The following is a 143,339-nucleotide window of genomic DNA, read 5'->3' on the forward strand; positions in this document are numbered from 1 at the left end:
AGCTGCGACTATTGCCACGATGCAAAAGCAAAATGAGAAAGTTGCAGCTGGTGGGGCGCTGTGTGGTGGAGAAAGGCAATTAGGGGGCGTGAGGAGGACACGGTGTCTTTTTTAACGAGGCTGACCCGTGGCTACCGCTGCTTCACCGCCCCGGGCCGCTCGTGCGGGAACTTTCTGTCCTCTCAGCTGCAGCCAAAGCGTCGCGAGCCCGGCACTTTGTTCCCTGGGAAGGCCGACCCGCCGGGGCTGCGAGGGCGAGGGAGGGAGGGAGGCAGGCAGGCAGAGGGAGGCACGCGCACACGCGGCCGGCGGGAGCTTGGGCCCCGGTGGAGCGCGGCTGCAGGAGGCCGCCGCCGGGCTGACCTTTCCACGTGTCCCCAGCACCTGCGCGGCTGTTGGGACGCTGGGCTGCAATCCCCCCGCCCCCGAGGGCGAGCGCTCGAGCCCGGAAGAGGCTGGGCGGCCGCGGGCTTGCGCCCCAGCGCTGGGAGGCCCTGCTCCGGACCACGTGCGGCCGGCTGGCTGGGGGCGCGGCGGCCGAGCCTGGCTCTGCCCGCCCGCCGGCCGTGCTCGCGCGTTCCCGGCTCGCGGCGGCGGCGGCGGGCGGGCCCCGCTCGGCCGACCAGCCTTCCAGGGCGGCCTCGCGAGCGCGCCAGGCCCAGGCGGAGCGCGCCCCAGTGCAATACTGCCCGAGCCCGGGCGGGGTCTCTCTTCTCTGGCAGAGGCGGTCCCTTGGCAGCGGGAAGCTCCCTCTCTTTCTCGCGCCGCCGCTCCGAGTCTGCGCCCTGGTGCCAGGCGCCTCGCGCGGCGCTCCCCGGTGCTCGCCCGGCGCCCACTCATTCGCAGCCCAGCCAACGCCGCGGCCGCCTCCCTGCTCCTCTCTTCCTCCTCCCGCCGCGGCCATGGCGGACAGCGCCAGCGAGAGCGACACGGACGGGGCGGGGGGCCACGGCAGCTCGGCCGCCATGCAGTCGTCCTGCTCGTCGACCTCGGGCGGCGGCGGCGGTGGCGGTGGCGGCGGCGGCGGCGGTGGGAAGTCCGGGGGCATTGTCATCTCGCCGTTCCGCCTGGAGGAGCTCACCAACCGCCTGGCCTCGCTGCAGCAGGAGAACAAGGTCCTGAAGATCGAGCTGGAGACGTACAAACTCAAGTGCAAGGCGCTGCAGGAAGAGAACCGCGACCTGCGCAAAGCCAGCGTGACCATCGTGAGTGCCCCCCGGGGGGCGCGCCGCGCCGCAGCGCTGACCTCCTTCCGGCCCCGGGAGAGGTTGCGCCCCGACCCGGGCACCTTCGAGGTGCCTCGGGGCAGCCCCAGGCTCCCGGGGATCCGCCGCCAGCCCTCCCAACCGAAACCCGCTGGCCCCCGGGGGCGGGTGGGGGCTGGCGGCGGAGGAGAGGGCGGCCAGCCCTTCCTCGGGGTCCGGGCCCGTCGCCGAGTGCGGCGGAGGACTGCTGGGGCAACCGCACGGGGTCCCCTTTTACTTCTGGGGAGGGGGCCGCGCCGGGGCCAGACTGGCTGTTGGCGGCGTGGCTGGGGGGCGGGGTGAGACTTTCCTCCGCGGCTGCACGCCTGCGGGGTTCGTCCCGAATCTGGGCCGCCCGAGGCGAGGGGCTAGGGAGGAAGCTGGGGCCTCTTCCAGGGGCCTGGCTTGGGATGCAATCCGGGGGTGGGGGTGGGGTGGGCCCGTGGGGGTGTGCGCTGCTGGGTTGGGCACTCGGCTGGCATCTGGACGGCGCTGGCTGGATCGCCCGGGGAGGGGGCGGGAGAGTACAGCCCGGAATCCGGGAAGTGGAGTTTTCTGGCCTGGATGGAGAGGGAAGGGCGGGTACCGGAGCTGGTGCACCCACACCTCCCTTGGAAGCGGCTTCGTTCGGGTGGGTGGCGGAAGGGGAGTGTGGAGCGGTGAAAGTACAACATCTTGGACCGGTCACGACCCGGTTAGGGCTGCATTTGGTTGAAGAGCGGCGGCCGTGACTCTAGCTGAGCAAGATGTACGTGTCTTTGCTTCATTGGCGGTGGAGTGGCTGGGGGCTATCTTGCCTCTGAGTCTGGATACTTCCCGCGGGAGAAAGGCTGGCTCTTCTCTACCCACCTGGCCCCCGGGAAGCTCCCCAGAAAGGGGTAAGCTATAGGGTGATGAGGCAAAACAGAATGGGGGAAGTACACCGTGTCCTCTCACCTAAAGTCCCTGCCAGTTCCACATCATTAATATGCAGACTCCTCAGACTGAAAACGATTCCGATCAAAACAATTTCCCTGCCAGCAGCAGAAAGTGTCTAGAAACCCTGGGATCGGTTGCACCCTAGAGCCTGAGGGGGACGACCCCCGGAGAAAGGAGAAGGGGTGAATTGGGGTCTGCATCAGAAGGCATATCCAGGAAGCGGAATGGGGCCGTTGAAGCTGACTGACCCTGTGTTTGGAGGAAGAGTTGTGTGGAGGAGCGCCTAATCTCCCCAACACTGGCTCAGGCTCTGCAGCCGGGTGGCCAGCTTTCCATCAAAGTTTCCGTGTAATTGGCAGCCTAATTAGAAATAGATTGTCGAAAGAAACGGTGTGCTCAAATGCAGCCCTGGTGGGTAGAATTAGAGCAACATGCACGCATCTCCCATGATGGAGTTCTTGAAGTGCCCTTAGGGAGGAATTTGCAGAGATAGCTCTGTGGGCTCCTAGGGCTGAGAGAGGGGTTTGAGAAGAGTGGGGAGTTGATGAAGGCAGTTTATTTAAAGTTTGGATTCAGAAATGAGAGAGTTTGCTCTCTTGGAGGATGTAAACCACTGAACTTGGTAAAACTTTTATGAGGTGGAATATCTAGCCTCTTGCATACAGGGAGCAATTCAAGCGGTTTGTGTTTGTTGGGGAGGGCGGCGGAGGGGGTGGGTTGAGAGACTATGAAAGGGTTATCTGTCTGACACTCTGGCCATATTATAAGTAAGCTGTACACAAACTGTAGGCTTTGCGTGGACAAATTTGTTCATTCCGAGTGGGTAAGATCCGAGGCTCTCTGAATCTTTGGCTTGGGGAGTGTGCAAAGTGGTTGCTTTATTCCTTAGCGATAAGAAATATTTCTTAGGGGTTGCTTTCTTTCTTAGAACCCTGCACTAAAACTGAAATTCAATCCAATACACTTGCAAACTGTTCTGCAGCCTTCCTGAGTAATGATTAAACCAGTTGTTTAGGGGGTGGCCTGCAAGGACTGAAACTTCTCGGCTCCTTTCTGATGTCTGGGGACTAGATCTAGCGCCACCTAAGTATTTGAGTTCATCCCTAGTAGGACTTGTCAGATGTTACCAAGGAGCTGGACGATAGCTGTGGAGAAGAGTCTCTCCAAGGTTTTGCAAACTGACATGATTGAAGTGGGCTATAGGTGTGAACAACCAGGCGTGTCATTTGGAGTTGGGGGGGGGTGGTGGAGCAGCGGCACAGACAACAGGGCAACCACCTGTGACGCCATGAATGTGTCTGTAGCTGCAGAGAGTCTGTGGAGCAACGCTGAGTGGTGGTTGGTGTCAAGGTTAATGCAGAATCCCAGACAACTCTGACGTTAAACCTTGCCTGTGCTAGTAGCTGCCTAGGAAGATGGTAACCGTGTCTGATGAAGTGAAGGCCTTGTTGGATTTTGCACTGTTTTAGTTAATCTGAAGAGATGGCAGTGCCTGGATCCTATTATTTGCCTTTCTGGCTGGCATTCCCCTCCATTTATATTAACTTTCATGTTCTCGAAAGGTGATTATGAGTGTCTTTGCTTTTCCTTGAGCATGTTCAGGAAGGCACATGGCCAGTCAGCCCCGCCCTGGAGAAAAAAGGGCTCTCTCCCTCTTAGACAAGTTAGAAGGCCAATTGAAGCCCGATTTGGTGGGCTCGCGTGTCTTTTTTGGTATTTGAGTACTTAGGCCAAGCAAGCTATCCCTGTGTTAAAGGACTGCTGTCACTGGTCGGTGTCCTCACGCAGCATCTTGAGTGATAGAGGTAAACATCTAGGGCAGTGGTACTCCAACTTCCTAGTGTGTGACCCTTTCATACAGTTCCTTATGTGTGGTGACCCCCCAACCATAAAATTATTTTCGTTGCTACTTCATCACTGTAATTTTGCAACTGTTATGAGTCGGGCAACCCCTGTGAAAGGGTCGTTCGACCCCCAGGTTGAGAACCCTGCCCCAGGGGGAAGATGTCCTGCATTCACTTCTACAAGTGCCCAGCACACCTGGGAGTTCCACCTGCCCCGTGTGTTCTATTTGGGGACTGATGTAGAATGGAATGTTTCCAGTGACTATTCTCTTTCAGTCATTAACTCAGCAGTGGGACCAGGCTGTAGACTGTAGATTCTGTTCTGTCTGTGGAGCGGGGGAAATAAACCAAAAACAAAACAAATGCTCTGTCCATCACCTTTCTTAAGTCAGAACACACCCCGCCCCACCCCGCATACCTGTCAGAATAGCTTTTAGAGAGTAGGTCAGATCTGCCTAGCTCCTAATGCGGGCCATGATGTATGTGATTGTGGTGTGTCTGCAGTGTAGTGAGGAAAGGAAGGGGTGGGTGAGCAGATGAGATATAGCTGCGGCCTTAAAGTTCTCAGCTAATGGCCAGTGTGCCTGGGTTAGCAGGGCCTCACCTCCAGGAAGAACTGGCTCTCTGGGATGACCTGTTTGTTTGTTTTGATACCAGTTGAGATTTTTGACTGTAGATTTTGCTTTGGAAAAAGAAGCCCTCTAATAAGACACCACTTTTTAAATATCTTTTTCCTCTTTTCACTCTGGATCTATGGGATAGCTTCTTAGAGATTTAGGGAAGTGCAGAAATATAGAGATGTTTTGAATTCCTGTAGAAAAAACCATGTACGTACGTACGTAACACATTTAGGAGACCTGGCGGTTTTCCGCGTCAGCAGTAGAATGGCTTCATTCACCAACCAGGGCTGCCGTACAGTTGATGCTGTGCATTTTGGGGTGTTTTTCCCCTGGAAGCTCCATAGACTTTTCCATTTTTTCAGACTATCTTGGCAGACACCCTGAAGCTATCAGGTTGGCATTTCTCTGGTCAAGAGGCGTGGCGTCTGTTTTTCCCCCTGTATAAAATATTTTCCCCGCAGATGCTTATGGAAACACCCAGCTTTAGGGAAAGTATGACCGCACAGCTAGGTCTCCCTGTACACAGCCCACTTTTTCTAAGAGAGACTGAGTTCAGTTTCTTCTGTGTGCAGTTCCTCACAGCTCTAGGTAGCACTGTGTTTCACGGAGTGTACTTAATTAAAAAAAAGTGGACGAGTGACAGTCTTTTCTAATACTCTTTCGCTGGGAGTGGGAAAGTGTTTAGACTGTACCTCCAGCTTCACATGCCTTGCTGTGCTCCCCTTCTACCTTATAAAGCCAAGTAGAATGTACTGCCTCCTATCTCCCCACCGCTCCCCATCTTGTCTGCCCAGCTACTGCCACTTCCTCAGCCATACATTGGGTCATGTGCCTGCTGATGTGGCCCCACAGGGTCCATCTGTCACTGTCCCCCATCTCACAGGCATCTGCGAGTAGATGGATGAATTCCTTGCAGGGTGCTATCTGCATGTGGCAGACGCTCTACAGGTGCATTGAGTTGATGCTAGAGGCCTTGTGGGGGATCGATTGACTGGAGTAGGTACAGAGATGGTCTCCTGTACCTCACCTATCTTGAGTTTATAGGACCAGGACCAACTATCCTGCCATTGTCCCCAACAATAGCAGCCATCACATTCACCAGTGCTGGGGAGAAGACTGGGTGGCTGAATGGATACACTGTATACTTTGGGGGCCACAGCCATCAATGGGTACCCTAATCCCTTGCCTTCTCTCTGGGTGGTATTGTAGGCTACCTTGTAGCATATCCCTATGCAAGATACATTTCACCTCTGAAAGGGTACAAACATAAGTTTAGGCTTACCTTCTTGGGGTATCTGCATGGGGATGGTTGAATGGGTGGCCCTTTGGAAGTTTTAGGTGTGTGCTGCCTTGATTTTGGTGGCGGCAACAGATCTTTCCCAGGCTTTCCTTAAGGAATTAACTTCGAACTGCCCACAGTTGCCCTAGGGAAACAGTTGTGGGAAATAATGGAGGAATGCAGTCGGTACAATGATGGGGTTTCATAGAGTTGTGATTGGGGTGGTTTTGAAGACAGGATTGTGTGATTTGCTAATCCTTGTCCAAGTGTGGTTTGTAGAGTAGGTCTTGGGGTGAAAAGGTGTCACTCGTGACAGGCTACTTGTATGTCTTTAAAAAAAACCCCTTATTTTATATCCTGCCTTGAAGTGTTGTTACTTAGAAAAATGAAGTGTTTATACCTAGAGATGCTAATCCGAGCATTTAAGCTTGCACCCAGGCTGAGGAACTGATCTGTCTCCTCTCCATTTTCTCATGGAAGGTAGGTGGCTGCTTTTTGTGTTCAATCACAATGCAGCTGCTTTTAGATAAATTGAAGTCAGTGTTCGCAGGCTAAGTATGTTCCTGCGTATTGCTGATTGAAATGTTCCTGACAGGGAAACTAATGCTCTGGAAAACACTTCTTTTCTTTTTTATTGATCTGTAATTAACATATCATGCAATTCAGTGGTTCAGTCTTATCGAGAAGGGCTGTGGAGTCACCGGCACAGTCCATTTCGAAGCATTTTACCCCCTTCTTTTACACATTCATGCTGATTTCTAATCACCAGGGTCTGTGGGAAGTGTTATGCTGCAGAGTTCAACTTCCCTGAGTTTGTCGAATGAATGTCGTATCTCTGGGGCTGTCAGATCCACAGCTGTGAATTTCGTTCCATACTGGTAAACTGCAAACATTCCTTGATGTAGGCCTTCTGTCTTGGAAGGCGAGGTTGCTAAAGGTTAACCGTTGAGTTGACAGGTATTATTTAGGCTGGGTGGTTAGTGGGTTACTCACAGGCTTTGCAGGGGGCAGACCAGGCTTTCTACTCACAAACCTACAGGGGCAGTCCTGCCCTGCCCTGCCCCGCCCCACCCTAAAGGGTCACCAGGAGTCGGAATTGACTCCATATGGCAGTGAGTTTGGCTTTTTAGTTTTTTTAGAATTCTCCCATATTTTGATTTTGGGGTCCTGAATTGACTCTGGGTCAATAGGTTTTTTGAGCTCTAATGTGTTCAGTGCCAAATTCCAAATAAAACCAAACTCACTGCCGTTGAGGTGATTCTGCCTCTTGGCAACCCTATAAGACAAGGTAGAACTGGCCCTGAGGTTTTCTGAGACTGGAAGTCTTTATGGGAGTAGAAACCCACATCTAGCTTCAGCGCATGGGCTGGGGCAGGCGTCCTCAAACTACGGCCCACGGGCCACATGTGGCCCACCGAGGACATGTATCTGGCCTGCCGGGTATTTTTGCCCTGTTTGCTGTTTTTACTTCAAAATAAGACGTGTAGTGTGCATAGGCAGTTGTTCATAGTTTGTTTTTTTTTTTAAACTATAGTCCGGCCCTCCAACGGGTCTGAGGGACAGTGAACAGGCCCCCTGTTTTAAAAAGTTTGAGGACCCCTGGGCTGGGGGTTTCAAACTGCTGACTTAGCAGTTAGCAGTCCAACACATCATCCTCTACCCCTGTAGGCTCCTTTATACGGTATCGTTTAGTAATTAAAGGTCATCACAGTACTCGCGTAAGTAATGCTGCAGAGTGTTCTGCAGTGCACCCCTTTGTTCTGGAAGACGCACAACAACACATGGAACTACGACTTAAAGTAGGGAGGATTCCACCTGTAAGTGCTTCTGAAAGACCTGCTGTGTAAGCCTGAATGAGGCCAGATGATGATGCACTCAAAGGCTGGCTGCAAAGGGGATGGTCAGAACCCAGCCCCCGCGGGGCACCAGCAGAAAGGCGTGGCGATCTGCTCTGGAAGAGAGCTCTGAGCAGTCTGCTTTGCACCCTCAGATTTGCCGCGAGCTCAGCTCACCTAGACGCCCTACAACGCCTGTGTGTTGGATGTTCAGAAAGGGCCCAGGGAGGGATGCAGGGGCTTCGCCAGCAGCCCACTGAAGTTTGCACTCAACTTCCGTCCGCATGCGTTTTGGGGAGGATTCAGAGCAGGGTGACCCAATTCTCTCCAGCCAAGAGGGTTTGAAATGGGGACTCAGATACCGAGTGGAAGCAAATGTAAAAAGGTCAAGCAAGCTCCTGTAGGCGTTCGGAGGAGGACATTGCTTCTGCCCTTCTGCCTCAGGAGAACCCTGTGTCGTCGTCCTGCGCGCTGGACCTCGGTTAGGTGAGTTGAAATCAACTCGATGGCAGTGAAATAAGTTCTGGCCGTAGTCTTGGAACCCCCACCAAATGACCAGGTGGGGTCATGCAAGTGACTTGCCCGTGGCCCACCAAGTCAGTGGTTCTCAGCCTTCCTCATGCGGAGACCCTCTAATCCAGTTCCTCATGTCGTGTGGTGACCCCACACCATTCAACTATTTTCCTTGCTACTTCATCACTGTTATTGTGCTATTGTTATGAATTGGGTAACCCTGTGAAAGGGTCGTGTGACGGCTTGCTCTGGGAGTGGGACCAAGCAAACCAGGCATATGAAACCCTAATGAAGTGGGCACGTTTACCCTTCCGCTCCCACTAAAGTGAGCCCTCATTTTGAATCAGGCAGACAGGGGAAATCTACCGCCATCAAAAGGGAGAAATGGAAGCCGAGTGCATCCTTTGGGATTGGGATCATTGCGCTGGAATTTCCTCCACCCCGTGGGAATGCTGAGAAACGTATGGGGGAATGGCGGCAGGAGAATGAGACTGGTGGGATGGAGACTTTGTGCCAGATGCGGTGGGCTGGAAATCTGGAGAGCCGAGTGCCTGCGGGCAGGAGTCTTGCTGGGGAAGTGGGTTACCTCCGGGCCTTTGTCAGAGGAGCTAGGCTGCTGAGCCACCCACAGAGCGGGAGAGCTGGCCCTGTGTGACCAAGGCTTATTAACTGAGTGGGGCACTTAGCGGCCGGCCGAGTTAAAGAGCTGGGCCACTCTTGCCTGAGCAGGGCGGAGGCTGGGGAGCCCAAGGGCCACAGAGAAGCTGCCCTGACCCAAGAACTGTGACCCGAGTTAGGCTTTATGCCTCTTAGTTCCCTGATGAATCCTGTAGTTGCTTGTCTGTGAGTTCTGTGTTGACAAATGACCTATCAAATGCGACACAGGGACGGACACTTGATGTCCGAATTGGTTACAAGGGTTGAGAGAGACACTTTGTGTGAGCCCATCCCCCCACCCCAGGTATCAGCCGTGGGTCTCTGAGGCTGCTAGAGTCTTCTTCCCCTGGTGAAGTTAGAGAGGGCAGCCCGCCTCCCCGCGCCATTCATTTTTACAGCCACATTCCCGGCCATTTAATTAGCTTGTGGTTTGCTTTGTAAGGCAAAGAGGGGGAGCTGCTGCTCAGCTCAGTCCTGGCTGAGGTGGCCCAAGGAGGCTTTCTGTTTGTTTTTCATTTTCTTTTTTTATTTGGTGGCGATTGAAAAGAACTGTCATTGATGTTTTAATTTCCCAATTTGCATCTGTCAGTAGATTGCCATTACCTAGGTGGTGGTTCTTCCCCATCCTGTTACATTCCTTTCATGGGATATTGTTGGGTGGACTGAATTTCCTCAGTGTGAATCCAGAACTGTGTGAAAACAAAGACTTCATACATGAAAATTAATTAGAAATATTATGGGCAATTTCAGATTCCACCCCTCCACCCCACCCCGCCCCACCTTTTTTTTTTTTTTCCAAGAAAGCAGTGTTGATTGAGGCGCTAATCTTCCGCTCATCTGTTCCAAATCCAGCCAGCCTCAGCAGGCGCCAGGTGTGTGTCCACAGCGAGCTAGTTAATACTCAGGAGGGCACCTCAGGACTTGGGAGGATCAAATGAGGCCACTTTGACAGGAGCACACTTGACAACTGCAGTCAGACATAGGTCAGAATTCAAAGGCATCTTCCATAGAAGGAAAGAGGAAGAATGAAATCAGCATGGATTTTCGATGCACCAGAAAGGTTCCAAAAAATCTAGTACCTGCGTTGAATAGTTCCCCCGTGTTGCTTTCCTCAGTGACAGTGTTGGAAAGGTTGAAATAAGCACATCAAGAGAAAAAGAATTATAGTTGGTGTTTTACACAGAAAGGTCTTCTTGTCTTTTTGGCAGACTTTACATGATAACTTTTATTCTATTGAGCTTTTACTCTGTCTGTGTGTATGTGGTTCTTTAGTAGACAGGCCTTAATTTGTCTAAACAAAAGCATTTGCTGAGAGTCAAAACATTGGTGTCTGCCTCATTTAGTAGCTCCAGATTACAGAGAAAGTAAAATTGGGGGGAGGGGGTGGTGGTGGCAATCAGCTAGATGATTTGAATGCCTTGTGAACCCAGTAAAATTCTAAGTGCCTGCTCCAACAACTAGAGGTTCAGACTCTTCCTAGGGCCAGTTCACTGCCTGGTAACAGACCCTCTCTTCTGGAAAGTGTATTAAGTGTCTCAAATCCGTTTGAACCTTGAGTGCATGGGGCTTTTTATCTAGAAATTCCTTAAGTATCCCAGGGGGCTCAGTGACTTAAAACATTTTGTATTTTTTAAAGAGAAACTTCCTTTGAACTATAAAAGTTGCTATCCCCCCCTCCCCCCTTTATTATCCTGGCAGTGGAGCTGGGAGTTTGGACTAAAGGAATTTTAATAAAAGTGTCAGTCGTTACCTTGCTCCCACTTGAATTATTATTGCCCATTGGTTAGCCTGCCTTGGATGCTTGTCTGTTCCTCCGCGGACTTGTAGAGGCCCCCTGGCCTCTGCACAGCCCTGGACTTGAAGCCCCTTGTCCTACTTTGTAGTTAGACCAAGTACCCGGATGTGGAGAATGGCGGATGAAGGGCAAGGGTTTGTCACCCAGGAAAGAGAGGAGTTTGCCCAGCGTTTTGTAGATTAGTCCCCCACCACCCACCCCCGCCCCAGTGGCCTGTATTGTGTTTACTTTACTTGGCAGCATGTTGAATAAGCCAAAATTTCAGGAAGCTTGGAGGTGGGATGGTGGGCGGGGGCAGCTTGAAGTTAATAACAAATCTTACCAACAGTGTCTTACACGGAGGCTTCAAAAGTATGTAGCAAAATGGGACAAAAAGAGAATGGAATTTTTCCACAAATTTTTTGAAGTGCCCTTTCCCAAATCATTTTGTGGAAAGCGTTTACTATGGGGCAGGCACCTTTGAAAGGCTTTTGCGTTCAGCATCATTTTAAATCCTTGTCACAGTTCCTGTGTTCAGTGCTGACTGCTATCCCCAGCTGTGCTCTTGCATTTTGGATCGGGGCACTCAGATAACTTTCAAGTGGGACTGGGATTTGCATCTCAGACTGGCCTCCTCGTGGAAGCCAACACGGGCCCATGGCCTTTCGGTGGGTGGGGTGCATGCTCAGTAAGGATAGCTTCATCTTGATCTCTTTACTGGCACTTCCCTCTCTGTGGCTTCTGTGCAGGCTCAGTTAGGCAGGGCAGCCGTGTCACCAGGGCCGATTCCCAAGGTGCTGAGCCTAAGGGAGTGTTTCCAGGGCAGCCACGTCCCTCTCTTGGAAAAGAAGCCGTGATGGAGAGGGTGCTTCAGGAGGTGGGGGGTGGGTGTTTGCTTGTGCTCGCTTTTCTGGCCCAGTCAGCTTCTCACATTAGCTCTTGGCTTACACTCTCGGCCCACAGTAACCCTGTCCCCTGTCCAGTGGACCCCAGAACATGGCCGTTTCTGCTGCAGCTCAACCTTTTGTGATGAATATCATTGTACTTACTGCTGTACTCACTTGTTAAAGAGAGTTTGACTAGCGCAGTATTCAGTACCCCAGCACTGTCGGTTAAGCATTGGATTGCTAACCATGAGGTTGCCTGTTCAAACCCATCAGCTACTCCACTGAAGAAGGATGAGCCTATTTCCGTAAATATATACAGCCTCAAAACCCCCCTGAGGGTCCCGTTGAGTTACAAGAGGGCAGTTGTTATTAGCACAGTGTAGATCCCCCCCCCCAGTCGAATCTGTTGATCACATCCGAGTGTCAAGCAGTGTGTCATTCATAACAGCGGGCAGGGTTCTTCCCAGGGGGCCTGCAGGAGAGCCCCCCACTGGGTCCAGAAGTGCAAGGCCTGGTTAAGGAGGGCTCTCTGGAAGGAGATGGCTTTTAAGAAAGGTGACTTCAGATCCATTGAAGTCAGTCCAGTGGAAGGTGGGAGGAGGGTGGGGAGGTGATCAGGGCCCAGGTGGGCAAGTCTGGTGGGCTCTGCTTCTGAATCCTGCCATGGGCTTAACTGGGTGGAGGGAGGGATAGGGGAGTGAGTGGTGGGGAGCTGGGGCGGGCGGGGAGTAAAGGTGAAGCATTTCTGCATTCCTCAGACTGCACAGCTGCTTAGTTGGAGGCCCATTATTTGCGTTTTGCCTGTAAACTTTTTGAAAGAGGATTTTGTCACTTATCTGTAGGGCTGTCAGAGTTCATGGTAACAGGAGCCACATATTGCTGGTACTGTGTGCCAGCTCCAGTACCAAACACGTTATGGCTGGGATTGATTCAGTCTTCCCAACAGCCCTTTGCCATCTCCAAGTCACAGGCGAAGGACTGAGGGACCGGGAACTCGGAGGCAGGCAGTGACTGGCACAGAAAAGCCCTGTGTTGGCAAGATCTTTGGAATTTCCACACCACTGTGCGGCACACGCCCCATGGCACAGAGGGGACCTGCTTGCTCCCTGCAGGGTTTCCTAGGCCCCCCTCTTTACAGGCGCAGACCGCCTCGGCTTTGTCCTTTGGGCCACTGGGTTACTCGAACTGCCAACCTTTGGTTCCTAGACACACACTTAACCATTGTGCCATAGGGCTCCTATTGATGTAGTAAAAATCCCTCTGCCATCGAGTCCAGTTCAGCTCGGATCGACTTTACATAAGGAAGGGTTGCTAGGCCTTTCGGCCCTGCTGAATAACGCGTTGGGCTGCTAACCCTACGGTCGGCAGTTCAAGTGACCAACTAGCTCTGCGGGAGAAAGACAAGTTAGATTCTCAGAAACCCACAGGGGCCATTCTACCCTGTCCTGTGGGGCTGCTGTGAGGCAGCATCCTCTCGATGGCAGCGCGCTTGGCTTTGAGGGGGAGGCCCTGCACTTCTCTCCAGGAGCCACAGCCCGATCTTTCTCCCATCTAAATGGCAGCGTTATTCAATGAAGTCTGTGGGCTTATTCAGAAAGGTGCCCAGCGCGGCTACTTGGGACTGCTTGGAGCGTAGCATTGATGGAGTAAAGTGTACACACTTGTGCTCAGTGCTTTTACAAATGAATTTAGCAGCGAATCCCAGGCACTCAGCTCAAACACCTGCCCAAATCAGCAACCCTGAAGCCTCCTTTGTCCTTATTCTGACTCCCAGGAGTAAAGATTTGTTTGGCCTGCTCTTGAACTCTATAGAAGTGGATTTATACAGAATGCAATTTTGCGTGTCTGGATTCTTTGATTCATTCTTCTAGGTTGTGCATTTACCAATATTAAACCGTATCCATGTTGTTGCGCAGTACACAGCAGAGATTCTCTAGTGCCCTCCCTGGGTAGTAGCTGTGGAATTGTTTTGAGTTGTTGTGTCTGCCTCCTGGGTGGCTCCACCCCCCCACCCGCAATGTTAATGACTGGGCTTCAGGGCGTCCTGGATGGAGCCAAGCACAGCTCCAGGCCTGCTGGCCGTCCCACAGATCACGGGTTCCAGGCAGTTGGGGTTCTAGCTATGCTGCGCACTCTGTTGGATTCACTGAATTCAGAGCCATTGATCCTTGGTTTGTTTACCTGCTAAATCGGTGATATTTAAAGTTACTGCCAGAGTAGCGTCCAATCCCCTATGAGGATGGAAAGAGGTGTTATAAGGGTCAAATAGCTGGCTATACACTTGGTGGCGCACCGGAATGCATTTGGTTATGCGGTAAGGTCTTTCGAACACAGCTAGCTACTCCATGGAATCAAAGATGGGTGATTTGTTTCCAGAAAGATGGTAGCCTAGGAAACCCCTTGAGGTACTTCTGCTCCGGCACATGTGGCCCCTATGAATCGGGACAGACTCAGGGTCGCCCAACAATAACACTTGGAAAAATGCTGGTGGTATGTGAATTAGGAACCTGCTATACACACACACACACACACACACACACACACACACGCGCTGGTGATGTGTGAATTAGGAACCTCCCCACCCCCACACACACACACTTGTACTGTCTTGTAGAATACAATTCAAAATCAAGTCGGCGCTCGCTCGTCAGTCCTAAAGGAAATGGTAGCACAATAGCGCAGGCGGCAGAGGTAGGGCAAGCCCTGCACTCTCCTGAGAGGCCCACAACGTTACCTCTGCAGCCTGGCTCCTAGGCCGCCTCTTTCCCAGGCATTTGAAAGGAATGCTTTGGAACTTGGCTGGTTTCTGAGATGTTGATGAGCCAGGATGAAACCAACCTGGCACAGGACAGAGAGGCAAACACGATTCTGGAAAGATCCATTTGTTTCTGTAGTTTTCCAGGTCTCTCCATTATTTCTTGTGCATGTAGCCAACCTGTACCCTGTCCTTGTTTTCCTTTTTACACGTTAGCAGTGGGGACAAGCTGATCAAATCCCGCTCCCTGTTACCTCTGACCTTTAGCCCCATTCTATGGCATGCGGACTCCAGAAGGTGGACTTGGGCAGACGGTTCCCAAGGGCCATTTCTGCTTAGTATCTGATTTAAAAACAAAACAGAAACCAAAACATGGTAGCCTTTGAGAATGACAGACTTTGCAGGCGGGCAGTACCTGTTATGAGTCAGGAAGGACAGTGGGAAGCAAGTCATGTTCTGCCTGCAGGGCCTTCTCTCAGGATTGTTTCAGCGCCTCTCCCTGACCTTTGACTCGCTCTCCCAGCAGACTTAGCAGCAGAGGTAGCAGTCTGGGAGTGTTTTGAGCAATGAGGCGCTTGCTCTTGACCAGGCACTTTCCCCGTGGCTTGCTGTGAAGGCTTTGGGGAGAAGGGCCGGGAGGGAACCTGGTTGGAATTCAGGAGCCCTGCTTGCCTTGTAAAGAACGAAGCTAACTTTTGGGGCTCAGGAATGCTCTTGGCTTTTCTTGTGATGTGTCTCTAGTGGGATTCTGGGATAGGGGGTTGGGCTGCTTATCTCAAAACCAGCTATTCAAACCTACCAGCTGCTCCTTGGGAGAAAGAAGAGGCTGTCTGTTCCTGGAAGATTTACAGCCTTAAAATCCCCTATGCTGGGTCATTATGAGTTGAAACTGGATTTTGATTTTGGTATCCATCAGGGAGATAGGAACCTTGCTAAGATTAATGAAGCCTTTTGATTTATTTATTTTTTTAAACTTCTTCCCCAGTACCTGGATATCTTCCCATGGGAATCTTTCAGATACGGGGAGATTAGTGCTAATGATAGCAATCCCTTATTTGATTGGTTCTTACTTGACCACGTGGGAGAAAGATGTGGCAATGTGCCTTTATAAAGATTTATAACCTTGGTAAAACATGACAACTCAAAACCAAACTCGCTGCATCCAGTCAGTGCTGACAGATAGGGACCCTGCAGGACAGGGCAGAACTGCCTCGGTGAGTTTCCAAGACTGTGACTCTTCATGGGGGTAGAAGGCCCTGTCTTTCTCCCTTGGAGCAGCCGGTGGTTTCAAACTGCTGACCTTGGAGTTGGCAGCCCAACTTGTAACCACTGTGCCACCTGGGCTCCTTTTTGGTAACCCACAGAGGCTGGTAATTCAAGCTGTCCTTTTGGGTTGGTGGTCACGAGGAGTTACCATTGTAACTTGATGAGGGGTTTGTGTTTGTTGATGGGGTTGACCCCAACACAAGTCATCAGGGCGCAGTGGGTATGCGCGTCTTTTCCCTTCTTTACCCAGTGATGATGGATTTGCTTCTTGCCCGTTTTCCTTCCTGTTCCTCCTCTTTGGATCGGAGATAAGGTTGCTTTAGCAGCAGCAGGCAGCCCAGTGCCTTCTCCTCAGGGCTCGTCGTCGGAGCCTTCTTCCTCAGCTGTTGTCACTTGTGTCACCCCCGCCGACCTTCCAGGTCCCCTGTGATTGCCCGTCTCAGGTGTCTTCCCCTCTTTGGCACAGGTTCCTAACCCATTGTTTCATTTCTCCTCTTCCTGAGCCCGAGATGGCACAGGGACAGCTGTCTGCTGGCCTCTCCCATATCTGTGCCACGAGGCACCAACCGCGGATCTTTAGGGGCCCCACTTTTCTCCTGCCTTCACTGAGAAGGCAGTCGGCCCGCAGGCGAGTGGTTTGGCGGGCAGTTTTACCAGACCTTTGGAGGAGAAGGTCCCGGGAAAGACATGCGCTCCCTAGCCTGTCTCAGACACTCCTCCGTAATGTGCCTCACCCATGCAGTCTCATAGGCTGGCTTTTCTTCTGTTCCGGGGCAGTGGAGTGAGACCCCTGGAGCAATTAGGCAAATCATGGCGACTAGCCATGTGCACTTGCTTGATTTAATCCACTGTTTCCAGAGTGGGTAATACCGAGACCCGGGAGGCCTAGAACAATCCGGGGGGCTGTAGAAAGATGATACCCTCACTGGGGGAGATCCTGGGGGAGCCCTGGTCACTTAGTGGGCCAAGCACTGAGCTGCTAAAAACAAGGTCAGCAGTTCTCACCCACCAGCTGCTCCTCAGGAGGAAGATGAAGCAGCCTGCTCCCATGGAAGGGGCAGATCAACCCCGCCCTCTGGAGTTGCTGTGGGTCAGAATCGATTTGGTAGCGATGAGTTTTAAGTTCTGCCACTTTATCCTGGGTTACGGGCTACAGTACTAAAGTGTTTAATGGCTAGGGGGTGGGCACTGAGTAAATTTATTATTTTTTTCTGAAAAGAAGGCGGTAGGCCAAATACATTTGGGAACCTATGATTTAGTTCTTAACAAAACATCAAGACATAATTATTGCAATTTAGCAGACTGAGAAAGCTGAGGCGTAGGGCGTGAACTTGCCTGGGCCATGCAGCTGGCAGGTGGCAGGGCCGGAGTTTGGCACGCTGACTCCGGACCGGCGTTGGAGGGCTTCTCTGCGAGTCTATGAAGTTTCATGGCTTTTTATTTCTACAAAGGACATTGCTTTAGAGCAATGACCACTTCAGACCAATGGCTGCTTTAGAGCAGGGGTGTCAAAGTGAAAACAGAAAATACTGTTATGAAGAAAAGAGCACTTAGGGGAGATTGAGGCAACACCACACACACAGTTCCCTCATTATGTTGTATTTCAGAGCACTGTGGCCCACGTACAATTTCCTCGGGGCCGCATGTGGCCCGTGGGCCACCACTTTGACACCCCTGCTTTTTGGGTACTTCCTCTAATTCTTGGGTAGTAAATTCGTACAGTGAATTTCTCCTCAAAAGTCCTTTTGTCCCTTAAAGATAGATGTCCCATGACTTTTCTTTGGGTGGGCCTCCTCGAAGGGTGTGTTACAGATGCCGAGGCGGCGTCTGTGTTTGTTCAGTTACCTTGTTTTGGATGCCTACTCATGCCAGCTATAGGCCGGAGATTGCCTTTTAGTAGGACGGCAGGGTACGGCGAATGACCGCTGGCCCAGCCCTGGGCCAAGGACAGCCAAGCCCAGGAGCAGACAGAGGTGGGAACGAAGTGACCAGCCAGGGCTTGGAGGAAGGTGGTTGGCTCGTCATTCATGTTCACACAGGAAACAACCATGCCAAGTGTTTGAAAGGGAGATACTTTAGTGCAGGAGGTGACTTGTCTCCGTGGTAGAGTTGCTAAGAAGCCAGCAGAGAGGGGCAGTGAAACCACCCAAAGGTTTGCCACAGCAGAATACCACTCCTTCACCTTGGCTGGAGGACAGGGCTTCGAGGTCACCCAGAGAACACCGGGACCGCTGCACAGGAAAGGCTGGCCACTCCCTTCCCCGTCTAGTCTCCCGCCAGTGCTGCTGACCACTAAATCCACCTGGGAGGCAGGGAGCCTCCCAGAACTGCGAGAGGCAGCTTGCGCACTGTGCGCCCCCTGCCTTGCCGGACAGAAGGACAGTGCTCTGGGGTCTTGGGCCAGACGGGCACAGGACTAGCTCAGCAGATGTGAGAATGGAATGCCCGTGTTGGGCCAGGGCACTTGGCGAACACTCTCAGGAGACAGACTGTTGGTGACACCCTGGTTTGCGTTCCTCCCGGTCGGTTCTGAGTGAAAAGCTTCCTGGGAAGAAGGAACAGCATGGACAGTGTGCAGTAGCTTGTAGCTTCCTGAGTGCCTGAACGGGGGCTTGGAGGTCTCTCCCACCTCTTTTTCTTTCCCCCTCTGAGGCCACTTTTAGAACATGCTTTTCGTGTGTCCCTGTCGTTGTTGGTGGCTAGTGGGCTGACGGTGGGGAGCCTGTTCTCCAGGCCAGCTGCTCTCTGTGCTCTCAGGCCGGTGGACAGGTTGGGGAGGCCTGACAACACCCGCAGGGTTCATGGTCATGGTCAGTGACATCTCATTGTGCTTCAGGTCTCTGTTCTCGTAAGGATGCTGGTTTCTAAAGGAGAAACCCAATGGCTGCCCAAGTCAGCGATGCCAAGGCTGCCTCCGCACAGCCTTGGGCGCCCAGCCCCAGATCAGGTGTCAGATTTCCCCCATGGTTCTGCAGTGAGACATGTTTCACTTTATGACCGTAGGTTTTGTGTAAACTTTTTCATTATGAAAGAAAATTGTAACACGTGCAGAAATAGAATGTTGTCATTAGGTGCCACTGAATTGGTTCCAACTCACGGCGACCTTTTGTACAACTGACAGAAACACCGCCTGGCCCCACGTCACTCTCACGGTTCTGTGCGCGCCCATTCTTACAGCCTCTGTGCCTGTGCATCTTGCCGAGGACCTTCCTCTCTCTTACTGCCTTTCCGTGTTCCGAGCACGCTGTCCTTCTCCAGGGGCTGGCCTCCCCTAATAACATGTCCACAGTGTGTGAGACGGAACATCCTGGCTGTACTTGTACGACACACCTCAACATTGGGGTTTCTTCAGTCTCTTCTTCAGTGTGGTAATACACAGTGCGATGACGCTCACTTACTCACCTCTCAGCCCACCAGTCGTCAGCAGGGTCCGCCTTGTTCTTGGTCACCTGCCCTCCCTGCCTTGTAGAGCTGTCAGCTTCTCAACCATTCCTCTCCTTAGTCTCCAATAGTTTGCTACCCCTCTAAGGACTTGATAATTACTGTGTTAGTATCCAGCCCTGCTGCCACAGAGGTGGCGGCCTAAGCAAACAAAAACAAAGACTCGAATGTGTTCTCTCACTGTTCTGGGGACACTCAAAAAATGAAACCAAACCCACTGCCGTTGAGTTAATTCCGACTCACGGCAATCCCACATCACAGGGTGGAACTGCCGGGGGATGGGGTGGGGAGGGGGGCGGGCGGTCTGAAGCTGGACGGTTTTAGGTCCTCTTTCTCCCGGGGAGTGACTTGTATATTCAGCACGCTGGCCTGGCGATTGGCAGCCAGTGGGCGACTGCATCGCCAGGGGCCCTTGTTGGGGAGACCACAAATCAGTGTTGGCCAGGTCAGACTCTCCCCTTTCCTGCCTCGCCCTCTCAGTCATGCCATGGCTGATGGCAGCACCAGCCCAGCCTCTGATTCCTTCTTCACCGGGCTGTGTTCCCTTTTGTGTGTCTCAGGGCCTTTCCCTCTTATCAGGGCATCAGTCCGTCAGACCACCCTAATGACATCATCTTAACCCAGTGCCTACCACTGGGAGGCCTCTGCTTCCAAATAAGGTCACATTCACGGGTGTGGAGTTTAGTTCTGAGCATAACCTTTTTTTTTTTCTTTTCCTTTTTTCCGGGGGAAGAGGAAGGGATATAATTCAATCCATAACAACCACTATCCCGTAATCACATCTAACAGCTTTGGTAGTATTTCCGCTAGTGAATGTGTTTGGAAAGTGCTCACCACAGGCTTTCCTGTGATCAGATGCCAGCGAAGGTTTCTCTGTCAGCAAACGCTTTATCCTTGCTTTCCCCTCTGCCTTTCTGCCTTACGCCTTTAACCCCTGTGCCCTGAGGCTGCTGACCCAGACGGAGCCCTCTGCTGCTGCTAACCGCAGGCTTCAGCACATTTTACCTACTGCCAGCCTGGCCACGCTGGCTCTGTGCTCACAAAGCATGCAGACTGGCTTCCCAGTCTCCACAGCTCGGACTTAGCTACATGCCTTTCAGGCCAACAGCCCTGGGCAGTAGGCTACCAGACTTTTGCCAGGCAGTTAATGTAGCTGGGAAATGTGTGGTCCACATCTTGGGGAGAATCCTGCCCTGGTTTCCAGATCGGCTGGCATGGGGTTGTGTGTGAAACTAACAGGGCTGGAGAGTTCTAGACAGAAAGTTGTAGGCAGCGTATCCAGACACATGTCTACTGGACAGGTAGAAAAACACGAGTGATCTCTACCCAGAATTTCCAGCTCTCTGAATCTGCAGCGTGTGTGGCATTGGGGAGTGTTCTCAACTAAGTTATTTCATGGGAGCCGCACCTTAGTAAACAGGGCACGTGGTATTTCCAGGTAGTTGGCCAGGGTGTTTTCCACCCGGAGAGCCCCTTGAGGAAGAAGGCAAAAAGGCCTGCAAGTTATTCATGTGAAAGTCTAGACTACCAACTGAAAGGCTGGCCGGAGGTTACAGCCTAGAAAACACGACCGTGGAGCCCCGTTCTGTCCTGCCCACACGGGATCTCCTGGGTCGGAATCGACCCCCCCACACCTGGTCTGCTTCTGGTTCTTTAGCCAACACTTAGGAACAAGAAGTGCATGTGGCTCTCATGGTCATTCATTGGGAGGAGGAGGAGGAGGTGAGGATTGGCAGCCTGCTAGCAAGGGTGCCTGCTGGAGTGGGCCTCTGTGAGGCCTCCAGCAACATGGCCGCTTTGTAACTTAAAAAATTGAAATTGTGAGAGGGAGTGCGGATTATATTCCTTTGCTGTCGTTAGCTTGTCAGTGAATTAATGTTTAAATGGTCCTCTGACATGGGGGCTTGGGTCTATGTTCTTTTTGGGGTGTTTGTGTACGTGTACCTGTACAATTGGACCTCAGAAAACAAAACAAACTCATTGCCATTGAGTTGATTCTGAATCATAGCGACCCCAGAGGGCAGGGTCCAACAGCCCCGGTGGGTTTCCAAGACACTTAACTCTTTATGAGAGTTACTCTTTAGGAGGTCTTTAGGAGCCCTATGGATGTAGTGGTTACACTCAGGGCTGTGATCTATCTGCCCGGTCGGCAGTTCAAAGCCACCAGCCGCTCCTCGGGAAGTGGAAAGATTGGGCTTTCTACTCCCATAAAACAATTGCAGTCTCAGAAATTCACAGGGGGACTTGAGTCAGCTCTGAATCACTGGCAGTGCTGCTCCTGCTTCTTCTTTTATTTTTTAAATTTTTATACTCTTTATGGAAGGAGAAGGCTTCATCTTTCTCCGAGAAGCAGCTGGTGATTTCAAACTGCTGACCTTGTCGTTTGCAGCCCGAAATGTAACCACCGCACCATCTGGGCTCCTCCTTTAGCTGATGATCTTTCAGCTTTAAGGATATGCCTGCGGTTCCTGGTCTCTGCTGTTCATCAGTCACTAGCAAACTTCAGACGTCAACGTGCTCCAGGTCATACGGCTCAGTGTCTTGGGATAAGAGCCAGGCATCAAAACTTTTTGTGTTTTTACTTGTTTTCTTGATAGAGTATTCACATATCTTACACTTCCATGGCTAAATTGTTGTTAAAATGTGCTGTGTATACCTAATCACAATCAGTTCTGGTGCTCCCTACCTCCTCCCGCATTCATTGTTGGCTCCCCATATCGCCTCACCCTCCCTGTCTCCCCTCCTCCCGCACCTCCCTGATGGACCATTGCATCAGCTATTGTCTGCAGTTCTCACAGACTGGGAAAGCCAGTAGAAACGATAAACAAAAACAAAATAAAAACGGCAAGAAAATAATAGTGATTAAAAATACAAATAAAAAGTAGAAAGAAAAGGCCACCCTTAAGCGAGGACAGAATTTTTTTTAAGCATTTTATTAGGGGCTCATACAACTCTTATCACAGTCCATACATATATATACATCAATTGTATAAAGCACATCCGTACATTCTTTGCCCTAATCATTTTCAAAGCATTTGCTCTCCACTTAAGCCGTTTGCATCAGGTCCTCTTTTTTTTCCCCCCTCCGTCCCCTCTCCCCCTCCCTCATGAGCCCTTGGTAATTTATAGATTGTTATTTTGTCATATCTTGCCCTATCCGATGTCTCCCTTCACCCCCCTTTCTGTTGGAGGACAGAATTTTTTGTCGTGAAACAAGCAAGAAATATTTGAGCCTAGAGCAAATTCAAAGTGGGTCAAGAGGGAAGTCAACTGACCAACCATCAGATTCTAGCAGGTTTGATCCCCCATCCTCCAGCTTGCAGTCCTCTGTCTACTAGGAAAGCTGTTTGAATTCCTCGCTTGTGGTTACCAGGGATCTGCCAGAGGCGGAGTCTGAGCAGATGCTCTTGCTGATGGATTTTGGCCTTCCATTGCCCTCCGTAGCCTTCTCCACATTGGGTGTTCACAACTTAAGCTTTGCCACTTTTCCCTTCGTCATTCTTGGATTTTATTGTCATTTTTGGGTTACACAGGATGGTGTGCTTCCATGTGGACGTAGTTGATGCCTCACTTAGATGGCTGCTTGTTTGAATACAAGCCTTTAGGACCCCAGACAGTATTCCAGTTGATAGCTGGGCACCATCTGCTTTCTTCACACTTTTCTGTGCTGTGATCATTTCATGAGGATGAGTATTGAGCAGGGCCATGTTCTCAGAATTAGCTGCCCTTGGGTTAGGGCTAGAGTTAAGTGGGAGCCCAGCATCCATCGGCTTGTCCACGGGTCATCCATGACTCTGGTTTACTTTGGCACATATATTATGACAAAATCAACAACTCACAAGACCAATAACAATGGCAACAAATCAACCAACAAGTAAAACAAGACAAAAACAAACAAGACAAACAAAAACCCAAAGTAACAAAAAAGAGAAAACGTGCCACTTCTCACCCTGGGGTATGAGGCGATTGCATTGGTAATATTAACAATTTTTCCGCTCACAGAGCTCAGCACTCGATGTGAGTCGTCTGTGCGGGTACAGTTCCGCGTGAGCTGCCCCGTGAGTTGTTGTCCAGCACGAGTCCTTCTCCCAGTGAAGGGAGCGCTCTGTACACTGAGCAGGGGGGTTGGTGCCAGGGGAGAACTTCCTGTGCTGTTTCTTACAGGTGCAAAACCCCTTATATCAATGCAAGGGGACCATCAAAGTACTAAACATGTACTGGGTCCCTTTCCATTGGATACCCACCAAGCCAGGGGTTCCTGCGAGATCCACCACTTCCACAGCCTCAGGGTGGCCACTGTCTGTGGCTTCTCCCATCAGAATACCCCAGTCCTCAGCCCAAGGGTACAGGCAGCTGTGAGGCAGGGCTCATTCAGTTGAGCCCCGCTGGTGTGGTCCTGGAGGATGCCATGCTTTCTGCAAGGTCCATGTCCAAGGTTATTATGGTGCTTAGTCCAAGGCGTGCGTGGTTCACCAAGGGGTGGGTAGAAACATTTGCAGTGCTTATCCAGGAACATAAAGTCTGGTCTGTTGTGCCCCGAGATTTCCTACAATCATTGCTTAGCTTCCCTTCGTGGTGTGAGGTTGCCCCTCCCTATTCACCCACCATACTCACCACCTTGCTCTCCTGGGTTTTCCAGCAAGGTTCTCCTTCCATTCCTCTAGAGGGCCCATTGATTTGTCACGGCTTTGTCTCAGAGTTGTATAGCATCAGGTGGATGGTCGTCTCCCTTTCCCCCACTATGGTAGTTACACAATTTCATGTCACCTTGATAATTAAGAATGAAGGGGTAGAGACCAGCCCGTCAGTCAGGTCACAGCCTGATGCCTCCTTATGGGCGTGGCCTCTGCCTCTTTTCCTCCCTTGAGGTGGACACCCTCTCTCTGCTTCACCTTCCTGGTGCAAGCCTTGGAGAGCCACACGCAGCTCGAGGAGCTTCATGCCAGCACTGAGGTGCTTCCACTGCCACTGGATCCACAAGACCTGTCACTCACCGACCTGCGATCTTCCTGCATTTGGCATCATTGCATGTGCTGCTTGAGTCTGAAAAGGAGTTCATGGGTTAATATCAGACTTTCAGACATGGACTGACTGGGATGTTTTATTGATGCATAATGACTTCTTGATGAAAAACTCCTATATACGTAGAAGTGTCCCTGGATTTGTTTTTCAAGTCAACCTGTCCTAACACCCCTCTGAAGGAGCGACCCCAGCCAAGGTCTTTTCTTTCAAGGTGACTCTTGTAAAGTTTGCATAGGGGAAGTGATGTATGGTCCATGGCTAGTAGGTAGCCTTCTCCCCTTTTGTTCTGGAATTGCTCCCTAATATTCGTTTAATTGTTTTTCTCCTTTTAGCAGTGGGCTTTTACAATCTTTATCCCTTTGTGATTGACTCACTTCACTCAGCATAACGGTTTCCATATCATGTGGGTTTTCATTGCTGTATTTTAGGGATGCCTAGTATTCCAATGTGTGTGTGTACCATGGTTTCTTTACCCATTTTCCCACTGTTGGCCATTTGGGCTGCTTCCAGGTACTTGCTGTTGTGAACTGTGCTGCTGTGAACATGAGAGAGCAAACATCCACTCATGTCGTGTCTCTTACGTCTTTAGGGTATATGCCTAATAGGAGTATTGCTGGGTCATATGGGATTTCAATTCCCACTTGCTTTAAATATCGTCTTATCATTTTCCACTTGTATATTTACAAGTCCACCAAAAGTGTATCCAAGTTCCAATCTCTCCACATCCCCAGCATTTGTTGTTTACTGTTCTTTTGAATTGTGCTAGTGTTGCAGGTGTAAAGTGGTATCTCACTGTGACTTTAATTTGCATCTCCCCGATGGCTAACATTTGTGAGCATTTTTCCATGGGTCTGTTAGCTATTTTTACCTCATTGTTGGTGAACTGCCTGTTCATGTCTTTTCCCCATTTCTTAATTGGGTCATTTGTTATGTTCTTATTGAACTGTTGTAGAGTTCTGTATATTTTGGTAATTAGACCTTTGTCCAATGTGTTGTTGGTAAAATTTCCCCCCAGTCTTTGGGCTCTCTTGATGAAGTCTTGTGATGTGCATAAGTGATGTCATTTCAGCATGTCCAGTCATCGATCTTGGCTTCTGCTGTGTGTGCCTCCATTGTTATACTTGGTAAGACCTTTTTCAAAATTCCCAGGTAATTCCAAATTTGCCCTCGGCGCAGCAGTGACATTGTGAGTCACTGGTCCATGGGTTAGTGAGGTGTGAAATAATACTGAAGTCCCTCTTCAAGGCCTTAAGGAGCCCTGGTAGTTCTATTGTCTTCAGTGTTGGACTGCTAACCATAAGGTCGGCAGTTCAGACCCACCGGCCACACTACATAAAGATTGACAGCCTCAGAGACCCTATATAGGGTTGCTATGAGTTGGAATCGCGTAACTCAAAGGCAGTTGGTTTGGGGTTGGGTTTTTAAGTTTAAACATTTTTAAATTGAAGTTTTTGAGTAGGAAAAGCATACCTGGTGTCCACTCTGCTTCCTTTTAATAGAACAGGCGCTACCTACTACACTCTGTTTTGTGCTCTGTGCTCCCCACCCCCCAGCCCCATGTCTGTCAACCTTGGAGATTTTCGCACAGTAGGTGCATTGCTTACACCATCATGTTATCCAGGTGTAATCTGTTCTCTCATTTCAGTGGGCTTTTAATTTGCTTTCAGACTTTGGTTTCACAAACAGTATTGCAGTAACGTTGAACATGATTCGTTTTGAATGTGGGCAAGTATATCTGAAGGGAAAGAGCCATTAGTAAATTCATGTCCTCGAGGCATGTCAAACCCGTGTTCTTGTGTAAAACAGAATGAAATGGTGCCAGGTCCTGAGCCATCTTATCACCCTGTTCTGTTGGAGCTGAATGAAGTTTCTGATGACTAATTTACGGAATGGCTTGCCGGGCTTTTCTTCCTGTCAGTGTGGAGAACTGTTGACACGCGCTCACCACGAGTGTCTCTACCAGTATCAGAACTACCGTGGCGCGTCGCTACAGTGTGGCAGACTGACACATGGTAGCTTAGACTCACACAGAGCTCCTCCCGTGGACCACGCACTCCAGTGAACCTTTTCCTTCCATTGCGAGGCAGGCCGCCCTACTTCCATCCCTTTCTCTCTCAAAAGAGAATTTGAGTGACCTGTCCCAAGTCACCCCTCAGACGCAGCGCCCTGTTGACAGGTAGGCGAGCTGACTGCAGGAATTCCTTCCGTTTCAGACATTGCCTTTGCTGGTACGTTCCCAGAAATGACGAGGCTGGGTCAGATGCCCTCCAGGTGTGTAGTTTGGAGAGAGATGACCAAATTGCCTTCAGCAGGGCAGTGCTCATTTCCACTTGCATGAGCGGGGTCTGAGAGATGTGGGGCTCTGCACTTGCCTGGCAAGGGTTTAATCAAGCTTTGCTTGTCTGGTTGGTGGTGTCCTGCGGAAGTTTTGGCATTTCTCTCCAGGAGGTGGCTGTGTACCTTTTCATGTGTGAGTAAGGGTCATTTGAATTTCTTTTTCTGTCACTACCTGCTTCATGTCCTCTCATTTTTCTTTGTCTTATCCATTTTCCCCTCAGTGCTCTGTGTTAAAGTGGTGTGTGTGATTAACCCCCCAGTTTTGAGTTGCAAAACATCTCCCACTAGTTAACTTATCTTTTGACTCAATGTTTTATGCTTTTTGGGTGACAATCCTTTTTTTTTAAATGCTTTCTTAATGTCAGTTAAAATCTGTAGGAAAGATTTAAGATGTCACGATAGAACTTTATTGTGCATTCACTTGCTTGAAAAAAAGAAACTGCAACCAACTGTTCTTGTGTTTTTATGTAAACTCTTGACAGTAATAGATATATATGTATATATAATTTTATTTACAGTAAGCTATAGATAGTCCCTAACTTACTTTGAGGTTTTGTTCTGAGGTCACTTCTAAGTCAAATACCTCAATTTGTTTTCTTTTTTAGTTTTCATTATTATTGCCTTCCTTATCAGGGTTTTCATAGCTCATAATATTGGATCTCTGAGTGAGCATCGAGAGTGATACCATGGCAGGGCTCGAAAACGTCCGAGGAAACGGTTTTCAGCAAACGTTTTGAAGCTCCTTCGTATCAGCAAATTAGACACAGCAGCGTATTAGGTGGCACGCAGAGCTGATGGAAAGGTGGGAAAGCAGAACCAGCGTCCAGAGTGTGCTTCTTCGTAACTTGAATACGGTGTAAATCGGGGACCCCCTGGACTTACAGGCACCTCTGTCCACCAGGGTCTTCTCTTCATATTTCTCTACCTTCACTCTCTTTCCTCTACGGCCTTCGATTAGGATTCATCTCCTGGGCGAGATGGCCAGTGACGGAATGGTCTGCATTGTGGATACTGTTGTAGTTTCCCCTGGACACTTCTTGAATGGGCTCGAGTTTAACTGGCACCATTTCTCTATCTTGTTCAGTTTCAGGCCCAGTTTATCTAGTGGTTTTATTTTCCTTACTCTGCAGCATTTCCCACTCTCCCTGCTTTTGAAGATGGGTTTAAAGCTCTGGATCTTGGATTTAAGCTTCCATATCGGCCCCTTAGCCGCTCTTCCTTGTTCCCTCCCCAAGTAGCAGTGAAGACATTCTGTGGTGAAGCAGTGAAGCTATCCTACGGGCCAGCCCTTGCCGCAGGGAGCTCGCAGTCCAGAGGAGGAAAGAGACATCAGGCAGCTTCTTTCACAGATACGGGTTTTTTCAAAGGACACGTGTACAGAACAGATGACGAGGGAGACGGAACTCCTTGGGAGCAGCCAGGGAGGCTGCCGGCATCTGAATGACGATAAAAGCTACCCATTCAGCAAAGTGGTGAGTGTATGCAAAGGCCCGGAAAGTGGCCAGAGAGGGCAGGTTTGGGGAAGTGAGGCTCATAGGGATGTGGCTTGAGTTGCAAGGTCAGGTCCACCAGGACGTCCCGGCTCGTCCCATGGAAGCCACTGCATCTTCCCGTAAGTAACCCCGCAGCCCTCAGTAAAATAGGGCCCTGAAGGGAGCAGAGGCGCTCTTTTCGCTCTTGCTCCATCGGATTTCTGAACTGACAACACTTCGGGGACCATTGAATGGTAGCCCGTGGCTCATGGTGCAAGGGGTTGACTCGCCCTGGGAGCGCCTTTCAGAGGCAGGACTCCACCCCGGCTCCTAGACTGGGTGCTCGCCATTCGTGTTCTCTTTCCTCAGAAAGCGCGGGCTTTCACGAAAAACGGAAATGTGTCCCGACGCGTGTTTCTGGGGGTGCGTGCTAATTTGTGTGTGCAGCCTTAGGAAGGGATACTGTGTCATTCACGATAGTTGGCCGAGCAGTGCTTATTAAGCGAGCTGCGCTGGAGGGGAGGAGGTGAGCTCCCCTTCTGCGTCTGCTGCTCATTATGCAGCCCTGTTCAACTTTCAGGGCACCACTGACCTATGTGCCTTTCAAAGTTGAAGTTGGTTAAAAGGATTTTTTTAAATCCCAGGGAATATTCTAGAACGACGTCAGTTGAGGAATGTTGACTTACAGCAATGCCCCTTTAATCCATTCTTTGTTAGCTTTTCATTATGAGGTGTTTTGGCCAATAGTCTTCGTGCTTCAGAATGCAGAAACGGGGCAAAAAAGATTCATTGCTTCTTATGCAGACGTGCCAACTTGCCAGGAGCGTTGAAGGAACGAAGGCGCCTAGGCTAGGTGCACAGCAGGTGTGCTCACGTTTGCTTGCTTTCTCCTTGATGCATCCTTCACGTGTGCGCGGACAGTTGAGTAGCCGATTCTTCAGTTTGCCGTTCCTGGCAGAGTTGCTTACATGATTTATTGAGGAGTAAGACTCAGGGAATCGATGGCATGCCAATCGACAGGCTTCCACAAGTGGGTATGGCTCTGGACGCGCTCAGTCCTCTCTGGTAAAGCCTTTGGGTGAGCGCTCCGTAGCCAACCAACTGGAAGAGACTCATATTTGTGCCCGCTCCAAATACAGGTGCTTCAACAGAAATTATTTAAAAAATCAGTAATCTCATAAGCAAGTGAAATCTCACGGAAGAGAATTGAAAAATGGTTACAGTAGTTCATAGATGGGGAACTGCCAGAAATCCGATCTGGATTCAGAAGAGGAAGTGTGCAATAAGGGATACCGTTGTTGAAGTCTGAGGGATCTTGGCTGAAAGCAGACTACCAGCAAGATCTGGTGGTAAAAAGTCACAAAGCATTTGACTGAGTGGATCAGGACAGTTCATGGATTACATTAGGAAGAATGCTAATTGTGCTAGTTTGGAAACTGTACATAGACCACGAGGCAGTCGATCAAACTGAATAAAGGGTATTGTGTGGCTTTAGCCAGGAGATGTGTGTGTCAGGGTTGTATTCCTTTACCACACTTGTTGAAATAATCCGAGAAGCGGGGGTACATGAAAATAACATGGCATCAGGATTGGGGGAAGACTCCTTAAACACTAACAGGCATGACACAGCCCTTCTTGTTGAACACAGGACTCGAAACACACTCATTGCTGAAGTGTAATGACTGCAGCCTTCAGAATGGATTACATCTCAACATAAAACAAAAATCATCACATCACAACACAGGGAATCCAGGATAGATAAACCCCTCGGGGCCAACAAGAACAGTATAGATACCAGGAGGTGGGGGAGAAAGGGGCAATCGATCACAAGAATCAGCCTAGAATCCCCCACCGAGGGGGACAAATAACGGGAAAGTGGGTGAGGGGCGATGGAGGATGATGTAGGATATGGAAAAAAAATCTATAACAATTTATCAAGGATTTGTGAGGGAGGGTAGACGGGGGAGGGAGGGAGAAGAAATGGGGATTGGATATCAGGGGCTCAAGTGGGAAGAGAATGCTTTGAAAATGATGCTGGTGGCATATGTCCAAATGTATTTGACACAATGGAGGAGTGTATGGATTGTGATAAGAGATGTAAGAGCCCCCAATAAAAGTATTAAAAAAAATAATCACAACCGAGCCAATAAGCAGCATCCTGATAAATCTGCTGCAAACAAACTCTTTAAAATGTTAGGTGCTTACGTCACACGAAGGTTACAGTAGGTTCATGTACCTTACACGAATGATAGAGGGAAAATGAGGACAGAAGATTAAAGAATCGATGGCTTTGGATTGTAGTGCTGGTGAAGAATATTAAATATATTATGAATTCCCAAAAGAAGGAACAAATCTGTCTTGGAAGAAGTATAGAAGGGATAGCCAGCGTGCTCCTCAGAAGTCCTTTGGACGCGTTTTTAGGAGGGAATTCTTGGAGAGCAGAGCATGATGGTCAGCCAAAAAGAGGAAGACCCTCAGTGGGACGGAGTGACACAGTGGCCGCGACCATGCGCTCAAGCGTGGTAATGGTGATAAGCGTGGTGAGGACTGGGCAGAGCTGTGCTCCGTTGCACATGGGGCTGCTGTGACCTGTAAACTGTTGGATTGCACCTAACCTAATGGGAAATACTTGGGTTTTCCGTCTGTGACAGGTGTCCGCCTTACACAAGTTCCAATTTTTGTTGGTTTGACTCGGGTAAGTCCTTAGGTCTTAGATACTTCACTGTGCTCAGTGGGGTTTCCTGACAATTCATTATTGTACCAAGGGGTTCTTTAACCTGTGTGTTGAGTGAGTCAAAGATAGAGTGGTCCCGTGGGGCCCTGCACATTGCTGTTAGCTCCCTGCAACATCACATGCGCACACTGTAGACATCGGTGCCCGGCAGGAGGGTCCAACGAGCCTGGGCAGAATGTGGACTAGCTGGAATGACAAAGGAGGCAGGCCAGAGGCCGGGTCCAAAGGGCAGTTTTAGGTGGACAGGAAGGAACACTAAACTTTGAGAGTCTTACATGGACAGGGGCTGGATATGAGACCCTTTCTGCATGCTGGTTTCAGCTGCCTGAGGAGATGAGTGGAGAAGAATTAGGTTGTCCAGGCATGATCTGAATCTTTGCACAAGACACCGGTAGCGGCTAGGGGTCGGTTTAGTGTTGGAGACTGCTGTTTCCTACCCAGAACTGTTGCACCTGTTTAGATGTCTGTAGGATTAGACATACATGTGTCTTAGTTACCTCATTCCATCATTGGCTTCTGTTCATCTCTTGTTCCCAGTGCTGAGCCCTCTGCTGCTCCCATGCTACACCATTCAGCGGAAATTCATACTTCATTCATCCCAAAAGCCTACGGTCTCTGTTACAACTGCAGAATGTGTTAGGGTAGATGGCTTTCGTTAAATAATGAGAGCCATAGAAAGTGGAAAGTAGGACTGGCCATCCTGATTTTTGGTAGTCTCCACAGGGGCCCCAGGAGGGCTTCAGAAATTTAGTGGAAAAATTCTATCATCTTTTAACTCCACACCCCCACCCCACCCCAGCTCTATGATGTCCCTCTGTGCATTTTTGTGTTTTCCTGAAAACGTTTTCTGCAGATGCAAGCGTTGGCCTATATTGCTCCCTCTGCCTCTCGCTTTCTTCTGTAACAGGTGCTACATGTTGCTCTCTAACCGTGGACAGGGGACGACTGCCTTCTTCTGAATGAACTTTTCCATGAAATGGGAGCACCAGATTTTATTGAGCGATTGCTCTATTATTTCTTTCCAGTGCCTTGCTTTTTATTGATAATCTCACAGTAGACATTTTTATTAAGGTAAGCCTTAGTGAGGGCTTGTTAGTATTGTTTCTAGGCTCAGAATCCAGCAGTGGAAAGTCAGGACATATGCTTTTTACATTTTCTCGTTTATATCATTCGGGGCAGTATTAAGTCATCTTCTGTTTATTCTGTCCCTGTCTTCACGTGTTTTCTTTTTCAACTCTTGTCTGCTTTGGGGTTTTCTTTCTCTTATAGGGGAACACAGCTTGAATTCTGTATTGGTTTTGCTTAGAAATAAGTACATTCCCCAGGCTCCCCCACTCCCACATCCCCTGCCACTTAATTAACTTCTGTGGCTTTGAAAACACCTCCAAAATAACTTAGAATTCAGTGAGGAGAGTACACAGACAAATAATGACTTTCATTACCAAACTCTCCTCTTCGTAAGAATCTGCAAATTGGTAGATATTAAGGCTTCAAAACTGTTCTGTGAACACTGGCAGTCCTTTATTGCTAGCAGGGAGCACTGCCTCGAGTCCCATAGGAAGCTAGCTTGCTTTCTAAAACTCTGTAAATTGTCCAAAGTTTGGGGTGCTCTGTTCAAAGTGAGGGTTTTGAATTCTTTAAACAATGCAGAAGCTATTAAAAACTAGAACATGATCCCTTCAGGACCAGGGCTGTGAGTGGCAATATTGGGAGGGTAGAGGGAGAGTGGATTGGAAAGGGGGAACCGATTATAGGGATCTACATGTGACCTCCTCCCTGGGAGTATGGGAAACAGAAAAGGGAGTGAAGGGAGATGTTGGACAGGGCAAGATATGACAAATAATAATCTATAAATTATCAAGGGTTCATGAGAGAGGGGGGAAGCAGAGAGGGAGGGGGAAAAAAAGGAGGACCGGATGCCAAGGGCTTAAGTGGAGAGCAAATGCTTTGAAAATGATGAGGGCAAAGAATGTACAGATGTGCTTTATACAATTGATGTATGTATGGATTGTGATAAGAGTTGTATGAGCCCCTAATAAAACGTTTTAAAAAAAAGCTGGAACACCTTTAAATGGATCATAAAGGAGATCAAATGATAGGGTACTAAATTTTAACCTAACTTCATCTGCAACGATCCACTTTACAATGCACTCTAAAGCAACGCCATTCACATCCATGGTCAGAGGGGGTTCACCAGGTGCTCAATCCATGTGTATTTCCCCTTCACTCATCCCCCCCCCCCCCCCCCCCCGCAATTGGAAAAGGCTTTAAAATGGGTCAAAAGGGAGTGGTTCAGAGGTTTGACCTTTTAGGAAATTATAAAAGTCAAGCTTTATTTTCTTTCCTGGATGCTTGCCTCCGTCTCCAACTCCCAAGTCACACTATTCTTTGGTCTTTGGCGAAACTGCGTTGTACTGGTATGCCTGTGTCAAAGACGTGCAGGGCTTGGCTCAAAGACTGGGGCCATTGCCACTGAACCAGTGCCAGAGCCAGTAGAGAAATCACCCGGGGCCTCAGGAAGTCAGTGTTTGAATTCCATTTGCCACCAGCAAATCCGTTGAACTACTTCACCTGCTAGTACCCTAACTGACCTGTGTCCGTGGATTCTGACTTAGAGCGAGCGACCCCACATCATACACATTCTCCGCAAGGGTTTTCTTGGCTGTCATCTTTCTGGAAGCAGGTCGCTATGTCTCTCTCGCATGGTCCTTCTGGGTGAGTCCCAACTGCCAGCCTTTCTGCTAGCAGCTAAGTGCTTAACCATTGGCGCCACTAAAGCGCCAGATTGTGCATCAGGGGTAAGAATGTACGGTTTAATACCTTTGCCTCCCGAGTAAACGCTTTTCAGTGACACATCGAAAAAGCAGTTCAACAGAAACAGGCTTCTGTCCTTTCCCTAAGGTCACCTCCTCCTTTTCCCTGTCTCGGGGCCCTGGTGGTGTCATGCTTATGTGTTACCTGCAAGGCCAGCAGTTTGGAACCACCGGACGATCTGGGAGCAAGAGGAGACATTCTGCTCCTGTAAAGAGCTGCAGCCTCAGAGACCCACAGGGAGCGTTCGGCCCTATCGGGTTGCCATGAGTCAGAATTGACTCAGTGGCCATGAGTTTGTGTGTCTGCCCCCGCCCACACCGCCTTTGGCCTAACCATCTGAGATTCTGTTTTGCATGTGAGGTCACTTCATTCCTAAGTGCTCAGTATATATCTCCCAGGAATAAGGGCCTGGGAGTGAGATTATTCCTAAGGCTACCAGCCACCCTGTTGTGCAGTGTTCCTCCATAGGCACTCAGAGGTCTTAATACCAAATAACGCTTCTCTGCTCTTGGACAATACATATGTATAGTTGACCCTCGAAAAATAGAGAGTTAGGGCCATTGACTTCCGTGTTCTCTAAAATCCATGTGTAATTGACACTTGCCCCTTAAAGAGCATGGCCTTGGACGGCTCAGGCCCACTGACAGGCAGATTCCCCCCTGCTGCTGTTGGTGGAAATGCCGCGTGATGGTACGGTACTCATGAGCTCCATGTGAGTGGTCCATCTCTGCGGGGACTGCTCGGGCGGAGCTGATGAGCGGCGCGGGGAGGTCCACGTGGATGCTGACCCTTGGGCTCATTGCAATAGCCGCAGGGACAGAACCCGACTGACTGTCAGTGCGCCCCAGCAGTCCAACCCGTGTGTTCTAGGGCCACTGCATTTCACTTTTGGAATCAGTACTTTTTCCCCTCATTGCCTTGGCTGTTGGGGTACTCAGTTTTCAAAATGTATAGGAGCTGTTGATAAACAGCTGTGTGTGAGCTGTCAGCTTCCTTTGATTAGTAGATTTCTTTCCCCTGTGACTATCCTTACTCCGCCAAGGTTGAAGGAAGGAAGGAATCATAACCCATGTCGGTGCAAAGAGCCCCTATAACTTTCAGAATGAACTCGGGTTTAAAATCGAGCACCAACAGAATCTGACGGCTTGGTAGGCCCTCAGCTAACACTCATGAGGGGAAAGCGCACAGCAGGCTGGCTTCATGAGGCTGCCTCTTGAGAGACACCCAGACAAAGCAGCGGCATCTCCCCATCTCAAACCTCAACACTTTCTTTTTGGTTTTGAGTGTGCAGCCTAGATAGTCATCTTAAACCTCCTCTGTAGCCTGGTTGCTTACGGATCACATACTTCTCCGGGAGAACCCAGGGCCTCCCATTTTCTTCGGGACGGCCCTACCCTATGCACTCTGGCCTGATGTACCTCTGGGTCCCAGGGGCCCGAGGTGAGCAAGCCGGGGGCTTGATCTGACTTAATGGTTCTGTCTGTGAGAACCAAAGGCGCCCTGCTGGTGCCAGGGTCGAGCACTGGCTGCTAACTAAAAGGTCGCCGGTCCGAGGGCGGTCTGCTCCGGTAGAGGTTCCTGCCGTTTGACGTCATTTGCTCCATTCAGATCAAAGGTTGCTTGGTCCGTCCTCACACTAGTAGATTTGCTTGAGCCCACTGTTGGAGCCACCGCGTCAGTCCGTTTCTTTGAGGATTTCCCTGACCGTGCCAGAAATGGTGTCCTCTCCAAGGATCGGTTCCGTTAAAGATCATACACCGCCTAGGAGCCCCCCCTCCCCCGGTGGGGCAGTTCTACCCTGTCACATGGATTGAAGTAGACGGAGCAGTAACCTAACACCATTATGGGAACAAAGTCACAGCAGCTTGTAGGGTATTGATCGGCCGGCACGGAGAGTCCCTGCTTTGAAGTGTGCAGCCTGGACATGGGGCTTCTGAGATAGTGGGGGCCTTTGTGGAGGTGGTCAGGGGCCAAGTGAGACTCCTGAGCAGGCCTAGAGCGCCCAGGTTTGAGAAGGAAGCGACAACAAGGCCAGATTTTGATCTGTTCGTTGCCAGGTTGTGGGAACGAAGCCACCCACTTCTTGTCGTTGGTGTTGTTGTTCCGTGCTGTCGGGTCTGTTTTTGTATTATTTTAACTCTTGCTGAGAAGGGGTGGTGTATGGGATGGTGATTGGCCTGAGCTGAGGAAGGAAGACACTGACTGGCAAGCCACGCAGTTGGTTCACTCACCGTAGTTGGAGAACCAGGCACCAGACTAAGTACAGGCATTAGCTCAGGTCACCCTCAAAAGAACCTTTTGAAGTAGAAGCAGTTATCTGCCTTTACAGCTAGAAAATGAGGCTCCAAGCGGTCACATAAAGGGCCTACATGGTAGACATGCCCTACCTCCAGTCTGACGGTGGTGGTCTCTCTGTAACTCACTACTCGAGCCCCTTTTGTCGTTCATTTACAGACATTGTTTTGAAGTATAAGCTATGTGCCCGTGCACCTCTGTGTACAGTTAGGCGAGTTTTCACAGATGGAAGGCACTTGTATAACTTGTGTCTAGCGCTCCCTACCAGCCAGTGTCCTCCCCAGGGTAACCACTGCCCTGATTTTGAACGCTCTTTAAAAAAGAAAAAAAATTTTTACTGACACATAATTCACATGTCGTAGAATTCAGTATTTAAATATGTTTAAAAAAAGTTGGGTATCTATCACCTCAGTCAGTTGTGGAACATTTTCTTCATTCTCGTATCTGTTATAATTAGCTCCCTGTTTCCCACCAACCTCTCGTGTCGGAACCCTAAGAAACCATTGATCGAGTTGCTGTCTATAGAGCTACCTATCCTGAGTTTCTATGAAGAAAATAATCCAAGTAAAAACAAACAAAAAGCAAAACTACCAAAAAAGTCCAGCAACTACAAAATAAAATACAGAAGACCCTCAATCCGAAGGATAGCACAGTGTGATAAAAACTAGAACAAGTTGAAAATGGATTAAAAGAAAGAAGAAATGGTAAGATATTAACTATTACGCCAACTGTGCCTTCAACAATCGATGGTCCTGATGCGTTCTGTGTGAGGGCAGGACTGTTTAAATCCTTGCTGAATGGATCTGGGGACTCCATGAGACAGTCCATCTGAGGGCCCAGTAAATGGATTTGGGGGATTTCTCTGTCATCCATCCATAGTCTTCTGCAAACGGTGCTACGAATTTAAGCTCTGAAAAGGTCTTCTCTCTGATCTTGGGTTTTATTGTTAATAATTCTTGGATCGTGCCACTTGCTGTGCTGCGTCTCTGCGCCCTTAGCTGACCCTTCACTTCGATGACTGCTTGTTTTTTAAGAAAAGCCTTTGGACCCAAACCATACTGTAGTATTTGACTTCTTTTCTCCAGTTTGTCGGGAAGATGGAGCCATGTTGCTGAGCATTTGCTTTTTGAAATTGGGTCTTCGTGTCCAGAAAAACTGTGTAAAATCATTTTAGTGTACAATTGATATTGTCAGATCGTAAACAATTGCAAGATGTGCTTAGGCACCATCACCATTGATCATGGTTTCAACTTCAGAAGAAAAATCTATGCTTTTCAGGCCTTTGTCTAGAAAGTATTTTATATACTAACAGTATTCTTTAAAAAGAAGGGCATTAACAGCTGTATCCTTTCACATTTTCTGTTTTGTCTTAAAGATACAATGTGCTTCTATGCAATGGCTAGACGCCTGAAATGTTTGTAAATGATTATTAATTGTGTGTGAATCACGTGAATGTATTCGGGATTTTGATGGCGAGGGAAAGTAGATGTTTGCTCAGTGAATCATTTGTGCCTCTCAGTCAAAGGCGTGGGGAGCACACCGGTAGCCCCGTTTTCCTAAGGAACGCCCTGGGAGGCACTGGTCCGATCCTGGCGGCCTGCACTTGAACCTGATTGCGGCTGCTGCAGGACAGAGTTTTAACTGCCAGGAGAGTGCCGAGGGGTTTCCTTGTTTTCTGAAAAGGGAGCAGTAGGCCGAGTACGTTTGGGAAGCCATGCTGTACTTGGAAAAAAACAACAAGCGTCTCACTCATTGTCATGAAGAAGAGTAAGACAAGTCAGAGGCATTTACCCAAGTCCGCGGAGAGCTTGCTTTTGTCGCTGCCCCTTGTGGGTGTTCTTGAGATTGTTCATGTCCTATAGGGGAACAGCGTGCCTGTGGCGTGTCACGGGTCACATCAGTTTGTCTGAACATTGCGGTCTAGCTGTGAGCGTCCAGTCAGCCCTCAGGCATCAGAGGCTGTTTTCAAAGGTAGTATGTCTACGGTTTTGTTTTTCATAAACCTATATTTTCTAATGATAGTGTTCTTAAAATAAGATTTCCCAAGGAGCTGATAGCAAGGGCTCAAGTAGAAAGAAAATGCTTTGAAAAGGATGACGTAACATGTACAAATGTGCTTGACACACTGGATGGATGGATTACTATAAAGGCTATAAGAGGTCCCAATAAAACGATATAAAAACAAACAAAAAATCCCAAACAAATGAAAAGACACTCCAAAACAAAAAGGAAAGAGATTAGCCTTGCAGTAGACATTTCGTCCTTAGGATACTAATTATTCCTCACAGAAAACATGTCCAGATTATTTAAGTCTTCATTTTCTGCCTTTGTAAGGGACTAAGCTTGCCCAAGGGCTGGTTAAAGGGTGTAGGTAATCCTTGTGAAGTCAGATGGGCCTTTGGCCATTGCTTACTCAGGATTGACTCTTCTCTCCTCAAGTAGTAAGTGAGGGGACTTTTAACAGGGACCCACATTTGTTAATGGCCTTGTAGGCTGTAATTGATCTATCTCACAATGAGAGGGTAATCTGCTAATTTGTAGAGTCCTTCAGAAAAGGGACTCAGGGTGAGCAGGGCAGTTTGCCTCCCCTTTGAGATCTCCTGGCATATGTTGTCCTTCCTTGTTCCCTTTCCATAGCGCTTGACCTATACGATCAGTTGACATCAGATATTTAATTTCTTGCCCACAAAGAGACTTTTTTCTCAAGGGCAGAGCTATGTCCAGTGAAGGTTTTCTTTAGGAGGCCCTGTGAAGACGGGAGCAAGGCTCAGGACCGGGCAGGGTTTCGTTGTTGTGCACAGGGTGACCATGAGCCAGTCGGCGGACTACTTCATGGCACCGAATCTAACATGAAGACCCTGCAGTACTTCATGACAGGTGCTGGCAAAGCAGTTTAAGGCAGGTCCCCAAACCCAGCGTCCTGGAGCGGATTCCTACTCAGAGCGACGCTGGAGAGGGTCTTTAAGGCAGAGCATCTTCACATAGCAGAAAGCCGCCTTTCTGCCTTGGAGTGGCTGGTGGGTGTGAACTGCCAACCTCGCAGTGAGCTGTGCAGACCTGAGAGTGTCTCCAGGGATCCTTAGGGTTGGGTTGAGGCCTCTTTTACTTTGGTGAGTCCAGCATTCCACTGTTGTGAAGAGTTAGGGGCTGGCGTGTCACGTTCTGGGCCCCCTTAGTCTCCTGACCCCTTTGCACATGTCTGGACAGACACAGTGTTTCTTATCGCCCTGTCTACCGAGCATTTACCCTTCTGACTTCTGGTGCCTCCTTTTCGCCCTTTGAAGGTCCGTGAATTCTCCCTTATTCACACGTTGCAGCTACGCCTGGCTTCACATGCGGCTTCATGGGACACTGTGAAGATAGCTCGTGAGAAAGGGTGCTTTGCACCCTGTCTGTGCAGCACATGTAGACAGAAAGGTGAAGAGGGGTCTTCAATGAATTGACTGAAAGTTCAAGCCCATGGAGTGGGTGAGATAAACAAGGGGGGAAGTGGAACTGTCTTCTGCTGAGCAGTAGCACATGTGAAGGCTTCGAAGGGCCCCCCAATTTTTCTTTTTGACCAAATTCATGGCCAGTCATCCTGGTGTGATTTGTCTAAATGCTTTAAAATGGCATGTGAACAAACGAAAGAAGACCCATGGTCGGTCCCTGAGTTGAAGTGTAGCGAGCACACACTGCATCACCGCTGATGCCCAAACGCACGGTGTCCAGCTGATCCTGCCTCAGGCTGACGCTGCAGGACAGGGTGGGGCTGCCGCGGGGGGGGGGGGGGGCTGCCAAGACTGTCATCCACCCGTCTTACCCCACGGACTGGCCGGTGGGTTTGAACTTAACCACTGCGCCACCGAGCTTCCTTTTGTGCCACCCAGAGACCCGTATGCAAAAGATACCATGCCCAGCTTTACTCTTGAACACGTCCTCCGAGCTCTTGAACTCACCTTTCCTCTGTTAGTAATTGCTTTGTGTATTGTAACTTTATAGTAGGTTTTAATATGCTACCAGGCGAGCGCCAACATTGATTTTCAAAACCCACTCGCCTATTAGGATTCTTCTTGTAGTGTCACATCCCCGATGTCCAGCAGGGACTTTGAAGTTGAAGAGAATTTGTATCTTGAAAAATTCTTCTGCTTTTTATTGAAGCTCATTTTTCCTTATTTAAATCTTCTAGTGAAGTTCTTAAAGTACTATCCTTTATGTAATATTTACAAGCTTATATGCATTTTCATTTGGTACCTTGTTCTTGTTATTGTGGGTAGGATTTTTAAAAAAATCATTGGGGGCTCGTACAACTCTTATCCCCATCCATCCATCCATCCATCCATCCATCCATCCATCCATCCATGTGTCCAGCACATTTGTACATTTATTGCCATCATCATTCTCAAAACATTTTCTTTCTATTTGAGTCCTTGGTATCTGTTTCCCATTCACCCACCCCCATGAACCCTTGATAATTTATAAATTATTATTTTTTCATTTATAAAATTTTCACATATTGCATTTAGTCATTTTGTATTGTGCTTTTTATAGGCTTCATTTATTTCTTGTTGCCTTGGTAAGCAACATACGAGTTGGTTCTCTTGTACTTTCCTTCAGGCGGATGAGGTCCGGAAGGACACTTTTGTCTCTTCTTTTCCAGCATCTTCCAATCTTACCAAAGAACCAGGCCATACGTCTCACGTAACCTCTTCATTTATTTGCCTCCAGTAAGCAGAAATGAGTGATAATTTAAATAGTTTAAAATTATCTGCTCTTACTGGTGAGAGTCTGACGGACGTGGGGCAGTCTTTCCTTTCCTGTCCCTTGGTCACATCTGTATCCTTATCCCTTTCCACTGGTGCCTGTTGTTTTATAGACCAGGGCTCCCTGACCCTGTCCCACTCCCTGACCCTTCCCGACTCATAGGAACGCTGCCTGTGTGGCCCCTCACATGAGGAATGCCTCCGTCGCATTTCCTTCTGTTTCTTCTATTAGCAGGGTCAGTCTGTACACCCTTGAATGCTGTCGATGGCAGTGGACTTCACGGTTCCTTTTCCTACTCTAAGGAGAGTGCTTTGTTCTAAGTATGTTATCTGATGTAAGCTTTTGGTAGATGGAGGTAACTTCCCATACCCCAACCTCCCCCATAAAAATGCAGGAAACCATTTCAGTTCAAGAATTATTCTCGAAAACAATGTCCTTCTCTTTCATGTGTTAATTCAATCTTTAAAATGTCTAGCATCGGGTTGGGTGCTAGCTGTACTTGTTCAAGTGCATGCTGGAGACGTTGCCGTTGCTTTGACGGCTGGCAGCTGTCCAGTTGGCCCCTGACTTACGGTGACCTCTTTCTCAGTGGATCAAGACGTGGGGTAAACATCCCATTTTAAGGTCAGGAGATTAGCAAACCTTAATTTAATTGGTTCTAGACATTGACGGCATCCCAGGTTCCAGGGATTCGGATATGGACATCTTTGCAATGACACTATTCTGCCTTTGGGGGGGAATTGGCTGTTTGCGTTCATCTCTATGGGTACCATCTAAATGAACCCTTCCACCAGTCTCTGTGTGTTTCTGATTTATCCACGGGGATGGAATGTACCCCATTGATCATTTAAAAGTGTTTGATAAAAATGACCAAATGGCTGAAACCCCAGCCTTGGTAGCATAGGAGAGCAGCAGGCAAGGTTTGTGCTGCAGAGAAAATTTCCAAACCAGCATGAGACCAATTTTTATCCATTGCATTCCTGTTAGGATGGAAAGGTCCTTTCTCACATTAAACTTTTATTACATCCCCTGTGCCTTCTGGTGTGTGTTATGCACGTAGGAGTTTATTGGAATAGATTTGCTTGTAAATGAGCGGGGAAGTGGGTCTGCATGCATGTGCAAGCTTTCTTCCCTTGCTCTGTCCTTCTCCCTTTCCACCACTGAACACCTTCTTTCACTTTGATTCTTTTCCGGGATCTGCTAGCACTAGATGTGTCAGCATTAGGAACCACGGTTAATGTTGCCGCACCTCGTTACTGACAGCTGTTTTGTTCCTAAAGGCAAGGTTGTTTTCGCATCATGGAAATATGGGGTATTTATTCTCGGGTAAAGCATGTAAGATGTAGCTGGATGATTGTGACTCTTTGCTCCTACTTTCCTTTTCCCCACCTCTTATTTTATAGACCGTTTCCAAATCTATGTAAATACAAGTTGCCAGAGAACCCAGACTGAAACCTGGAGTTACATGGAGATGCTGAATGAAACTACATGTAAAAATGCGAGGGGGCTTTGAAGAGTTGGTGGAGAAATCCTATTATTTTTTAATTCTGTTTTTCTACAAGCTTTTCAAAGACCCCCGTACAGTTAGAGAACCCCTTTGCCCGCGGCCAGGTGCATTTCAGCAGTCCGGGGGTGTTTGGTGGGGCCCCGAACACAGATCTGTTAGAGGACAGCAGCGATTCTTCATCAGATGGACACACCAGTCCTTCAGCGAAGCACGGGAACAGCTGCCCCGCATGTGCCAATGATGCTGCAGTTGGTCTCGCGTTCATTCAGGCCAGGTTTTACCACCGGATGGATGCAGGTCACGTCGGCTCAGTTTCCTACTAAATGGTCGCAGCTTTGGGTTTTCAGAGTCTTTTGGATTTGGGAACTGGGTTGGAAGGATTGTTAGGGCTTGTCTTAGATTTTTCACTCTAATCCTCAATATGGCTGACTTTCTGTAAGTTCTTGCAGGGGAGAGTGCCCGGCCCCTTGAGTCGTGTCCACGGTGGCTTTTCTTTTGCCCTCTCTATGAAGGTGATCCTCTTTGACCAGCTGCAGAGACGGACGGACCCTGGGTATCAGGACGGTGATGGATTTTTGACCACCGTCCACGAGAATGGAAACTTTATGGAGAACATTAAGCTCACGGCCCATTGCTAGAACTTAAGCCTCAGTCACCCCAGTCCTCCCCCCTCATCAGCCGCTCCCAAGTCTCCACGCCAGCCTTCCACTTTAACCAGCACCACTTGCCGCGGGTTGGCTTCCAGAGCAAGTGTTCAGAAGCCAGTCTCTGCAGATGTCTTTGCATGAGAACAGATAATGGGCAGGAAATAAATCGACGGCCACATTCTCACCTGCAACTGCACAGGAAACAGACAGGCTTTGCAGCTGCAGATTTAGGAAGTTGTTTATTTAAGTCTCTGTCCCTCAACTGCACACTGAAGCCCACCAGAGGTGGGAGGAGCAACAGCCAGTGCTGTCAACGCGTAGTTGTCGTCACCGTCTTAGGCAGAGGATGGCGGTCAGAGATGGCATGCCACGCTAACATGGGGGAGGAGGGATTACAGTACAGGTGGGGAGGAGGGATACAGAGTGCACGTAGCAGAAGCCAGTGTGTAAACTGTGTATGCCGAGAGTTACATGAGCCATCGGTGTATACACCCTGGTGGAGCAGTGGGTGACGTGTCGGGCTGCGAACCACAGGTCAGCAGATGGAAACCATCAGCGGCTCCAAGGGAGAAGGAGGAGTTAGTCTTGGAAACCCACAGTGGCGTTGTCCTGCGGGGCTGCTTTCAGAGTGGAGTCTGGTGTGAGCGTAGAGGAGATGGCTAACAATATCAGCAGGGATTTTTGTAATAGATCATTTCCATAGAGTGAGAACTAATTTGTGGGAAGCTGTGTCTCGCAATCTGTCAACCCCTCCCGCCCTCCCGCCGCCCCCCTTTGGAGGGGAAGAAAAAGTTCTCTTTCTTGATCTTCTTAACTCCCTTGATCCAGGGTTTTCCGTTGGCGAGGGGAATTCTCTTTCATTTCATGGAGAGTGCGGTATTTTTCCGACCGCGTAGCCTCTGCGGATTCGGGGAAAACTTCCATGGGCGATGCTGTTTGAATGGGAACTTTCCCCACACGCCCTTCAAGGCGGATGGTAGTTTGGCAGGAGCTTTTAGCAGACAGGATGGACTCTGGGCTCGGGTTCCTAGTTCCCTACTGGCTGGCCATCTTGCCTGGCCTCAGTTTCCCCTTGAATATGTGACTGATTGTCATCAGCCTCTGTGCGACAAACCAAGAACTTAACCTCCGCCATGGTGGCTGAAGGGACTTTAAATTTGTTTACACTTCACATAGGGCGAGGGGACGCTGAATTAAGAGAGAACCGTGAATCGGGGACTGGAGCTCGGGTCACTGGGTCCTAGTGCGGTGGTCTGTCATCTGTTCTTGGTTTCCCGGGAGACCTGGGACCCCTCACATGCAGTCCAGTGGGTCAGGAACAGTGCCTGACCATTAGCAGTTTGTAGGTTTTTTTCCTTCGTTTTAAATTTAAATGAATGTTAAACTCACTGGTGTGGTTAGATTTATAGTGATAGTATAGGGTAGAATAAAACTAATTTAGAGAGTTCCAAGACTGTAAATCTTTACAGGAGCTAGCTGAAAGCCTCATCTTTCTCCCAAGGAATAACTGGTGGATTTGAATTGATGACCTCGTGGTTAGCAGCCCAATGCTTAATGCACGAATACTAAACCAAAAAAACCGCCGTCGAGTCCATTCTAATTCGTAGAGGCCCTATGTAGGGTTTCCTAGATTGTAACTCTATGGGAACAGATTGTCTCATCATTCTCCCTCTGAGTGGCTGGTGGGTTTGAACCACTAACTTTGTGGTCAGTAGGCTGAAGCCTAACCTACAGTGCCACAAGCTCAATCACTGCCATTGAGTCTGTTCTAACTCACAGTGACGCTCTATAGTACAGGAGCATTGCCCCTGTGGCTTTCTGGGGATAAGAACTTCTTCTTTCTCCTATGGAATGGCTGATTTGGAACTGCTGATCCTATGTAGCCCACGATGCCACCAGGTCTTCCTTAAAAGAACGTCCGGCTATCAAAAGAGATAGCGTCTGGGGTCTTAAAGGCTTGAAGGTGAACAAGCGGCCATCTAGCTCAGAAGCAAAAAAGCCCACATGGAAGAAGCACACCGGCCAGTGCGATCACGAGGTGCCAAGGGACCAGGTATAAGGCATCATGCAAAAAAAAAAAAGATATATGTGTATATGTATATATGTATATATATACCATATTAAATGAAGGGGGAAGTGCAGAGTGGAGACCCAAGGCCCAAGTGTCGGCCAATGGAGATCCCCTCATAGAGGGGTTTAGGAGAGGAGATGGGTCAGTCAGGGTGCGAGGTAGTGCCGATGAAGAACACAGTTTTCCCCCAGATCCTGGATGCTTCCTCCCCCCAACTACCATGATCCGAATTCTACCTTGCAGGGCTGGATAGGGCAGAGGCTGTACACTGGTACATATGGGAGCTGGAGGTACAGGGAATCCAGGGTGGATGATACCTTCAGGACCAAAAGTGTGAGGGGCGATGCTGGGAGAGTGGAGGGTGAGTGGGTTGGAAGGGGGGAACTGATTACAGGGATCCGCATGTGACCTCTTCCCTGGGAGAGGGACAGCAGAGAAGCGGGGGAAGGGAGACTCCGGATAGGGCAAGATATGACAAAATAACGATGTATAAATTACCAGGGGCACATGGGGGAGGGGGGAAAGGGGAGGGAGGGGAAAAAAAAAGAGGACTTGATGCAAGGGGCTTAAGTGGAGAGCAAATGCTTTGAGAATGATTGGGGCAGGGAATGTGTGGATGTGCTTTATACAATTGATGTATGTATATGTATGGATTGTGATGAGTTGTATGAGTCCCTAATAAAATGTAAAAAAAGAAAAGAGGAGAAAAAATGATTAGGGCAAAGACTGTACAGATGTGCTTTATACAATTGATGTATGTATATGTATGAACTGTGATAAGAATTGTATGAGCCCCAATAAATTGTTAAAAAAAAAAAAGAACGTTAGATGATGGTACTTCACTGTGGCTGTTAGTTAGGGTTTGGGAGTCCACTGCCTGTAAGATGCTTTCTGTGTGTGTGTGTGTGTGTGTGTGTGTGTGTGTGTGTGTGTGTGTGTGTAACCACACGGTGAGTATTCATCGGAACTATATTTGAGTGCTCAGTATGGACAAGGCAATGTTCTCAGCCCTGTGGATGTCATGTGAAATTATGTTTGTGGGCACAGTTCTGTTAGCTTTCATGTTGACAATTGCTTGCTTATATAATTATATGCTTCTATAAATAAAATATACTTAGATTATTATAAGTATTTACATGTAATAAAGTGGGTTATTGTTTATAATTCGTAATAGCAGTGTATGAATATATTTTGCAGCCATAATCTTGTTAAGTAGGATGCTACTCAGGATCACCATCATCTAGTGCGCTATCCATACTCTTGAGCAGTTTGTCTTTTTAATTCACATTATCTTGGGGAGCTTTCCATTTCTAAACTTGGACCCATCTCTCCTCTTATCCTCGTGAGTTTTCGTTTCAGAAATTGTGTTAGTTATTAGTTAGCGTAGAGGCTAAACTGCTGGAACAAAGATCCCAAAGTGATTTCTACTTCTGTAACTCCTGTGAAGCCTTACAGTCTCGGAAACTCACAAGGGCAGTTCTGCCTTGTCTTCTAGGGTCGCTGTGAGTTGGCATCAACTGGATGGAAGTAAGTTCGTGTTTTGGGAGAAAGCAGGTGGAAGGGTGTCGAGGCTGTGCAGATTTGGAAGACTGGATTGTGAGCTCTGACAAGAGACGGAACAGTACTTGGGGCGGGGGGGGGGGAGAGAAGGAGCAGGGGGTGGGGGTGTACCCACATCTTGGTACGAGTCCCTTTGTTCAGCCAGTGTGGGAGTGCTTATTCCCATAGGCTGGGCCCCCGGGGGTGAGGCTCTGGACCACAGCCCCCTGCCTCCGAGAGCCCACGCGGTGATGAGTGATAGGAGACAAAGAAATGTACAGCTGTGGTAAAGCTGGTGGCAGTGAGCACCAGCACCCTGATGGGGAGGAGACTACAGGGTGGGGTGGGCGTGGGGGTGATGGGGCTGTAGAGTTGGGCACATCACAGCCCTGTCCAAGAGACCTGAATTGACAAGGCTCAGCCAGCCAGCTGGCAGAGGGCACGGCTAGGGCTCAGGAGCCCTGAGCCAGGACCAGCTAGTGAGCATGGCGGGGCGGATTGGGCAGATCACGGGAAGGAACCACCCTTTCGAGAAGCCATTGAGGAGCTTCAATCCGTGAAGTGGTGGGATTTCCTACTCTGCGAGGACCCTGTGGCTGCAGAACGGAGCAAGTGAGGAAGACTCCCCAGGGCCCGCTGGGTGGCTACTGACGTAGGCCTGATGGCAGGAGATGGCAGTGGGACAAAGGCCCTGAGGGTGATAGAAAGACAGTCCTGACTCAGAGTTAGGAACAGGACTTTCTGAGGGCTTGAAGGGCACAAGGAGGGCCCAACCAACCAACCAAACGGACCCACTCCCTTCGAATGGATTCTGACTGCTAGCGTCCCTTTTAGGACAGAGTGGATTGGCCCCTCTGTTTCTGCGGCCTCGCCTCTCTCCTGTGGAGCAGCTGGTGAGGTCAAACTGGCACCACCCACGACACCACCAGGGCACAAAGGAAGCGAGGATTAAACCCCCCCCAAGCATTTGCTCCTTCAAGGTTTGGTGCCAACAAGTGGGTGCCCACCTCTGTCCCTGGCTGAGGCCAGGTGGGAACACACTACGGTGTGCTGACGGGTGGAGTCGCTCTGCAATGGCCAGTTGGAGCCGGAGGGTGGAAGTGTTTGGGTGAGATTGGAGAGAGGTGCCTTGGATGGGGATTTCTCTGGTAAGGTGGTTTCGTGTCCTCGGAGCCGGCTGGCTCATATCCCTGCCCTGAGATTGGCGGGGCGGGCATGGTGGGTGACTTTCTTGACTGGCAGCATCGCTCTTTTGTTGAATCTGTGTGCTCGTTGGCCTGTCACCCTCAGGCAGACTGTGGGCCCCTCTGGCCGGTCGCCCCTCTCTCCCCACAGACACTGTTAAGTCAGAGTCTGACAGAAAGGGCACCTGAAGTCCAGAGACATGACCAGAGTGTGTGTCTCCACACCCAGCCCGCTGCGTTGAGTTGATTCCGACTCAGAACGATGGGATAGGAGGTTTCAGCGATGGTACATCATCCCGGGGAGCAGCCGTCTCCTCCCTTGCAGGGAGTGGCTGGGGCGTGTGACTCCCCAACCCTGTGGTGAGCAGCCCCACAGGGGGGAGCCCACAGGAACAGTAAACGTAGTGGTGTGTGCCTTGTTAGGAACTATGTATTCTACTTACAGGGTTGGTAGCAAGAGTGAACGTGGCTCATTTGCAGTTTCTAAAGATTACCCGCCAGTCACCCAACATTTAGTTGACATGGGAAAGCAAATTGCAGCGTGAATCTTCCCCCAGGTGAGATGCTCTGTGATGCGCAGGTACCCTGTGGCATAAATGACCTTGGTTTTAGTTGTGAGACCAGTGGCTTCTAGAACACAAGGAGGCACCCATTGGCCCACTGGACACCCTCGGGCCCAGTGGACACCCAGTGGACACCCAGCGGAAGTGTCACTGCTAGAATATTGAGGGCAGGTCCTTGAGAGACTTTTGAGTCAGCCAGTGTTTGGGTTAGAATTGCAGGCCTGCTCCCTACTAGCTGGAGCTTTGGGGTAAGTTGCTCCTACTGTAGGAATAAAATTCATGGGATTGTGTGTGCGTGCGTGTGTGTGTGTGTGTGTGTGTGTGTGTGTGGTTTGCTGCTACTGAGTCAGCCCTAACTGATGGCAGCCTCATGTGTGTCTGAGAAGAGCTGTATATGATTCTCAGTGGCTGATTTTCCACAAGTAGGTTGCCAGGCCCTCTTCAGAGATGCCCCTCTGGGTGGGCTGCAGACACTAAACTCTTGGTTAGCCACTGACCGAGTTCACGGCTGTACCACCACACACCTGTAATGGTGGGTGCCGGTGACTTACTCTGCCAGTGCTCGGCCTCAATGCCGGGCCGTAATAGCTGCCCATGTTTTCTCTGTAGCGGTAGTGGATATAACACAGCCGTTCCTTCTGTGCAGCTTAATCCCGTTTTAAATCCTTTTAGGCTTTAGGTGATGCTATGTAGCTAAGACCATTCCACGGCCAATTGCAAAATATATGGCTTAATGAGGTTGTTTTCCTTTGATTCCCAGGAGGATTATATGCCCCTCCAGGGCAGGAACTGGGCTGGGCTGTTCCGTGCCACATTCATGCAGCACTTGTTGTGTCGTCTTCGGGGCTGCCTGCGTCGTATGAGTTGAATCAAATGTAAAAACCTGATGGCCATGTAGGCCCTTTTCCTGCTTGCCAGCTTCTCGGATTGGGAGCTGTGTATTGAAGGAGGTGTGCACATGTGGATAACACACTGGCATTAGGCCTAAGGCTTACCATTGACCATGTCAAATTGGGGGGGGGGGCATGTTTAGAAAAACAGGCTTCCTGGCGCAGGGAAGGATTGTGTTGGGCACAGGCTGAATGGCTCGAAGTCAGAATTCAAGCTAGCATAAAAGTGATTTGCGGTCAAATGAAGCTTTCTATTCCTGCAGAGTTGCTGTCTCAGAAACCCACAGGGCAGTTCTACCCCATCCGATAGGATTGTCATGATTCGACATTGACTCCATGGCAGTGAGTTTGGTTTTGGTGTTTGCCTCCCAGGTGAAATTGACTGGCAGTGAGTTTCATGTTCTGAACAGATTGTTGCTGCTTTTAATTTCCTTTAGGACAACCCTATCTTTGGGAATGTCAGCCGGTGGGGTGCGTGCGGGAGTTAGAGGGGTAATGGGAGGTGCTTTGGGGGTCTATAATTGGCCTTGCTTCCTGTTTCCACCGAGTTCTTGTTACCACGGAGCACCCCTTGTTGATGGCTCCGAGTCGGCGGCCCCGTCCAAGTCCTTTTCCATGCACAGGTGGCCCTAGGTATCCATTAGCTCACATCTCCCCATCATACATAACCAGAGCCACTTCATCTCTCTGTGCCCCAGGCCCAGCCCCAGGGCTGACAACTTCCAGGAACAGTTTCCCCAGTAGAGGGAGTTGTTGAGGGTGTGGCCCTGGTGTTTTTCTTGGGAATCACTGGTAGACACCTCAGCTATGGGGAGGTGGCGTTGTCTTCTGAGCCAGTGGGGACAGCAGTGAAGCATCTGGAAGACCTTGGATTTAAGTTAATATGTGATGTGAGTAGTGGGCCACAAGCACCGTCTCCCATTGCGGAGGCCCCTGCTTTGTGACACTTTTTGGAACACGTGTGTGGGCTGTGTCTCTGTGATGCTCAGACCTTGGGGGGCCTTACCCAGAGGGTGGGATTTTGGCTGACCGCTTTGTACGCCAAAACCCACAAAAGCCAGAACCAGAACCACAGTGTAAGGTGGAAATCGGTCAGAGAAGGAGACCTCTTCCATTAACAGCGATAGCAAAAGCGGCATGCGACCGCACCCTGCCAAAGATGGAAAACTTGTGAGAGCTGGAAAAACAAGGCTGGCCATTTCTTGCTGGCCCTCCAGGTGTCACTGTTCATGGCTCCGCGCTCCGGGGAGATGGTGCAATGCAGCACTGGTTGAGAATCGGGAAAGTGGCTTCCCAGGGAGGCGCTGCTATTTCCAGGGAGAAAATTGCTTTTGCAGTACCAACACGTGTTGTCAGATTAAACAAAACCTTCAGATAGTACTTAATTTGGTCATTAACTTACATTCAGCCTAAAGGACTAACCAAATTCTACAGTTTCTTCTCTCCCTGGCGGATCAGTTACTGGAATCTTTAGGAGAGTTTAGAAATGGTGTGCCTTCCAAAGAGGCGGAGATACCGTATGCAGCAGGTGGCAGCCCCCTGGTTGAGTGTGGTGGGTTGAAATTTGGGGGCACAGGTGGCTGCTTCTCCTGTCCAGAGGTGGAGCCGAGTATGGCTTCCTGATCTTGGGGGAGTCTGGCTCAGCTCTCCCCCGCGGACTCCAGCCGTGAGCGAGCCAAGGGAAACCACAGCCCTTCTTGGTGGAGCCAGCCCTTTCATGAGCTCCGCGAGCGGCCGCCATCATCTGAACGTCTGCCTCCCCCTTTTCTGCTTCTCTTTCATACCTTTAGTTGGATGAAGTCCTGTTTCCGGCACAGCATCTACTTAATATCTTTCATAGTTTCCATTGTTTCTCTGTGCCCGATTTTGGGAATTATTTATTGCAGTCTCTAAATTCAGCTTGTATGTTGAATTTGCCATCGGAATGCAGATCACAAGATGGACATAAACAAGCACCTCACGAAGTCGTATTTTCTTTGCCAAACCGGCTTCAAACTCCTTTGGTGGTCTCGCTAGTGCTAGTCCAGTACATTAGACTATAAGTCGTTATTTTTTTCACTTATGAGTCTTTGAATGTTACATCTTTGTGGGGCGTGAAGTAAGGTGTTTAGTGTATGCATTTGGGATTCTATTTTTTTATAACACAGTAGTTTTTGTCTTTTGTGTATGTGATATTTTAGAGCTCAACATGAGGTCTTCTAGTTTATATACGAGGGGACTTCAAAAGGTCTTGGCAAAAATTCCATTATCTTTTAATTCCATTTTTTCCACAAACGTTTTTGAAGCCGCTTCCTCTACACATGGATTTCACATAGCCATTTGTGGCTGGATGTAGTTTTGTGTCAGTATATTCGAACAGTGTTGTTTCTCATGTTTCCACTGTATTTCTTTTCATGGATTTATCACAATTTGTCCCTTTCCTCTTTTCATTAATGATGGGAGACCTCAGAAGTCTTCATGGTATTAATCACCCTGTCCGCCCCCCGCCGCCCCTCAGTGGCTCTTGAGGCATGCATTTCATGAAAGCTTCTGTGAAACACTCATTGAATTATTTAGGTTTTTCTTCACAACCAACCCCGAGGGAGGCGCCATTATTTTCAGTTCCAGAGGAGCAAACACAGGCGCAGGTCACCCGACTCTTCCCAGGATCACACAGCAGTGGAGGTGCAGCCACACTGTAACCCAGGCAGCCTGGCTCCAGAGTTTGGCCCTCCGTGTCATGGTAAATCTAAGCTCTAGATAGGACCTTCTATAACTCACTTACAGTGCTTTAAATAAGTTTACATCATGATAGACAGGTGTTTACATCGTGATAGACAGAAAGATTGATGTTGTCAAAGATTTCCGCTTGCTTGGACCCACAATCAATGCTCATGGAAGCAGCAGTCAAGGAACCAAAGAGCACATTGCCCTGGGTAGATCAGCTACACAAGACCTCCTGAAAGTGTTGGAAAGCAAAGATGTTATTTTGTGGACTAAGATGGTGTTTTCAGTGGCCTCATAGGCATGTGGATGTTGGACACTGAATCAGGAACATCAAAGAAGAATGGCTGCACTTGAACTGTGGTGTTGGTGACGAATATTGGCTGCGGAAACAGATCCGTCTTGGAGAAGTTACAGCCAGAGTGCTCCTCGGAGTAAGGATGGCGAGACTTTGCACATGTCAGGAAAGACCGGATCCCGGAGGAGGACATCAGGCTTGGTAAAGTAGAGGCACAGCTAAAAGAGGAAGACCTCACCAAGGGGATGGACACGGGGGCTGCAACACTGGGCTGCAAGCGAACGGCTGCAAAGATGGTGGTGATATTTCATTCTGTTGAAAGTAGGATTGCCGTGAGACTGAACTGGCTTGAAGACACCCGCCAGCAACAGCAGCAAATCTGAACAAGCACCAGTGCGCTGATCTCCTTCAGCCAAGGATCGGACCAACGGGGATGTCGAATTCATGTAGTGAGGTGCACGATGTGGAGCTATGCAGCAGTTGCGTCTCATAGGGAGTGCACAGAAGGGGTCTGCTACAGATTGGTGGCAGGGGACATCAGTCATAAGAGATTCTGCTGACCTCTGAACATCTCCCAGAATGGTCAATATATATATAATGGTGTCCCCCTAGTAAGGAGCTCTGGTGGCACAGTGGTTGAAGCATTCAGATGCAAGAAAAACCGCGGACAGCTTGAACCTACTGGCTGCTCCTTGGGAGAACGATGTGGCAGCGGGCTTCAGTGGAGGTTACAGCCGAGGACGGCCCTTGGCCAGTTCTACTCTGCTGTGTAGGGATGCTCTGAGTTGAACTTGACGGTGCTGGGTTTGGCTCTTTTTGGTTTAGGCCACCCAGTAAATGACAGGATTTCAGATTCCCCGCTTGCCATCCAAAGGCTGGCTGAGGATTTCTAGCAAAACTGTCTGGTTTCAGATGCTACTTCAAGTCAAATAAGGGGACTGGGCTGTAGATTTCACTAAGCAGCACAAAAGTAAATTTTAGTCATCAGAATAATACATTTAAATTAAGCAGTCGAACCTGCCAGGATTCTTAAGTATTAGAACTTCAACGTGCCTTACTTTTATGGGTCTTTGTTAAATGCATTTCTAACTAACTTAAAAGCAATTTTAAAAGCCAAATGCACGTCCATTAGCTTGGTACTCAATCCTTCCTCTGATTGTATCTCTTATGTTTGGCTACTATCAAATAGTTGCCTGTACTTTCTTGCTGTGCACACAAGCCTTTTTCCTTCTTAAAAATCCAAGTGCCCAACACAAAAGCATGCGGAGCTATCCTGCATGATTTTGTGGTGGGCACTTGGATTTTCTCAGCAGCAGTCGCTGCTGCTGTTTAGGGCAGTGGTTCTCGACCTTCCTCATGCTGTGGTGACCCCCCAACCTTAACATTATTTTCATGGCTACTTCCTAACTGTGATTTTGCTTCTGTTATGAATCGGGCGACCCCTGTGAAAGGGTCATTTGACCCCCCCCCCCCAAAGGGGTTGGGACCCACAGGTTGAAACTGCTGGTTTAGAGACTTGTTCTTAATATACTAACTTTTAATCTCCAAAATGACAATGACCATAGAGGTAGCACACCATCACATTGGAATCTCCTGTCAGATTTGTTCCCTGGACACGATAACCGTGGGTCAGAACAAACAGTCTTTTCCTGAACCACCGATCATTATTTTCATCTAAGGCATGCCTCCTCCCTTCCCGCCCGCCCCCACTCCCCACAATATGGCATGAGTCAGGAGAAAATAATTTTTTCTAAGGATTTTTCCTTTAGTCATTTTCCTTGGCAACTTTCTCCTGACTTCCCCTTTCCACGTCCCCTTTCCAAATTCTCATCTTACTTTTAAAAATATTGACTGTTGGGGAGGTGGGGGAAAAAATGAGGAGCTGATCCCAAGGGCTCAAGTAGAAAGCAAATGTTTTGAGAATGATGAGGGCAACAAATGTACAAATGTTCTTGACACAGTGGATGGATGGATGGATGGATGGATTATAAGAGTTGTACGAGCCCCCAATAAAATGATTAAAAAAGAAAATTAAAATACTGACTCTGGTGAGATGGGGAAAGACAGGGAGAAAGAGGAGGCTTTATACTCTAGTCTTTCGTTGAACAGGTATTGAGTGAGTACTGCGGGGTGAGGGCCAATCTATTCAATAGCAGGCCTTAGTAAGGAGTCAGTGGCTATACCAAATTTGCTCTTATTTCTCAGCACAGCAAAGAGGAACAGATTGATCATGCAAACATAAGGGCAGATTCTTTGATTTCCCCAGTTTTTAATTCAACGACATAGGAGTTTTCTTCCTTCAAAGAGCTTCCTGTTTTTTGTCATCCACATTTTCTTTGTCAATGAGTGTTTATATTACTTAAAATATTACCGAATTTTGAGTTCATTTGCATAGCCTTTGAAAGGCCACGGTTAGCTTTGGCTGTGGATATGCTGAGGTGTTCTGAGATTTTTCAGGTGGAAGAGAAACCCTCCAGCCAAACCCCGTGATAGGAGGATGTAGGCAGCCTGTTCCACCGCCCCTCCGGCCCACTCCTGGCTGCTCCCACTTTGTCCTGCGCATGCTACCTACCCCTTTGGAGGCCATTCCCACTCCAGGGCTCTGCAGTGCCTAACAAATGGAGTCTGGGGCTTGCGCCTCTGCTCTCTGGCTTTGTCTGCCGGGCTCCTGGCTGCTTCATGGGGAGGAGAATGGAAAAGTAATTGTTTTTACAGCTCAACTGAAAAACCAGAACTAAGAGGGAGATTGAGATAATGCACACAGCCCAGGGAGAAAGCAGCAGGGAATAGAAGCCAAAATGAATACTTAATCCTTTCCTATGATGCATGACGCATTCTCTGATAATCAGAGAGTGTGCAGTTTGTCAGTGGCTGTGTCAGATCCTTTCTTAAATAAAACCTGATTTTTTGGGGGGTGTGATTTTTCTGTGCAGCTAGATTGGACCTAGCACCTTGCTTTTTGTCATTTATGTGCTCACTTATCTGTACTCAATGGTGGGGTGGGCGGGTAAAAGGGTGAGCTGGGGTTGGGGGACTGCAAATCTTATCTTCCTGGTGGTTTTCTCTGCGCTTTCAGTGGATGTGGGAAGCAGGACAGTATCCTCCCACAATTCTAGATAGAGCCGAGAAGTCGGAGAAACCTTCCTTGCAGGAAGCTGCTGCTAAGATGCGCGTGGCCACGGGAGGTAGACTGACACAGGCATGGGAACACTTCCTTGTGTTCATTCAGGGTTCCTGAAAGTGGCCTTTTCGTTTTTAATTTGAATTTTTTATTTTGGCCTTTTCTATTTCATGGACTTTGCCCAGACACAAGTGGCATTTCTACAGGGATGGCTATTCTTGGCCGGACCCCAGCTGCCCACCACCGGGGGCAGGTCCTTGCTTTGGGAGGCATTTTATTTAGCTTACTGCCCCTGCATTCAGTACCTAACAGAGGAAACCGAATGTGTTCCTGAATTACCAACTCCACCCCCTCTAAAAAGTAGACAAAACCCACAGCTAAACCTGTCTCCACTGCGTGCGTCTGACTCAGTAGTGCCCCACAGGTTCCCCATTGGGCTTTCTAGGCTTTGGCTATTACAAAGCAGATTGCTAGAACTTTCTTAACAAGGAAGCTTTGTGCCTTGTAAGAGGTTTGAACCACTAACCTTTCCCTTAGTGGCCGAGGGCTTAACAGTCTGCACCATCCCAGAGGACTCCCTTGCACTGCATACCCTCTGTCCACACTGCTTAGTGACCCTTTGTGAGACTCATGGATGCCATTGCAGGAGAGGACAGCCGCCTTTCTCCTATGGAGTGTCTTCTGCCTCTTCATGTACTTCCCAGTACATCCACAAAGTCAATTCCAAAACATTTGTTAACAACGCCCCACTCCCCACCCACCCACCCAAAGACGCTCTGTATATGCACGGGCAGCCACCTCCGTCCCTCTGTTCCTCCCAGCCATACACCAGCACTAATCTGCTTTCTATCGCAGAGGATTAAAAACCACGTTACATTCGGATATGTTGTCTGCCCCTTAATGCTTGGGGAGGGTGTTGGGGGTGGTGGATGACTCAGAAGGTCCCCCTCTTAGACCCTCGCTTCTCCTAGCTCCTTCCTGTGTAAGAGGGGAGGGGAGGGACCATCGTTTTGAGCCTCTGCTTGGCTCCCTTCTACTGTTGATGATGGAATTCAGTCTCCTCCAATGCTCAGTGCGTCGTACATGCAAGAAATTGAGTGTGATCGATAAGAAGCCGCACGTTCGTAACTCCAGAATTGCCAGCAAAGCAGTACAGCTCCTCTGGACCTTATATTTCCTCTAACTTTTAGAATTATCAGCTTTGGAATCATCTAGGACTTTGTCAGTCAAAACCAGAAAAACAGGTAGCTCGAACAGATTTCGGGCTTGGATATATGTGTTAAATATGTACTAAATAAGTGCCTTGGACTCCTGCCCATGACACTGCATGAGGAACAGGGAGATCTTGAAGGAGCAGCGGCGAGTGGCGTTTAGAGGGAGGAGGGGAAGCTCTAACTTCTGCGGTTCCCCTGGGCTGGTCACTGGCTTGTGTAAGGGAACCGCCAGGGATGGAGGGCGGCTGCTCACGGCATGGAATGAAGACTTGTTAGCGAGAGAGCTGCTCTTTGCTGCCCAGGATGGGCTCGGAAAGAACTTGAGTGTAGGCCGTTTCCTCCCAGAGCCACCAGCTGTCATAGAGCATTGTTTCTCAGTGTGTGTTCGAGGTGAGGTCGCCCCTGCCTGGCAAGCAGTTTCAGGAGTTGATGCACTTCCTCTAAGGCGGTTGTCCTTGAGAGCAGGGAGCGTGGAACCCGCAGAAAGCATGGATTTTAGGGTGTGGCTGTCGGAAGAGCTGCTTACCAGGCACAGAACCCAGAGCTGGGAGTGGTGATTGTGTGCCCTTGCGTCTCCTGCCCTCGGGGCCTCTTGGATTTGTCTAAGTGATAGGTGCTTGGCGGCTTGGGGTTCGTGGGTTTCTCCCTCACCTGGCAGATGGAGAGAGATCGCATTATTTGAGACAAACGCATCTAAATGCAAAATGTTGCAGTTGGAAGAGTGCTTATTTGAAACCAGCTCATTTTGCAAAGACGAGTTTCCTGCGAGGATGGTTAGTTTTTTCTGTTAGGCATCTGATCTGCAGAACGTGGGCATCTCGGCTGCATCTTTTTTCTCCTGCAGCGTTAAGATTCCATGCCTGTCCCTCCTCCTCTCCCTGGGACGTTTTACACAGGAAATAAAAAGATGGCACTTCTCATTCACCCTCCCACCCCTAGAGACCCACTCTCTCTCGCACTGACCACTTTAAAGCCATTTGCTTATTTCTTGTCAGTCGCTCTTCAAGGAATGTGCAAACGTGTCCGCCGGTGGGTGCCTGTCTGCCCTTTCTAAAGGCCTGGCCGCACCCATTTCAGGGAATGGCACTTCTTTGTGCCAGTTGCCTAAACACTGAACAGGGAAAGGAATTCACCAGAAGAATTACAGACCCCTGAGCTGTAGTACTTACAGCTGTCACAGATCCGTGCAGGATCCGGGCTGCCGTCTGGTCGTTGACTGGGGGAACCCTGTGAAGTGACGGGTCCATCCCCCTGTGAATGCGGCATGGGCGGGGCCGTGGTGGAGTCCTCATCTTCCCCGGGGGAGACTGGGTGCCCGCACCACAGCCACCACGTCTCTGCCCGCGAAGGCTGTGTGCTGCTAGGCTGCCGAGAGGTCTTAGTGGAGCTTCCGGATTGAGAAGGACTGGGAAGAGAGGCCCGGTGATCTCGTTCCGAAAGCCAGCCAGTGACCACCTTATGAAGGCCCTGGGTGGTGGGGAGGGGCGGGCGATCGTGAGTGTGACCTAGGACTGAGGAGGGCTGCTCTGTGGTGCTGGGGACACCTTGAGGCCAGGGCTGACTTGATGGCAGTTTGCAGTGGGGTCACTTTAAGAGGAAGGCAACATCTTCCGGGGAGGCCGCCTCCATTTTCACAGCTACTGCCTGAGTTCCTCTGTTTTGTGCTTCTTGGGGTATGTTAGTTCATAGTTAAAAATAGAGCTTTAATTAAAATGGGTGCCCTCTTTGGAAATAATGAACTGTATTTCAATTAGCAGATTTCCTGTTTCCTAACCATGTGTTTTGTTTTGTTCCTTGAATTTTTTTTTCTTTGCAAACAGCAAGCCAGGGCTGAGCAAGAAGAAGAATTCATCAGTAATACTTTATTCAAGAAAATCCAGGCTCTGCAGAAGGAGAAAGAAACCCTCGCTGTAAATTATGAGAAGGAAGAAGAGTTCCTCACTAATGAGCTTTCCAGAAAATTGATGCAGGTAAATGATCTTTTCTGCGCTCTCATCTTCCCTGCCTATTTTCCTCTGCAGGAAAAAAAAAAAGAGAAGACTTTGATAGAGCACTTTGCTGGAAACATTTGCTGATGAGGCTGCGGCTGAGTTTCTTTAGAGGTTAAAAATCCCCGGGTGCAGATGGCAGCGGTGCCATCTTTACCTGGCCGGGGTGCCTTCGCGCATCTTCTTGGGGCAGGAAGGCATTTTGTGTCTTCAGTCCTACGCAAAGGGCCGGCCGGCCTTGCCAGAGGAGGGATGGGTGCTGTGTGTAGCATTTGGGGAATAAGAAGATTAAGGCGGTTGTGAGCTGTCTCTCGCCTTCTATGCGGGGCCTGTAACGCATACATCATAAGCTTCTGAGCGGCCAGCCTTGTACTAAATTATGAGTGGATGAAGTGAGATGTCACTTTCAGGGAGAAGTGTCCGTGGTAGTTAAAATTACAGACAGCCAACCAAGATGTCATGAGTGAACAGCACGAGCAGAACGCTGCACAGACACTGGCTGATTAAAACGGGCGATGCAGCGTCTGACTAAACTACGACACAGTGCACAGAGGAGGGTTTGGTCCCTGGTTCAGCCGCTTCTTTTACCCCTCCTCATACCCCTTACTTATAAAGGACAAAAGCGAACCATGTCCCGGGCAAACAGTTTGTGGGTTACTGAGCATGAATTTACGAATGAGTGAATGGAAGAATAAGTGGCAATTCACGATGTTACGGAGCTTGTGCAAGATAGTGAGCAGGTACACAGTTAGCGTGATTAAAAAGGACATTCTTTCGTTTGGTTGAGGTAACACATTTTAGTGAGGGTTGAAACAAAGACGGAAGTGTTTTTAAAGTTTTCCTAAGGTTTTATCTTACCTCTCAACATGGGTGATCTTGTACTGTAAGCCAGGCTTTTGCCCATTCACCCTTTCTGTAAATTAGGGGGGGTGGGCAATTCTCTGAAGGAACCAGTCAAAGCCCCGAGATTGTGGCACTGAGGCTGGAAGCCTGGCTATCAGAGCATTTCTAGAAGGGACCAGGCACATTGTACCTCTGCCATCTTTTTAGTCTCAACTACCTGTCTAACTCACGGATGAAGGTCCCATGATAATCGTGGCAATTCATTTTTTAACTTAAATACAGTCATTTTTTAAATCGGGTGAATAGAGGTGCCCAGGCATTACGCTGTCAGATTCCTGACAGAACTTTCGCATGGAAAGATTTTGTATCTCGTGTTCAACCTGATAGAGTAAACTGAGGGCGAGGAGAAGAAGGCTCGGTTGACTTGATTTTCTCGTAACTTTAGCAGCATTACTTAGATAAATTTATTCTGCACGCTCTCCTGCAGCCAAAGGAGTGCAGTTAAGGCTTGTTTTTCCGTGTTGAGCCTGTAATCAGGGATCCACTTTTGAAATGCCGCCAAGTTCATTTTTCCCAGTGTACATGGCCATTGCGGTGGGACGCGCAGAGCCTTGCTCAATGATGTCCCTTTCTCTCCACAGACTCCCTCCCCTGCAGGGGAAGACTGGCTCTCCTTCATGTGTTCTCATGGGCAGCCTGTTTTCCCAAGGGCCGGGTCGGTCCTTAAAATACGAGCTTCCATGAGCGCGAGGGAAAAGAAGGGAAAAATGGCCCGTCAACCACAGAACAGGGAGTTAGTTACAGTGATACACTTGGCATGAGGGGGCTTGAGCGTAGCATTTGAACTTGGACCCTCCTAGAAATAAAGTTGCTACGTGGGGAAATGTAGTGACTTTTGCGTTTTATAATCCTGGTGTCCAAAATACTAGCTCTTCACTGAGTGTGAACGAGCGTGCCAGAACTATTTGCCTGTGTCAGTTGTGATAGTCGTGTGGCAGGGTGACTGTGATCGATGCCGGAATTGTGCACGTGTTGAGGTGGCGAGCGTTCTGGTGCAGGTGTGTCTCCCCGCAGCGAAGAAACGATCATTGGTCAGTAGGGCGAAACCATGACTCAAAGACCTAGGGGAAAAGGAATGTGAGGGAGTCTGTTTTTAATTTTACTTTAATTTATGTACATTTTAATCAACAAGCTAGACGATAATCAGTGAGTTCGCATTTTACAAATGAATTTTAAAAAGAGGCCCGATGGCTTCATAGGCCCAGGTGGGGCTGCAGTCGGAAGGCTCAGTCATGGTTGTGCACCAGGCCGCCGCCGCCTGCAGTCAGCGCTGCCGAACCACCAGCCCTGCCCACTGCCACGAGGAGGATGGGGCTCTCCGCGCCTGTAAACAGTGACCGCCTCAGAAACTTCCAGTGTAGTCTAGAGCAGTGGTTCTCAGCCTTCCTCGTGCCACGCCCCTGTAACAGTTCCTCGTGTGGTGGTGACCCCCCAACCATAAAATGATTTTCGTTGCTTCTTCATCACTGCCATTTTGCTACTGTGATGAATCGGGCGACCCCTGTGAAAGGGTCGTTTGGCCCCGGAGGGGTCGCGACCCACAGGTTGAGAACCGCTGGTTTTCATAGGGTCCTAAAGGGTCGCGATGAAGCTTGATGGTGGTGAGTATGGTTTTAATTTTTTTATCCTTTTGCGACAGGGAATAACATTTCACTTAATTACTTTGGCACCTAAGTTGAGGATGGAATTGCCCTCGTTCTACTGTGTCTTATCACACGGAGAGGAGGAAGACGTCGTTTGGGTTGGCTAGAGGGTCGAGTGCTCAATCTCCTCTGCCCCTCAGTGCTCTGAAGATGGTGTTAACAGAGTAACAAAGGACAGAGCCCGCTGGGGAGAGAGATGGGGCAGGTCTGAAGGGAATGGCATCGCTCTTTTTCTAAACTGCGGTTCGGGCGCACATCTGCAGGGCAACATCGTTTTCCATTCAACCATCCGTGCACAGCACCCTTCCTGCCTTCTCCCCAGGGCCCTGTTTCCTGCCCCTTCTTACCTTCTGAGCTGGGTGTGGGGGCATCTGCTGCCATCTTGGTCTACTGTGGTTGGCTGCTGTGCGTGCACCCCCTGTGGGTACTCACTCTGCAGGCCTCTGTTGTTTGACTGTGAGGTGATTGCCGGAGGTGGGCTCAGGTCCAGGTCTGAAGCAGGTCGAAGGACATCAGTCTCAAGGGTTTCGCCAGTCTCTTTCAGCCAAGTTTGAGTCTGGTCTCTTTGCTGGGTACATTCTTCTAAAGAGGCTGAATAGCATTTAAATTTAGTCGCATAATGAACTGTTGTGTTTAAAATGAGAATATACTGTGTCTGTAGTACTAATCTTCATGTCTTCCTGTGCCCAGGTCTCACTTTTGTCCTTGTTCAGAGGTGTGGCTCTGTGAAGACATGTTTGAGCCACCGTAGATAGGCACATGGAAAGTTAGCATGTCGTTGAGGCAACCCCGCAGGCACCCCAGTGTTTGGCTTTTGAGAGTAGGCTTTTAAGAGGAGAGGTTAAGGTCTCTGGCAAATTTGGCTAGCTCTATAGGGGATCTCTAGAGAGCAACTGGCATACCATGTGAGAAGTACCCAAGAATCCTGCCTTTTCTCCTTGACTGATTGAGGGGAGCGGGGCTCTTCTAGTTGTAAGGGAGCATGGCTTTGGCTTCCGTGGAGTCTGTTACCCAGGCTTGGGAGCATGTATTTCCTAATGAATCCTTTTGTTGAAGGCCAGTATTTTCAGCCACACAGCTTGGAGAGCTGATCTCCACCCGGCAGACTTCTAGACTCACTGGCCTAACAGCCCTTTCCAGCTGCACGATGCCTCTGTTGTGTCTCTGGACGTGTCCTGCGGGTGGGTCCTGGTGAACACAGCAAGAGCCGCCGTCCCGCAGATCACGCCAGAAGACCGCTGACTGGATGGCTTCCGCCTGGGACGTGGTTAGTTAGCAGTTTTTGCCCAAAGACCACTGAGGGATTACTTATAAAACAGTTTTATTTTTGCCACTGTGACTTAGATGTTCATGCTGGTGGTGATTGGCTAATCCAGGTGCCTTTCAAAGAGAGCATGTGATCCTGAGAGAGAACAAACAAGCAAACAAACGTGATTACGGCATTGCTTTGGAGAGGAGACCCCCGCTTCCTAACTTACGTGACCAAACTGGCATCTGACGCCCTTAAAAATGGAAGCATGGTTATTTAAGTGTAAATGTGAAAACGAAAGGACACTCCTTTCCCCCTTACGAAGATCCAGTTTGTGAAAAAGTTCTGATGCCTAATACATGTTCATTCTCATCAAATCGAAACACACACACATAAAGTTTTTCTCCCTTGTTTTTGTTCATGTTCCATGGATGGGCCAAAATTAGGTCTGAAAGAATCTTCTAGGACTTTCGGAAAGTCCAGCAGGAGAACTAAATGCCACTCTGCAGGTCCTGAGGGAGAGGTTGTTGGCGAATCGTTAGTTGTATAATTTTAAATCTGCACATACCTTTTTACAAGTAAAAGTCTTATCAGAATTTCATCTGTAGCATTTAAATTAGAAGTTAAAAGGACATGTTTTCCAAAACGCTGGCCGTGATTTGCCTGCCTGGTGAGTTTATAGGTCACCTTAATTTTTTCTGTGCCCCCGCGCCTCCGTGTTTCTGAAAGCAACATGGGCTCCTTTTACAGCTAGGTGATGCCATAGTTCTTAAAAGGAAATGAAAACATCTGATGCCAATTTTGCCCTTCCTTTTTGAAACCACCTTCTGCCCCCCTGACTCTGAGAACTCCGAGTCCTGTCCTCCTACTGGTGGTGTTTGCTCTGGAGAGCGATGTACCAAGGGGCCGCCCCATACGGTCGGGGCACTTGCCGCGTGGATAAGAACGTGGATAAGAATGCTCTCACGATCTGCCAGCTGTCTCACCAGCCTTTATGTCGTTCACAGGACTGGCCCTCGGTTGTAAAACATTGTCTTCTTTTTGATTCCTACTTTCTGTGATGAACTGTTAGCTACCAGTCACTGGTAGCACCTGGAAGACCCGCCATTGCCGAAATTAATACGATTTTTAGCAATTGTGAACTTTCCCACTTGCTTCTATGCATCAAATCCACTTCATGTTCTTTTTGGGAGTCTGGTCAACCTGTTGCTCGATTGTCTACAATCTTCTCAACCAATTCCACTGCCAAAAGTTTGAGTGCTCGCCTTGCTTCTACAATGCCCCCCCCCACCCTCCAGCTCTCTCACAGCAGGACTGGGATGAGAAGCTACTAGGTTTTATATCTGATTACCCAAATTTCAGACCTTAACCTTAACATAATAATAGGACGCTTTTGATCTACATCTTATATTGGATCTGGTCCTCCAAATAGAATGTCTCCACAGGCATTAGAAATTACTATCCATATGAGAGAGGAACGTTCTTTTTTTTGGGGGGGGTGCCATATTCTTATTGATCATTAAAAGTATGAGAGCAGTCATTGTCTAAATCTAAGTGCCCTGGCTTTTTAAATTATTATTTTGTTTGTATTGACTGAGCAGCCCTTCAAGTTAGAATAGCTCCTGAAATTAAAGTTGCTGACGTTTCCTAGCATCTGGGGAAAGATGATACCTGGAGGAAAGGAAGTTGTAGCCCCCCCCCCCCCCCCCCAAAAAAAAAAACACAACAAAAAGCCCAGAAAACAAAACCACACTGTTGCAGCTGCCACCACCATGTCAGGCACCCCGCATCAGCCTTCTTCCATCTCTGGTCGCACAGGAATAAACCTACCAGGAAACATTTCAGTATGTCTCTGAATCCACTTGCTTTTGGAAAACCACCACCTTGTGTGCCCACTTGCTTTCCCTCCCCCAGTTTTGGAGAAATAGTGTCCCCCGCGTCCCATCTATCTTAATGGACCCAACTGCTGCTGCGCCAACATCTCACCTCTCTGGGTCACACGGCCGGTCTGCAGGTACCAGAAATGACCCTGGGCGGTTGGTGCCACTTTTCTCCAGGATGTAGACAAGAAGCAAAAGCTTCCCATTTTCCCAAGAAATTCACCAGGAGGGCAAAGAAGTCATTTCACTCGTGGTGGCAGCAAAATCCCCTGTCAGGCTGGTGGCAGTGCGGGCAGCCCCATACAGTGCACGAAGGGCACAGATTAAGAACTCATTGCGTCCACTCGGGAAAGCGGGATCCTTCCCATGGGAGGGGAAGAGACCTTGGGAGAGGTCTTTCCTGACGTTGGTCAGACGTGGGCTTTCTCGGGTTTTAATTTTCCTGAGCTAAAAGTGCTGGGCACCAGCCTATAGAATAGCTGTTTGTCTTTCATTTTGAATTAATCTAAGCCTCAGCCTCGCCTGTTTTCTTTCCTTGGACAAAGGTACTTACTCACTGCATTCCTGGAGCATCTGTGAAGAGCCCGTGCTGTTTTCAGTGCCTTTCAAGTCCTGGACCCAGCAGGGACCCCGGTGGAAGCCAGGACGCTGCTGTTAGTTGCCTTCCCAGCATGCCTGAGTGCAGCGTAGTTTGCATTGTGATTGCGAAACAGAATGCATTTGGACTTCTTCAGTCTGGAGACATCCCTGCCCTTTTAAGGGACGTGTGGCAGAACATTCTGGGTCGGTTTGATGTGTCAGCGCACATTCCCAAAGTGGGAAGGACAAGAGGAAGGACAGAGATGATTTTCCTGCTGGCTTGCTTTGGACGTCAAATGTGAGAATGTGCAGGCAGAGGGGAAACCGAGGGAGAAATGATGAGGCCAAGGTGGGTGAGCAGTTTCCTAGGCTGGGAGGACAGTGCTGTTCATTCAGTTGAGTTGTAAGGAGAAGGCTTCTGAAAGACCTTGGTTCCTGGCAGTGCTCTACAAACGACTGGGAGCTTGAGTGTTGCAGTGCTTTGCATTTCAAGGTTAGGCTCTTTCTTATCTTCAGAACAATTTACAGCCTGGTCAGTAATTACCTTAAAACAAGAGCTCTATTATGCTCAGGGTCTCCACCATCTTTTAAAAAAAATTTCCAGTGACATCTCAGCATGGAATGCATGAATTCTTTGGACTAAGCACTGTTTCTTCAGAAGAAGGAGCTGTGAGTTTTTATCAAACAGGGTTTGAATGCAGAAGGGTGGCTCCAGAGCCTAAAGCACGTCTTTATTTGTGCGCCATTTTTAAACACCGGATTAGGCAGATGTCTCTACAGATGCTGCTGACAGGGCATCGTGCTGTTAGGAATCTAGGCGACTCAGAGGAGGGTAAGTTACCAAAGCAGTGCTGCAAAGTTGTAGAAACCAGAGACCATGACGCAGCAAAAATAGCAAACTGGGAAGCCCTTGTATCTTGACATATCCTTCACGTAGGTCTTTAACACTGTACTTACGTCAAGTCAAAAATGGCAGCTTGGTATCCTCAGAGGACTCACATTCTTTGAAAATGTTGGAGTTTGGGGAACAGAATGCAGTCGGCAGGAATGTGCTCGATGGGGTCAGGTTTCTGAACAGAATCCTTGCAGGTCAGCCCTTGCTACCCTAAAAGAACGAGCAATGCATTCTTGTGATGGACGAGAATTCCTCCACCCAGTTTTCCTTGTTTTTCCCACCACTACGATTTACACTTTTCTTCAGACTTCAGAATTTGCCCTCATGCTTGTGCTGTGCCCTTTGAGAAAACCGATTAAGATGACTCTTGTGGGATCCTTCCCTAACCGTGGTCTCTATAGCCTTCTGAGCTGAACTTTGTGGCTTGAATTTAACTGGCCCAGCACATCCCCTTGAGATCACTGTTTCAATTGGACCTTTTTTTAACTACTTTTAACAAGACCAAGACTGGGAGAATTTGTCTGCAGCCATCTACTGGTGCTAGCGATCTGCTTAAATAAGTTGTGTTTGGAATGAACCTGTGCATGTAAATGAGAGCCTTGGTAGTGTGTTTTTTTTTAATTACCCCCCCTATTTGAAAAAGAAATGGAAGGTTACATTAGCCAAAATTAACTCAGTAACAGAACCGATACAGCTGGAGAGAAAAATGTTGAACTGGAAAATATTCCACAAGGAACTCTCCATGGTGCTGCCGAGTGCGACGACAGCAGGTAAGCTGTAGACAGAGGAGCAGCCATCAGGGGTGTGACAGCACTGACACTCTGCAGGGGAGCTTCAGGAGAGAGGGATCGGATGAAAGCGTCTGAAGCCGTGAGTTCAGCTCTCTCAGAGCTGGTGAAAGAGTACTCCAACCCCAATCTGCCGCCATTGACCCGATTCTGATCATAGGGGTTTTCTATAGGTTCTATAGATTTTCTAAGACGGCAGGTCTTTACGGGAACAAACAATGCGCGGGCAGGTTCGAACTACCAAACTTTGGTTAGCAGCCCCTCATCATAGCTGCACTTAGGAAAATAAGAGTTGAACCTTCAAATCATGAAGGGAAATTCTTTAAAGCATCCCGAGAAGAAAGGCATATCACCTTTACAGTAGTGTTGAAAAGAAATCACTTTTAACATCATCTTTTATATCCAGCAAAAAGGAATCTTCTAGAACAAAGCCGGAGAATTGTAAAAAAATTACTGAGCTAGAATAAATTTGAAATGATGTACTTTAAATAGTGGGAATTGATCTTTGATGGATAGGCAAAAGGAATTCAAAACACAGTGGCATTTTAAAACCAGGTCTGTGTCGTTCTATGGGCTATACTTAAGCTTAACTGCAATAACAATAGTATGTATTTGGAAAGGGAGATGAATTACATTTAGGAAGTTCTGTGGTAGTTGTGTATTCAGTTGGAGAATACAAGTATTTGTGTTAAGTTTTAATATGTACACGCTTGCAGTTTCTAAGAAAACACTGCAGACAAAGCATGCGCCTGGAATAATAAGAGGTGGAGGCAGAATTGAAGGGCGATCTCAATCACTGAGCCTGTAAGAAAACTTAGGAAGGATAGAATAAGGAAATGACAAAAGCTTCTAATAGGGGTTCATATAGGTGGAGAACCAAATAGCCAATAAAGAAATGAAAACACACAATCTCGGCAGTGATGAGATTAACTTTCATGCACTGCTGGTGGGAATGGAAATGGTTACAACCATTTTGAAAAGAGTTTGGCCTTAGAGCTACCTAATGGAGTTAGATAAATGAATCCTCTTGACAGGACATTTTTACATAATGTCTGCACATGTGCGACAGATGTGTGCCGAAACGTTCGTGGTGGCATTGTTCATAATGACCCAGCCACCCAAACGGTCATGTCATAGTAGTCAACAAGGCATGCTGGCCCAAGCCAGAACCAAGCGCCCTCTCCCCGGGAGAGTGCGGACAGTGGGTGTTAGCCCGCAGAAGGCCAGCAGTCCAAAGTCGGCTCAATAACACGAGTCACCGGTTCACTTAGCAGAAGTGAGACCAAAGGGAAGCCAAAAGACAGTGCTGATTCTATAACAAAGTAAAAGTCATACTCGGTGGGAGGGCACCAGGTGGTAAAGTTTTAGGGGAAAAAAAGATGCAAGTAGATGCGGTAAAAATCAATGTAGACACTGCATGTACTGTGGGCGACGGTCAAGTGTATACATATACATTTTGCAGTCTCTTTTATGTAATCTCTTTAACAGCTTCATCCGGTTTAATATCCGCATCAGAGTGATCTTATTTCTTCATTCGTTACGGATTCTGTCAGCTTCCTAACGCTTAACTCTGAGGCTTAGTTTACAGAAGTTAGGATATTAATCCAGTCAATATTTGCCTGCATGAGATGTTTTCTAGATCCGTTGGGATACGGGCTTATGAAAGCCTGGGTCTTCAGAGAACTTGAGTCTGTTCTGAGAAAGATGATTGAGAATGCGCTAAGGTGCTTGAAGGCCACATCCCAGGCTTGTCAGGTTAAGGGCAGTAACTTTGTAGCCAGAGCCCAGGTTGGAACTCTGAATCTCTCCCTTACCCACCTGTATTTGTTAAACTAGCCTCTTACAGCCATGGGGGTCCTTCGGAGCAATTACACGGTTATGATCTACAAAGATCATAGTAAAGTCATGGAAGATAGGAGAGAGTGAAATAAAGGGGTCAGACACATTTTATGGTTCTGTTAGATCTCTCTGGAACTAGAGTTACACCTTGGTCCTTGGCTCCGCGTGAGAAAGAATTCACACCGAAGCCTGGTTCGTGATCCAAGTGAGTTTTATGAGAGTTAGAAGAAGTTTCAGGTTTACACGGCACCCATAGGACTCCTCCCGACCGTGCAGCCTGGCGGAAGCTGCTCAGTGACATGCAAAGTTCTCTCGCTCCCTCTGGACTCTAGGCTCCTTCCTTTTCAAGGATTCTACGGGGAGGCTCAATGGACGACCCCTGGTCGACTCCATTGGCTGAATTGAACTCACCTGGCCTAGGTGGGCCAATCCAGGTTTAACGCCCACCCGTGCCTACTGGCAGGAAACCCAAACCTCTGAGCATGTGCAGTGCGCCACTCCTTGTTCCCGTGTTTGACTCTCTGGGCACGCGCCAACAGACATTCCCCATCCCTATGCCAGAACTACCTAACAGTAGCATGCTCACCTGGATGGCCAAGATCTCAGCAGCCAAGTCCACACAGAAAGTGGGAGGAGGGAGGAGAGAGCGAAGCCTCTATGTCTGACCAAGGCCTATAGATGCTTAGGGGCGTGATTACAGGCAACCCCACCTGTTACAGGAAGGGGCTGTACCATAGGTGTATGCTTCACAGGAAGGGGATGAGCTAGGGGTGAGCACTTAATAGGAAGTGGAGGGACTAGGGGTACACAGGTGACAAGGTGGGCGGACCCCAGACTCAAGATGGCAGCCTAGCCTTGGCCATCCTTGAGTGGACTTGACCTTGCCTCTGGACTCTCCTGCAGGGAGGCAATCACCATCCTTCTTAGAAGGGAGTGGGCCTACTTAGGGTGGCACAGACCATACAGTCTGATTGCTCTAGATGGCCGATGACCCTTAGGAGAATACCCTCTGACCTGCTTGCATTGACCTCCAAGTGTGCAGTGGTTTACCTTGCGTAGCAAGCAGGTTTGGGATATATCTGGGCGCGACAACCTGGGGGAAAACCCTTTTGCGTCCCGCATGTGTGACTTTAGGGTAGCCTATTTAACCTCTCTCGCGCCGTGGCTCCCTCTTTGTACAGTGAGGGGAGGTTGTCAGGACAGGACGTTGATGTGCATGCAGCACTGGGTATCTGTGAGCCCCACAAGGTGTGCCCGCCTTTAGAAGTAACATACAAAAGCGAGTCCTGGCGGCACGGTGGTCAAGCACCCACTGCTGACCCAAAGGAGCCCAGCAGCCGCTGCGCTGGAGAGTGATAGAGTAAGACAGTCTGCTTCCTTAAGATCTGCAGCTTCAGAGCCTTGGGGGCCAATTCTACTCTGTCCTGTCGGATCACAAGGACAGTGGGTTTGAGGTTTTTGAACAGAAAGGGTAGGAAGTATGTCATAGAAAATCACTAAGACGCAGAGTGAGTGGCGGCGTTCTGCTGGAAGCACGCGGGACTGCACTGTAGCCGTCTTTTGAGCCATCAACCCAGTTCTGAGCTGCCAGGGGCTGCAGGCACTCCAGACAGAGGGAGCGCGGGGCACTCGGAACCAGTGGACTGTCTAGCAGGGGAGGCAGGCTGTAGGCCCGGAGGCCACAGTGGCCCTCAGCAGTCTTTGGCCAGCCTGGCAGGTTTTACTCTTGTGCTCTGATCTTCAGAAAAAGACACGAGATCTGTGCTTTTCTGTGCCTAGCCTGATCCGCCGAGACCCCAAGGGTACCTTTGCAAGTCCCATGAGAATAGCAGAGAGAGAGGAGAAGGAGCTTGCACAGGAAGGGACTTGTGGAAGGACTTGGATGCTGTACCAGCGTCGGAACTGTATCTGCAGGTGGCAGCATGGGAAAACCTGACCAGCGCCTCGAACTCATGGGTCATTTAGCTGCTCATTCGATCTACGTTGAGTTTGGGAGACCAATTAAGGATGGTGGTCCCGTTAAGATGAAATGCCCGAACTAGATTGTGCCGGGAGCTCAGAAGGAGAGGAAGTAATTGGAGAGGCAGGCTTGTTGTTTGATGGTGGATTCGATTAGAGGTGTGGATGACTCCTCACCTGCCTTATGACAGACACTTAAAAAAAAAAAAATCCAAACTCAATGCCATCGACTTGCTGCTGACTTACAGCATCCTGTAGAGGCACTTCTCACGTACGAGAACTGTCCCCAAGAGCCATGCTATTATTTCCTCTGTGTGTAGGAAAGGGCTTCAAAAGGTAAAAGGAAAACATCTGTATTTTAATTTCATTTTCCCAAGAAAGTTTTGAAGCTACCTAATATGTCTCTCAGCTCTGTAGGTAACACCCCATTTTCTACACACAGAGAAAACAATAGCGTTGACTAATGAAACAGAGATGGGGACTATTACGTTTATCCTTAAGTTGTGCTGAGAAAGCTCGATCTGCAGCAGGCTTGCCTCAGTCAGCACGAGCTGGACTGACCACAAGCCCAGAACTGCGTATTTATTCTCTGTGCAACCCGGGATTTGGCAAGTCCGTTGCATGATGTGTAGACAGACTTGCTCAGCAGCCAATTTAGATATGCACCCATCATAGCTCTTTGCATAGTTCTCTTACGTGGGAAGTGCCTCTACATTCACCTCAGAATTTGGCTTGTAATAAAAAGTCATTTGGTGTAGAGTTTTTGAACCTTTTTTTAATCAGCTGTCTGGTGCATTGAAGTAGTTCCAGAAAACCGTAGTGAATTATAAGGACAACAATTATTGCTAATTGGATGATCCTTAAAGATAGCCCGTTTTAGATCAATTAATCCTGGATTTGTGTTTTATTTTTAAATGCTGGAAGTTTGCTTTGAAGCTTCATATACAACCAGTGGATACAATAAAATGTTCAAGGTTCAGAACTTACAATTTTATGGTGGTATCTGTGCTTATAGCTTTTTTAGATGTACTAACTTATTTTTAATGCTGAGATTTAAGGAACAAACCGTAATCTATAAGCCCCAATTCTGCTGAAAAGCCTGGTGTGTGTTGGGCTGCTAACTGCAAGGTCAGCAGTTTGAAACCACCAGCTCCTCTGCAGGAGACAGATGAGGCTTTCTACTCCCCTAAAGAGTTAGAGTCTTAGAAACCTACAGGGACAGTCCTACCATGCCATCCCTTTGGGTTGTAACAAGTTGGCATCGACTCAATGGCAGTTTGGTTTTGAGTTTAATTCTGTTGAAAAATGGGATATTCTGATAGATCATCAATTAGAAGCCTATGTGATTTCAGTTTTAAAGCTAATTTTTTGTTAGTGTTAATACCTCTGTTACTGCACAAATACGGGGAAATAAAACTATTCTGAAAACTTTTGACAATGATATTATCAAAACTGTATTTATAGAATATTCCAATGAAAAATATTCATAACCACTTTGCTTTATTTAAGTACATTAATAGAATTTACTTGATGATCCCCCGCCCAAGTTTCAATTCTTTTTGTGCTATTTCAGAATTGCTGACCTTATTGGAAGATTTCACTTGTTTATTTAGTGTCATTTGAAGACCTTCAATTAGAAACTTAAATCCTGCCTGGAATTTCCTGCCCATCTGGATAGAGCCCACTTCCAGACAGGCCAGGGGTTCATTTCTGAGAGTGTTGGGTCATCTTGCACTAAGCTGTAAGGTTTTTACGTTTCTGGTATTCATTTGAACCAGAAGCAAGCCCAGGAATTGTGAATTTTTCCCAGACAAGCAGTTAGCCCAAGTGACCCTGTAGTTATTAGTTCCTGAAGATCTCTGCCGGGGGTTGCCACGGCCCCTTCATCTGCCTCTTCCTCTTCAACTTGTGGCTTCACTTTTATTACAGTAGCTTCAGTATTTCTCCCTGTACTTCTTGTTTCCTCGGCAGCTTCGTTGTTCCAAGGGAGAACCAAATTTTCTGTTTTTCAAGGTCTGTTCAGAAACTCCGCGCTCTGCTTCCTCAGTACCACCTCACCTGAAAGGCAGACCAGCGCAGGCAGCAAAGGTGTTTGATTCAGTTCTCTCGCTCGGACATAATAAAACTTTGTGACTCTTGGAGGTAGATGTCGGGAAAGGCTTGGCACTTAGTGTCATTTGGGGACCTGACTTGAGTTAGCCTCCCCATCAAATTCTCAAACCAGAAGCCTAAAACTAAACCAAAAAGAGGGCAGGGGGGCTTTCTAGTGAAAATTACAACCGTTGGAAGCACACTGGAGGAGGGAGAACACATTGCTATTTTTTAAAATTCTACAAATGGCTTCAAGATTCTAAGACCCTTAAAGTTCATCATTTCCTTACACGCAGTAGAGAGCCTTTCGGCTTAGTATTCCTAAATGGTCTCAGGACGAGGAGAGTGGCTGAGCTCCAGTTTTCACCCACCACTAGATGGTCCCTTCGATAGAAGACATACAATGTTAGAGAAGGACGTATCCCCCTTTTTTGTTGGCTGCTTTTCGTCCCTGGTAAGTGGCGCTGTCTCTGTCTCATGAAGTGTTTGCCATCTAAGGTCTCAGGACTCGCTTCTCTGCCCCTCCCTTCGTTCCTTATGCGCTGCACGGGTAGGGCAGCAAATAGACTTGGCCCTGCCAGCACCTCGCACATCGGCTTGCTCCCCGGGGTACCGGCCAGGTGGACCAACTTTTTGGGGAGTCGCAGGGAAAACGGCATCTGCTTAGTCAACATTTCCAGCGTTGGAAACGGTCGCAGGTTTAAACCTTTTTAAAAATAACAAAGCCAAGTACCGCACGGGTTTGGAGCAGTGGATGGTGTCAGCCGCGGTGGGGGTCTCGTGTATCCATTGTGAGGTTGGCCACTCCCAGCTGCACTTGCCCCCCACGCCCCATGCTGCTCCGCACGGACGGGGCTTACGAAGTGGCCCAATGGCTGAGCCAGCAGCACGCGTGGCCTATTTATTTTCTTCTGCATAATGATGAGGCTTTCAAACATTAATTCATCGTGCAAAGAAAGGCAGCGGCTCTCCACATGTGGGTTGTGACCCCTTTGGGGTCAAACGCCCCTCTCACAGGGGTCGCCTAAGACCATTGGAAAACACATATTTCCGATGGCCTTAGGAACGGTGACAGCCCTCCTCTGTCTCCAGGCGGGTCGCTCACATGCAGATCCATCCACATAAGTTACCTGGTGGGCAGACTGTTGCCCATGCTGTTCAAGACAAAATTTCATTGATTTGTCATTAGAAATACATATTTCACAGTATATAATTAAATACTGTTTTTGTGATGAATCTCCATGCTTTCATTACGTTCGATCTGTAACAGTGAAAACACATCCTGCACATCAGATGTTTACATGACAATTCATAGCAGCAGCGAAATGACAGTGCTGAAGCAGTAATGAGCATCGTGTGGTGGTCGCGGTCACCCCCGTGAGGAACTCTCTGGAGGGTGGCGGCATGAGGACGGTGCAGAACCGCTACCCCAGTGATGGTGACTCAGACCAGGACCGTGGGCCGGGAGCTCTTCTGTACCATGCAGTCACCCATGCTGTCACGTGCGAAATGAGGGTGGCAAGGCTGGGCGGACAGGTGGGTGGCCTCCGCAGAAAGGCCAGAGCTGGAAAACCCCAACAAGGGCCGCTCTGGAGTCAGAACAGACTTGGGGCCATGCTTTGCATTGGGTTCAAAGGGCGGGTGGGGGCGGGGGTCGCCCCTGTCTTCAGACGCGTGCATGCCCTGGTGCACAGTGGCTTCCTGCAGAGACGGGGGTTTTTGAAGGTAAAATCAGGGAGCGTTGTCATCTTGGAATAAAAAGGGAAGTTAGGTGCACCTCGTTGGTTTTGGTAACTGCTATTTGTCCCCCCCCCCCCCCGATAGTTCTGAAACCTTTGAGCCCCCTTCCCCCCTAGCCTCGCTGCAGCCTTGGACACACAGCGCACCAAAGGCCCCTTCAGAGCACTGAGAGAGAGAGAGCGAGCCCCGTGCTTGTGCGCCCGGCCGCGGGCCTCTGGCCCCGACTGCCTCGGACTCCTCCACCGCGCTCTGTAGATGGGGACCCTCGTTGTGGTTTTGTGCAAACCTCCTCTTGTAGCGGCACGCGTCCACGTAAGCTGACCTTGTGCCGCAGAAATCAGAGCTTTCCTCCCTTGGCGTTCAGGGAAGGTGTGGGACACGCTCTCCTTAAGGAAAGGGAATTAATGGTACTGCTTTTTGCCTGAGCATGCTTGCTAGCACATGGCGACACTGTGTCCGCGATAATCCACTCGTCTCTCCCGTGACTGGGACGGCCTCCTCCTCCACAGACATGGTGCCCATCTTAGCCGACTGCAACTGCTAACACAAACTGACAGTGTGGCATTTCTGGTTAATTTGTTAATTGTTGATGCCCGTGGCTTTCCTTCCCTCCTTCCTCAGCGCCCCAGGCCCCTCCCCTGGAGTCGCCGTGTGTGTGTGTGTGTGTGTGTGTGTGTGTGTGTGTGTGTGTGTGTGTGTGTGTGTGTCTGCCTCTCTCTCTCTCTCTCTCTCTCTCTCTCTCTCTCATCTTCCAAAGGAACATCTCTGTGACTTGATGTGCCTGTGGAAGGAGCCCGGCAGGAGCAGGTTCCGAGGTGTATGCCCGAGTGTCTGAGCAGCAAGGACAAGTGTCCCTCTTCCTCACAGATGCCGTGGCTTTGAGCCTCGCAGCCTCCTCATGTGTGTTCTTTCACTTTGCAGCTGCAGCACGAGAAAGCCGAGCTAGAGCAGCACCTGGAGCAGGAGCAGGAATTCCAGGTCAACAAATTGATGAAGAAAATTAAAAAACTGGAGAACGACACCATTTCGAAGCAGCTTACTTTAGAGCAGGTAAGCATCGCCAGCTCGCCCTAATCCATAACCCCCTCACTTTATCGACCTGTTCTTTCAAATTTTAGGATGCCCCGAGGAGTGTGCAAGGAGCATGATGGCTATATAGAGGGCTGCTAACCACGAGGTCAGCAGTTTGAAACCACTACCCGCTCCATGAGAGAAAAGTGAGTCTGTCCACTCTTGGAAAGAGTCACGGCCTCAGAAACCCACGAGGGCAGTTTTACCCTGTCCCACAGGGTCGCTGTGAGTTGGGAATGACTCAGTGAAAGTGAGTGTGTTTAGGGTTTTGGTTGGAGGCCAACCCCTATTCCTAATAAACACTCTCAGTAAGGTAGGAATCGAAGGGAGCCTCCTCCACACAGTAAAGGCTACAGTAAACAACCAACTTCACTCTCAGCGGGGAAGACCTGAAAACATTTCCCCTGGAAACGGAAACTAGACAAAGATGCCCTCGGCAACACTCCTGTTCCACGCTGTGCTGCAAGTCAGCCTGAACCATCGGATCACAGAAAGAAGGCCAGGGAATAAATGCAATTGGGTAAGGAGGAAGTGATGTGCTTGCTATTTGCAGGTGGGAGGATTTGAGAGCGAGAGAGAGAACCCCAAGGACCTGACAAACAGATGGTTGGAAACGATTGAGGGATTTGGAAAAGTAGCAAGATAGAAGATTAAGAAGCAGAAATCAATCGGATTCCTACATAAGAGCTCTGAAAAAATCATGTATAGTAGCCACACAAAACTGCCTCGGCATAAACCCAGCCAAAGGAACAAAAGGCCTGCCTGTACAAAGCCAGCCACAGAGCATTATTCCAAGAATCCAAAGAAAAGACCCCACAAATGGAAGACTACCCCAGGCGCACGCAGCGGAAGACTCCATATAGTGGTTTGGGGTTGGAGATATGTAAGGGAGGCCTATTGTTCAGCTCGTTTCTCAAGACGGACGCTTCATTTCTAAAGCCAGCATCTGCAAAGCAGCTTCTCGCAGTACCTGCTCGCTTCCTTGTGCACGCGCTCTCAACTGTAGTGGCTAAAGTTCCAGACGACGGGTCGTTGTGTACTGATTTATCGCAGGAAGCGCTAGGTTCCTTTTACAAAGCTAGGGGGAAGGATATGTTTTTAACCGCAGGATCGTTTCTGGGAAGTGTGTTGCCGTGGAACTGAAACTTTGAAGGACTCTCCAGAACAAACAGATTGAATTGTCCTTTTCTGACTCAGAGCTGGCCCTCTAGCAATGGCTCCCGCACGCCACGTCGTCACCGTAGCGGGGGTGATGATAGGGTGGAGGGAGCGCTGAGCAGCTGAAGGGAAAGTGCCGATTGCCCGGTTCTGGGCATTCTGACAATCTAGCGATGGTGCAAAGGATGTGGGGAGGTGTGCGAGGCGGTGTGCTCACTCATCCTGGAACATCTCCCTTTTCATTGTGCTTTGCCTTGGGGGGCTTTGCAGGTACTGCCTCCTTCACATGGAAGGCTTGCGGATGAGGCAGTTTGCATCCCTAAAGACTGACAGCCTGGGGAGCCGCGGGGGCAGCTCTGCGTGTCCTCTGCTCCCGGCTGACTTGGAGGCAGTGGGTGTGTGGAGCCGGGCTATCGGGGCCATTTTCCAACAGCAAGTTCTCTTCATGCTTCTCTGTCACATGGCGCTCACAATATGTCAGACGGTTTCAGAAGTCTGCTTGCACACGAAATGCTTCACTATAATGCAGACAGTGTGTACATGCATCACCAAAGCCACACTCACTGCATCGAGTTGATTCCAACTCATGACGACCCTATAGAACAGGGTAGAATTGCCCCTGTGGGCTTCCAAGGCTGTAACTAAACTAGAGTAGAAAGCCTCCTTTTCCTCTAGAGAAGGCGCAGGTGGTTTTGAACTGCTGTCCTTGAGGTTAGCAAACCCAATGTGCAACCTGCCATGCCACCAGTGCATTAGGAATCAAAAAAAGTCGTGCAGCTCTCTTTATTGTGATGGTCTGGAATTGAACCCAGGGTCTCTGAGGTGTGCCTGTACCGTGCCACGTTATGTGAGGCACTCGGGCATCTGGAGTTTGGGATCCAGGGGGCCCTGGAACCAGTCCCCTGAGGATACTGAGGGATGGCAGTGTTAGCAACCTTGGTGGTTATGCACTTGGCTGCTAACCAAAAGATTAGTGGTTTGAATCCCTCATCCACTCTGAGATGTGCCAATCGGCTTCCTGTGCAATCTGTGACAGAGCTTACGGGTTGGAAGCCCTATGGGGCCATGCTCGATTGGACTGTACTATAGAGTCGCCATGAATTTGAGTTAGCTTGACGGCAGGAGAGTTGTTAGTACCGGTCAGGAGTTGGAGACTCGGTTCCTCATTCTGAGTGACCCGTTAATAAAATGCCTGACCTCTTGTTAACTTCTTTGACTTCTCTGGGCCTGAGTTCTCTATTTGCAGATAAAGCAGGTCAGACCAAGACTGGGCTTGGCAAACTGAAAAGCTCTCACTCCCTTTCAGGCATTTCCTTACGGAGTAATGGTTGTGCAATCCCTTAGCCCGGGGCCTCGACAGATGCTGATACTTGATCACAGTACTGGCCTTGGGTGTCCCGACTAGACCTTATACCCATTACTCACACTTCACTCTGGGCTCCAGGACCAGGCTGCACAAGTTGATAAACAAAGTGCATGCTATTCCTGTCCAACAGGTTTCCTAAAGGTTTTTTTCTCCCCTTCTCAAGTCCTACAATTTTAGTTACACTAAGATCGGCTAATAAAAGATTGCTCACAGTGGACTGCTTACGTGCGTTCTCATGTAAAATTCCATCTGCTGATGAATATTTTCCAGCTTCTCTGGAATTTAGACACTGGTTGTCATTATGGTTTGAATAAGCCCTTCCTGCTAACATTGTTTGGTTTACCTCAGCTCTTCCACCAGGGCTGCCCCTTCGCCCAGCCTGACTGCCCTTACATCACCAGTAGACCTCCCTAGTGCCGACCTCTGAGAAGGAGTTGGTGCTAGAACCTACGGGGTGAGGAAAAGCGGGGCTTGCTTATAAACGAATGCGAAGTAGTGACACTTGTTATTTGTGCCATTCTCCTGTCTGCCTACATTCAGGGAGAAGGTGACGTAGTGTTTGTTCTAAGATTATGAATGCCGGCCTTGAATCAAACCTCTAGAGGGGGAAAAAAAGGAAGTGGGGATTGTACCACTCTGCTGAATGTGATTGAATATCAAATTGGATCATATATGAATTGTATGCCATTGAAACTGTTGGGGGGTGGGGGATAAATTCACCTTTTAAAGGTTAGCGCTTTTATACATACTCTGAGAAATTTGTTCTAACCATTTAGAATCCGATGTAAACGATGTCTCAGTTTCGGAGACTCATCTCCCCAGTTTAGAAACATTTGAATCCTGAAATTCTCCTATTTAATTACCAGGACAATCAATAGCTCCTGTTCTGTTCAAGTTAAAACTTGGAACATTCTTTGAGATGGTTGACCTATCTGGCACCCCCAGAACTTAGTATTGAAAGCCGGGGGTTAATGAAATGGCCAAGCAAAACTCTCAGTCGGTATTGTGAGAACTTCTCGTGGGCGTGGTTCACCTTCCAGCAGATGGAGGTCTGTCAGTGTCTTAACCAGCTGCATTCTCTGTCTGGATTGTTCCTGGCTCCTGGGAGACAAGACACTGACCCCTAGGGGTTCTCTGTGTGGCCACCAGGTGGAGCCAGTCGCTCAGCGTCTGGGAGAGAAGCTAATCCCAGGCACCATCTATTTGTGATCCTTTGGGGACGTCAATAACTGAACCTCTTTAAAACGAGATCCCAGCCTTGCCTTCCTTGTAGCAGGTGAATGACTTATTTCAGACGTCAGCATTGACATGCATTTCCACAATGATGCATGTGCATTGTACACCCTATTCTAGAAATAAAAACCGCCTATCCAGAATACCCAATTCCTAGTTTAATAAAAATGGAGGGATTCAACGTGTTTGTAAAGCATTCACTTTTTCACTTTGGGTTATTGAGTTTTGAGCATTTTTATTCTGCCTTTAGTTTAGCTACAAAGAATTTGTGTGTGTGCGTGTTTAAGGGGATTTGTTTTTTCTTGTCGTTGAAATATCCTCTGTGTTTCTTGCACTGTGACCTGTCTCTCTCGGGATGCTTTCCTGTAGTCTGTTACAGTGTAGTATGGGAACCCTGAGTGGCCCCGACAGTTACGTGCCTGACTGTTGGCTGGTGGGTAGGTCGTAGGAGCTGTGGGCTGACAGCTGTCTGCAGCAGTACTGCGGACTCGGCAGCCAGCAACAGCAGCAGCAGCTGAAGGGACCCTGTTCCATTAAGCATCCTAGTGACTGATAGACCTCCGTTCTTCGATCACACCATAAACTCTTTAGCCCTGTAAGTTATGTGAAAAATGCTCTAGTGTAGTGGTTAGGAATTGGGCTGCTAACCACAGGGTCAGCAGTTGTAAACCACCAGCCCCTCCTCAGGAGGAAGATGAGGCGTTCAACTCCTGTAAAGAGTTAGAGTCTTGGAAAACCATGGGGGTAGTTCTGCCCTGACCTCTAGAGTGGCTAAGGGATGGAAGTGACATGCTGACTTCGAGAAGTTGAGAACAACCACTGTGTATGTTTTGTGCCCCATATATACTACTCCGTCCAAATGCACTGCAGCTCTGTCAGCAGTTGGGCTGGCTTGGGGCCGGTGACCGCAGAGCAGCCATTCGTCTTTCAGAAGGCGGCAGCACACCCCACTGCTCAGGGCCTGGGCACGAGCGCCTGAAGAAACAGCCATGACTGGTTTCCTCAACTTCATCTCTTAGCCACTTCCCCTTTCGTTCTCTGTATTGTTTGGTAACGATCGACAGGGCAGAGTGCTTTGGTGCGAGGGGAACAGCATGGCCACCACAGAGGTCCCTGTGAGCTGGGGACCTAGTGCAGACAACATGAAGCTCTCAGCACCCGTGGCACCAAGATCGGGCCAGAAAGACAGACACGTATTGCCTGGACGCAAGCAGCGTTGGGTGACGAGGTAGCAGCAGGCAGCGGGTGGTGCTTGCTTGCTGAGAACAGAGAGCAGAGCCCGTGAGGAAGACACGAAGCTAAGTCCATGCTCTTGATAAGGGTGGAGGTCAGAGGGAGAGGGCAGGTGTCATGGCAGGCTGCTGTATGTGTCCGAGGACAGAGCTGCCTGTACACTGTGTCCTGCAGAAGACCTCGCCATATAGTTGTGCCAAGACAAAAGCAGGAAACCACCTCAGCTCCTTGCTGCTCAGTTGATTCCCACTCACCGGGGCTCTCTAGGATAGAGTAGAACTGCCTGATGGGCTTTCTAAGATTAAATCTTCTCCCAGCGGGCGGCTGGTCACCCCCGCACCCGTCACTCTTGAAGGCTTCCATGCTCACAGATGCCCAGTGATTACACTGAGCCACTCGACAGTGGTAGAGGACTGACAGTTGGCAAGACCCCAGCTTCCAAAGTATGGCAGGGGGCGTCACCCACTGATAGTGCCCACATCATGTGTAAGTGCAGCGGAGCACTGGTGTTTAGAATGTTGAAGTCAGAACCTCAGGATCATTTTGGTTTTGTGCACGTATATATGTGTATGTGCACACCAAACCAAAGGCTCCCTGCCAATCAATTCTGACTCATGGCAACCCTGTAGTACAAGGTAGTCCTGGCCTGCGGTTCTCTAAAACTAACTCTATGGGAGTCGAAAGTCTCCTATCTCTCCAACAGAGCAGCTGGTTAGTTTCAAACTGCTGTTATTAGCAACACAACTTGAGGCCAGGATGCCAATGAGGCTCTTGTACACACACACACACACACACACACACACACACACACACACACACTCTTTCTCTCTCTCCAAAAAATTTGTGGGAAAAATTTAGTTCCATTTGCTCACAATTTTTTGAAGCCCCCTAATGTGTCTTAAGTATGTGTGTATGTATGTGTATATCTGCATGTATATTAGTATACATTCATTTACATGTACACATACGTATATGCACCCATCTGTATAAAATAGAGAAGTATGTGTTCAGTTCTGTCAGGAACAGAAAACATTTTTAGGTTTCTAGCTCTTAGAACAGTGATTTCTAATTAAAGATGGTTTTCTGTCTCATTTATCTAAAAGCTAATTCATTTGAAATACAAACCAAATTGATATCACAACCAGGTCACATCTAACCCTGAGGCTGCATGTTTCAATACCCACAGTGACTCTCTTTAATATTACATGGATGGCCGTGTCCTTGTGAACTGCACAGCAAGGAGCTGAGAGCCCTATGGCATGTTTTCAGGTTTGCATTTACAGTTAATTTTAGATTGCTGTGGATCAAAGTGTCTTAAATGTACAGGTAGTATGACCTTATGGGTTCTTGGTAGAGTTAATTATGGATATTGTTGTTAGTTCCTATTGAATCAAATAGACCTCCACCCCGTTGTGACTCCGTAGCGCAAAAGAATCTGAATTGATTTTCAAAAGTTTACTGTCAGGCCTTCGAGACTGTGTCTGGAAACAAAACCGTAACTTGCTCAGCACCATAGCCGCACATGAGGCCTCAGTGGCAAATGAGGTACATAGACTGGGAATTGAACCCCCTAGTCTCTCATGGGAGGCGAGCATTCTCCCCTGAAGCCACTGTGTGGCCTTTTGAAAGCACTGGTGCTAACGAGTCTGAACGTTTCTGTGCATTGCTGTTTGCTGTCGAGCGGGCGACTTTAGCGCGCAGTGAGCCCTATAAGACAGTGTAATCTTCACTGGGACAGATCACCGCGTGTGTACTTCTGCAGAGCAGTTGGTGGATTTGAACCTCTGACCTTTCAGGTACCAACCTAGCACTCTACAAGTGTGGTCCCAAGGCTCCCCTTACTTACAATAAGGAGATGAGAGTCTAGACAGTTGGAATCTAATGAATAATTTCCCTATTTCAAAACACACTCTTTATTTCTCAACATTATTGAACAAGCAAAATTTACTGAGCCGGTCTGCTTCCCTGAACGGTGCAGTCCTGGGGCTCTTGTGGGGGAGTTCTGTGCCCTGCAGAATCACTACGAGTGAGAGCAGACTGGGTGATAGTGGGTGGCTGGCCTTCCCCTCCCCTTTCCTCCGGCTCCTCACTGACGGTCGTCCATGCGCCCTTTGTGCGGACAGCATTGTGTGTGCGTGGTGATCACCTGCGACTTGTGCTCCATTCTGAAACCAGCAGCAGCTCTAGTACCCAAAGAGATGCCTTGGGAGCTCTGGGGGCCCTCAGCTCGTGGGCAGCACAGATTGGCCTCTCGATTTCTTTGAAACTACTTACACATTTTCCAGGATGCCAATGACTCACGTGTCTTCTAGTTGAGAAGAATTACCAGGGCTGAGCAAAATTCCGCGGATGACCTGCGTAGATGCCAGCAGAGGCAGTGCTGAAGTTGTACTTACGTTGCCTCTCCTTTCAATTTTCCAAGCCTTTGCACCCTGCCTTGTTCTCAATTGTTTTTGTGCCCATTGCACTTGATGTGGTTTAAGTCTCTTGTGACTCCAATCAATGACTTCTCTCCACAATAGCTATACGACCTGTGCTCGTTACTTCAGTGTAGTCATTTCCCAGAGGGCCCACTTAGAATTTTCTAGATGGTTTTGAGAACTACCCACAGTGTGGCATGGAGCATTAGTAAGGGATTGGGCTGAATGCGTAATAACTTTCAGTAGCCCTGCGTAAAGAAAACTGGTAACCAGCTCTGCTGCTAGCTGAAAGACTGGACATTTGAATTCACCAGGGGGTAGCACAGAAGAAAGGCCTGGCAATCTGCTTTCCCCAGAACCAGCCACTGAAAACTGTGCAGAGCACACTTCTGCTCTGACCCGCCCAGGGTCACCATGCACTGCAGTTAGCCCGTGGGCAACTGTGTTTGCTTTGTAGGTGTTGGTTTTAAGGGCCCGTTCACATATAAAAACCAAACTCACTGGCATCATCAAGTCAGCACTGACTCATAGCGACCCTATAGGACAGTGTAAGAGTGCCCGGTGAGTTTCTGAGACTGTAACTGTTTACAGAGTAGCCAGTTGTGGTTGTTTCGTTTTGTTTGGGGTGGGGGTGGAGAGCAGGATATGTTGATCCACAAGATCCATTTGTTTTCTTAGGATTTGCCTCTATTGAAACAAAACATCAGCTCAAATCGAGTTAGGTTAATTATAGGTCTAAGAGTCCTCTGATGTTTCTCTTGTAATTCCTACTAACCTTTCTTGTAACGTCACCACTGTATGTGCTGTGTACTGTCTCTGTTGTATGTGCACGGCAGCTTTTATTTTCTCTCTAATACACGTGGACTAATAAATGCCTTGGTTACCACGGGCAGCTTTCTGAAACGTTTCTCAGTCGTCAGATATTTGGGTTTCCACCTAGATCCCCCACAGAAGCCGGGGTAAAGTGACGGTCAGCTGACGGCAGAGATTCCCTAAGACCTGGCTGTCCTGTAGCGGGACACTCTTCCGGCTCTGTAGCGGGACACTCTTCCGGCTCTGTAGCGGGACACTCTTCCGGCTTTGTCGTGAGGCTTCCTTTCCATGTCCCCGCCTCCGTGTCCAAGTCGCTGTCGAGCCTGTCCCAACTCCTGGCGGCTCGTGCACGACAGCGTGCAGCTGTGCTCCAGAGGGTGGTTTCCCAGCAGCGATCTCCAGGCCTTTCGTCCGAGATGCCTGTGAGGGTGGATTCGAACCTCTAACCTTTCAATTAGCACCCAGTTGTGCTAACCCAGTGGTTCTCAACCTTCCTCATGCTGCGACCCTTTCCTACAGTTCCTCATATGGTGGTGACCCCCCATCGTAAAATTATTTTCCTTGCTACTTCATAACTGTAATTTTAATACTGTTCTGAATCGGGGGACCCCTGTGAAAGGGTTGTTCGACCCCCAGGTTGAGACCTGCTGTGCTAACCATTTGGACCACCCAAGGACTTTCCTCCTCAATAGCAAAATCTCCTTTAAATGGAAAAAAGAATGAGAGGGAAATATGGCTTGTGTGGGGAGCCCTGCTGTAGATTGCGCCTGCTCGTTTGCTGTCGTCAGTTGCGATAGCGAGGGCGCACTGTGCACTCAGATGAGTCAGCTGTATGTTTTTACACTACGCTTATTCATTGGAGGAATACGATATTTATTTGGGCAACACAATAAAGAACTCCGAGTCTGGCGTTAATTAACTTGTGGTGAGAGAGCTGAAGATCGCAGTAGCCATTACACTTAATTATAAAGCCACTTTTAAATGAGGAGCCTACAAATCAGGTATATTCCCAAGTGCCGAGTGCTCGTAGAATTAGTGTAGGGGCTAGCCCGAGACCTTGGCTTGTTGCGAGGGATGGGTCAAGGGCCTGCTGCATTTCTAGAAAAGAGATTGAAAGCGTACTTGCAGATAGGGGCCACTGTGACAGCAGTGTGACTGGACTAATGTTTTCATATCAAGCAGACTTATTACCCTGGAAACGCAACCCAGCCAAGATTGAAAATTGATCGGTGAGCTGAACAGGCCAAGACACCCTCCGCTAAGGCTGAAGAACAGCGGTTCTCAACCTGTGAGTCGCGACCCCTTTGGGGGGGTTGAACCACCCTTTCACAGAGGTCGCTCAATTCACAACAGCAGTAAAGTTACAGTTATGAAGTAGCAACGGAAATAGTTTTATAGTTTGGGGGGTCACCTCAGCACGGGGAACTATGAAAGGGTGGCGGCATTAGGAAGATGATTCTGGCTCGTCTAGCCCCGGCAGCCTCTGTAATGGAAATGCCAAGGTAATCCAGGATGCTGAACTCCGTCCAGTGTGCATTGTTGTGAAGATCAATCAGTAGAGCGATGTGGACGGTGGACTTGCATTGGAGCCCTGGCTGGCCAGGGTGTGGGTATCCGAGCTAGCCAGCTTATCAGAAAGAGTCCGAGATTGACGTCACTCTCCTAGACTCCCTAAACGACCCTTCATACCCTACCCCCGCCCCCCGGAAGGTATCGTTGGCATCGGAAACAGGCTTACAGCGCACAGCGTGACTTACTCCGCTCCCATCTCCTTCGAGATTCCCACGTGGTGGCAGGTCAAGACCACCTGCTCTTCTGGCCACACTAGTGGTGAGGAACCAGGCAGTGACACTTTGCTCCAGTCAGGTCATTACTGGATTCTTAAATGAAAGGTGGATGTGATCATCTTGTTTATCTGGTTCTAAATACACGTGACGGAACTGTCCTGTGACTAATGACAGCGGTCCTCTTGAGACTGGACAGAGAATGACTGAAGGGTAACCTCAGAAGGTTGCTTAGACTGACCTTCTTATTTCTTAAGACTCAGGGCAGGTAGGTAACTAGCCTAAAGCCACGGGCCTGCTAAACCACACTTGCCTAAAGCTAGCTTTGTCTTGATATCACACATCCCAATTGTTGAATAGCATTTGAGTTGGAGCCAACAAAAGCAAGTAAACAACCACCCCCCTCAGAAAAACAAGTCTGTACTTTTAAGTAATTGAAAGTGATGGACACCGCTTCTCTGCCAGGCATCACCCTGTAACAGCTGGCCTGCTTCATTTCTCTTGCGTGTCAAGTGTCTCCCATAATGCTTTGAGCTTTAGTTAAACGCTAGAGTGGAATCCTGAAAGGGTAAAGGCCTTGGAATGTTATTTCTTGAAAGACGTGGCTGTGGACTGAACAGCCTGTCCAGAAATGCTGTGAGTACAGAACAGGAGCGTTCAGCAGGAGTTCAATGAGGTGCTTCGTGATTTCCCCTCCTCGCTGCTGCCAGGAGCAACTCTTTGACATTCCGAGGAGCTTTGGAGAGTTAGCCTGCTCCCAGAGCAGGGCACAGGCTGCTGGTGACACAGGGTCAGCAGTTTGAACCCACCAGCTGCTCCGAAGGAGAAACAGGAAACTTTTTAACCCTATACGGCAGTCTGGCTTCAGAAACCCACAATGGGTAGTTAGTTCTACCCTGACCTCTAGGATCACTGGGAGCTGGAAGCTGTTGGATGTCAGTGGGGTTGGTTTAGCCGCTGGGTGTCAGTGGGGTTGATTTTGAGGCAGAGAAGGTTGCTACGGGTCAGACTGGACCTGAGAAGAGTGAGTGTATCAGTGGTGATATGTGACCTTGACTCTGTTACTTGTCACATAAGCTTGTCAGTGTTTATAGGTGACATTGAGGAGACCGGAGCTCACGTTCTAGCGCTCTGAGCAGAAGCAGAGCAGATAGCCAGCTTGTGATTGGAACCGCCAACAAGTACCGAGCACACCGACGGCGTGTCGGGCAGTTCTCCGTGTGTTGCCTGGTCAACACTGAACCCAATGACTGCTTGGCAGTGAACTGAGCTCTACTCGTGACGATGTCTCCCATCTGGAAGGGAGTAGGGCCGGGGTCTGGACACAGGCAGTGGCTGAAGGTCTGAGACCGTAAGCACCCGCTGTACAGCCTTGGTGGGTGGGGGCGGGGGCACCTTTTACAGAGTCTCCCACTGTATTTGGCCATAGTGTGTTGAACTACCCTGAACAGCATAAGCTCTTCATGCAAATTAAGTTATTTTAGGCAAATCCTTTCTACCGCTACTTTAGTGGTATGAGGAGGAGAAAAGGAACACGTGGAGGTTTGTGTTGTCCGATGAGGATATTTCCCCTGTCCAGTCTAGAGCTTTTTTCTAAATGTGGGCGTGATGGTCTCATTGTCTTCACCTTATTTCCCCCCACTTGTGATTGTTTCCATTCCAAGACAACTCATTTGAAAAACACCGGCCCTGTCTCGCACGTGGCAGGGCCTTCCGAGAACGGCCCGTGCTGCTGGTGTGGTGTGGGACAGGCCTTTCCCCAGGCTGGCTCCATGGTGACATGACGACAGCCCGACAAGATGGCATGTGCCGGTCATTTCTAGGGGTTGGAGTTTGTTTTTTTGGCCTGAAGATTTAACTCTGAGAGCCTTGTCAGGGCAATGTACGTTCCAGTATAAAACAATAAAATTGCACAGGCTTTGGCAGCATCAGTGAACTCTGAAAACATCGTGTTTGAGCACATTAAGCCCATCACAAAAAAGTACAACTATTGCTTGATCTCACTTCTAGGAAATGTAAAAAGTAGAGAAAGCAAAGACGAGGAGTGGGTACCAAGAGTCAGATGAGGCCGTTTGCTCCCATGCAGATTTAAAGCCTGGGAAACCCAAAGGGCAAGTTGTGCCCTGTGCTATGGGGTCATCTGCGTAGGAATCGGCTCAGTGGCCATGAGCAGGACCAGGAGTAGGGTGTGGGAGAATTTGTGCTGGGGGTGGGGGGCACTAGTGTATGCACATGGGCTTAGGATGATTTGGAAAAACAGAATGGTTGTACAACTTGAAAAATGTGATCAATGCTCCTGAATTATACACATAGAGATTGTTGAGATGGCATGTGTTTTGTTCCATACATTTTCACAGTAAGATTAAAAAAAATGAAACTGCACTTCACAAGTTGTTTTTCTCTGTTACACATGTGGGATGGTGAATTAAGATTGGTTTGAGAGGTAGTCAGAGGAAGGTAGCATGACCTTTAAAGTTTTTTCCCTTAAAAATTATTTTTATTTTTATTACCCCTACCCTCTCCTCCCAAATTATTTATTTTTAAAACACATAGATAAATATAGAGGATGATACACGCCACTCTTTTTTTAAAACCTTTTATTAGGGACTCATACAACTCTTATCACAATCCATACATACATCAATTGTATAAAGCACATCTGTACATTCTTTGCCCTAATCATTTTCAAAGCATTTGCTCTCCACTTAAGCCCTTTGCATCAGGTCCTCTTTTTCCCCCCTCCCTCCCTGTCCCCCTCCCTCATGAACCCTTGATAATTTATAGATTATTATTTTGTCATATCTTGCCCAGTCTGGCGTCTCCCTTCACCCCCTTCTCTGTTGTCCATCCTCCAGGGAGGAGGTCACATGTAGATCCTTGTAATCGGTTCCCTCTTTCCAACCCACTCACCCTCCACCCTCCCAGGATACACGACACTCTTGTCCATGCTCTGAAAACTTTATCGTTGAACCGCACTTCCACCAGCCCCATTTTAATTCTTGTCATTCATCTTCCTCTACCAAAGTATAAAATCTACTTGTTTCATTTATGATCTTGAGCCCAAGAGAAGGTACATTCTATGACCGTGAAAATTCCTGATGTATTGCTTCACCACTGCTTACCAGCTGCCAGGTAGTCTGCTGATTTTATAGAGTATTGCGTGGCTTTGAGAGATTGAATAATACCACCCCTGCTGCTTTTCCTGAATAATTGAAGTTCGGGAGACCTTGGGCGTCACATTTGCCTCCTTCCTTACCTGTTCCCCAGGGGTGACCACTGTAATGAATTGGTTGGGTTCTTTTTCTTGGTGTGTGTGTGTGTGTGTGTGTGTGTGTGTGTGTGTGTGTGTGTGTGCGCCTGCGTATTCCAGTTTATATTCAGGTGCATCTGTTAACTAGTATATAGAATTGTTTCCACTTGCTAAAGAGCTATGAGCATGTCAGCACCATCTGGGGTTTGTTGTGGAACATTTGACTACATGCAGGTCTCAGGAAGGTCAAGGTTGTGTCCTCTCCCTGTGCCGGTCAGTCTGTATGTTGAGCACATGCACTGAGGGGGGACGAGTGAAGAAAGAACATGGCATCAGGTGGGGGGAAGGCTTCCAAGCAGCCTGCTGTACGCAGGTGACACAGCTCACCGAGGATGACTAAATAGTGCAGCCTTCAGGGTGAGTTACACCCGAACCTGGAGGAATCAGGAGTCCTGACCACTGAACCAGCAGGCGGCAGTGAGACAAAGGGGGGGCATCCTGAAGTGATCACAGGCTTAATTTTATTTGCATCCATATCAGCTGTGGAAGAAGGAGCTAAGAGTTCAAAGAATGTTTGGCATTGTGCAAATCTGCTGAATAGACCTCTTTGTGAAGAGTTAAAAAGCAAAGATGGCGCTGTAAGGACTGGGAAGAGCCAGCCTGCCCGAGCCACCTCAGATGAACGAGAAAGCTGCAGGGCGGCCGCCGTCCCCTCGCTAACTGTGCATGACTAGAAGGGGCGGGCCGGTCAGTCCATGGCGGGGACATGGTGTTTGGTGAAGTCGCAGGTGGGTGAGGAAGGCGGCCTGTGGTAGGAAGGATCGACACCTCAGGGCAGCGATGACTGGGAGGACGGCCAGGGCCAGGCTGTCGTTCACTCTTGTCCAGAGTCGCTCTGAGTGGAAACTGACTGACGGGCAGCAGCAGCACTGAAGAGACAACCCCAGATCCTTCTTAGAACGGCAGTGAGCGGGAAGAAGTCCCCCAGCTTCTCTTCAGGAAGACCCTGCTTATTTATCCCTTGATGAAATGCCAGGAGCAGAAGTGGGGTTCATGCGCCAGACAACAGTTAAGCCTTAGCGTCGAGGAGTGAATGCATCTGTCTTGGTTTTTCAATTAAAGCTTAGGAAGCAGATGCAATTAATGTGTCTGTGGCAGAAAACTGGCCATTTCTTTGCAGTGTCCGCCCAGTGAAGAGGGCCTAATTGTTCCATCGAAAAAACGTAATTACCTTAATTCAAGTGGCTTGTAATTCTCAGTAAAACTTTTCTTTTTCCTCCCCCCCCTTTAGTTGAGACGGGAGAAGATCGACCTTGAAAACACATTGGAACAAGAACAAGAAGCGCTGGTTAATCGTCTCTGGAAAAGGATGGATAAACTTGAAGCTGAAAAGCGGTTTGTGTGGTCTTACTGTTCACTCTGTGTGTGTGTGTGTGTGTGTGTGTGTGTGTGTGTGTGTGTGTGTGTGTGTGTGTCCGTCCGTCCGTTCAGGCTAGTGTCCCACAGTGTCACTGTGGGATAAGACATAATGGCAAATGACGAATGATGCTCAGTGCCTGTTGCTTTAGTTCGCTGGAAAGCAGGGAAGTGTCAAGGCTTCGGAACAGTTCCCATGTTGACCACCTTTGATTCATCCCCATCTGACGCGCCCAGTGGGTTTTCGTTTTCTTTTGACGTCACAAGCCTGTGTGGGAATTAGTCGTGAGCGCTGATGTCGACCTTTGCAGTGTTCTGCAGGAAGGCTGCAGGTTGAACGGCTAACTGGCATTTCCCATCGTTTCCCAGAGGAGTGAGGATTTGCTATAAAACTCACTTCATTGGGAAGCCTGATACGTTAACATAAAAATATTGCCATCTATTTTTAAAACTTTCTGCAAAGAAATACTTATGCACATTTAAAGTGAAGATTCTTTGAGTTAAAATATATACACACATACATGTGTGTGTGTGTGTGTGTGTGTGTGTGTGTGGATTGTTGTTGAATTCAACAGTAAACATTTTTTAACCTCTTCAAAAAAAAACCCCAAACATACTCACTACCTTTGTGCTGATTCCAATTCATAGTGACCCCCCATGGGTTAGGAAAACCTTTGGGTGTTTCTGAGACTAACTCTTTTTTTTTTTTCCAGAGCATGAAGGTCATTTGTATTTACTTTCCAAGTAAATGTATTGACTTTCCAAGCTTACACATGTCTTCATGGGCTGGTGATCTGAGACTTAACTCTTTACGAGAGTAGAAAGCCTCATCTTTCTCCCTCAGAGAGGCTGGTGGTTTAGAACTGCTGACCTTGAGGTTGGCAGCCCTGTTTGTAGCCCACAAGGGCTCCTCTCTGGACCCCTTAGTGCCAATGTGACAAGGCCCTTATTTTAAAGCACCACATGCTTGGGGAGTGGTAAGGCAAGGCTTTTGAAGAATGACAGGCGAGGTCTGTGTGCTAAACGGGTATAGAAGAGGCAAGCTTCCTGAGAAGGTTTCTATTCGCGCACTTACCAAGATGTTTTTTTGTTTAGTTAGGTTTCCAAATCTATTTGGGCTACCACCCCCTTTGCAGGAAAAATTAAAAAAAATTACTCCACGACCCCATGGCAATTAAAAACTCGCACTGTCACGCATCGTCCAGGACGAAGTGTAGGTTATTGCTTTGTAGCCCCCCTGGATGATCTCAGTGGCCCCAGGAGGCACTTTGGGAAACACTGGACATGAATGTAGAAAAACGGTTTAGAGTTTTTCTCTAAATCTGCATCATATAGACATCCTGCCCTTCAGCTTGCAGAAGGGTAAGGATCGTTTACAGGGGAATACTCAAGCCGTACTTGAATCCATCAGGCTGTGCATCTCTGTACGCAGCCACTGCTGTTGGCTTGGTCCCAGCTCACAGGGACGTTAGGACAGCACAGCCGCTTCCTAGGGTCTCTGCCGTCGTGAGTGTCTGCAGAGGCAGGCTGTCGGTCTTCCTTGCAGGGAGTGCGAGTAGGTACAGCTGCTGACCTTCAGGGCCGCAGCCTAGTGGTGCCTCTAGGCTAGTGCTCCTCAACTTTTCTCCTGCTGCGCCTTTCATACAGTTCCGCATGTGGTGGTGCCCACCCCCCACCCATAAAGTTATTTCCGTTGCTACTTAATAACTGTAATTTTGCTACTGTGATGAACGGGCACCCCCTGTGAAAGGGTCCTTCAACCCCTAAAGGGGTCACGACCCACAGGTTGAGAACTGCATCTCTGGGGATTCTCGGGCACTGCTGGAATGACATGAATACGATGTTGACAAGTTACTTAATATAGCAAGTATGGGAAACCACCGTCCTGGTTAGCCTATCCATTTCTCCAGCAGTGGCGACTAGGTGGTAATCACGGTTCAGCCTTGGCAGTGGAAGAGATGGAAACCGTCAGAAACCGAACTGAGGAAGCCAGCAGCTCCCTGAAAGGAGCTGTGGTCCCCTTTGTAGAATGCCACCTCTGATCGCCAGGCTGAACCGCCCGGACCAGTCGCTCTGGGGGTTGAAGCTGCCGGGCATCAGGACTCTCCCAGGGCGCAGCCTAAGGCTGGCAGGCCCTGCGCCACTTGCTCTCCCAGCCTGCGGCGGCCAAAGGGCCTTCCAGTCCCACCCTCGGGACACGTTTTACAAGTGGGGACTTTCAAAGTGGGCTGTCTTCGCTCACAGTCTGACCAAGTCTTTATGGGACACAAACCTCTAAGAACTCTCACAATAAACAAATAAAAGCCAAACCAGTCGCCCTGAGTCCGTGCCAGCTTAGAGCCACCCAGGGCTTTCCACGGCTGTCATCTCTTAGAAGTAGATGGCCAGGTGTTCTCCTCGGGCACGCTGAGGTGCAGTGCATAGCTGTCTTCTGGAGTGGTCGCCAAACCCCACACTGCGCAGCCCACCCCAGGGCTCGGGCGCCCACAGTGGGTAGTTTATGCGTCCGGGGCCCTGGCGGTGTGCCATGGGCTGCTTGCTGAGCGGCTGGCCACAGTCAGTGGTTCAGGTCTGTCAGCGGCTCTGGGGGTAAAGGCGAGCTTTCCGTGTCCTTCAAGACTTACAGCTTCAGAAACCCGCAGGGACAGTTCCTGCTCTGTCGTACAGGGTCACGATGAATTCTAATCAACTTGATGTCAGTGAGTTTTGAGTTTATACGTTTCACCTAAAAGTATGTCTGGGGAGAGAGGAATCTCTTCTCCAATGTATGGAACATAATTCTGAGAGCCTGCTATATTTGTGCTGAAAATCTACGTGTACTAGAACCCAGGTAGCAAACACCATTGGGCTCCAGTGTGGCTGTGGGCCTGGCGTTGGCCTGCTGACACAAGGCTGGCGGTTCAAATCCATCAGCCACTCTGTGAAAGGATGATGAGCTGTGTAGACCTGTAAAGACTTGACAGTCTCAGAAACCCGATGTGAGGTCACTGGGTCAGAATTGACTTGATGGCAGTAGGTTTGGTTTGGTATGCTATATAACAGATGTAACAACCAAAAGCCAAATATTAAATGTAGAGTTAACAGTGGTCATTGCAGAGCAAAGAAACAGAAAAAGTGTGTGTGTGTGTGTGTGTGTGTGTGTGTGTGTAAATCTTTTAATTCTGCCCCTTTGATCTGCGATATCAGATAAGGGGAACCAGAAATTAACGTGAGACGAGTTAAGCAGCCTTGTGGATTCTGGCAATTAGCAGGAGTTTGTTTTTGAAAACAAATTCTCCAGCCGCTAGTCTGATTTATGTTTTAAAGACAAACTACATTTCATTGTTGGATTTTTTTTTCTTGTCAATGAAGAATACTGCAGGAGAAATTAGACCAGCCCGTCTCAGCTCCGCCCTCGCCCAGAGACATCTCCATGGAGATTGATTCGCCGGAGAACATGATGCGCCACATCAGGGTTTTGAAGAACGAAGTGGAGAGGCTGAAGAAGCAGCTGAGAGCTGCTCAGTTGCAGCGTACGTAGCCGCGGGTTTCCCTGGGCTTGTGTCAAGGCTTGGGTGACTTCCCTGCATGCAGAGCGCTGCTGGGCTTTGCCATGCACACAGTGTTTTATTGCAGATGTGAGAGGATGCATGCACATATCCCACCATCAGACGGGCTGTTTTAACCCACCAAGTGTGTGATAATTTGTTATAGCAGCTACAGGAAATGAATACACTATTTTAAAGATATTTTTCAAGAGTTATTTTTCTCCTTCTTAACAAACAAAAGGTGTGACATATATTACTGAAGCAAGTTTCTAATGTAGAAGCATAAAAACAAGCTAGAACCAGGATTCTCCCAGTCCAACACGCTCAGTTTGTTGAGATGGCGCTGAAAGTTTCAGCTTGGTGCCTCTTGGAATTGGTTTTATCACCTGCTTTCATTCAAATCCACTGGGGGCAGAGACGATGCTGCTTTTGCCTCTTGGCTCGGAGTCTCTTGATCTTGAAAGACTTGTAAGAAAACATAGCAAGGATGGAAGTTGGCTGCGCACCGAGGTGCATCACTGGACTGGAGCACGCAGTGTGAACTTCCGAGAGGAAAACCTGAAGATAACAGAGACTGACCCCCAAAGTGAACATTGTGTTTCGCCTAGGAACCCCACGTCTCGGGATTTCTCCTGGAGGTCTTCTTACACACATATCAAATGTGTGCACAGGGATTTGATTTTGCATTTTTAAAATTGAGGCAGAGTTCACATAACATAAAAGTAACCATTAACAGCTTTTCAAGCGTATAATTCAACGGTGTGCGGTACAATTCACAATGCCACCATCCGTGTGTTTAACTCTAAGAACCTCATCACCGCAGAAATCCTGTACCCATTAGGCAGTCTTCAATTCAACCATTTTATTATTAGAGTAGGTGACATGAGGTAGTAGAGAAGGACAGAGCTTAAAACAGCTTTAGAACATGAATTAATTTCAGCAAGATCCACAAGTCACAGGTAACATTTAATCTTGTCCCCTCCCTGCCCTCCTGGTCACCGCAGGCACCAGGCTACCTCGGACCCTGCAAGCGTCTGCGGTGCCCTTGGGCGTGAAGGCAGAATAGAGAGGGACTGTTGTTGACTCTTAAGTTTAACCTCAGTTAATAGTCATTTGTGGACCTTGGGATAAGTGTGTATCAGTGCGTGCTTACTACTTTAGAAAAAGACCAGGATTTGAGTTGACAGAAGAACAAGAGTTCTGAATCCTTGATTAGGTCTCTGCATTTTGAGGCCTCTCTCCACCTTGTGCTTTTATGCTATTGAAGTGCATATTTGTAGCTACACATACACAGACCCAGGTGCATCCCTGGCCTTCCCCAGCCACCCGCATTGGTGTGTGGGCTGAAACTTCTTTCAGACAAACAGTAGCACAGTGAACACACCTCTTCGTGCTTTTCCGGTTTCACGTGCTACATCTTTTTGGTTTTCCCACTGGCCCTGCCGTAGTGAAGCACTGGACTGCTAAGTGAAAGGCCAGGGGCTCGAACCTCCCACCACTCGCTGGGAGAAAGATGTATGCGGCCATCAGTCTCGGAAAAAAACGACAGCATTGGAGACCCACTGGGGCAGTTCTCTGTCACTGCAAGCGGGAATCGCCTCCACGGCCCACAGCAGCAATACGTGGAGCCGCCTGACTCCCATTTCTAGAGCTATTTGGTTTCCAGTTTCATGCACGGGCCCTAGTGTAACTAGTTCTTCCCAGTGGACCTTTGTAGGCGCTCTTTGGGAACTTTCACGATTTCAGCTGGTGCTGTAGTGAACACCTTCATGCACACACATCCCTGTGCATAGACCTGTGTCAGACCATCTTCAGATAAACTCCAGACGGTGGGGGTGCTTGCTCCTGTGGGATGTATGCGTGCAATGTCAGTCGTTTGTTCTTCCTTGGGCTTCCTTATATGTTCTGGTCCAGTGGATGCATCCGGATGGCACCGTGCATTAGCTTTGTTGGCTGCTGTAACAAATGACCACAAACTTCAATACGCAAGCCAAACTCATTGCCATCGATTTCGCTTTGATTCATATTTAAAATTTAAGCTTATTACTGCACAGTTCTGGAGGTTAGAATCCCAAAATGGCTCTGACTGGACTCCAGTCAAGGTGCTGGCGGGCTGATTCCCTTTGGGAGCTTCTAGGGGAAGAATCCATCTTGTTTCCCAGCTTTTGGGGCCACCTGTGTTTGTTGGCTCCTGACCGGGCCACCGTTTCCAAGGTCACATCTTTTCACTCCGAGTCTCCTACGTCTCTCTCCGAAGGGCCCATGTGATCACTGTCGGCAGAATCATGGCCCATCTCAAGATTCTTAACGCATTGCAGCCTCCCTCTGACCTCGGACGGGAACACCGACACAGTTACAGGGATTTGGATGTCGACATGTTTCGGAAGCCATTTCTCTCTTCACCCCACAGTTCTGATCCAGGGCTGGTTTATTCCGGGAAGAGAGCCTGGTCCTTTGTTACTGTGGTGGTTTCTCTAGTTCCGGCGATCCCGGTGTGTGCACGGAGTCAGAAGCTGCTCCACCCGCCCCAGGAAACCAAAGAAGACCAGAGCAGGGGCCCTCAACTCTGAACTGCTCTCGGGTTTTTGAGTGTGTGCAGCGCCGGCCCGGCAGACTTCCCTTCACCATCCTTCTGAACTCTTCTTCAGGCCGCCAGCGTCTGGGTTCTTCCTTGGAGAGACTTGCCTTGCTGTGCCCCCAGGAAGGTTTTGAGGTGGAATTTAGGAAGAAGTTTTTCCTTTCCCTCGTGCACCATTGGAAGGGACCTCGGGTACTAGCAGTCGTTGGGTTTGGACTCTGTAAGTACAGAGTGCGCGAAGCAGCAGTCGTTTGCACGTAGCTGCCTCCTTGGATCTGGCTTGGGTTTAGAGAATGGCTGGATGCCTTTTCTACATCCGTCGGCCTCATCCTTCCCAGCCCCAGTGACCCCCGGCTCTTGGCTGCACCTGTGGGCACAGGTCCCTCAACCTCCAAGCCAGACGGAGGCGGAATCCCTCTCCCAGGGGTTCAACACAGGTCGACTACTGCAATCCAGGGGGGACTTTCACATATCAGGAGCTGGGCCTTGTCTTCAGGGGTTCTGATTTAATCGGGCTGGAATGGGGCCTGTATTGCATTTTCTAACCTTTGGGTCATTGGAGAACCACTCTTTGGAGTTGGCCTAGAAGTCACCTTCCGATGCTGCTGCCTTGGGCCTGTTGTGAGATAGTTAAGGATGAGAGACCTGCCTGTACACCGGAGCTGCTAATGCATCCTGGGGAGTTCTGTTGGAGAGAAGGTGGGGGACAGACGCGTGCTAGTACACCAGTCTCCCATGTAGCTTGGAATCCTCGGGTGTGCCAGCTAAGGGCCCTCTAGAAATGCCATGCTCTGGGCTCTTGAGATCCTTGGACGGTGGCACCCGGTGCCTTTTCCCTCTCTGGCTTCTGTGTTCTTTGCTAACCTGCTAGGACATCTTCCAGCCATCTGGCGTGACACCTTGTCTCTCACTTTCCTGTGCTGATTACACAGGCCCTAAAACAGGGGTCCTCAAACTTTTTAAACGGGGGCCAGTTCACTGTCCCTCAGACCCATTGGAGGGCTGGACTAGTTTAAAAAAAAACTGAACAAATTCCTATGCACACTGAGTCACATATCTTATTTTGAAGTAAAAAAAAACAAAGCGAGGCAAAAACACCTGGTGGGTCAGATAAATGTCCTCGGCGGTTGCATTTTGAGGACCCCTGCCCTGAAATATTGCTGGTCTCGTTGGAAGATGGCGAAATGACGGTTCTCAGAAACTCGCACATCCTCCACTCAGCAGCTTGCTTGCTTATGAAAACGACAGGCAGCTTGGTCAGGCACTCACCCTTCTGGGTCCGGAGACAGCAAATAACCCAGGATGGGAACAACCTCGGAGTCCCGAAGAGCTAGAGAACCATCCTGCAAGCTTGCACCTTTTGGGATGGAATCATTTAAATCGTTTATATTAAAAGTGCATTTTGGAAATATTTTCCCAGCATGCCTTCAATTAAAGCGCTTGCTTTGCATCTGGATTAGGCAGCGGGGTGTCTGGCACCGTGGGGATTTAATGTGTTCGTGCAAGCACCAGGGTTTCATAATCTTGGTATTGTTCAAGTTTCTAAAACCAGCACGCCAGAGAGGAACTTGTGTGTGTTCTGTAGGACTACTGCCTTGGAAACCTCACAGTACCACTAAGTGTTATGATTTGGTAAACGTGAATTTGCTACTATTTATAACGGTCACAGAAACTACTCAGATAGCCCTGGGGAGTTCTAGAAGGGTCAGCTTGCGGGCGGGGCATGGCTAGTGTGACGCTGAGCTGCTTCCTTCAGTCGCACGCTTCAGTTCGGAAGTGTGGCCGCCAAGGTTCAATCTAGGGCGTGGCGGTGGCTGCTCTCAGCTCGGGTGGTAGCTGGGGACAACGGAGACGGGGCTGTAACTTTGCCCCAGGTGATTGGCTGAAGCGGAGACATGGAAGCAAGTGGATGGGGAGACACTGCGTTTAGCATTTGTCTTATTAGCTGACTAGCAACAGCAGATTCTGAGGCGATGCATACCAGAAAAGGAGGGGGATGTGTCCGCATTTACTGGAAGACTGCTGGAACGCGGCACAGAGCCCTAGATCCAGAATTGCCTCCAAAGGGCAGGGGCTGCCGGAGCTCCAGGAAATGGAGTGGCAGAAGGTCCTAAAGCGCCATCAGGATTTCAGTTCCACCTTACAGATTGCTGGGGGAGAGACGCCAACTGGCCTAGTCGCGTCCCATCGACTAGCCCTGAGACCATCGGCCCCGGCCTGGGAGTCGGACACTGTGGGAGTAGCCCGCCATGTGGGGACCACTCCTGGGCTAAGTATCTGTTCAAAATGAAGACATTATTCCAAAAGCACCATACAGCGCTTCACCTGCTGCCTGGCTCAGATCAGCAGCACAAGCCCCAAGGAGACAGAAGACTGCGCACCAGAAATCAGCCCGTTTGAGAGCTCCTTCTAGGGTGTTCTTGCTCAGTGTCAGTTTCTGGGATCCTAAATAAGAACTGTTCTGGGAGCGATCGCCAAGCACCGGGCTCTCAGTGTGCTGCCAGCCCATTGCAGAGCGAGGGTACTGACAAGCAGTGCAGACTCCCACAAAGGACTTGGCCCTGTGGTATCTGGAATTGAGGGGCAACAGAATGAATGGGTGCCTCAGGGGAGCCTCTGGGAAAAACCTTTGTCCCCCGACTTAGCTGTAGTAATTAATGTAGAGTGGCTGTCCTCTCTTGACCTAGCTCTATAGTTGTACGGCTCCCTCTGCCCTCCAAAACACACGAGCGTGTACGTTCACAGGAGTGGGGTGCCTAACCGCCCTGGCCTCGAAATGCCCGGCTTTTCGATACTATTCCAGCTACAGAGCCCTGGTAAACTTTGATCCTCCATTGCCCGTGGGATCCTGAGAGAACTGCTGCCGTCTTTTCCTTTTGTTGTTAAGATTGGGACTGAGTGCAAGGAGCATGGCTTATTGGAGAACTCTTGCCTTTCAGATTCGGAGAAAATGGCCCAGTACCTGGAGGAGGAGCGCCACATGAGGGAGGAGAACTTGAGGCTGCAGAGGAAGCTGCAGAGGGAGATGGAGCGGAGAGAAGCGCTCTGTCGGCAGCTCTCTGAGAGCGAGTCCAGCCTAGAAATGGATGACGAGAGGTGTGTGCGGGCCTCCCGAGCCTGTGGATGAACCGTGCCTTCTGGTGGCGGTGGAGAGGGCTGGCTTGCCCAGTTTATTGGTCCCAATGCTGAACACCAATGACCACATTAGATGCCGAGATGGGACAAGCAAAGGAGATTAAACCCACAGAGAAGGGGGCTGGGTGTAGGGAGATGGGAAGTGAATTGGTATGAAGGGAAATCCGGAGAGAGGCCGGGTGTGTGCTTGTTGGGTTTGTCTGCTGTGGCCAAGCATGCGGAGTGTCCTAAGTCCTGGGTGTGGAGGCCAGCCCCATGGCAGGGCCTCAGGAGACAAAGGCAGGCACGTGGGGAAAGAACAGCTGGAGAAACGGGGGCTCATTGAGAAGCAGGTCTGAACATTAGACCTCTTGATAGTTTTGGCACCTGTTTTTAAGCCACTTTGAAAAAGAAAAGAAAAAATGCAATGCATTTATCTGCTCAAACCTCAGCCCCAAGCCCCTTCATTTTCCCAGTGTGAAATGGGCACAGATACCAAGAGTCATCTCTCGGTTACCTGGAGGAAATGGTCAGTCGGTCTTCCCTCCCCTCTCCTCTCCCCTCCTCCAGTAGCTTGGTTTGACAACACAAGTACCCTTAAATTCCACATTTCACTCACCTGTTCTGACAGCCTCCCATTCCTCATGCCTCATCCTCTGAGAATTATCACTAAAAGCCTTGGCTAGTCTAACTCAACATAATCTACTTTTTGCCCTATAGATGACTAGTTTTTAAATTAATTATTGCAATTGAGCACATCTGGCACCTGGTGACAACCTCGGGCGAGATGCCATCGAAACTCTGCAGGACAGGTTCTGCCAACTCGGGGTACTACGGAAGCTCCTTCTTTTGTGGGTCAGATTATCCCAGGTAGTGTTAGCTGTCCAGTTACTACTGCTCCCCTACTCAGCATGGTGCGCTCACGTGGCAGAAGAAGTAGTCTGATACGTAGATGTCTCCAAGCGTATCTGCCCTTCCCGAAAGGCCCAGGGCCATTCCGAGCACCTGCTAGAGGGAGAAGCCCAAGGGAAGCCCGCCCCTCGGCAGCCTCAGGTGGGCTGCTATAGAGAGCGGGAGGAATCACGGCAAGGTTAAGATACTCGCCTGCCAACTGAAGTGCCCGTGGCTCAAGCCCACGAGCCACCACCCACGGTCGAAAGGTGTGACATATCGCGAAGGTAAAGATTACCGTTTACTCTGCCCTCCGGGGCTGGGAGACTTGATGGTAATGGACTTGTTGGTTTATCTAGTGGGTGTGGGGACAGAGGTGATTTGACGGCTGAAGCTCTTGCCACGCTTGTGGGAAACCCAGGTTTGATTTCCAGCCAGCGCACCTCGCACTCGGCCACCGCCTGTCTGTCGGGGGAGGCTTGTGGATCGCTGGGATACCGAGCAGGTTTCGGCAGGCCAGAATGAGAGTAGGAAGAACGGACTGGCAATCTATGGGAAATCAGTCAGTGAAAACCCCACTGGGTACAACAGTTTGGTCTACACCTCATCGTGGGGGGGCGACACGGCCTGGCAGTGTTTTGTTCCATGGGGTCGCTGTGAGTCGGGCAGATGTACTAACAACGGCAACACCTAGTGGAGAGAGGTGTCGTATGAAGGAGCCTGTTTTGTTCCGGTTGAAGGTGGGGGTGTTCGAGTGTCTCCGTGAAGGCGTGGGACCCCCGGGCCAAGGCCTCATGGAAGAGTAAGGGAAACCCATGTGGGTGCTCTGTCCTTGGGGTGTTAGAAAGCCTCTCGAGCAGAAATTTCTCGGAGGCAGCACTCTGTGCCTGGCGTAGGACGGGCAAGGGCTCGCGTTTCAGCCCTGCAGGCCCCATGTGACTCCAGAACCCAGGAAGAAGCTAACGTCAGCACCACGCCCTGTGTCTGCAGCAGGTGTTCCTTGCCCGGTGTGTTCTTGTTGCACTCTAACGTGTGATTATTTGTTAACCAAGGTTTTCCTTGTAAACCAGGGACATTTCAGTTCATCGGCACCGGTTAAGCTTTAATTGGGTACCATAAATCTCGGGCGCGTCTGGTTTTGAGTTTTCAACAGCCACATAAATGCTGCTGCTGAAACTCGGGCGCTCTTACAAGTCCTAGGAGGAGGTTTTCTAATAGCTGCCGTGTGACCGGAGAAAGGCCCGTGCTCTCTGTCAGCAGGACCCCGTCCTGATGAAACTCCTGGGCTCCTTATCCTGTGCCCCTGCGGGGTGAGACTTGCCAAAAGGCACAGCGCACGAACTCTGGGGACTGTGCTTGTGAAATGTTTCCTCGCGATGTGAACCCCAACCATTTCAGCTAAGCATTCTGGACGATGTAAGCTCAGGCAGTTCTGACCATGCCCCCCTGTCTGCTCTTAGGTATTTTAACGAGATGTCCGCTCAAGGACTAAGACCTCGCACTGTGTCCAGCCCGATCCCTTACACACCTTCTCCGAGTTCCAGCCGGCCTATCTCACCTGGTGAGTACATGTTCGCGTCTGCGTTAGCAAGGGGGGCTTCTGGTCAGTGTAATACACCACCCTGGATAGGTGCCCTTCCAGTTATTTAAAAGCAAAACACTTCTAAGCAGAGACTCGTGGTCACATATTTTTCAGAAACAACTCATTACCAAGACTAGGAGTTAGTCTTGAAGTTCTTTAATATGGAAGCTGTAATGCCAGCTGGTCCCTTCATTTTCATTAATTTATTTATTGATTGATTGAAATATCAATGGAACTTGACTCTACAGAAGCGTCCTTACAAAGAAGGCACTGAGCTTAGGAGGCAGAGAATTGATGGGAGATCTCGGGTAGATGCCACCCCAACCCGTCTCTGATGGGTTCTTTTTCTATGTTTCTCATCTGTTGTCACCTTCATCTTCCCCTCAGAAGAGTAAACATCGGCATCATTTTAGCCCCGCTGTCAGAATTGATGGGGCAGAGGCTGGAAGGTCAGGGACTCTGGGTCACAGCCAGGCAGGGAGGCAGGGCATGCTTGTCTCCAGCGCCTAGGCTCGTCCAAGCCTGGAGCTGCCTCTCCTGCCCCATCTGACAAGCTCATCATACCTGTCATCTAAGGAGCTTCTGTCAGGCAGTCTTTGCTCTGTAGAATCTTTTCTGTCAGAGGCGAACCTGGCTTCTCCTGACCCCTTAGAGAACTGACTCGGTACCAGTGCAGTGGGGGGGGGGGGCTCTGGGGCCAGGAGGGCAAGTAAATGACCCCTTGCAGGAGAAAGAGGAAGCAGCGGGTGTGGGGGCAAGAGGAGTGGAGGGCGAGAATAGGTAGAGAGTGGGCCAGAGGCGCGCGCCTGTGACTGAAGGGACCAAGTGATTTCCCCGTGCTTGCTGGTCGTCAGCTTGTGCACTGAGTGGGAGCGCTGGAGAAGGAGGTTCAAAACAGAACAGAAGGCGGTGACTGCGCTGCAGGGAGGTTTTGATACATGCAGCGGCTTCCTATCAGAGCAGCTTCTCATTCGGCCGATGCGAGTTTATGAACAGGAATGCCCTCTAACTTGACCGCAGGGAAACGTTTTAGACACAGGTCGAAGTAGGAATGGTTTGGTTCTGTGAGGTGATGTAGCCCAGCACTTGCCTCCACGACATCTACTTTTCCTTCAGAGGAGGGCCAGGCCCGCATCGAGCGCAGAAGCCGGGCGCACCGCGGTGCACACTGGTGCTGTCTGGCACCAGGCAGAGGAGCACAGGGGCTGTCGCAAACCGAGAAAGCTCTCGGAGCGTCCTTCACCGCGCTGTCACCACCCCTAGTTCCTGCCAAAAGGCTGCTCCTGCCTCAGTTTCAGCTGTTCTCCCGGCGCCCTATGGCTCGCCAGAAGCGGCTCCGTTTTTCCAGAGTGACCCTGGGGTTCCATAGACATAGATATCTTCCTCTGCCTTCCGCCTGACTGGTGTAGAAGGAGCCGTAAGTCCAGAAGAAGTGGGATGGTGGCTGCTTTTGTACTTGGTGGTGATACCGACTCAGGTGAAATAATAGGGTTTTTTTTTTTAATTAAAAAAAAATTTTTTTTTCTTTTTTGGAAATACAGTTTAATGCCTGACTTGACTCATTTGAACTCAAAGAAACCTTTGCTCATCCTATTTACTGCCAAATCTATCTGGGCTCGTTGCCACCCCAGGTGTGTGAGTGCAGAACTGTGTCCCAGGGGGTTTTCAGGGGCCGAGTTTTGGGGATGCAGATGACCAGGCCTTTCTTCCGACACACCTCTGGGCAGACTCAAACTCTAACCTTCTGGCGAGCAGTTGAGCTTCTGTGAACGGTTTGCGCCATGCAGGAGCTTCAAGGAAATCTTGGTTGTCATGGTTAGTTGCTGTTGGGGTGCCTTCGACTCACGGCAAGCTCATATGTGACAGACCAGAATGTTACCAGGGCCTGGACCATCTCGGTGACCTTGATGATGGTTGGCAAAGGATTCTCCAGCTGATTAGCTATAATATAATTTCAGTGTGGACCCTGCAAACAAGTTACAGAACCGAAAGAGACCCTGACCACCATGCCGTGGCTTGAAATAACACAGACATTATCTGCAAGAAAGCCTTGCTCCGCTTGCTTTTGCACGGAAGGGCTATCCTTCTTCCTTAATGTTGACTCTGGTGATACTTTCCCTCATGGTAAGCCTACTCTGAAAGCGTGGGGTTGGCTTATATGTAAGCGAGTAACTCAAAGCATTGGTCAAGGGGTTCGATCCATACAAAATGGGCTTATTCCAAATACCACCTGGTAAGCGTGAGACACGTGTGACCAGCGGACGGTTGCAGACACAGCCTCCCGGTCAGACTCTTGCCTTAGTCCTGTTCCGATGATTTTTAAGGAGAGAGAGGTGGCGGGATTTTGGTGCGGGTGCCGTGGGAAATCATGATTGCGAGGTTTGAGCAAAACCCAAGTGGACATTCTGCACAAATCCTGGGAGCCCGGAAGTCGGTTCACAGGGATGCTGCCTGGCGCAATACAACCTATTTTAGATGGATCCAACATGTTAAGGACCATTGGAAGGCCCTCCGAAACGACGTCGAGTCAGGGCGCTCAGCTCAGATAGTCACGGCTACTGGGTTTTGGTTTGGTTTTGGGTTTTAATTCCAAAGGAGCCATTGGGAGAGATCGCCTTGAAGAAGAGAAGTTGCTAAGAAGATGGAAAACTGCATTAGTGAGGAAAAGGCAAGAAAGTTGCACGGCGGGATTTTCCCACCACAACAGCACGCCTGCTCTTCACAGCTAACGCAAAGCATCCTTCAAGAGTGTTAACTGGGAAACCCTTCGGACTTCTCTGTTCCCCAAGCCCAGGGGACATTGTAAACAAACGTGACTAAGCCTGGTCAGGAGGCCGAAATGATTTCGACATGCCGTAAATCGCTGAGTTCGGAATTTGGGGGCAGGGCGAGAGGGCAACTCTGCTTTGAGAAATATTACAGACGTAGCTGAAGACTCCGTCAGCAGAGACTCATTGCACCTTTTGTTCTGTGTGTTTAATAAAGATGTCTGTGATTTTTGTAGCCGTGTTTTTTGACTTATTCTTGTACGGGTTGTTTGATAGTTTTTTAAACTGTACTGTTGATATATGCATGTGTATATATATGCTCTTCTAAAACATTCCTACATGAGAACGCTTTGATCCTATTTTAAGTTCCATAATATCATCAAGTAAAATTTACCTCCTACGTGGCACCCATTCCTCTTGATCTCCTCCAGTGTGTCTCACTGCTGCCCCTAGAGCCGGTCAGCAAACCCTGAATGCTCGGCTTTTCTTCCCAAACCAAAACAAAAACCAACTTTTATTGGGGGCTTTTACATCTCTTATCACAATCCATACATTCCTCCAATGTGTCCAGCACATTTGCACATATGCTGCCGTCATCATTTTCAAAGCATTCTCTTCCCATTTGAGCCCCTGATATCAGCTCCCCATTTCTTCCCCCTCCCACCCCTGCCCACCCTCCCTCACAAACCCTTGATAAGTTATAGATTATTTTCTCCATATCTTACACCATCCTCCGTTGCCCCTCAACCACCTTTCTGTTACTCGTCCCCTGGAGGGGTGGGGTGGGGGGTGTCCTAGGTTGATCCTTATGATCAAGCCCCCCTTTCTCTCACCATGCTCCCCTAATCTTCCTGGTACCTCTACTTTCCTTGTTGGCCCTGAGCGGTTTATCTATTTTGGAGTCCCTGTGTTGCAGGCTTTTATCTGTCGCAGTGTGCGTGCTCTGGTCTAATCCAAATTTTATGGTAGAATTGAGGTCATGATAGTGGGGGGAAGGAAGTACCAAAGAACTAGAGGAAAGTTGTGTGTTTTATGGGTGCTATACTGCACCCTGACTGGCTCATCTCTTCCCTATGACCCCTCTGTGAGGGGTTGTCCAATTGTCTACAGCTGGGCATTGGGTCTCCACTCCATGCCCCCCACCCCCTGCCCTAGTTCACCTTGGGTATGATTTTGTTGTGATGATGCCTGATATCTGATCCCATCGACACCTCATGATCACACAGGCCAGTGTGCTTCTTCCTTGTGGGCTTTGTTGCTTTTGAGCTAGATGGCCGCTTGTTTATCTTCAAACCTTTAAGACCCCAGACGCTATATCTGTTGATAGCCAGGCACCATCAGCTTTCTTCACCACATTTGCTTATGTGCATATTTTGTTTTCAGCGATCATGTCAGGAAGGTGAGCATCACAGAATGCTGGATTGTTAAAACAAAGTGTTCTTCTGTTGAGGGAGTTTTTGAGTCGAGGCCCAACGTCCATCTGCAACCTTAATTCTTAACATATAGATATGAGTACATAGTTCTATTCCCCTCTTGTTTTGTATATTTGCATATGTACATGCCTGTATTTAGGCCTTTATAAATGTCCTTTGCCTCCTGGTTCTTTCCTCTATTTCCTTTTTTATTTCCCTCTTGTTCCACAATCATGTTCAGCCTTCATTCAGGTTTAGTAATTCCTCACTGCTACATTGCCCTTGAACGAGCCCCACTAGGCATCCTACGACCTTCCTTCCATTGATTTTAGTTCACTTGTTCCCTTATTCGTGGGTTGCTCCCCTTCCCACTTTCCTTTCTTCCACCTCCCCTTCTCCCGTATCCCCCCTGGAAACCATTGGCCCTGTTCTTTTCATCTCTGAATTATTTATCCCGCTTAACTTATCAACTAGACATGCAGGGACATTAGTAAGCGCAAAAAACAGGCAAAGCCAAATAAAACAAAGGAAGTCAAAACCAACAAAACAATAGCAGCAGCAGCAGAAAGCAAGAACAAAATAAAAAGAAAGCCACTGACAAAAATGGAAAAGCCTATAAATAGTTCAAGGTCTGTTTGTTGGCCTTTATGAGTGTTTTCCAGTTGAGTCTGATGGGGTGCCACACTCGTCTCCCAAGTCTGTTTTTGGTATTCTCCGAGGGCTTCAGCAGTCTACTCCCCTGCTGCATGCCTCGCCTCAGCATGATGGGGCCAAACTGTGCACTATTCCCACCCTGTGTCTCCAGTGCTGTCCCCTGAAGCGCCGTGGTTTAGTGAGGGACCCCGTGTCCCGTGGTGGGACCAGCTCTATGGTCCTCCCCATGCATTGCTTGCTCAAAGCAGGAACATCGTCCTTGGGGCTTGGTGGGTCACGATGTCCTCTCCTCCCTCTCCATCCCTTTGCGTTTCTCCCATGTGCTCTAATCCGTTGTGCCCCTCTCCTCAAGCTGTAGCCCCAGTGCTGTCTTGGGATTGGAACTGGCCTCGCAGACCACTCTGTTGGTTCCCTGGTACATGCCGGTACATTGTATTCACGTCTTGGTGCATTGGGTTGAAGCCTGGTTTCTCTCTCCTCCTGTGGAGATAGATATAAACAGTACCCTCCCCTTGGTGGTTAATGCCCTGCTCCCCACTACCCATGTGGCGCCTCTCTTTCTCTCTCTCTCTCTTTCCCCCTCCCCCTCTTATTTAGTTGGCTGCCCTATGTATCTCTGGATTGGGTTTGGCCCTTACCATAGTTGCTGGACCTCACCCCAGGGATGGATGTATGTAGTAGCTTTTCCCCCATGCCCCATTTTTGTTTGTTTGTCTGTGTGTGTGTGTGTGTGTGTGTGTGTGTGTGTGTGTGTGTGTGTTTAAGCTTACCCCTCCACTGGAGCTTTGGTGGCAGGATTTGTGATGGACAGCAGTAAGCATATCCAATCACTGCCTCCGTGGGCATTTGCTGTGTGTCGCTTTCATTTCCATCTGAAACAGTTTGACGAGACTTCCTCTCTTCCCCAATTTTGGTTGACATAGAAATCTTGCATATTCACCAAATATTTTTTCAAACATTTCACAATTTGATTGAAAATTGTGCTTCCTAGAGCTTTGGAAGGATTCTCTTCCTGAGATTCAGGGGTCCTGCAAAGTATTGCTACTCTTGCTGGGATACGGCTACTATTCCAGTTCATACACGCATGGTTTTACTCGGAGGAAAATGTGTTTAGACAAGTGTTCTCACTAATACACTTACCTGATGCCTTTCATAAAAAGACCCAACCCAAACAATAAATGACATCATCGGCGGGATTCTGGCGTGCCTGTTTCATTGAAAGCAGGTCAGATTTCCCAATTGGGGGGGTCATCTTGGTAGATTTCCAGGAGACCGTAGGCAAGTACAGGGGCTTATGGGAAGAACTTTGAAGAGAGTGAGACACTTCGTTGGTGAGAAGAAGGCCAGGAAAGTCACACCAAGGATCCCCCGCGCCATCATGACCAGGCACCCCCCGCTCTTCAGGGGAAAGAGAGAGTTGTTGGGAAGCCTTACTTCTTCCACCCTTGGGCCCTAATCTCGCTCCCTCCTTGACTACCTTTTGTTTCCCAAACTCAAGGGGCATCTCAAAGGAGCACCGTCCAGGATGGAAAGGGTCAGAATTGTGTGGAGAGGGCTAGAGAGGTGGAAACACCACCCTCAGAAGCATGTAGACTTAGGTGGAGACATGCCAAGAAACGAGCGTTTCCCACGTGGATGTCTGTGTTTCGGCAGGGATCTAGGCTCTGGCAGCAGTCGTCTTTGACCTTCATTCACATGTAAGACCTCTTTGGGGGAGGATGTTGCAGTTGCATGCGGTTCCCAGTTTGAGAGAGGGCTGTTGCCAAGGGGTCTGCATCAAGGAGCAGCAAACGCACTGTCCACCTCTTGGGTTCCCAATAAGCGAGCCAAGACTCCTTGGGGAAATGGATGGTCTGGGACCATGGCAGATGTAGGTACACAGAAGCACCGTGACAGCTTCTCATGAATCTTAAAATTCTTCCAACACAGATGTGTGTGTTTGCCTGCCCGTCTATGGTATATTTAACATCCTGTACCCAGGCGATAATTCACAGACGTCAGTTCGTCGTTGGTCTTTCTTGTTCGTTGCTCAGCTTTCTCGTGTGCACCAAGGGGACCGAAAGCACCATGGTTTGGGTAACACACAACCGAATCTCCAAAGTGGCATCTTTGCGTTTTAACATTTTAATGAGGTCTCAAGCCTGAAAATAGGTCATTGCAACGAGCTGGTTCATTGGGCTTGCAGCTTTCTGTCACATGATCTCTCGTATGATTATTATTGCCCAGGCCATATTTTCACCTGAGGATTCTTTTTGGTTTGCAACTTTGACATTCTAATCACGAGACAATCACCAGTTGTCAGTGTGTCTTTGCTGCATGTTTGGCCCAGTTCAGAGTTCGAAGTTGGTGAAAATCCTCAATTCCTTCGTTCTTGGCATTGGTGGTTGGTGTTTGAATGACAGTCACCTAACCGGTATGAATCGCATCTTATCCAGAGGGTCGTACCTTGGAGTAGACCGTGCCATGTTCTTTCTGATTAGGAAAGTGACTCCACCCTCTTCGGTTGGTCAGTCCTGGCATCATAGGTTAGAAGAAGAAATTGGGGTGCATTAACAACCTGTAGTATGCAGGTGACGCACTTTGCTTGCTGAAAGTAAAGAAGACCCGAGGCACCTCCTACTGAAGATCAAAGGTGGCGGCATCCCTCAGTACAGACGACGTCTCAACCGAGAAAGCAAGCCCCTCAGAACAGATCCAATAAGCCGCACCGTAATAAACAGACACGACGGAAGCTGGGAAGGATTTCACTTCCCTTCCATCCACAGTCAGTGTTCCCAGAAGCACAGTCAAGAGATCAAATGACATATGTTGCATTCAGGCAGATCTGCAGAAGACCTCATTAAAATGTTAAAACGCAAAGATGCCACTTTGGAGATTCGGTTGTGTGTTACCCAAACCATGGTGCTTTCGGTCCCCTTGGTGCACACGAGAAAGCTGAGCAACGAACAAGAAAGACCAACGACGAACTGACGTCTGTGAATTATCGCCTGGGTACAGGATGTTAAATATACCATAGACGGGCAGGCCAACAAACACATCTGTCTCGGAAGAAGTACAGCCAGAATCTCCTCAGAAGTGAGGCTGGTGAGGCTCTGTCCCATGTGCTTTGGGCATGAAAGGGGAAGACCCTTCATGAGCTGAATTGCCTAAGTGGCTGCAACAATAGCCTTCAACACGGCAAGCTTGTACGATGGCGCCCCACTAGGCAGTTGTGCGGTCTGTTGTATATAAGGTTGCTGTACGGGGGCATCGATTCAATGGCACCCAACAACAGAGTACTGGTTCATGTCCAGCTTTCTGAAGGATTGCCACACTTGCCACGGCGGCTGTGCCAATTTACAATTCTGCCAGCAATGGAAGAGGATTTCTATTTTCCCGCCACCTTGCCAGCACCTTGTGTTGTGTGATTTTGTTTGGTTTTGAATCATTCCCATTCTAATGGGGTTAAGATTTGCATTGTGATTTAGATTTGCATCTTCCTGATGGCTATGATGATATGAAGAACAATGCAGCCTCAGGATTGGAGGAAGGCCCATTAACAACCTGCGTCAGGCAGATGACCAACCTTGCTTGCTGTGAATTGAAGCACTTGCTTGTGAAGATGAAGGACCGGAACTCCCAGTATGGATTCCAACCCAGTGTAAAGAAGGCCCAAATCCGCACAATTGGGCCAGTAGGTCACATCGTGATCAATGGAGAAAAGTTGACATCAGGATTTTGTCTTGCTTGGATTGGCAATCAGTGCTCATGGAAGCCGGACTGAAAAGGCTGAAGGACATTTGTGTTGGGTGGATCTGCTGCACAAGACTTCTTTAGAGTTTTGAAAATCAAAGGTGTTACCTTGAGGACTGAGGTGTGCGTTATCGGTTGACATTGAATTAGGAAGGCCAAAGAAGAATCCATCTGTTGGCAGTGTGCGGCTGCTGAGGACTGCCGGAAGTCCCCTGGGCTACCAAGACAACACACCTGCCATTAAAGGACTGGTGGCCAGAGTGCTCATTAGGGGCAGGGACAGTGAGACTTCATCTTACAGACGTCGGACATGCAGCAAGGAGAGACCCGTCCCTGGAGCAGCGGTTCTCACACTGTGGGTCACGACCCCTTGGAGGTGGGGGCGGAGTCGAGTCACCCTTTCACTGGGTCGCCATAGTTCCATAGCTTGAGGCAGTGTATTGAAAGGTCGCAGCCTTAGGAAGGTTGAGAACTGGTGCCCCAGAGAAAGTCGTCATCCTCGGTCAAGTAGAGGGACAGCACAAAAGAGGAAGGCCCTCAACGAGCTGATCTGGCACCGGACCTGCTCAAGCAGAGGGACATGGGAGGAGGACACTTCAGTTCCGGCAGTGGGGCAGTGTATTTTTCTGTTACTCAGAGGGTAGAATTGGGTCGGAACCAAGTCAGTGGCACCTGACAACATCAACTCATGGCAGTGAGTTTTGAGTGATGGGCGAATGACTAAGTGCCTTTTCATTTGCTTCCTGGCCATGTGAGATTAACGGGAGATGATTTTTCTAGATCCCATCCACATACCACCACCCCACCACCCCCAGCCTCCCAAAAAAAAACCCAGACAAATTTTTTTTAATTGGGTGGTTGGTTTGTTTGTTTTTTGGTTGCAAAGTTGTAGAAATATTTTAAAATTTTTGTAAATAAACCTTTATCAAATACTGGTTCCCCCAAATTTTCTCCCATTCAGTGGGTTTTTTCTTCTTCCTTTAATGGTCTTTGGATACATACACATATTTAATTTGGGGAGGTCTTGTTTGCCTAGCATGGATTTTTTTGCTGCTCATGCTGTTTTACTTAGCCATCACAGAAACCGAGATCCCAAAGCTTCATCCCTCCATTTTTTCTGTGAATGTTAGTTGGTTTCCATTTTCAAGACTAAGGTTCTTGGTCCCATGCGAATTGTTCTCTGTAGGTGATGTAAGAGCTGGATCCTGGCTACTCCTCCCATCTCATTTTCTGCTTGACTCCTGCTTTCTCCTAGCTCCCTCTCCTTCCACACCGCACAGCTGGAGGTCCGGCAGGATTTGACTTTCAAAGCCCTTGGCTCCTAGGGAGCCTTGCATGAACTACTGCCCTTGTCTGCTTTTATTTTCATGCAAGAGGGGAGTTTGTGCATTTTCACCCCTCCTGAACATCTGGAGACATCAGATACTGCGTGCCATGCCCTTGGATCTTGAATATTGGGAGTTAGACATAATAACTTTTGTTACATTTTCAGGTCTATCGTATGCCAGTCACACAGTGGGCTTCACACCACCAACATCCCTGACTAGAGCTGGAATGTCTTATTACAACACCCCAGGCCTTCACGTGCAGCATGTGGGCACCCCCCACGGTGTCACAGTAAGTATGTGTGGAGCAGAGTGCCCACTCATCTCTCTCGGCGGGCCATGATTGGTATCCTGGCCTTTTACCTTCCCTTCTCTCTCACTCCGTGTGCCCTTTAAAACTGTATTCTCGGCCAACAAATGATCCTTGAACTAACTAAAACACACACACACACAACAAATGATCCTTGAACTAACGAAAACACACACACACACACACACAACAAATGATCCTTGAACTAACTAAAACACACACACACACACTCCTTGAGAACTAACCAGAAAACACACACACACACACACACACACCCCAAAAAAATAAGTAAATAAACTCTGTATTCTCCCCAGTTGTTTGAAACCCAGCCCTAGAGTGTTGAGGTCACGGTCTTTCTCAGAGGCAAAATGTCAACCTCACCTCATGTGAAAAATTGCCCTTTATGAAATATAATTTGAAATCCGTCCAGTGCTTCAGATGAGCTCCTTGCTTTAGAGAGTTATTGCTGGGTGCCTATGGATACGTGAGTATCTTTACTGTCTGCGCTTCAGAGTTCATTGGTTCTCAACATAATTCCTTAAGTCACTCGTTTTTCTTGATTTTCTCAGGATTTTTCCTCTCTGAATAGAAGAAACTTTAAATGTATCTGGTTCAGATTCAAGTGAGCTTATTGCTTTAGAGTTGGCTTCCAGTCGACTCAGATAATAATTAGAAATGCAAGTGGTACCAGCTATAGAGCAAAGGTATTCTCCAAAAGAGAGTATCGAAAGGGGACCCCTTAGCCCTCGACACAAGGGTTTGTAATAAAAATTTAAAAAAAGAAATAATAACGAAAGGGGACCCCTCATCCTCAGAGGCAGGTGCCATCATCCTGACACTGCTTCGCCAACCTGCAGGACGGTTTGTTCGCTTTTAAAAATGGACTCTACCTTGGATTTTAAAGGGGTTAGAATTTGTTCAAGACAAATGATACGATAAAAGGAACTGGGGACCTTTGGCTGGAAGCAACGATTCATGGAGATGATGTGTTAGCTGGGACTTTTGCCTTTTTCTCTCTCTCTCTCTCTCTCTCAGAACTATAAAAGAAGTGGAATTCTTCTAGGTTGCTGCTACAAATAGAATTCTAAGATAATGCTCAGATAAGACTCGCAGTGGAAACTACATCAAAGCTAGCCAGCAGGGGCAGGGGCTGTCTCATGACAGTGGACTCACCATCACAAGAGGGACTCAAGCAGAGACCGAACAGCCGTAGTTGCAGGACGTTTAATGCATGCGCTGCATGGGCAGTTGAGTCTCCGTGTTGGGCTTCTACAATCCGTTTATAGTCTAGGTCTGCTTTTTACCCTTGGCTTTAGTTTGCAGTTCTCTGATGTGGGGTCCTGTCACTTCAGAATGTTTAACTGGATCCCCAACTTCTGCCATTAAATATGGCAGCAACCCCCCGTTGTCTTAATGTCTCCCGACATCGCCACATGTCCTCTGGGGCGGTGCGCAGAATCCTGTCCTGGTTGAGTACGGCTGGCCTAACTAAGTTGATGGGCTCTTGGTCCCGGGGCCCTGTGAACCACGTGACTGCCGCCAGGGTAGCCGCCACAAGGAAAAGCGTCAAGGTAGTCACCGTCTTTGTTCTCTTAGACACCATGTATGTGAACCAGGTGGCTGAAAAGCACCGCGTAAAGGCGGACAGGTGTGTGGGCTGGCACTTATGCGTTATCCCCGATGGATGGACTTTCATCTGCGGTTGGATAGCTACCATTTTACGGATTCCAAATGTTTATTCCATCAAGAGCCAGCTCCGGAAAAGGCTGGGAAGCAGGGCACACGCTCAGATCGGGAGCGGCTGCGGTTTCCCCTGAGACAGACCGGAGACAGGCCCTCCTGACAGGCTCCCGGGGGCATGTTCTGGGGAGGACCTGCACAGCATTGCTCGTTGCTGGTTAACATACTTCTGTTTTTGACAGTAGGAATTTTTTTTTCAAAACAAAAACCAACCCGTAATTCCCGAGTCTGTGACTGGCTGATCTAACCTCAAGCGTTAGGTGAGAGGGACACAAGGACGGACCTCTTTCCTGCTCTTGGCCAGGTCGTTGTCTCCCAAGCGAACGCGCACGCCCAGCATTGCATCCGCTTCTTGAGCGATCTCGGTCGGTGCTCTGTCAATTTTTGAAGAATGGAGTCCTGGTTTTTGGCCAAAACCTTCAGTACACCTTGAGCTTCTTCCTCTAATACCATCATGTTTGATCATGTGTCACTTCCTGATATGGTTGGGCGTCCGCCCATTCTCTTTGGTACAGTGACTCTGTACATCCCTTCATCGTTTTCTTGGTACTTTGTGCACCATTCAGTATTTTGCACGTGGAATCTTTCAGTATTTCAACTTGAGGCTACAGTTTTTTTCTTCAGTTCTGTGTTTGAGAAATTCCATTCGTGTTCTTCTGTTTAGGTTTTCTAACCAAGTATTTGCACATTTCATTACATCAGAATGTGGAAATTATTGAGCAGTATCATATCAACCACAAGTCAAGGTTTGCTTGTGTTAAAAATAACTCAGAAATGATTATAGCAGTACACCAACCGAGGATTCTTAGAAACTCAAGTTCGCTTTGGCAGACAACTTGAAGCGAGAGCGGTACCATCGTTGACGTCATATGCACTTTGGCTGAAAGTAGAGAATACTGGAAGGACCTTTGCCTGTTTTTTTAATTGACTGTGCAAAGGCATTCAACTGTGTCGATTACGAGAAATTAGGAAGAACATGATGAAAAATAGAAATTCCAGCAGAGTTCATCGTGCTCAAACCTGTGCCACGACCAAGGGGCAGTTGTTTGCACGGAAAGGACAAGCGGATTTCTGAGTGGTTTGGGGGGCACGGGGCGGAGGATGTGTCAGGGCCGCATCCTTTTTCCACACTTGTTCAGTCTTAGCGGGAGCAAACGAGCTGAGAAGCTGCACCACTGAGCTCCGAAGAGCGTGTGACATCACTGGGGGAAGGGACTTTTACAACACGCGACAGCGAGAAGACACTGCAGTGCTTGCCCAAAGCAAAGGATCTTGGGGCACCCGGAGAAGGGCATTGAGCTAACTGAGGAAGCCCCTCGATGAGCTGGATTGCTACAGCGGCCACAACAGCAGACTCAAGCACACGAGGGATTGTGAGGATGCGGCAGGACCTGGCCGTGTGCTGTCTGGTGGTGGTATCTCTGGCTCAGAAGCAGGCAGAGATAAGAACATGCAAACGTGTAAGCCTGCCTGCCACCCAGTAAAGCTTTTTACGGTGCCACTGTAACACAGATCTGAGGCCCGGCGTATTTCCTCCTTTCCTGTTCTGTGACAGCCTCAGTAAGGAAGCCCTGTAGGCTCTGGCGGGTAGGCATTGGGCTGCTAACTGCAGGTCAGTGGTTCGGAAACGCCACGTTGTGAATTTGCATCAACTCGATGGCATTGGGTTTGGTTTTTGGCTTGCTTTGGGCACAAGAGAACTTTTGCATTAAACCCTCCCATGAAATCATTCTGTTTTTCTGTAAGCCAGGGTGTGCCCCAAGTTAGCACTGCACGTTCCAGACGAGTATTTTGCATGCGTGTGGTTGAGGTGGCTACTTGTTATTCCCCGCAGATGGGACTGCTGTAAGATCCCTTTTTCTCGAAAGTGGAAATACGACGGAAACCCAGATTTAAAAGCAAACAAATCCAAGCCATTCAGCAGTCTAGTTTGTAATGGACAGTGTTGTTTTATAAATCCTACGGGACGGAATCAGTAAAATGTTGACCTTGAAATGGTGTGCCAGCTCTCGGTACCCCAGGCCTTGTGCAAGGGATTCCTGTGGCCGGCACACGTGGCGTCGGTGTAGGCAGACACACAATAAAGAAGGCGCAAGACGAGGCCCTCTTAGCACCTGCTCTGCTGTCTAGTAGGGATGCCTCGCTTTGCGTTAGCAGCCCCAGGTGTAACCCACTAAGCCAGCGGAGATGCTAAGGGATGCCTCTCCTAGAGCTCAAAGTGAGGGAGACATAGTTGTCGCGGTTGCCTGGCCAAGGAGGAGAGGGTGCCTTTAGTTTTAGGATGCAGCCAAGAAAAACCGCACTTGCCAATCAAGTCATTTATTGCTTTGCATTTTGGCACTTCCTTCCAGGCAAGTACAGCACTGTAGATTCACATCCTTGAGTTTCTCGATTTCTCATTTCTCGTCCCAAGATGACGCGGAGCCATTGTCCAGTTACCTCTCACCTTAAATTCTCTGGGTTAACCCTATAGTTTCAAATTTTGTTTTGTTTTTGGAAAGTGATCAAGCTTTCCGTTTGGCTAATAGCTATTGTCACGGAATAGTAACGACGTAGGTGGCCAACAGCATGTGGAAAACGCCCGATCTATCAATTAAAACGATTAAGAAATTAAACAAAATAAAACACCTGATCATCTGTATTCATTTAACCACCTCTTGAACACCTGCCATGTCCCAGGCATCCTGCTGAGCCTGGAGATAAAGTGGTGAGGGATGGGGCCCAACACCTGCCCTGAAGGAGCTTATGTTCTTCATCAGTTTTACCAGGAGCTGAAAGCGACCTGAAAGATGAGAGGTGTAAGACAAAATAGTTTCGAAACCGGCTTCGCACAGAGACACCATGATGTGCAGTCAAGTACCTTTAACCGCTGCGTTTACCCTTCTGTGCGCATCTGCCTACTGGCTTACTTGCCATAGTGTCAGTCCAGTCTGGCCAAATAAAGATGTCCCTGATTTCCGAAACATGAAAATGGCTTGGATTGCCTAGGAAAATACAAACACCTGCCATGAGCCTGATTTCTTCTTGGAATCCATCCTGTCCTCACGGTTTTATTGAAATGACATTACAGGGTGGCGAGGGCAATGGTCTGGGCTTGCGTAGTAGTAGTCCAGCCCAGCATGCCCACGGCTGGGGGGAAGGGGGGGGGCAAGCACCACCTTGGCTAGGTGCTCGCTGCCAGGTCAGAAGCCAGTGGGGCTGGATGAGGAAATCCGTCCGAGTGGTTGTGTTTGTCCGTCAGTCTGTCGCACGCCTGGGCTCTGAGTCAGGCTGTGTTAGAATGAGCTGCCTGCACCTAGACTAACCTGCTTTTCCTGTCCCCTCCACAGAGGCCTTCCCCGCGGAGAAGCAACAGCCCTGACAAATTTAAACGGCCCACGCCGCCTCCGTCTCCCAACACACAGACCCCAGTCCAGCCGCCACCGCCCCCGCCCCCCATGCAGCCTGCGCTCCCTCCGGTGGCCACCTCGCAGCCCCCGCCGCCGCCGCCGCATTCAGGGCACCCTTCCTCCCAGCCTTAATGCATGTGCTCCGTCTGAATTTCAAGTTGGGACTCGTGAAATGGAGCCGTCTGTCTACTCAACGCCAAAGGCTTCCTTCCCGGGGGTCTCTGGATCTGACTTCTGTGCACTGCGGGTGTCTGGCAGTGGTCTCTGGGTCGTGTTGTGAATGTGTGTCAGCAGCTCAGCCGGCGTGGTGGGTCCACGACACTAAACAGGCGACTTTGTCCATCAGTGTTTTACTTGAAGCTCCATGGACATCCATTCCCTGGCTGGAACGTGCGCTACTCATTCTCTGGTCATTTAGCAGCGGTGTGCAATTCTTGCTTGGCCCCAGAGCTTCATTTTCTTGGCTTTTAGGTTTGTAAAGTTAAAAAAAAGAAAAAAGATATCTTTTTTGTATCCCCCCTCCCCCAATGAATTTGCAGAGAATGACAGCTGTTATTTCCCCCACCACCCACCCATTATGATGTTTACCAAACATACAATAATTCAGCACTACAATTCCCACCTTTGAAAAAGATCTAGCTCTCCGTGTAGAATGGGAAGTTAGATGAATCCATGTAGCTGTGTGCAGATAACGTTTGACAGGTCATTTTCGGTGTCTATCGACAGCAGTGTTGAAACTCTTGTGAAAGAGGTGGCCTGGCGGGATGGCCGGCCCTATGGTTATTGTATATGATGTGGTTCTTTCTTTATCTTTAATGTCCCCTCTACTCGTCCACCCGCTAACATGAGTTGGTAAATGTTGCTCCTCTTCGCCGCCCCCCCCCAACCCCGCTCCCACCAGTGGTTTGTGTGGCTGATTAGAATGTGTTGTTGGGTTCTGCTGCCGAAGGCAATGTGATTGTAACAAAAAGTTATCTTCCCCTTCCGTTCTTTATTCTCGTTCCCCTAAAGTAGAGCTCGAGCAAATATTTTAAGAGTGCAAACGAAGGGAAAGAAACTATCTGACATGAACCATATAGGAATTCCTAGGCATCATGACGGCCCAGTGCAGTTGTTGCTTGGCAGAGAGGGAGAGCGGCGTGTCGCCCATAGCGCTGCCGGGTGCTCGCCAGTGCAGAGCAGAGGACGCTCTTCTGAGTCCGCTGTTTGCATTCGTGTCGCGCGAGCGGATCGTCGGGTCTCCCTGGGAAGCGGGGCACCAGGAGCCACTCTCTCCTGAGTACTTGCAGCATCTTTATTTGTCCCCCCCACCCCCCACCCCCAGCAGTTACTGTTTTGTACTTTGGTAGTAAAGTGATTTTTACCACCCGTGTTTGCAGATTTATATACGCTGTGGACAAAAAGATAATAATAACTTACTAGAGAATGTATATTTTATGATGAGAATGTGTTATCTGTTGGATAATAATCAGAACTGAAAATTAATTTATCGGTAATTTTTAAGAGTTCATGTTTTGTGACAACCATCTCTAATAGGTGACTCTTTACTGAGCGCGCTCCTACACAACAAGGAACCACGACACTGTAGATATTTAATATTGTACAGCATAGAAACCTCCATATTTGCCTTCGAATGCCTATTTAAGAGTTACAGAATGAAAAAGCAAATTGTCTTGTTGAATAATAGTGTTTGACTAGGATTTTAAGAACTCGAGATAAAAGCTGCAGTAGGACATCTCGCCTCTTCCTGCTTCCACCCCCAAACTCAGAATATCAACGCCTCATTGTACATCTATATACATTTTATTTATAATGTGTGTGGTATACTTAATCACAGTACAGTTCTCCTAGGCAGAGAAAGAGTTTAATTGAGGCTGTAGGCGTTTCACACAATCGGGCTGGGTTGGGTCAGAACCTGGGGTTTCACCAACAGCCCATTGGGCCATTCCGAGGAATTCCGAGTGGCAGGCACAGCCCGCGCTCATGGTACAGGTCTCGGTTGTTCTTATAGGAGAGATGCGGTATATGTTTACACGAATCTTACACACGATTATAGATTTCAGTGCTGGTGGTAGTGTGTCTTCTTTCCAAGCAAAAGTCCATAAAGCAGTGGTCTCTTCGACTTAGTCTCCCCCCGACCCCGTCCCCCAAAGCACAAACGCCCGAACATTGTCATAGGACACACTCCTGATTAGAGACGGGTTTTGTTGGCATTCAGACTTCTGCTGAGAAGCAGTGCTGGTTCCCCAGTCGTTTCGCCTCCAGGTGAAGCCGCTCCTTCCAGCAGCCCCTTTCTACCTTAAACGTGGTCACTTCTCCCCTGGGGACGTCCAGCATGCACAGAACACAAACACTACTCTTTTGAGCTTATGCCGTTTCCTGGTCTTTTCACATGTCTGATGATCCCGTGTGGAGCCTGTAACATTTGGGCAGTAACTTCTAGGACAATTTGTTCTTGGCAGTTGTTTAACTACCAAGGACCCATAATCTTCAAAGCCTGACCCTGAGGAGGTACGAGAACCCTCATATCTGGAAAGCTGACTTACCCCAGGGCTCCTTTCATGGGGGCCCAACATAGTTACTGTGCATCTGTTGTCCCCTGGCCTGACTTCCAGAAGGCTCTGGTGAGACAACAGCCATGGAGGGCAGGGAGGAGCGACGGTAGTTTAGGACGGCCGCTTGCCTGTCTTGCTGGCAGAGACCCTTGGCCACCACTGTGCCGCTGATGGGGCAAGCATTCCATTGCTTTACCCGATACCTGACCCACTCTGGGTCCTGGACGTACTGACTTCATCAGGCTGGTGGGCCGTCCGGACGGAAATGAGAAATTTGGCAGATGGTGGATGTACTTCAGACTTTATTTAACTCTCCTTTGCGGGCTGAACAGATTGAAACCCTGAGCTCCCGAGACACATACCTGCAGGAGATGAATGTTGCCGCCAAATGCTGCCCCTTTGCGACTGGCTTTTAAATGCTTGCCCTCGAAGCAAGGGGTACCTTGAATTTTGTTCAGTGTTCCGATGGTAGGAAAGTAGAAAATGTATCTCCTTTTGTCAGGCAGACAGGAACTCTCCCGGCGGGAAGCTTGCTCACAAAGGCTGCCTAGTAAGGAAAGGCGTGGACTCCTGTGCTTCGAGAGGGCCCTAGTTCTAATCCGCACAGAGGAACTACTTCTACCAACGCTGAAGACGCTGCAGTGAGGATTACCAAAGCAACACGTAGTGAAACGACATTTCAGTTCCAAATTCTCACAAGAGCCAGCCACGGATGCTGCTATGTGAGATCCATGCTCAAGAGCCATTGAAACAGATTAAGGGGTTTTTAAGGTTTTTCTTTTTTGCTAAAACACACACACAGCTATTAGTTCGTATAAGGTGATGGAGCGTATTGCCCACAATCCTTAGCCATTGTGGTTAACCGCCAATCCTTTCGTTAGGCAATTGAAGGAATACAATATTCATGATAGCATGGGTGCTGTGTGTGTGCGTGTGTGTGTGTGCATTCATGCCTTAACTCGGTTAGTGCTCACCTGTAGTTGACTTAGTCTGCACTGTCACCTAGATTGTATTGTACATCTCTAGCTGAACTTCATCCTAGCAAAAAACAATGTTGCAGGCACACCAGTGTAAGAATGCATTGTTCCAGATGAGCCTTGATTAGGTTGACCCCGAGCCGCCTTTGGACTTTATTTGGTACTTAACAGGTGAAACAAAAGCAGACTCGCAAATCGAGCACCGTCAACAAGAAAAAGAGCCAGGTGCTAGCATGTCTTTTGCCTCGGCGCATCCGTGCACATTGTATGTTGTTCATGATAGCTTGTCCTGCAGCTTGTCTAGGTTGAAGTTCTGGTAATAGTGGCAACCTTGACATTCTGGTCAGAGTTTAGAGAGATGTAAGACTTCCAATTAATGTCTTATTTTATGTTGATTAGTCTTTGATACATGTGCTGAATCAGAAACCTAAATAAAGATAATTTTTTAAAATGGACCTGTTGAGTCATAAATTTTCTTTTTGCTCTGCGTTATCATGAACATTGATTCCTTGTTGCTGGTGTACAGTTAACCCAGGATCTGAACACTGAAACTTGCCTTAAGACCCAAGCTTAGGAAGAGGCATTAAAGAGACTGGTACCCTTCTGTTTACTAGTCAGACTGGAGGTGAGCTAGATGTGTAGAGTTAATGCAAATTCATTGTGCTATACACTTAAGAATTGTGCACTGCTCGTTAATGTCCCACTTCAGTGTTTAAAAAGTACACCTGTCCACACACTGGGTAGGTATGGCTATTATCAGAAATACGGGAAACGGCAAATGTTGGCAAGGGTATGGAGCATTCATACTTGAAGGCCTTGCTGGCGACAGTGTCAAATGGTCCGACTGCTGTGAAGAAGAGTTCAAAGACTCATCAGAAAGCTAAACAGTTCCAAAAACCCACTGCCATCGAATTGATCGCAGCCATAGTAGCCCCCTCTGTAGGGTTTCCAAGAGGAAATCTTTATGGAGCTGAACGCCTCCTCATCTTTACCCTTCAGAATGGCTTGTGCATTTGACCCACACACCTTGTGGTTAGCAGGCCAGCGCCTAACTCACAGCGCCACCAAAGTTCCTTAAACAATTGCCAGGCAATCTAGCAATTCCACTCCCACTCAAAAGATTGAAAGCAGGGACTCAAAACAGACACTACATTGGGGTTCATCGCCGCGTTGTTCACAATCGCCCAAAGGTGGGAACAATCCAAGCATCCAGCAGATGAACGGAGAAGCAACATGGCATCTTCACCTACTGGGATATAAATTCAGAAGTGCAGTTCTGACACAGTGTACACAACACGAATAGACTTAGAAAATGCGCTAAATCAGACGCCAAAGAATCGATGCGGTGTGATCCTGCAGGGAACAGGAGCAGTGCTTGCCAAGGGCTGGAGGCGGAATGCCTTCCTGCTTAGGCTGCCACGTTGACTTGAGTGATGATAACTTTGGAAATGGGTGGTGATGGTGGCAGCACAGCATGATGACAAACAGCATCACTCAGGGACACAGTCCAGAGATGCTGCAGAGTGACATTTTGATGAGGAATGTCCAAAGATAAAAAATAAGTAAAAACCTAGGCTAAATCCCACAATAGAAGATAAAAAAGTAAACCTAGGGTATGGATGTGAAAACATGCACACACACAGTTCAGCTTTTTTACTTCATACGCATGACGTTTTAAGTCCTTCATAGTTTCCTCTTTCGGCTGCAGTAAAGCACATTGTGGGGGTTAGCGTCAGCAGCTCCCGCAGAGGTAACCGACCCCTGAAAGAGTCCTGCTTCAGGAACCGCTGAGGCCTCTTCTGCCATGGATAGGGACCAACAGCGACAGCCACCTCCATTTGTTTCATTGGCATTTCTGTAACTGGTGGCATGGTGGGTTGTGCATTGGGCTGCAAACCTCAAAGTCAGGTATTTGAGACCACTGGCCTCTCCACAGGACAGATGAGGCTCTTCCACAACGATTTACAGTCTCTGAAATCCACAGGGGCTAATCTCTTCTCCCCTTAGAGGGTTGCGATGAGTCAGAATTGACTCAACGCCAGCGAGTTTAATGGGCCAGTTAACCTCTGGGCCTCAGTTTCCTTACCCATAATATATCATTTATCTTTGCTTTTAGGTTCCATCAAGTCCATTTTCAAAACATCGTGATCCTTGTGCCCCATCCTGTTTGCCAGGTTGTTCTGTTCTGGGAGCAGCTCACCAGGTCCTTGTCCTGTTCAATTACTGGGGGCTGAAACCACTGTGATAGTCTAGGTACATTAGAGAAACAAATCCAGAGAAACCCATGTATAAGAGAGAGGTTTATATAAAGGTTAAGCGCACATCAAGAAAACATCCCAACTCAGTGCTGTCCAAGCCCACAAGACCAACATGAACCCATATGTCTGACACCAATCCAAAAAGTCCTCCTCCATCTCACAAAACATGCACTGATGCCAACTGCAGAGGAAAGCCAACGTGTATTCATCTCAGCGCTGGCAGGGGTCTCCACATGGCTGCTCCAGCACCCAGGGCTGCATTGGGGTAGGTCCATGTGGCTTCTCCTCAGGGATGTCTTGCAGGAAGTGAGCCTTGCCAGCTGAAGCAGGGAACTGGCTAAGGCAGCTGCACCCTGGTCCGACCATCAGAAAGCAAGAGACCTGAGAACTAGAAAGGCAAGGCTCACGGAGCCATTTATGCCTCCGCCCTTCAATTAACCCCACCTGTGTTTATCGGCCAGGTTGGCACAGTCAACTACCTCAACCACCAACCTCCGATCAGCAGACAGATTCTCAACTGTGGGGCCCCTGGGTCTCCTGGCAATCTGACCACTTGGCCTCTACAGTGAGGTCATTGCCCCTTTGCACACACGATGAGACACGGACACTTCTCTGTCCACTCATTCAGGACCAAACTGATATGAATGAACAGCTGGGGCAAAGAACGTTTTTTGGGTGGGGGAGAGGGGAGTAAGGGCCAGGTGGTAGTGGTAGTGCCTAGCTTGTCAGTGGACTGCTGGGTAGCACAAATGGTTAAGTGCTCCACTACTGGTCCGAAGGTTGGTGTTCGAATCCCCGCGAGGGGTTTTCAAAGGTCATTCTCCTGAGAGGTTGGCGCCAGTCCACGCTGCACAGCGGGGTCAAGGTGAGTTGAAATAGACGCGATGCAGCTCCCCACAGGGTAGATTGCCAGCTACTTTTTAAAGAAGCGCCGAGCGGTTGAGTCCTCTTTCCACGGGCAGGAAAAATAAAATCACAACCCTTAATCTGTGGAAACCCAGATTAAGGTTCGTTCTCTGTTTGAAAGGTGGCGAGCTCGCAGAGATGGGTGGGAGCCCTTCTTCAGGACGAGTTCAGACAGTGAGTTTTCATTTCGCTTCCTCATGCGGGGAATTGAAAGGACCAAAGGATGAAACGCCGCCTACGGCAACTAGGTGTAGTGGTAACTCGATGGAAATGTTGACCTGAACTTGCCCCGGCCATCAGGCTTCAAGTGCTGGCTTCCTGGCAGCTTCGTTTTCCTAACCCGGAGCCCGGATAGCAGTGCTGACCCGGGCAGGGTGGGCAGAACGCAAGACGGACACAGAGCACTGGACAGCGCTCTGCAGAGCCGCAGCGGCCCGCGTGCCCTTGACCCCTTCAAAGAAGGCCTGGGACGGCCTCGCTCCTGGGCATTTGCCCCCCAGCTGCTGCTCGGGAGACAGGAACATTTACAGCCTCAGAAACCATGTGCAGAGTGGCTATGCATTGCAAACAGTTCAGCAGAAGTGGGGTTGCTCTTTTGTACTACCCTTGAAAGGCTATGAATCCACACGGTGCTTCTAGCATGGAAATGAATCCTTTGGGCAATTTTCCTGAACTATTTGATAAAGCCCTACCCATAAATCTGGGCCCTGTTTAAGGAAAGTGCAATTTAACTTTAAAAAAAAAGACACCCCACCCCCGTCCCAAATATGTATATTGTAGAAATGCAGTTGGATCTGGTCAGAAATGTCAGGTCCCGACTCAAGCTGTTTCACATTCTCCATAGACCTAGAGGAAGTTGGTGTGTGATACATCTTGGCGCGTGTCTGTGGCTTTGTTGCCAGGCGGGATTGACTTCCTGTCCCTTGAAGATGCCGTCCTGCCTTACATACCACCCCCGGGTTGATATTGCATTAAATGCCACAGGGCTCACTATAGTTCAATGCCGTTCTGAAGCTGCCCTTGCTGACAGCCTAGTGTCTGCTTGCACTGGGCATGCAGCGAGCTGGTGGCTCGCAGCTCTAAGCAGCTGGCATGAAGACACCCGCTCAGGGCGCTGCCCTCACTCATTATGGGCGAGCCACTCCCTGGAAACCTCCACCAGGTTGACCACATGCAAGGCATTAGTTATTTATGGAAAGCAAATGGTAAACCACACGAACAGATTACATATGTGGAATTTATTAGTCCCACCTCCCGACTTGTGGCTCACTTTGTACAAGGGGTATCTGCTTACTCCTTAAAGGGGGGACCTTAGTTTACCCCCACCCCCACTCCAGTTCCCCAATTCCCCTGTTCATTCTGACCTCACTCCGTGGGCGTGCTGTGGTTGAGGCCCGAGGCTATGCTCACCACACAGTTGCCTCTGGATGGGCCATGCTGTCGGGCCGTCATGGCTCTGGCATACCTGCAGGGGGTGCCAGGCCGCACATTCAGGCCTCTGCCCTGCTGACAAGTGCGACTGACTGTCTCGACTGTCTCAGGTGCACGATCTGCCCAGCTCAATGCCACCTGCCAGGCCTGGACGAAAGCCCCACAGACGTCCAGCACACCCATCGCCTTTATTTTCAGCAGTACAGACCTGTCGACTCATTTAATAGATCTAGGCAGTTCTCAGACTCCAAGACCAAAGGGCATGCTCTGTTCTATGCTCCTGAAGGTCATAGGTCTTTAGGAATCTGTGAGATTAATCACTAGTACAGGAAACCATCCTGTCAGGCACAAGGCTTGGCCTGCTTGCAAGACATGCAAACCCACCAGTCCCATAGGTGAACCACAAACCCCTCGATCTTAATGGACGGATTACGAATTGTGTGACTTGTAAATTGACCAATCCCTGCAAGCCATTGATGTGGTTCGGAAATAGACCAGTCACTTGCAAGACTTCGCACTAAAGAGGAGAGGTAAGTAATTTGTTTATAAATTGTGCACTTTAAAAATCAAGCAAATAAAAAGAGGAAAACACAGAGCCCACAGCGACTCAGATGATAGAGTTGTTAGACAAGAATGCTAAAGCAGTGAATGTTCCTTGTGCTTTAGAAGGTAGAGGAATGCATGTGCACGAAGAGAAGCCCCCCCCCCCCAAAAGAAGGAAAACATTAAAAAAGACCCAAATAGAACATTAGGAATTCATATCCAATATCTAGACACTGGGGAGAAATTTTTTTTTTTGCTTTAAGACTTTTGTAGGTATACCTTTGTGTTTAGTAAACAGGACATTGAAAGGTAACTCTAAGTTAGACTCGCTAACCACAGCACTTTGCCAGGGTTCTGTTGGATCACCAGTGGGAAATGATTAAGCTTAGGGACTGACTGTCCCTATCAGGCACATTCCTGCTGGACATGAGGGCTCAAGCAGACTGCAGCAAGATACAGTCACGTGTCCTGGGAGATCAAGGCCGCTCCAAGTCACAGTTTATAAGATTTTGTTCCCTCGTGTATAAATAGGTATATGTATCTACTGTCATCACTGGGTCCTTTTTTTAAAATCATTTTATTGGGGGCTCATACAACTCATCACAATGCATATATACATCAATTGTGTAAAGCACATTTGTACTTTGTTACCCTCATCATTCTCAAAACATTTGATCTCCACATAAACCCTGGCCTCAGCTCATTTTCCCCCTCCCTCCCTGCTCCCCCTTCCCTCATGAACCCTTGATAATTTATAAATTATTATTTTGTCATACTTTACACTGTCCGATGTATCCCTTCACTCACTTTTCTGTTGTCTGTCTCCCAGAGAGGAGGTTATATGTAGCTCACTGTAATCGGTTCCCCCTTTCCACTCCACCCTCCTTCTGCCCTCCTGGTATCACCACTCTCACCACTGGTCCTGAAGGAATCATCTGTCCTGGAATCCCTGTTTCCAGTTCCAATCTGTACCAGTGTACATCCTCTGGTGTAGCCAGACTTGCAAGGTAGAATTCGGATCATGATAGTGGGGGGAGAGGAAGCATAGGAACTAGAGGAAAGCTGTATGTTTCATTGTTGCTACACTGTACGCTGACTGGCTTGTCTCTTCTCTGCAACCCTTCTGTAAGGGGGTGTCCAGTTGCCTACAGATGGGCTTTGAATCCTCACTCCACACTCCCCCTCATTCACAATGATATGATTTTTTGTTCTTTGATGCCTGATACCTCATCCCTTCTACACCTCGTGATCACACTGGCTGGTGTGCTTCTTCCATGTGGACTTTGTTGCTTCCTAGTTAGATGGCTGCTTGTTTACCTTTAAGCCTTTAAGACCCCAGATGCTATAGCTTTTGATTGTCGGGTTCCATCAGCTTTCTTGACCACATTTGCTTATGCACCCACTTTGTTTTCAGTGATTTTGTCAGGAAGGGGAGCATCATGGAATGCCAGCTTAATAGAACAAAATATTCTTGCATTGAGGGAGTACTTGAGTGTAGGCCCAATGTCCATCTGCTACCTTAATACTAAACCTATAAATATATGCACATAAATCTATTTCCCCATCCTCATAAATATATTTACATATGTACATGCCTGTATTTAGACCTCTATAAATGCCCTTTGCCTCCTAGTTCTTTCCTCCATTTCCTTTTACTTTCCTCTTGTCCCACTATCATGCTCAGCCTTCATTTGGGTTTCAGTAATTCATCTCGGTTACATTACCCTTGGTCATGCCCTAACAGGTCTCCTATACCCGCCTCACCACTGATTTGGATCACTCGTTGTTCCCTTGTCCCTGGATTTGTTAATACCACTTCCTTTCCCTCCACCTTCCCCTCTCCCATGTCCCCGCGGAACTGTCGGTCCCATTGTTTTCTCCTCCAGATTGTTCATCCAGTCTAGACAGACCTGTGGAGAGAATAATATGCACAAAATCAAGCGGCGCAAAACCAAACAACTAAAGAAAACCAAACAACAACAAAAAGCCAATAACCAAAAACCCAAACCAAAAAACCCCACAACAACAAAAAAGAAAAGCTTGTAGTTAGTTTAAGGACTCTTGTTGACTTTTAGAGTGTTTTCCAGTAGAGTCTGATGGGGTGCCAGGACCTGGCCCCAAAGTCTATTTTTGGTATTCCCTCAGGACTTCGTTGCTCTGTTCCCCTTGCTGTTCTGTTTCATGACCTTAGTGCTTTGCCTTGATGTGGTGGCATCAGATCGGGAGTAATTCCCAATCTCCAGTGTTGTCTCCTGTAGGGCTATGGGTCAGCATCACGGGGTCTGTAAACTCAAATAAAAATACTAGTGTTCACCTTTGAGGAGTGTGAAGTTATTTGTGATATAACTTCTTGAGTATTTTTCACGGAATCTCATTTGTTCTACAAGTAGCTTGTTAGTCACCTGTCATGCTGTGTTAGGTATAAAGCAGGCGGCAGTGAGGAGCAAGACAGCAGGAGCCCCTTCCCTTGCCTTGTCGAGTTGACCATTCCCTGCTGGTCCACAAGCAATGCATGAAAGCAGGACTTCCGAGCTGGAGGAAAGAGAACCCAGTGGGATCCCGCAGCATGGAAAGAGAAGTCCTTTGGAAGAAGTGACATTTAAGCAAATGCTTGAAGAACAAGGCACTTAGGTGAACAGTGCTCAGAGCGAGGAAGCGGTTGGTGCCTGGGACCCACCGAGGGCAACAGCAGAACTTCAAGGGGCGACCGTGGTTCCTGAAGGCAAACCCTAGACAAGAGCTTGGGTCCAGAAAGCTTCCTTGGGAAGGGAGCCCAGGAAGAAGAATGAGAAAATAAAGAAAGCAACCAAGGAAGGGTGTTCTAATGCGCCGCTTATTATTATGGCAACTGGAGCTCGACTCCAGGGAGGTCTCCCTGAGGAATAGTTTAGAACATTCCACAGCAGCGCCCCGCCACCGGACAGGGGTGCTGGCCTGTTGGTTCACCGACTTACTTCTATTCATTCAGCCCCTGCGTGAGCAGCGCGGCACGAGTGGGCTTTCTGTGTTCTTCCTGTACCACTTCTCAGAGCGCCCGAGGCAGAAAAGCCAAGAGTGGCAGGTTCTTAATTTCTCTGGAAAAACGGCCGCTGCAGTTTTCCACGCCCTTCACTGCACAGCCAGGAGGGCAGGGCAGTAGCTCACTCTACACCACGGACTGCTCTGTCTTCTGAGGACTTGTGAGTGGACAGTTGTGAGTGGACAGTCCCTTGATGTAGGGCATTTGAGGAACAAGCTCAAGAAAAAGGGAACGAGGGGGGCGCGGCCCAGTTTGAAGAGAGGTCTCTCCCATAGTTCCTGGCACGAGTTCCGCCGATAAGAAAGGAGTACATAGACACACAGTGACTGTGAGAAATCAGTCTTTCTGGTGAGCGTCCTGGGAAAAGCTGGCCAAGATTTCAGTTCTCTTAACTGGAGAACCAGCTAATGTCCCCCTGCATCCCTGCTCTCCCAAAGTCCAAAGGCAGCGTGGTTCTAGCATGCTGGGATGAGGAGAGGACCACCGGCCTAGAAAGAAGAGGAGACATGCGTCAGGCTGGCATTTACCATGAGACCTTCCTCCAGGGTTTCTGGCAGGCTGCCAACATGAGGGAGTTCTGTCCTCAGCAGAGGGTTCCTGAGCAGAATCGAGTCATCAGGGTGGATGCCAGGGCCGCCCCACAGCTACCAGTGTGTGAAAGGAAAAGCAAAGAGCACCAAGCCCAAGAGGGGGATTTAGGGCTTAACTAACTTTCTGCTGACAGATGCCTTCAGACAAGTCCTTACATCTCTCCAAGCTTCACTCTTTCTCTCTGCGTGTGGTTCAACTGCCAGACAGAACTCCCAGTTCTGAGCGCTTACGAGGGAAATTAATAGGTGACCAGAATCAGTCAACAACGCAGATGCAGCCATTGACCCACAGCAACACTTTGCAGCCAGTGGCCGCCCCCTCCCCCCTCCCCCATTTCCTCAGCCTCTGGGCCATGTGATCCCTTGGCTGCTGCCTCTGTGGTCCAGGAAGCGAAGCCACCACTCAACTGCCTGACAGCCTCAGTCTCGGGGGTGTCGTTCCCTCCGCTCTATTTCGCTGTCGCTCCTTTGCTCTGTCCCCGGGCTCTGTGCAGCAGCCTCCGGTGCTTCTGGTCTCTACCCCCATCATTTGAGGCGGAACTTGAACATGCTCTGCTGGTGCTCCTTCCTTGTGGTCCTGGGAATTCTCTCTCTTGAAATGACTCTCTTATACACAGAGGAATGGCTTTGATGGAGGTGTGGTCTTTGTTTTTCCCTAAGGAAGCAACAGAATGATGACTGATTCATAGCTTTGGTACAGTAAAATATTTATCCTGTCTTTATCTTACACATTAGTATAGCAATCTCTCGCACCGTAAATGGTATTGTAACCATAGGCAGAGAGGCTAGACGTTACAGTACAACAGAAAAAAAGGAATTGTAGGTAAAAAGAGTCATGGTAAGTAATTTCATTTCACAGGCCACTCTCTGGCTCATGTAGCTATTGTCGCTTTCATACCAGAAGAATGAATTTCCCCTTCTATCAGATGCATCTTCTACAATGACAACTTTTACAATCACAACCCTATTCACAATTACATAAACCCAAACCATGAACTCCTTTCAATATGTCCCCCCAGCTTCTCTTTCTAAGACTTGTGGTACAAAGACAAACTGGACTGGGAATCTCCTCTTTGTCTCACGCATTTGAGATACTCACAAAGAAGCTTGTAATCCAGCCGCTTCATGAGTTCTTCTCCACTTGTTTTAGATATCCAGTTTCTAAGGCCCTGTCCACCTGGCACCCTGAGAGACGGCATGCTCTGTGATGCGGAGAGTCTCCGTTCCATTGGAATGTTGAGCATTTGCAGCCAAAAGCAAAGTCCAGTCGAGAGCAGATCCTCTGCCAAGATTGCAGCAGTATACACCAGCTCACAGGGTCAAACATCTTTCTCTTTTCACTTGGTCGGGGTCCTGGTCGACTCAGCTTTAACCACCGCTAGGTCAAACGGGTACTAGCAGCCAGCTTGTGAACTCACACACACCTCCCTGTACGTCATCCCTTCCTAACTCTCAGGTCAGCCCTAGCCCCCTGGTGCTAGGCCTTAGTGTCAGTATCCCCACAGCTCTTTAAACTTCAGACCTGCCGCCCCCTCCTCTTCTCATCCCTAGCCTCTGAGGACCAGGGTAATGGGGGCTAGTGGAACAGGCCAAACAGCCCATCTCTTCCCTGCTGCCTTCCCCCCACTTCCACTAGCCAGGGACTCCAGGCAGTCAGCATCCTGAGCACACAGGCAGTGTGGTGCTTGGCTCCTAACTGGCAGTCCTAGAAAAGGGCCAGTCTGACGAGCCCACACCTTTCAGGCTTGATGCAGCCAAAGGCAAACTGCTTGCTACAAATTTAAAATGTCAGTGAGTCCGTCCTTTTTGTCCCCCCTGCAGTGAATCTCCTATGGTCTCAGCATGCCTTTAGATGCAAATGCCCTGACACCCAAGGCTCCAGGTGAGGCTCAGCTCCTTACTACACTCATCAGTGTACAAAAGAATCTGGGGTGTTGTCGCTTTCTGGGTAATTTCTAACTCACCCATTAGCAAAATCTAATCAAGTAGAGTGGGCTTGTGACTGCCAAGCCTGTCACTGTATTGGCTAAAAACAGAGAGCCGGTTGATGTGAGAAATTCTAACTTTATACTGCGAGAGCCCGTGGCAGGAACGCAGCCAGGTTCTCCTGAGCTGCTTCATTCAGAGTTCAGACCTGACCCTATAAGTTCATATGCAAGAAACAGGTTTACTTTTCTTTTTTTTTTTTTAAAAATAACGATTGCAGGAAGCGATTAGCCAGGTTTTGCAATGTCGCAGGATACAATAGACACTTTGAGCAGGCAGGTTTTCAAGGATCAATAGGAAATCATTCTACACTGCCATTTCTCCAGAGGCCCTGAGAACACTATCCCCTGAAGCATAATGGGCACCTGTTTACTCCTTCCTGAGTCTTACGACATCCCTGTTGCTTTAGCACAAAAGGAGGGTTTTTTTTTACTACAAGGGAAGGGGCTGTTACAGTTTGGATTTTTAACAAACTAAATCTTATATTTCGAGTACTTTGATTACCAGCAGACTAGAACTCACTCTATCCGGCTTCTAAGCTCTGTCATCAGAGTGCCCAACATTCATTTCTATCACGCTTGTACGTCTATTTTACAACATCGACTGCTACCTGCAAGCCAGCAGTTCAAAACCATGAGCTGTTTGTGGGAGAAAGATGAGGCTTTACACTCGTACAGAGTTACCATCTTGGGAACCTGCAGGGTTCCTGCCTGTCCTATGAATTGAAATCCACTCAATGGGCAGTGATTTTTTTTTTTTTGAGGCAGCTAAACACATAAACTAAACAGGCAATCCTTTTAAAATGCTCCAGTCTCTTCTTTGTTGTTGTTCTTAGGTGCCAACGATTGGGTTCTGACTGGTAACGACCCTATCTACAAAGTACCAAAACACCGCGCAGTCTCCCACCAGACTCACAATTGTTCTTATGTTTTAGCCCATGGCTGCAGCCACTGTGCCAATCCATCTTTGGGGGAGCCTTCCGCTTTGTCTCTGCCCCTCTTCTTTACGAAGCAGGATGCCCTTCTCCAGGTCTGAGTCTGTCCCAACAACATATCCACAGTAAGTGAGATGGAGCCTGGCCATCCTTGCCTCTAAAGAGCATTCTGACTGAACTTCTTCCAGGACAGATTCGTTTGATCTTTAGGCATTCCATGGCACTTTCAGCATTCTTGGCCAACACTGTACTTCAAATGCTTCAACTCTTCTTCATTCTTTCGTATTCCGTGTTCAACTTTCACAGGCATAGGAGGCAATTGAAAAACAAAACAAAACAAACAAGGCTTGGGTCTGGCACACCTTAGTCCTCAAAGTAACCTCCTTGCTTTTCAACACTTTAAAAAACTTAGCCTCTGATTGTCTCATTTATATGCATGTGGCCCAGGGCATGTGGCAGAAGTCTCTAGCAGTCTCTGAGCCTTCTTGCAGCCCCTTGTGTAAACAGCCTGGTTTCAGCTTCCACGAACTGCAGACGGGCATTTCTCCTCTCAGCTGCACCACGTGATTCCTTACGTTCCTTTCAGTGTTTATAGGGAACAGCCACCAAAGTAACCATCTAAGAAGCCAAAGTTCTGTTTCCTTTGTCCCTTCCTTCTTGCTGTTGAGAGAGCCGCACGCTTCCATGAGTCTGCAGGCATGGCGACAAACCCCAGTCATCACACGCTGTGTGCAGGGGGTGAGCATGTGGATTCAGAGGGAACAAGATGGGCATATGTTCGTGCCTAAAGGAGGTGATGGATAGAACTTGAGAGTTCATTTTACTATGCTTTACGTTTCTATATTGTGTTAGTCCGAGTAGCCGAGAGAAACAAATCCAGAGACACTCATATACATGCAAGGAAGAGCTTTATAATAAAGAGTAATTTTATATTAAGAACACATCCCAACCCAGTCCAGATCAAGTCCATAAGTCTGATTTTAGCCCATATGTCAGTCCATAAGTTGCTCTTCAGACTCGCGCAGCACATGCAATGACGCCGAATGCAGGAAGATCACAGGCCAGTGGGTGAAAAGTCCTGTAGATCCAGTGGCAAAGGAAGCATGCTGGTGTGGGTCTCCTAGTGGCTTCTCCAGCTCCCACGCTCTGGCTCCATCAGCTTAGCTCCATGTGGCTTGCCAACCAGAATGTCTCACAGGGAGAGGGTGTGCCTTGCCTCCAGGGAGGAGGACAGGAGTTCCAGGAATCCTCAGGCCACGCCCACACAGAGGCCTCATTGTCTATGACCTGATTGACAGGCTAGACCCCGCCCCTTCACGCAAGTTGACGGGAGATTCTGTAACTGCTAGCATATGTTCAAATTTTCATAATACATTTTCAAAAATGGAAGGGACGAGTCACAGCAGGGTCTAAGGATGGAAAAGAAAGGAGGGAGCCTCTGGGAAAACCACGCTAAAGATGACACCATGGGAAAATTCTAATTTTTGCAAGAAGGCTGGAGTGCGCATACATCACTCCCCCAAATGAGAGACAGGATCAGGAGAAGGTGCTCTCAACTGACTTTCAGGGTCTAGGTTTCCTGGTGTGGACTCTGGGACCTGAACTGGAATGACTAACATCTTTGTATAGTTGAAACGAAGACAGTATCCCCTCTTTTGTCCGCTTGCTCTTTTCTCATCTACCTCTTTATGCAGAGCCGTGATGTTGTAGTGGTTATGCATTGGGCTGTGACCCACACGGTTGGCAGTTCAAAACCACGAGCAGCTCCCCAGGAGAAAGACTGAGCTTTCTACTCCCATCAGCAATTACGGTTGCAGAAACCCCCAGGGTGTCACCTGGAGTCCACATCGACTCGATGGCAGTGGGTTTGCATTTTGGGGGTCCCTTTCTACAGAGCAGAACTGGAGTAGTGGGGGTTTCTTTGGAGAAGGGCCACAGCGGACAGACGTCCCCTACGGCTCTCATAGCCAGTTGGTATCTGACGTTGCTGTCACTGTTTGGGCTTGCCTGTGCGGAACACCGAGGCCTTCACGGGCTTGCATTGAGCTTAGATCCTCTGATGGAAGTTACCTCAACAACTAGGCTTCTAAAGGACTGCTCATCTTCCCTTAGACAGCGCTCAGAGAGAGGTGCCCAGGAGCGTGCCTGGGCTGAAGAAGGAGATTGGAGAAAGGAAATGATAGGGCGTCATTCACTTTTGTTTTTCCATTTCTTTCTGGAAATTCAATCATTTTGAGTGCGTTTAAAATGCATGGCCTTTCTCTATGGGGCTACTTCTCGCTCTCTGTGTATGTGGTCACGGCACACTTCATTAGCATGTCCTGTAGCTCAGTTTGGCTAAGCACCCTGCATGTCTTCAAACCCCCACGCCACATGGATCCTCTGGGAACCCAGAGGCAGGTGCTCTTTGGGCTGTGCTGCACCCTAGAGGGGCAGTGCCAACACTTGAGGGCCCTGAAGACATCAGCGTGTTTGTAGGCATGCTGTGTCGCTCCCTGTTCACTTGGCGCCAGGTCCAGCCCTCTGAGGGCCACTCTCCCCTCGAGGAAGGTGATGGAGAACAGGCATTTGTGCCAGTCTCTGTTACAGTACACGCGCTTCTGGAAATTCCTACTGAGAAGTGCCTGGTAAAAAGCAGACCTTTCTCCTGCATTCAGTGCTGCCTTTGACCTGACTCGGTCCTCAGTGCCAGGCCTTTTGCCTGCCGCTTCGAGTGGATGAACTGCTTTCTCCTCACTCAAAGCTGAATGCGCAATGTGCCCAGAATTCCTAGTTCCACACTTGTGTTGCTTGTCTTGGCTCCCAAAGCTTTCTTTTCTTTTATCCCCCCACTAGTCGAGACACTGATTATTACTTAGTCAAAATACTTTGTTTCTCCTTTGTTAGAACATTACATTAAACAAGTTTTAAATCTTAAGTATTTCTAAAGGGATTTCTCTTATAATACTTGAAATACTATTTTTTTCCTTTTCCGTCATTGGCATTTTTTTATTTAAAATTTTCATTATCAAAAAACATTTTTTTCATTATCATTTTATTGGGGGCTCATACAACTCTTATCACAATCCATACATATATCAATTATGTAAAGCACATTTGTACATTCATTGCCCTCATCATTCTCAAAACATTTGCTCTCCACTTAAGCCCCTGGCATCAGCTTCTCATTTTCCCCCTCCTTCCCCACTCCCCTCCCTCATCAGCCCTTGATAATTTTCTTTTCAGCCCTTGATAATTTATAAATTATTATTTTGTCATATATTACACTGTCATTCCAGTGGGGACTCATCTTCTGAGATGTAAATCTGACAGGTCGAAGGTTTGAGAGTCTATCTGGGGGTCCAATCCAATCAGGGCCTGCTTTGCTATGGTCCTGAGCTACTGACTGTTGCTGACCCACCCAGCTGCTTGCTGTCAGCAGGCAGACTGTGCCTGCCTTGCCTGAGAGAGGACTCTGATGTCTGCCTCTTTGACCTTGGAACTGGCAGCCCACCTGAGAAGAAGGACTTCTAGTACATTAACTACTCCATGAAGTGAGTTGAACTGAGCCCGCTGTCCTGCTGTGTGGATGAATTAGCGGCTATATTCCTTCTCGCTGTATAAACCTATCCTCATATGTAATCATGAGCGTCCTGGTTTTGTTTCTCTAGAGAACCCTGCCTAACACAGATGGGTTGAAACAACATGTATATACATTGTTGAGTGTAAAAATGATGATATACTCTGTAAATCTTCACTTACGTCACAATTAAAAGTTCAAAACAAAACCACATGGGTCTAGGAAATGCATACCCTCTTTCTAGGGGGAACATCACACTTGCAGTTCTATTTTATCATCCATTTTTTCTCTCACAACAAATTGCTTAACAGAACTAAACCAGGGAAATAGAGGGTTGGAGGGAGACCATACGATAGTCTCTACTCTCCTAACTTCTCCACAAGAGGATAATCTGATCAGGCCAGCCTCTGGGCTGTGAAACCAACAACAGCTTGACCATCTCTGACTGAATATTCTACCTGGAAATCGAGATCCTAGTGTAATTTCTAGTCCCTTTCCATTTCAAGAGCTTTAGCGCAATTCTATGCCTCACCCGAGCAGAGGTCCTTGGGTCCCTTGGTCCTAAAGCAAATACTTCAGGTTCAACTCAGCTCGCCACAACTGACTTACTGAGTGATCTTATTTGCTAAGAAATTAAAAGGCCAATATTATTCTGATTATGAACCTCATTTACACTCTGGATTTTGAAATCGAGCACCTTACATTGGTAATGAGAATCTTAATGATCGAGGGAGCATCAGCGCCATGTAGATCCTTTGTCAATCGTCTGTCACCAGGGAGAACTTGTTCTCTTGGAAAGAGTTCAGTTGCTACCAGGAATGGCCCGATGTTGTTCCGATTTATATATATTTGAGTTATTAACGTCCTAGGGCTCTCATCCTGCAGTCCTGGGCGGCGTTCAGCCACAGAAATGCGCTCTGTCCCCGTTCCGGAGCTGCCCATCCAGCCACCCGGACTCAGAGCAGCCCTGTGTGTCAGGGCAGAGCTGGGCTCCCCAGGGTTCCAATACCCACTCCAGTGAATTTTCTGGAAACAGGTCACCAGGTTTTATTTTGAGGCATGCCAGGAAGGACCAAGCTCCTTGCTATGGCCTGGGGACTCCATCTGGCGCCGGAAGCTCTGGAATCAAGCTGCGGGCTTTCCCAGGCTCTCTGTGAACCCACAAAGAGAGTGTCTTTCCAGGCCACATCCAGCTTGACTTTCCACCAGGCGGTCCTTGGTGGGGCTGTCTCCAATCCCTGCCCGCGTCTCACCTGAGGGTCTCCTCTGCTCTCGTAAGGCCATCAGTCATACTCGATTAAGAGCCCACCTCGTCCATTCTAGTCTCCTCGGAAGGTAACAAATGGTACGTGCAAAATTCATTTCCCAACGACGTCACTTCCTGAGTTGCCTGGAAGGACAAGGATTTTGTGAAGAGCGACTGGGATGGGGGGCAGAGGGGGCGGAGTTACCACAGTGATACCTCAGTTGTTGAACTCAATTTATTTCAAATTTGTGTTTGAACACCGAAAAGTTTGAGCACCGAATATATTTTTCCCATAAAAAGTAATAAAAAAAGAAAGAATTGCTTCTGAGTCCCTCAAACCACATTTATCCATTCCCTATGGAGGCTGTTCTTCTTGCCTGTCACGCATCGCTGCGAGTTGTTTCTGATTTAACCAAACTAACAGTCGTGTTTCAACTTCTCTGATGGTCTGGGTTCTTTGTTTTGTGATGAAAAATTTCACATTGTCATGACATTAGGTTCTTTAATCATATTTTCTCCCCCAACAAGGTTGTAACGTCGACTTAGCTATGTTGTAATAAGCCACCAAATCAGGCGAGCGGTGACCCGATTCAAATTTTGCAATGATTTCTTTCTTCTATCGTGTTCTGACCACTTGTCTCTTGGCTTGGCTGCTGGCGTCGTGCGTTTCCTTTGGAGCCACCCCTGTAAAATGCTATGCAAACAAAGCGAAAAACTGAAGCACAGCGTGGACTGTCTGAAGGCACTAAAGTCATCACTGGGCATTGTCTGAGTGAGAGCAGCACTCAGACTGACAGGCCAGCCCTTTGTGTCCACGGCGCCATGTGTGGCCGTGACGCACTCTCAACCATGCGGGTGTTTCCAGGTCAGCTATTGAACAAGGTTACGAACACTGAGCAGATTGTTTTCTGAACTTTGCTGTTCAACTAGTGGAAAGTTGGAGATTGGCCTTGGTCGACGATTGAGGTATCATTGTGTTTCGCCCGGTACACCATCAAGACATGCTGCTGTCGCTACTCCCATGCCTCCTGAAAGCAGCAGTGCAGGGCTTAGGAGCATTGGCACTGGAATCTTGGATGACTTGCGGCGTTTCTCCATTTTCTCATCTTCTCCCAAGTCTGGGAAGGATCAATGTGTTACTACTCTATGGAAACCGCTAAGAACAGCAGTTGGAATAAGGTATCAAATCCAATTGACATCCGGCTGTTGGCAGCTCAAGAGAATTCCATGTGGTGTGCTCTGGAGTAGGACGGTGCCGCCCAGGATTCTCCATGGCTGGAGGCTAAGGTACTCTCAAAGGAGACTCCCGCACGAGGGGGGAGCTTGGTGGCACTGGGTTGGGTCTCTAGGCTCTTCTTCTGAGGAACAAGTTAAACTCTGGATATATACGACAACTATTATATATTTACATAATTAACGGCTTTCTACTACCAACGCCATCAGAGTTCTGGTGATGGATGTCAACTTAGTTCGCCATAGCTCGAGAGTTTTGCGTTTCTAGTAAATCAATATTCACTTTTTAAACATTCACTTAAAAATAACGATTGCATTTTTCGAAACCACCTTCCTTTCCTTGGCAGTCGTATATGTGAAAGCAGGGGCTAAAATATGTGAAATCGCCTTTCAGAACTTTTCAGGGTTTTATATAATCTCCTTTGGAGCTCTGTGTTTTATTAAAAATTACTTGTTGGCTTGATTCTTACCAAATTCCTGTCTCAAATACGTGATGGCATATGAGTCGGTCCCCCGCTGAGATCCACACCTGTAGCAGCCACGCAGCTTCCCCTCAACTTCCAAAAATATTGTAGTTGGGCCCAAATGGGAACAGAAAGGACAGGGACTTTGGTCAACTGTGTCAGTCCCTCCCTGCTACACCCCGCTTCTTTGAAGCCACTCTCTCATTAAGGAAGAAGGGGGGGCTGATTATGGACAGGAAGTTAGTATCTTTGTAAATATTATTGCTGAAGGAAAGTCCTTGGTTTGCACTTTGTCAGTTCCTTTCTCCTGCTTTCTGTGAAGAGCCAGCCGCCCTTCCTTAAACAAAGCTTTCTCACGGGGTTCCGTGTACTTCGCTCAGAAAACTCACAAACAGGCTTCTCACAGGTCTATCGTCATGCCAAGGGTGTGCGAATTCAGAGTTCAATGACCACTCAGAGGAAGCCTGGCAGCCGGACCTGGGTTATTCTCAAATGTTCTTGTCCAAGGCTTCCTTGAATTTTCTTAACTAAGTTCACTCACCCCTTCAATGCATACATTTTTATCAAGGCACGTTCTGTTAAACACAGCCTTAACAGGGAAAATCTCAACACGCTTTTTGAAGCGGAATTGGTAGTGGGTGGTGGTAGTGGGGGTGGGTGGGGAGTAGCTTAAATACAGTGAGAGCTTTTTATTTTATTCTCGTATTATTTTTACTCTATTGATGACATTGATTTTATTTTACATGCTTATTAATTTAAGTTTAAAAAATGGACAGGAGGACTCTGGGTCCTGCAACACAAATGGATCTTAGCAGTAAAGTTCTTACGCGTGTGCAGCTTGTGTTATAACAAGTGGTGGATAGGTCTTGATGTGTTCATGGGAAGGTCTGAGATGCAAACCACCGACGCTCCTGGGGAGAAAGGTGAGGCTGGCTGCCCCTGTAAAGATGGACAGCCTCAGAGACTCTATGACTAGGAATCCATTCCATTGGGTTTGTGTGTATGTGGGGAGGGTGGGGGGCAGGGGCGTGGGGTGGTGGTGGTAAGACAGTTTCCATTTATTATGACCGGGGTGGAAAGTCCAGAAATTCAAAAGTATCCTCTCTGGCCCACAGGGTCAGACGTTTTCTAGTTGATTGTCTTTATGGGTTAAGAGTGAAAGAGGCAGAAATGCATTCTGGGGAAGGGCCGATTCTCTAGCTGCAGAGCGTATGCCAGGACATGCATACAATGGGTGGGAGGCAGGGTTTCCAGGCCTGTGCGACCCCAGGACCACTGTGACCAGGACAACCCTTCCTGTTTCTGGGTGTTCCTGGAGGTGTTCCCGATCTCTGGAATCTGGGCAGTGTGCTGTCTTTCTTTCAATCACTCGCCCACCCCAGTATCCTAGTCACTAAAACCTGCCAGTTTTACAGGCTAAATGTTGTTCCATCCAGCTTGATTCTCTCCACCCCTGCCCCCCACCCACCCCTTCTCTGACCTCATTGGCCTAAGTGAACTGGCCTCAGGTGTCACAAAGGAATCCTTTCTCCACAGTCAGAGCTGCCAAGTAATCTATTGTAACTCAAGTTGACTGCCTCTCTCCCTTGTTTAGAAGTGACAGTCCCATCTTGGCTATCATGTGGAGTCTTTAGCATGATTTAAAAACACTGTAAAACACTTACCTAAAAAGATATAGAATCTGGGGTCATATAGGCTGGAAGATAAACAACTGAGAAACAACACAAAGCCCACATGGAAGAAGCACACCAGCCTGTGAGATCACAAGGCATTAAAGGAATCAGGTATCAGGTATCAAAGACAAAAAAAAATCATAGCATTGTGAATGAGGGGGAGTGCAGAGTGGGGACACAGGGCCCATCTGTGGGAAATTGGACATCCCCTTGCAGAAGGGCTGCAGGGAGGAAACGAGACAGTCAGGGTGCAGGGTAGCAATGATGAAACACAATTTTCCTCTAGTTCTTGAATGCTTCCTTCCCCCCACCCCCACTATCATGATCCCAATTCTACCTTATAAATCTGGCTGGACCAGAGGATGTACATTGGTACAGATAGGAACTGGAAACACAGAGAATCCAGGACAGATGAATCCCTCAGGACAAGTGGTGAGAGTGGCGATACCGGGAGGGTGGAGGGAAGGTAAGGGAGAAAGGGGAAACAGATTACAAAGATCTACATATAACCTCCTGACTGGGAGTTGTGGTGAAGTGGGTGAAGGGAGATGTCGGATGGTGTAAGATATGACAAAATAATAATAATTTATAAATTTATCAAGGGTTCTAGGGGGAGGTGGGAGCGGGAAGTGAGGAGAAAAAATGAGGAGTTGATACCAAGGGCTCAAGTAGAAAGCAAATGTTTTGAGAATGATGATGGCAACGAATGTACAAATGTGCTTGACACAATGGATGTATGTATGAGTTGTACAAGCCCCTAATAAAACAATTTAAAAAACAAAACACTTACCTCGCCCTACTCTGTGCTCTTCCAAAGGCTTTCCAGAAGGAGGTGTCATGTATACCCCCTCATCACCACCCTCCCCACCAAAAAACCAAATCCACTGCCACGGAGTCGATTCGCACTCCTAGGGACCCTGGATAAGCTTTCTAAGTTTCTAATCTTTACGATAGCAGATCATCCCCTTTTTTACCTGTGGAGTGGCTGGTGGGTTTGAACCTATGACCTCGTAGTCAGCACTCCGTTGTTTCCCTAAGAGCACCACCTGGGCTCCCTAGGACTAAGATCCACGATCTTCCGAAGAGGATGCGGCACGGGGCTCTATCATGGCTGACAGCAGAGGACAGCAGAAAGATGGTCACTCTCGTCTTAAGGCCGACGGACGCAAAGGGCTCTGGGTGAACCATAATACATTATAAATTACATCGCAAAGAAAGCAAACAATGTATTCCCTTGGGCAAATCTGATGCCAAAGATGTCTTCGGTTAACCACCAAACGACAATTATTAAAAGTCAAAGAGGTCACCCCAAGGACGGAGGTTTGGAGAAGTTGTTCGGTGAGGTTTGTTCATCTCTCGCCCTCTAGACTGACCCCCGTAAGGATGAGACATCCACTGGGTCTGGCTCAAGGAGGCCTCTGTTCCTTGTATGTAAAGCTCAGAGGGCGGATGAGAAGATGCAAGAGCCTTCTTTTTCTGTATTGGTCAGTTGCCGTCGAGCTGCGAGCTGGCCTCTGGTTCCTAGTGGCCTCATACCCAGTGGGATGAGATGCTGCCCGGGGCCTGTGCCCTTCCCATCAACAGGCCGTTGTGATCCACGGCACTTCTGTTGGCTGAGTGTTTGGAAGTAGAGGACTGGGTCTCTCTTTCTAGTCCTTCTTCGTCTGGAAGCTCTTCTGAAACGGTTCAGCAGCACCGCAGCATGCAAGACTCCACTGACATGGTGCTGGCTGTGCATGGAGGTGCACTGGCTCAAAATCAACCCTGGCTCTTCGGCATGCAAGGCGAGTGTTCTACCACCAAATGACCCGCTCCCTAGATTTTGTTCGAATGTGTCCAACCTAGAAAAGAAAGAAAGGCAGGAAGTCCTCAGCATGAGACTTGCTTGCGAATCCAGAGGAGTTGGAGGTGACACTCGATTGGTTAGAGAGAGGGAGAGAGACGTGACAGTAGTGAGTGGAGGCAGCTTTGGTCACTATACTTTCTTTCTCGGCTTCTCCGTTGTTTTCCTTCAGTCCGTGTTCCACATGCCTTAGCGTAGCCTGTTGGAGAATGCTTTCACATCTGGAGACATTGACCAGTGTTGGGCATAATTTTGATCCACAGAGCAGTTTTCTCTGAGATCAAAGGCGGATTCCCAGCTCTTTCATCGGCACTATGGCAGTGAGTTGGGTCTGGGTTGAAGACATAGCTACTAAGCAGTGGAGGAGGATTCTTAATGATCCCTTAGTGGTCCTCAGAGTGAAGGACTCAAGCCGCAGGGACCCGAAAAAGAGCGTGGAGGGCAATCTTTGAACATCCATTCTCCGTTCATATTTTACACATTTCTCCTTGTGTTTTCTGATGTATTTGATATGTTTATAATTGTACACGAGTCTGTCTAGGTTGACATGGATATATTCAGTGCAGACTCAAATTTCTTTAACTGACCAGAGGTGGGAAAAGTCAGCATGTTTGAAGACCCAGTGCTCAACTTTACTGCTTCTCCCTTAGCCTCCCCTCTGGTGGCCTTTGATTTGTCAGCCTCTCTTCTGAACTCTGGCCTCGGCAGAGGACCGCGCAGGAGTTTCCAGTAGGATTGACTGCCTCCTTCCCACTGGCTGCCTTTAACCTTGCCCTCTGCAGAAGGAGCTTCCCAAGCCTGAAGCAGGGGGACAGGTAGCAAAGCCTTTAGAAGGACGCCATGCCCTTCTCGATTGAATGATATTTGGATAATCATTAATGTTCCTTTAACACTTCAGAGAGACAGGCAGGGGTGGTGCTTAATGTCACTTGGGCCTGAAGACAGGCGGTCGCTAGTCTAGCAATGTGATGGCACACTTGGAATTTTTTTGATATTATGGATTTTTCTCAAAAAGCTCTGGTGGCATTGTGGTTACGAGGTGGGCTGCCAACTTCAAGGGTGCAGTTCGAAATGACCAGCTGCTCTGAGGGGGAAAGACGGGGAGCAGGATCCACCATAAACAAGAGGGCTGGCCACAGAGACAGCTTCGTTTAATTCTATAGGTTGTAACTTATATGTGATATAGTCCCAAGATCCATGGCCCAAACCCCTACGTGAAGCTTTTTGAGGATTTGTTTTGGGAATGCCCCCACCCCCCACAAGGAAGGAAGAGAGGCTGAAAATGATGTGAGTCAGTTCAAGGAGCCCAGGTGGCACAATGAGTAAGCACCTGGCTTCGGACGACAAGTTCGCTGGTTTGACCCCACCAGTGTCTGCACTGTAGAAAGCTCTCGCCATCTGCTCCCCTACAAACATAGCTAGGAAACCCCGTCGGGCAGCTCTCCTCCGTCATGAGGTGTGGCTGTGCGTCCGAATGGACTAGATGGCAGTTCACAACAACAATCACACTTGACAATGCTGACCAGGTACATTTGAAAATCCCCTTGGTTGTGTCTTTCTAAAACGCGGAGCTACCGCTGATGAGGACACATGCATTTTCTGAAAAGAGATTTAG

The 143,339-nt window shown here is 48.8% G+C and overlaps 1 protein-coding gene across 1 annotated transcript; it reads left to right on the forward strand.

Annotated features, from left to right (window-relative positions):
- The first annotated feature begins 720 nt into the window (after nucleotides 1-720).
- On the forward strand, nucleotides 721-116,789 carry CCDC6 (coiled-coil domain containing 6). The gene is made up of 9 exons (XM_075534541.1): nucleotides 721-1,205; nucleotides 58,008-58,157; nucleotides 74,663-74,791; nucleotides 89,361-89,464; nucleotides 92,837-92,997; nucleotides 98,530-98,686; nucleotides 101,056-101,156; nucleotides 111,236-111,360; nucleotides 116,448-116,789. The coding sequence occupies exons 1-9, from the start codon at nucleotides 903-905 to the stop codon at nucleotides 116,637-116,639; spliced, it is 1,422 nt and encodes a 473-aa protein (XP_075390656.1). The 5' UTR covers nucleotides 721-902; the 3' UTR covers nucleotides 116,640-116,789.
- Nucleotides 116,790-143,339: the final 26,550 nt, after the last annotated feature.

This window comes from Tenrec ecaudatus, chromosome 16 (genome assembly GCF_050624435.1).
Source record: "Tenrec ecaudatus isolate mTenEca1 chromosome 16, mTenEca1.hap1, whole genome shotgun sequence".
NCBI lineage: Eukaryota > Metazoa > Chordata > Mammalia > Afrosoricida > Tenrecidae > Tenrec > Tenrec ecaudatus.

Excerpts from the sequence above, each read along its gene's own strand:
- CCDC6 (XM_075534541.1), top strand. The coding sequence starts at position 903 with ATGGCGGACAGCGCCAGCGAGAGCGACACGGACGGGGCGGGGGGCCAC. Across the intron at positions 101,157-111,235 it reads CAGCCGGCCTATCTCACCTG|GTCTATCGTATGCCAGTCAC; the intron begins GTGAGTACATGT and ends TTACATTTTCAG. Across the intron at positions 111,361-116,447 it reads GCACCCCCCACGGTGTCACA|AGGCCTTCCCCGCGGAGAAG; the intron begins GTAAGTATGTGT and ends TCCCCTCCACAG.